Raw genomic sequence first — 144179 nt, 5'->3', positions numbered from 1 at the left:
GTGATCTGAGCATTTGTTCTTTTCATCTGAAGTGTGTCTCTTGCTTACTACCTATAGAGTATACGATGTTGTGGACGGAAAAGATGCTGCGACCGACTCCGAGCAATAAAAACATTCTGTTTATTCTCATGTCGTTGAGCTCATGGTGACGAGTATGAGTAGCACTGTCATCTTTGGCGATGCCGAGGCTGAACCGATAGACTGCCGCAGAGCTATCGCCCTCAGCTCTGCACTGTGAGGAATGGCACGATTTTGTTGAAGTGATTGCGGCTCCAGAGAGGTGTCGTTGCTGTTGACATGTACCGCAAGCAGGATGACATACTAGAGAGCAGGAAAGAGAGCGTTTGGAAGCCGTGCATGGTAGTTGACGCCGAGGTCAGGAAATGAGGCAGCAGACGGGGGAAATCGACCCTGTCGTGCTTTCAGTCCGGCTCGATCAGTTTGGAGTGTACAGCCTTGGACTGAAAGGGGGATGCCGGCCGACTGCGGGGCCGATGCAACATCCCCTAAGATGAGGAACCGAACTGAGAGCGAATGCCTGACATGGCAACGATGAGGAGACCCTGGTCGGCTAGCAAAATGCCTTGTGAACAGTGTGAAGATGTCGATGAATATTCACTTGCCAAGCCGGTGGGGCAAGCAAGGTGGTCGCAGCCCATTGCTGGGAGATGCCGGTGCTAGATGCGACAGAGCAGAGGTGGTTGCGGAGGCGCTGCAGATGTGGAGGCTGAGAAAGTTGAATATGTGCCTACTGCATTTTCGTCCGAAAAGGCAGAGCCATTGCCGTGCCCTTGGCCACGAAGAACATTCCCCTGGATAGCAGGTGCTCGGAGTCAACCATCATGTCCGACGAGTAGCTTGCTTTTATACACTGCAGTCATTAGCATTATAGTTGATCTAAGTATTTTGCAACACTATTAATACGGCAGATTGGGTGAGTTGGTACGGCATAATTACGAACCAGCGCACAGGTAGACCAGTTACTCAAAATTCAAATACACAAAAATATGCACTCGCACAGCGCTGATGTGAGTTTTTTGTGTTTGGATTTTTGGTAACTGTCTACCTGTGCGCTGGTTCGTAATATTGCAACACTGCCGTCTTTAGGCGGTGTGGAGGCTGAACCGATGGACCGCCAGAGGCCCATATCTGTATCTGTTTCATATACTGAATGCCTTTTTGCACGGCTCTGTGTTTACTTTTGTCTTCCAGATTTTTACTGCTCACTTGTTTTTTTAATTTTATTTAGAGGATACTACTGGCCATTGAAGGCCCAAGTAGGAGTGGGGTACAACATATGCATTCACACACCTACAACAACAAACAAATAACACGACATTAAGAGGTTTACAACAACTAACCAGCAAATATACAGGATATATATATTTAAAAGGGGGGGGGGGGGGGGGGGCGGCACAGCATGCATCAAGCAGCATGTAATTCAATCGTTTGTAATAATAGATGTGAAATTTAAAACTTATATTTAAGATTGAACATTATCAAACAAATGTGAATTTAATTAAGCTATAAATTTTATGTAGACTGTTACTTTTTATACAATTTTGTCTAGATTTGTCAGGATACAATCTGCAAGTATGCATAAAGTAACTGGAAAGTTGAAAGAAGCAAATTAGAGATTGCAAAACCTACTTCTCAATAGATATTTTTTCCCCAAAGTATTTACGTGATAGTGCAGCTGAAATAAGGCTCCTTTTTCAATTTTTTTTATTTGAAACACCTTAAAAATACATTGTTTTCTAAGATTTTTTTTTATTATTATGCTTGGAAAATTAAGTTGCCGATTGTGTTCAGTTTATTCTAAACTATTTATATGAAAATCCAGAGTGCTTTTGTGCATAACAGTCGCTAGATAAGGTTTTTATAATTTCTGATAAAACAAACTGACTAGTTTCTCATTAGTGACCGTTTCGCCAAGGTGACAGCAGAACAAGTAACGGATCCCGACGTCAAACTACAGGAATTTGAGATATATGTTTTCTTAGCGAATGCACGCCACTGTTGTGACATATTTGAATATCCTTATCGCTTGCTTGGGCTCAGCGGGTAATGCAGGTCGGCACTAGCGTGAGTATAAAGGCTGAACTGCATAAAGCGATTTAGCGAGCGACGGCGACAGCGACGAGTCAGCGACGTATTACGAAGATTTCTTACTATCGCTCGTCGCGTCACTCGGTTTTTGGATTTCTAGAAAACATTGTTCCGCTTTCATGTGGCTTGCGTCGTCGCGCGAGTGACCGAGCGTCAGCGAAGCGGGTCGCCGTCGCTGTTCTCGTCGCTCGCAAAATCGTTTACATTCGGTTTATACTTCACGCTGTCAATAATATCGACTCGAGCGCGCATAATTTCATTTCCACGAGAGCGCGTGTAAATCAAACCCTAAACCAAGACGGGGGCTGCAGCCAGCAGCTTTGAGAGCGTCATACAACGGATTATAGTTTGACAGAAGCAAGCACACACTTCGCTAGCGCATTCCAGCCTTGAGCGCTCGAACTTCCGAAAACGAAACCAGATTTTGCTACATTTTGGCTAGCTCGAAACATTTTTTTTTAAATATAGGGTGTATTTTAGCTATAATCTAGACTAAGAGAAATGTGTACCTTCCCAAATTATATTTATGTCGCCGTACTATATAAGTAATAATTGTGTAATATCGTTACGTTCATGTAAAATACAGGGGGGGTCACCGGACCTTCGTTTGAAACAAAAAGTCTGCTATATATACCGAGTGGGTCTCTCGGGTAATCGAGTAGGAGTGTCGGGTTGTCAGTGTCTCTGTTCATTGTTTGTGTATGTAGATGCTTGTTTGTTGATCTTGTGGTATGTACTCTGCTGTGATGTATGTGTTGGAATGCTGCCGTCCGGGCCGTCCGTGTTCGAGCGTATCACTTCCTCAAATGCCGAAATGTCCTTCATTTTTGTAGTTTTCCGCGTACTCACTAGGTGGCGCAAGCAGCCGCCCAATTTTATTTTAGCTTTGTTTGTACATAGTCCATTTATGTGTAAGGAACCACACCACATAGCTACAGTCTAGTAGAAAAGTAACCGCGTGTTTAAATGGCGCATAGCGCCGGCGTTCAGTTCGTCTTCGTTCGCTGGCCGTTTGGGTAGCCGATTCGTACCCGGAAAGCCGCAAAATTTGCGTACACACGAGATATGAGTGGATACGTCGAAACGTGGCGTACAACTTTGCTCGCGGTAAAGAGGTGAGCGGGACGTCGGTAACGCCGGTCGGGTGGGTCGGTGTCGGAGCTATTCGTCGTCGCTCGCGGCAAACGGGCTTTTTCAATAAAGTTCATGTCTGTGGTCGCGAAAAGATAACTGCTGTGGAAATTACCCGGCGTCGGTGACAATGCAACCGGCTTGAGGCCTCGGCGATCGGCTGAACCGCCACGCGAACGAGACCTGCTCGATGGGGAAGCACGCTGCTGGATGCAGTCGATGGTCGCTCCCACTGTCGCGTAATCGCCGTAATGGATACGGCGTCGGCGCTTGGGGGTGAATGCTTGCGGTAGTTCAGCACGTATGGACGATTACGAACGAACACGTGCAAACTACGCTTTCGCTGCGGCGAAAAGCCGTGTAAAGCGCTGGGCCTCGCTCGTAGAACCCGTCTTGCGTCAAACGGCCGCCATTGTAAAAAAACACCCCTAGACGTGTGATCGCAGAACGAAGTACACGTTCAAAGATGTTCATTTTACACGAGACCTCGGGTGCAAACGAAATACACCGAGCCTCGCGTGTAAAACGAACACCATTTGGGGAGTCCGCTCTGGGACAACGGTTTACACGTCCAGGGGTGTACTTTTTCGCTGTGTGTGTATGTGTTGGAATGCTGCCGTCCGGGCCGTCCGTGTTCGAGCGTATCACTTCCTCAAATGCCGAAATGTCCTTCATTTTTGTAGTTTTCCGCGTACTCACTAGGTGGCGCAAGCAGCCGCCCAATTTTATTTTAGCTTTGTTTGTACATAGTCCATTTATGTGTAAGGAACCACACCACATAGCTACAGTCTAGTAGAAAAGTAACCGCGTGTTTAAATGGCGCATAGCGCCGGCGTTCAGTTCGTCTTCGTTCGCTGGCCGTTTGGGTAGCCGATTCGTACCCGGAAAGCCGCAAAATTTGCGTACACACGAGATATGAGTGGATACGTCGAAACGTGGCGTACAACTTTGCTCGCGGTAAAGAGGTGAGCGGGACGTCGGTAACGCCGGTCGGGTGGGTCGGTGTCGGAGCTATTCGTCGTCGCTCGCGGCAAACGGGCTTTTTCAATAAAGTTCATGTCTGTGGTCGCGAAAAGATAACTGCTGTGGAAATTACCCGGCGTCGGTGACAATGCAACCGGCTTGAGGCCTCGGCGATCGGCTGAACCGCCACGCGAACGAGACCTGCTCGATGGGGAAGCACGCTGCTGGATGCAGTCGATGGTCGCTCCCACTGTCGCGTAATCGCCGTAATGGATACGGCGTCGGCGCTTGGGGGTGAATGCTTGCGGTAGTTCAGCACGTATGGACGATTACGAACGAACACGTGCAAACTACGCTTTCGCTGCGGCGAAAAGCCGTGTAAAGCGCTGGGCCTCGCTCGTAGAACCCGTCTTGCGTCAAACGGCCGCCATTGTAAAAAAACACCCCTAGACGTGTGATCGCAGAACGAAGTACACGTTCAAAGATGTTCATTTTACACGAGACCTCGGGTGCAAACGAAATACACCGAGCCTCGCGTGTAAAACGAACACCATTTGGGGAGTCCGCTCTGGGACAACGGTTTACACGTCCAGGGGTGTACTTTTTCGCTGTGTGTGTAGAGGACTGCCGGCCTTTTCTGTTCGTATCAGTGTTATAAAACAGGCTAATAGAACAAACTGCAGATTACTTAGATTGATTCAGATCAGGAGCAGGTATCAGGACAGGATGCTAACCTCGTCGTCGTCGTCGTTCCCGTGTGAAGCGGACTCGGTTTTGGGATTTCTAGAAAACCCAAACCGAGCACCGTCTTTGTCGCTTGCTCCGTCGCTTCCATTCGGTTTGCCTCGTCGCGCGACTGCCTGAGCGACACCGAAGCGCCAAATCGCTTACATGCGGTTTATACTCAATTAATTCCCATGCACACAGCACTGAAGCATTGGCGCCTCGATATTAAGTATAAACAGCGTGCCAGCGATTCGGCGAGCAACGAGACACGCGACGGTGACCCGTTTCGCTACCGCTCGGGCAGTCGCACGACGAGGCAAACCACATGGAAGCGACGGGAGCAAGCGACCAAGACGGTGAGCGACGTTTTCTAGAAACCCAAAAAACCGAGCGATGCAACAGGCGACAGTGAGAAATCTTCGTCGCTGACTCTCGTCGTTGTCGCCGTCGCTCGTCTCGTCGCACGCTAAATCGCTTACATGCGAGTCGGCTTTATAGAAACGAGCGTGCGCTTGCAGCGGGAAGCACGACTGCGATAGCCTCTCTGCGTCAGTTGAAATTTGCATATGTCGCAATGGTGTTGACTGCCCTTTAAGGGGTATTCACACGAGGGAGAAATCCCGGGGATTTCTCCCCGGCACGCGCGCATCACGAGATGAAAACGCGAGGCTTTTGCTCATCGCAAAGCCTGACGTTTTCGTCTTTGGATGCGCGTGCCAGGGAGAAATCCCCGGGATTTCTCCCTCGTGTGAATACCCCTTTATTAGCGACGAAAACGTTAGAATGGGATGAACTTACATAGTCTCTAAAGCCATAATCTTGTATCGTCGATCCATTCGCTGTCCGATTCCATTTCATAAATAAGAAAATACAAGAGCTATGTTGACATATAGATACCGAATGATTAAATGAAAGCCCGAAATATAGAAAATACCTAAAGAAAACACACGATTTCAACGCGGGACGTAAAAAAACGCGAAAACGAAGCTCCGGTAGTGGCCGGTGAAGCACACAACGCGGAGGAACGGCGAGAAACTGAAGGGCGGCTATGGCGGCAGGGTCACGTGACGCCAAGATGGCGGCGCCCATGAAATGTTGCCTGAAAGGGTCTATAGTTCTTGCAGTCCGAACCAGATGCCAAACTTTAAGAACTAGCCGTTATATTACTCAGAAGTTATAAGGAATTTCTTGAAAATTTCCGTTCTCGTAACTGACGCCATTCAAATTCGTGTATTCAAGCTCTCAGTCGGCCGCCAGTGTCTCATTCAAAATTTCAAAAAATTACGTGCAACGTTTGAATAATATGACGGTTAGTTTTGAAACTTTGGCATGTGGTTTGTACCGCTAGCGCTACATTTTGGCGGACAAAGAGCATTCGGCAATGCGTACGTAAAAAAAAAAATAATAATAATAATTGTGATTATTTTGTTTTTCCGTAATAAGCCTTGAACTTATTTTCTATATTTATAGTCCCAGAAAACATATAAAATAATCTGTATGAGGTACGAAAATTATGAAAAACATTGTAAAGTTCAATAAAGAACTTCGTTCACCGTTGTTTTCGCAGGAAATTACCGTTACTCACTGCCCCAAAAGTCGCAACTAAATCAATGAAAGTAGTTATGGAAAACACGACATCACGCAACAAAAAAAAAATGCACATCAGCTTGATCATGCTGACAAAGAACGGCAACCCCAAGATTCTGGGACAAGCGTCAGCTAAAGCCCCCTGATAAAGGCGAAAGACAAAGCTTTCGCGGCAGCCGCAAGCTTACGCCATCTGTCGGATGTTTTTTTTTTAGTAACACCGATTAATCAATTATTGCTTTAATCGGGATTACATTTCATAAGCAACCGGTCAATCGGTAAAATTTTGACGGACCAACTAAATATTAAACGCTTTCACCACGCAGACGTAGGCGAGTATACACCTGTGTGAGGAGTAAACTTTAGGCCAAATTTTAAAATAAATAAAACTGTACTTACGAGACTTCTAGACACAGAAAATTGCGGAAGGTTGCACGTGTCCTGATCACTTCAACGCTGGTCGAGTGTCCGTTTAGCGCGGCAGAGATTATTGTGAACAATCAAAGGAGGTCGCTCTTGCCGGAAATTGCTGATGTTATAATCTGTCAGTGTCATATGGAACTGTTCCTAACTACACATCGAAATCGATTCATAATCCAAGTTGTATATTTAACACTTTATTACATATTCAGCAAAGGCAAAACATGATAATAATTTGACTTTTTAAAATTTTTATGCATGGAAATTAATGAGACCAATTAATCGATTAATTAATCAATTAAAGGGTTTCGATTCATCGAATTAAAACTTTTTATCGACGCCCAGCCCTAGAACAATGACACGGATTTTTTTGTACCACTGCGAACTCAGAAATTGATAAAACGACCCGCCTAGTCTCCAGAGCTTCTTGGTAAAAAGAGCAAAATATTTACTTCCTGGAACCAGAATACACCACAAGGTAAAAATAAGCGGGGACGTCTAGGTCCTATGAAGAAAACATAACGCTTTAGAAAACTAAAATAATGGCTATTTTTTCAATGCACTATCTTTAGCTCATTCCCAGAGAAAATTCTCAAATTGTCATTTATTGTCGAGTTAGAGGCGTTTGAAGTTCCTCCTGACGAGTTTCCCATCGCGAACGAAAACTTGTTACCCAAGCAGAGATTTCGGTCTTACAGCCTTTCACAACGCTGCAAATCTTTTATGAGATAAAATACCTACTCTGGAGATGCAGTATCTCGATTTCAAGGTAATACTTCTCGGAGATTTTAATGATCAAAATCCGCGGTTTTTCAGACGCTGGCAAGTAAGGCCGAATACGAATGCTGCCTTTTCTGTAGCTGGATATTTGTCGTACTGTGTAGTTCGAGAAAGAAATTGAATATCTGGCATATTATTTCTTTTTTAATGGTTTCTCGAATCGGAACAACGATCGGTACGAGTAGGTACGAGACGCCGAGACGCTACGACGGGTTGCTATGACATCAGATCCGCTGCGCCAGGGTAACGCCAGGGCACCCAAAACGAAACTGAATCTGATCTCGCACACGGAGTTACTATTCGCGACTCCAACTAACTATAGACCTTTTCACCCTCCGCCGCATGGGCACTGCCATTTTGGAATCACGTGATGCGGCCGCCATTAGGTTGCTTCAACTTGTTGCTCCGCTCTCCCGTCCGCGCCTTGGCGGATGCGTTGAATTCGTGTTTTTCGTCGCGTTTCACCGCGTCTCTTGCAAGTTGCCTTACTCCGTAAAGTGTCTTCCGATGCTTATATTTGCCATGCAATTGCATTACATCATTATGCGCGCAACTTTTGTAGTTGATTTTGTAACACGTTTTGAATATGTTTTACCGTCGTCGTGCGGGATACGTGTGAGAAGGTTTTAGAGGAACAGGAATCAGCGTTAGCACTTGCGCACATTGAATATCGAGGGTTCAAAAACCAATAACTTATGAGAACTGAGGTTTGATTACTAATAAGGGCGGAACATTTGCAATAGGAAACCCAATGTTCTTATATATATGAGTGCGCATTGGTGTCAAGAAAGGAGAGAAAAACACTCAGCGTAATTAGCCACGTGTTTTTCCTGAAAACATGGTGTTTTGCAGTTACAACAGATCGAAAACAGTTTCTTTTGATTATACCAGGGAACTTGTGGACAAGACGCGCGGTAACAAACATTTAGTTTGAATTATTTTTTATGCTAGGAACAATGGTACCTTAACATTAGGCAACTTGTTTGTTCGGAATATCACACCTATATCTGTTTTACGTTCTTAATCGCGTGTGTGATATGAGCATTCGCTTCATCGGTTTATTTAGGAATTCCACGGAATTGTATATCGTGCTTGGTCCCATGTCCATAGTGTTTAAGTTGCTTGAGTCATTTTTTAATAGAACCATGCAGTTTCAATTAATTTATTTCAAAACAAATATTTGAACTTCCCGCGTAAGAAACTGTCACAGACAGCTTGATAGTGCCTATGATTCACAAAATGCGGCGCCGAAAAGAATCCTTCTGCATAAAAATCACCCGAGTGCAGCCGGTTGTCGACGGCGAATAGGGAGTTACTTTCAGTAGCTGGCGACGTCAAAATGTGCAAAGCGCATCGCTTCAAATCAGTGAACAGCTTTCTACACAGGTCCTTGTCTACGTGATTATATGAAACTTTTCTAGTCATTATAAAAGACGTTTCGAGTCTCGAAGTTAGAAAGGGTTGGTGTACGGAAGCCAAGCATCGAACAATAAATTTGTCAGTTCATCTGTTCTTGGTGATTCAGCAGATTGTTAATCATGTTGTCGACCTGCTTTTTCACTAAGCACTCATGCAATATAGTCTGTTGGAATATAAGATGATCAGTTCAATATCTGACTTGAGCGCGAGCTATCTACCTTCCGTACCACTCGGTGCACGCACAGCCAAAGCACGGCGGCAGGCAACGAGCGCACGCTGCAGGCGGAGTTTGTCCTGCTCTTTACTTTTTTTTTCTTCTTAAAATTTGTGTCCGCGGGTACGGCCGTGGACAATGGTGCTCCTCCCTGTGCATCAGCGCAGTTGTTTCACCGCCGAACCTGGCCGGAATTAACGATGGACGGAATCAGACGCATATAGTGTTCGTAAAAAAAAGATCGCAATTTAGGTTCGAAACCACTCTGTGGTTTGCCAAGTGGCTCAATACTATTGTCTCATTCGCTGTGTGCTACTAGAAAGAAATTCATATCGCAAAATTAATCGAAAGTGGCATGAAACAGCATCACAATCGCTTGCACGTTGAAACCGAAACCGACCAAATTGAAGCAACCTAATGGCGGCGAGTGCGCCAGCGCCCTCTACCCGCCGGTCAGGCAACTACTGAAATGAAAAGGTCTATAGGTGGCGCCACTCATTTTCCAAGATGGCGGGTTTAGTGAGGGTCAGAGATGCGTGCCGCTGTTGAGCCTGTCCACTGATCTCAATGACAATTGCTGGATCGCGCTTGCCGCTCCCGCAAGTGAAGCCACCGGACGCAACCCCGCTGGGATACGATTTCCCGTTTTGCTAGCCTTTTGCTGCGGTTTTCCAGCGTGCTGTAGACACGTTTTCTACTCGCTCGTCATCATTCGCCGAGGAAGTTTTTTGAGACTCTGTGTATTGTTGAGACTTGCCGTTATGAACACGTGGAAAATTTTACGAAAGTGCAGTGTCGCAGGAAAAAGCCACAACGCGTCGAAAGGAAGGGCTGGCGGCGTGTTCAAAGCTTCCTTGGCACGCCAAAGTGCCGTGTCTCTGTGCCTTCGCGCGCTTGGATACCGACCAAGAACCGACGCCGTGTGAATGTGTTTAGCGAGTGCAATGTGCGTGAAGCCGTATCAAAAGGTACAACTCGTCGAAAACGTGTCGCCGGTGTCGCGGCGTGATCAAAGCTTCCTTCGCACGCCGAGTGATGCATCTTTGTGCCTTCGCACGCTTGGATACCGGTCAAGAATTGACGCCGCGCCAAAGTTCTGAACGTGTGTCGCGCGTAGATGCCTTTAGATCATTTATGTATATCGGCCACGGAGTTCTGGATCGTCCAGCTGTTCCGGTGAGTTGCTATGAATAAAAGGGGGAGATCTGTACGTGTTCTTATGTACTATATTAACCATGGCTATGTCCCAAATCTACTCTAATAGATTCCGTGGGAGCACGAATAGGGCAACGTTGCGGAGCCAGGGAGGTTTTCGAAAGCAAAAGTACAAGACGGCGAGAATGAAAATCTTTGAAGCGCGGCCGATATGGTCGTGTGCAATCTGTTGACCAATTACAATTAGGCGAGCCGCGCTCAAACGTCAAGTGCAATTAAGTAGGTTGATAATAAGCCAGCACTGATCAGTGATGAGGGGCAGTTGTGCACGGTATTGTGTAAATCGTCTAAGGACGAAAAAAGGACGTACCTTCCCCCCATCTTCCGTCGCTAGTGGACATTGGATTAAGCTCGTTCCTAAACCGCGAGGAGAAAAGACGCTGATCCAGAGGCACGAACAGCTTCACGCACATTGCGCTCGCTGAACACATACACACGGCGTCGGTTCTTGGTCGATATCCAAGCGTGCGAAGGCACAGAGACACGGCACTTCGGCGTGCCAAGGAAGCTTTGAACACGCCGCCAGCCCTTCCTTTCGACGCGTTGTGCCGTTTTCCTGCGACACAGCACTTTCGTAAAATTTTCCACGTGTTCACAACGGCAAGTCTCAACAATACACAGAGTCTTCAAAAAACTTCTTCGGCGAATGACGACGAACGAGTAGAAAACGTGTCCATAGCACGCTGGAAAACCGCAGCAAAGGCTAGCAAAAACGGCAAATCGTATCCCAAGCGAGTGAAGTCCGGTGGCTTCACTTGCGCTGCAGCGAACAAGCGGGGAAGCGCGATCCAGCAATTGTCATAGAGATCAGTGAGCCTGTCTAATGTACAAAAAGTAAGGGCGCAAACGACTGGTGTACATTGCACATGGTTGAAAAAAAAACCGAGACTGCGGGTAAACGACACAACACTAAAAAGTCTATATATGTGTCGTTTACCCGCAGTCTCGGGGTTTGTTGTGTCGTTTACCCGCAGTCTCGGGTTTTTTTTCAACCATGTGCTGTCTAATGTGCTGGCTTCACTGAGCGACATAAATAATTTCTGGTAATACGAGGAAGCTAATGTTTTATGAGCGTAGGTCACCTCTTTAACCTGAAAACAAGAACGGTGTTTAGCGTGTTAATCACGGAAGGATGCGCGTTTTAATTTTGGGGCGAAACCGAAACTTACCTCTATTTTGGATTTAATTTCTCGACAGATGTCTTAATTTCGGATTCTTTCATGGCTCAAGGTGTGTCTCACATCGTAATTATTTACTTCGAAAAGTTGTTCGCGGAAACTTTATTTTGTGACATACTGTTCGATCCAGGCTTATATTCGTCGTTGTTGAAAAAATTAGTGCTGATATCTGTGCGTTCTCGCTGCCTTTTTCTCGCTCAGATAACTGTCATGGGAAATAATGACAATTATCCCAGCACAAGAACAGGAGAATAATTCCAATTTTTACAATATGTCCACGAAACGCATAAACTAATAAACGCTGCTCTCACTGCAACAACCCAAGACGAAATCCGAGTCAGAGGGCTGAAGTGTGTTTGTGTGTGCTTTTATAGCACCGCGTGACGCGTTTCATATCACATCCAGCGTTTAGCTGTTTTTCTATCTTGATAACTATGTAAGAGTTTTTCATATGCTAAAAAGAAAACAGAATTATACCTTTCTGTAAAGACTATTATAGTTAAATAGAGTATTCTCGTGATCTTGGCGTTAATTGTATTATAACAATAATATTAAAATTCGCATATTTGAATAAGTAATTATTCAAGCTCTAATATAATTTGTTGATTATGATCTAATTTTAAACGTGCGAAGAAATATGACAATGAAAACTGTGCTAATTATCATCACTGTTTCCAATTGCTGCATTTTAATTACAAATAAAATAAAAATAGTCTAAAATCAATGAAAACATTCTAGCTAATGTGATAAATCCATGTAAAATTACATTAATTGTGGGTAAAGTATATTGTGCTATCAAAGTCACGACTTTTGACAATCGGTGAAACGTCCAAAGTCGCCGCCAATATAGTTCCAGACCAGATGCCCAAAAGTTAAAAAAAAAAGCCTTTTGTTAATTACTAGTTTTTTAATAACATTTACTTACTTTTGTATTTGCTCGCCGTCGTTTTGCCAATCTCAGCCTTTCCAGTTCGAAGGAACGCCTACCTGGGCCCGTTTTCTCGAACGCGAACCGTGGTTTAAAGTTAACTATTGTCCCTAGAAGGGGTAATTCCAGGTCACGTGACTGGGAGAGCAGGGGCGCCGAGGGAGGAGCAGTACCTAGAAGCAAAATGGCCGCGGCGTCGCTTAAAGGGACCATGAAGGCAGTTTCGAAGTTTTATTTGACGATTGAAATGGATGTCAGTCACGTCTCAGGTACTGTTGACCAAGTTCTAGCCCGAACAGAAGTTTGGGTGCCGCACCAATCGAGCAAACAGGCGCGGTAATAATAGCGCGGGGAACGATGCCTGAGACCCCACCGAGGCGGCGGCAGAAAGGTGAACTAAAGTGCGCCGATGCGTGACGACAACGGGCTCCTCGTTTGGCGATTGGTTCCAATGATGGGCGCGCTCTTGGTTTCGATTTCGGTGGTGAGATGTGATGAAAAAAGTTTATTTGAACGTTGGATAATATTTTGAAGTTGTAGTTGGGAATTAATAGGTTTCATACCGTGTATAAAAGCGTAATCTGAAGCGATCCCTCCGTTTGTCACTGGTTGAACGCATCCCGCACTGCTAACTCGAGCGCGTAACAAGCATCGAGTGACCATGGACAAAAAAAAAAAAAGAAAAAGAGGTTCGAGCGCCGGGGGCGGCGGACTTTTGGCTTTGGTTTCGTGCGTCGTCTCGTGTTCGCTTTGCGAACTGGTGTCTCACCAATCATGCCGCGTTTATGTGCAACAGTAGGTTGCGCGAAAGGTTGGCTAAAGACGTGCGGTCGATCGGGCGACGTTAGTTTGCGTAAACTGCCGACCGACGCAGCAATGCGCAGCATTGCTGCATCGGTCGCCAATCCAGAGTTCTGCGTCCTTAGCAGCATCTCCCGTTCAGTCGGCGTGAGGTCGCTGAACGGGAGATCAAACTCGTTTGCGAGCGCGGCGTTGTCGTCCATTTCTTTCAGCTTTTCTTCACAGACCTCCGTGCACTAGAGCGAACCACGGGAACCACACTGAGTGTGCACTAAATCCTACCGATGCCGACAGTGCTCCCTGACGTCACTTCTCTTTCCAGAGGCGAAAAAGGGAAGAAATCTGAATGTTTGTTTCGGTTTCGCAAATTTATTTGCAGGTACAGAAATAAGAGTCACATCCTTCTAGGAAAAATTGTGTGACATGCCAAGACCCCAATGCTTGCGGAAACACCTTTTTTGAAAAAAAAAAAATTAAATTGCCTTCATGGTCCCTTTAATGAGGGCTAATAGTTCTGCTTGGTTCTGCTGAACATTCTTTTGATCCGGCTGTTATATTAATGACTCACCATCAACCTATTAGCACGTCAAGCAAAGCGATAGTTCAGAGGGACTACTAAACTAACCGACGGCAGCATTCCGCGAACGCATCACTCTTCAGCAGTCCGGAATCCACAACGTTGGGAATCCAAGACATATGACCCATATGACGGTACATAAGCCTTGCAAGTGTTTTTATGGTGAGTAAAAAAAAATGTTTTGCGAACGAGTGTTGGTACATATTTATACTAAGACGTTTAATTTGTTACACTATGCACGCCAACTCGTGAGCAGCGATTACTTTGCGGAGAAAGGGGGTTATCTATTTATTTTTTATTTATTTATTTATTTATTCACTTACCCACAGCGCCAGTGGCATCACCCGGAATGAAGACAATAAAGTCTTCATTCCGGGTGAACAGCTGAGACATTGTACTGTTTTTTTTTTTTTTTTTTTTTTTGTTTACAGTGCGCCGACAGTATGCCGACAGCATTGAGGTTTCTACATATCCCCGGTGGCCAGCAATTCAACGGTGTCGAGAAGCTTAGCTTCTCGTCACCGGTGAATCGGTTGGGCAAACGGAAGAGAGGGCAAACAGTTGAGATCAGCAGAAATCGCAGAAACGTGCGTCGTAAGGAACGAAAACGAGACTACAGCACCGGCGTTGCCAGACTGGAAGAAACAAGGGAAAGTTATGCGTTGTTTATGGCGAAACATATTGAAGGAAATGTTTCTTACATTTTCGAATATTCGTCGACAAACTCTAGCATAGTAGCTAAAATTTCTTCGTACCATCGGAAGCAAATAAATTGGTCTTCAAGTACAACATTACTATATTTTGACTTAAGTTACCATACTAGATCGATGACAACCAGCGGAAAAAGAGGATAAACAAAATGTCTGGCTTGTTTCACCGATAGATGGCGCATCTTATTGCCCAATCAAAAATAATTGTTGTTGTTCTATATTCAGCCGTTTATTACAGTACCTAGGTACTTTTCCCTTCCTAGGCACCGTGGTTTACCAAATTGGGTTTACCATCGCTTCGAGAAAACCGGCCCAGCTTGCACGTCTGCTCACTGCAGCACGTTTCGTTGGCGTTGGAAGCCGGTGAAACAGTAGTGAGTTTTAATACTGCGTATACGAGCGAACTCAAGACCTGTGTGTTTGCGTTAGCTTTGCGCGTTCCACACTGCGCGTGCGCGGAGCCCGAAATTGCGGTCTTGGATGGCGCATGGCGATGAGGCGCACGCACAATGTGGGGCACGCAACTCTAACGCAAACGCACACCGCTTGCGTCTGCTTCTATGCGCAATACTAAAACTCTCCAGTAAGGCACAATCCCATACCGGCTGCAGCACTACGTTGGGACAGTGAAGAATGTTGTTTGCATTCGGAAACGACATTTCGCGAGCCACGATCGCGAGCAGTTCCGCCATGCCCGCTGAGCAGGAGAATCGGGGGACCCTCACTAGAGCGCTTCCCGTTTCCGCCGCGGGAGGGCGAGCGTCGATCTTCTGAATTAGAGTGCCTCAATGTTGCTTGCCGGCGTTGCCGGCTGCCAGCAACATTGAGGCACTCTATTTTGAATAAAAATACAATGAAAATAAACACGTATATATATATATATTTTTTGCTAATAACTGTCTGGCACAAAATTAAAAAAAAAAAAAAAAAACCTTACCTAAAAAAAAAAAAAAAAACGCACCGCCATCGGCATCATAAAATGGACGCAACGTTACGTGGACGTGATGGCCGGATGACCTCGCTCCAAAAGTGTGGGTCCTGGGCACTGCACTGTCACCTGCGATAGGCCGATATTTATATAAAATCAGCTACATCTCTCAAACTGCCTCTTTCTACAGTATTTCATGCTGCGATTGTGTCGCGATGCCTCCCCCTCCATTGCGGCGATCGTAGACGCCGCTGTCTTGAAAACGCAGTCAGGTTGCAGTCGCACTCGGTCTATTGTCACAGTTTACGTGAGAAACGATGAATGAAGCGAAAAAGATAAAAATTACAGAAATTAAGAGGCGTGACAGCCGGAAAGGGCCATTCGCTCGAATGAGCGCCGCCATTCGCTAAAGTCATTCGATCAAACGTAGGGGGCGGGGCTTCATTAGCTTAAACGTCATTCGATCAAGTGAGTGTCTCCCGCCGGGGACAGTGGAGGTAAACAATGAGGCCCTCTTTCCAAAAAAGAGAGGGTGACAAATGCAGCTCTTAGAATTTAAAAAGGTCCGATAGTGATTCGTACCCGATTCGTTCAAAATGATAGAAGTCGGGTTCTACGTGAATATCTTCAATCGCGACTCTAGCATAATGGAATTTGGAAAGACCGAGCGAGGGGCTGATTACCTGATCCTGCGGTCATATGTTCACTTGTAATGTGCGCATATTAATAAATCGCGGTCGCACTGTCGCAACGGCTCTGCGACAGGGTTACAACCAGTTGAAATCCGATCGCACCCTCGGTTTGGTACCTGGGCGCGTAAAGTAACATATCGGTGCGATTGCTGCATGCCCCACCAAAAAGGGCAGTACGGAAACGACGGAAGCGCTTCCTAAAAAGTATTGTATTCATTATTAAAATTAATAACACATGGTTCATTGCGACAGCAATCGCTTTGGTGGACGAAGCATGCGAAACTAATCGTCGCGATGAGCGTCATTGTGCCGAATCCACCGGACAATCACCGGACAAAAGCTCACCACTTCAGGGCTTCACCTGCACAAAGGCTTAATGGAAGGAACGTTGTATTTTATTACGGATTTTGATATGAGGATCGAATTTTGTTTCTGGGAACCGAGATGTCCAATAAAAAAATGTCTAACACTTTCACCTTTGTTTTGTTAAAAGAAAAAAACATGAAAAAAAAAACAGCTACAATCTAATGTAATTACGGACTTGACCAATAATACTAACAGTTTAATCAGGCATTTCTCTCCCATGCGGGGCACATCATCTTTGAGCGACCAGGGATATTAATAAGGAAAATAAAGCACAACACGAAAAGAAGACTGTGGCTGGGGATAAGCACGATTGACGATTCTAAGAACGATCATGAACCCCATAGTTGTTTCCGCGCCAGAGTTACGACGTACTGAAAAGCAAACGCGTGACCGCTGGAGCGCGCTCGAGCGCGCTCCAGCGGTCAGAGTGCACTCGAGCTAAACTAAACATAGAGTTATTATAATCTACGCTAGAGGTTCAACTGGCGCTAGTGTCTATGCGACTTCCGGGAGGCAAATTGAAGCAGGCAGCAACCAGTCTACTTTTGCGCTGCTCCTGTGCATTCTTATGCGAAAACGCACGTGAATTTTGTCTATTCGCCGGAAAATAACACGAATAACTTTTGTTATTTCGGTTGTACCGGATAGTATGTACCTTTATTGATATTGTAAAAGTATAACTGCTTTAATTACAGCATTTTTCTTTACCACTGAACGATGTTAAACCTCGCTATATTTCAGGCCCAAACCTATGTTCCATACGGTTGATAGTGGAGCTTGTTGGTACATACTTATATATATATATTTGACAGCTTGAACCAGGGGAAGATATAGAGAAATTGAGACAGGAGAGAATAGACAGCTGACTACCAACGATTATTTAGTGGGAACTTCTTTTTCCTTGCGTGTTTTCAGACACCAACAAAAATTATTACATATTAAAACCTATTATACTAATATAATAATGCATGTGTATGTTTACAAAATTTTCACCTTACCTAAACCTAAACTAATATTTTAAATTCACCCGCCACAAGCTCATACTGCCATTTTCTGGACCGTGACGCACCGTAGATATTGTCTCTCCTTTTTGTGAATAGTGATGGACGGGGTGCTGACGCACCCACTCGCTTGTTCTTCGATAGCAAGCGCCTCGAGCATCTCGCGCGCATGAGTATTGTTATTACTGGCTAGGATGGTTATGTCCTTGAACGCTGCACTGCAGTGGCAAGTCCTGCAATGAGCTGCAAGATGCCCTGCCGACGTTCCTTTAAGGGATGCTGCGTGCTCGCGGGCTCTGTCGTTAATGCATCGGCCCGTCTGGCCGATGTAGCACTTCCCGCATGAAAGGGGAATGTTGTAAACCACTCCTGTCATGCATGGTACATATTGTGTTCTGTGGGCAATGTCGCACGTTTTTTCTTTGCCTGTTCTGTTGTTAACTCGTCTGCACATGGAGTACGCTTTGTTAGGCGCGGAGCATACTACTTCGATCTCATTCCTCGCGGCGATCTTTTTCAATTTGTGCGTAATCCCGTGAACGTATGGTAGCACAGCGATCTTCCTTCGGGTTTCCTCGTTTACTTTTTTGCCCGACTTTGCACTCTTCAAGTTTCTGCAGATGGTCTCACAAACGGGTACCAAGATACTTGTTGGGTATCCCGAATTCCGTAATCGTGACATCTGTTTTTCAAAGCTCTGCCCTATCTGGTGTTTACATGATTTGTTTAAGGCAGAAAGTAACGCCGTGCTGGCGATACCTCTCTTAATAGTTCTTGAGTGGCCAGAGGTAAACGGCAGAAACCCTTTTGCTGACCGGGGTTCGTACCTCCAGCAAACGTGCCCTTGTTGGACTATTAAGAGAGGTATCGCCAGCACGGCGTTACTTTCTGCCTTAAACAAATCATGTAAACACCAGATAGGGCAGAGCTTTTAAAAACAGATGTCACGATTACGGAATTCGGGATACCCAACAAGTATCTTGGTACCCGTTTGTGAGACCATCTGCAGAAACTTGAAGAGTGCAAAGTCGGGCAAAAAAATAAACGAGGAAACCCGAAGGAAGATCGCTGTGCTACCATACGTTCACGGGATTACGCACAAATTGAAAAAGATCGCCGCGAGGAATGAGATCGAAGTAGTATGCTCCGCGCCTAACAAAGCGTACTCCATGTGCAGACGAGTTAACAACAGAACAGGCAAAGAAAAAACGTGCGACATTGCCCACAGAACACAATATGTACCATGCATGACAGGAGTGGTTTACAACATTCCCCTTTCATGCGGGAAGTGCTACATCGGCCAGATGGGCCGATGCATTAACGACAGAGCCCGCGAGCACGCAGCATCCCTTAAAGGAACGTCGGCAGGGCATCTTGCAACTCATTGCAGGACTTGCCACTGCAGTGCAGCGTTCAAGGACATAACCATCCTAGCCAGTAATAACAATACTCATGCGCGCGAGATGCTCGAGGCGCTTGCTATCGAAGAACAAGCGAGTGGGTGCGTCAGCACCCCGTCCATCACTATTCACAAAAAGGAGAGACAATATCTACGGTGCGTCACGGTCCAGAAAATGGCAGTACCCATGACAACACTTGGACATCCTCAGGATGTCCTCAGGACAACCTTTTGAGGACATTATGATATCCTCAGGATGTCCTCAAATGGTCCTGGAAACATCTTAAAAACGTCCTATTGTCCGGCCTCAGGACATCCTCAGAACGTCCTCAGGTGGGCAGCCAAGGATTTTTCTAGTACATTTTTAGGACAATGCACTGCAGGTGGAGCTGTTCACTGAGCTGTTAGGATGCTTTCATTTTTATTGTTTCTAGGTTTTCTCCAACTGGAGTTTGAACCTGAACATGCCTGGAAAAGCTGCCTGCAGAAAGATTTTCATTGTTGTGTACTATTTTAAAGTGAAATTCCCACACTAATTCTAGATTACTAGTCAGTGAGAGGATAAGAACATAGGGCCAAGGTGAAGGGGGAAGAAAGCTGACGGAATGCTGAAGAGGAGAAGAGAAAACCTCTTCCCTCTAGCATCCCGTCTGCTTTCTCCTCTGCGTCTTTCCTTGCCCTATATATGTTCTTAACCTGCAACTATGAGCTTGATCATGCCATTCACTATTACAGAGGTAACTGTTCAAGAAATGCTTTATTGGAGAGCAACTGTTATACATGACTTTTTTTCAATGTCTGCACCAGACATGCAGTCTGGCTTCGCATCTTGGCCAGCGCTAGTCCGAATAGTCAGCGGGATCTAGAAGAAAAAATTAATTCCATGAGCATTAATAATAAAAGCAGGTAATGTGAGAAACTTACCATCATGTCGAACATCTCCGGCTTTTGACTGTAGCTTTTTCAGTTTCTCTCCAGTGTGGCGCTGTCACACTTTGATGATGGTCTCCCCGTCAGCTTTGTTTGCACATTCAACATTTGCTTTCACTACCCCTGAAACATTGATTTGTGATGATAGTCACAGCAGAAAACTAAGATGGTCTAAAAAAATCGCAATTAATGTCAATAAAAATAGATGTTCCAAAACATTATGTTCCTTAGTGAGAACGCGCAACTATATACATGGCTATCTGACCCACACAGCAAACGTTTTACCTATTTAGACAGAACTATCTTCAGAAAATAGTATCATTCTCCCACTCCCGAGTCAGGTTAGTTTGTCGGTTTTCATGGAAAATCAGTCTTACTTAATTTTACCATCAGGGCAAGAATATTCAATGCAATCTGCATTTGACGATAGCTCCGAACTCGACAAGGCCCTTGTGCAATAATTTACATAACTAGTTTAGTGAATAACTTAGATGACTCGCACACGACAAACAAAGGTGTCGTGTTGTAAATTATGTCTGCCACGTTGAGATCCCGAAACTTTCCTTTGCCTTTCTGGCCTACCCAGCTGAAATTGACAGCCACTTTCTGGCTAAGCAGGACCTCCAAGGTGTCCCTGGTGGCAGACCTCATGGATCTGCCACGAAGGTCAGTGAACTGATGCAGCTAAAAAGAATATATTGGATCACATAGGCGCTCTTATTAAGTCAAAGGTTAGGAAATATAACAAGATTAAGAATCCTTCATACCACAAGCGTTCTTTTCTTTTCATCCGAAGATAGACTGGAGTCAAACTCCAGAAATGCCTCCAAGTCGGCGAACGACTTCTTCAATACTTCTTTAAAAAAAAAATATAACATTCGTCACTGCCTTGCATTGCTGCCATCATCAATTTGGATGGAACAGCGCGGATATACGGACTCGCAGTGCTGACTAACAACTCAGTGATATATTTCTTCTTCCTCAAATCGTCATCTTTTTCTCCTTCGCCGTTAATGAGAACATTTTAAATTTTTAAACACCAGAAACCAAAGAGCCAATAAACATTGATAAGTAAATAATAAATAAACAAATAAATGACAAGTAAAAATAAAAAAAATAAAAATAAAAAAGAAAAAGAAAATTAGAAAGTAATTATTTTTAAATACATTATAATTAAAAAATTAAACCTAAAATTTTTTTTATTTTTTTTTATTTTTGACGTTATTTTTAGTTGTCATTTATTTATGTATTTATTGTTTATTTATTAATATTTATTGGCTATTTAGTTTCCGGTGTTTAAAAATTTAAAATGTTCTCATTAACGGCGAAGGAGAAGAAGATGACGATTTGAGGAAGGAGAAATATATCACTGAGTTGTTAGTCAGCGCTGCGAGTCTGTTTCCTTCTTGTGTGCCTGCGAGTGTGACTGTATCCGCGCTGTTCCATCCAAGCATGAATTACTAACTAGCCCAAGCATCCAAATTATGAAACCATCATCATCCTCGAGGCTGTTTCTGTTTCTGTCCTGTCTTGGCTTAGCTTAGCTTGTTTGGGTCTCTCGGATGGGTGAATAATTGCAATCACGGTACGCCTTGTAGTAGGCGGTAGCTTGCGCCACCTATATTGAGTGTAGCCAATGGAACTGAATTCCGAAATACTGCCCAAATACAAAAGTAATAATAATTGTAGTGCGTCCTGGTTTTATTAAACAATTGTTTGATCAAAACTATATTTAAAATATGTCCTAAACTTACACAACTACATAACAATTTGTAAGAGAAATTTAGTTAAGCAGTAAACATGAACTGTGTATACTACCGCCATTTCATTCATTTATGTTTTTAGAAACGTAATCAAATTGAGGACGTATATATTACCTCTAACTTTGTATCCTTCGTCCTCAATAAGTTCTCAGAAGGACGTTTCTAGGATGATCCAGCGACTGACGTTTTCAGGATGTCCTGAGGATGTCTTGAAAACCGTGAGGACGTTTGTACCTTTTGAGGACGTCCTGAGGATGTCGGGTGTTGTCTGGGATATGAGCTTGTGGCGGGTGAATTTAAAATATTAGTTTAGGTTTAGGTAAGGTGAAAATTTTGTAAACATACACATGCATTATTATATTAGTATAATAGGTTTTAATATGTAATAATTTTTGTTGGTGTCTGAAAACACGCAAGGAAAAAGAAGTTCCCACTAAATAATCGTTGGTAGTCAGCTGTCTATTCTCTCCTGTCTCAATTTCTCTATATCTTCCCCTGGTTCGAGCTGTCAAATATATATACAACTATGTTCCATGGCGGGTATGTAAAAACGAGCGACGATTCTAAGCAAACTTACGATCGAAAAGAATGTAGAGTGTGTTCAAGGTTCGCTCGCATTGCGGTGGCGCTTATATATATTGCTAATATGCCCGTTCTGTCATTCTATGAAAATGACTCCGTCGTGCATCTTTACGATCGTTTAAAAAACATTTGAAGGTAAGAAATAAAGTACGTGGACTACGGAAGGTGCGCCTTTTTATTATTTCCTATGTCGGGCAGTTCTTATCGGGCACCTGTTCTCTGACTTCTCCCTATTTGCAAAGATTTGGAGCGTGCGGTTGATGATTTGAACCCAGAACATGCATCTTAGCACATATTCATGAGCAGAAAGAATAAAGCAGTACTTATTTATTGCAAATCGGACTATATTACGTGGCTTTCAATTTATTTTGATCGCCTGCATGCACAAGGAGTTACTTATCCAGTGTTACTGCGTAGTTTCTGCCGTCTCTCTTGGTTTTCCACATGTCCTTCGTTCGTTTGACACGTATATCCCCCATCGTGGAAAGCGCCGATGCCGTGTTCGCGCTAACAGTGTCCGACAGCGCACATAAAATCACGTACGAAGCGGTTTTAGCACCGTTTTTCATGCCACGAATTAAAAAACAAAACGCCGTAACTGACCACTTATTTCGTCTGCGTGACTGAGAAATGTTCCAATGTGCCAGTACGTACGAAATATTCGCGATATTTGCTCTTATAATCGAACGCAGCGAGAAAATGCACTCGCTTTTCCCCATAGAAATGCATTACCGGAAGTCAATTTCTGACTGCTTGCTGTCTGCTTTAAAATGCAACAACACACTAGCACCACCTAAGCCTCTAGAGTTTATTGCATACTTGGGTAGTAATTCAATTACTGTAATTTAATTACTTTTCGGCGGGTGGCCGTAGCGCCGGCTTTCCTGCACACCCTAGCTGGATGCCTTGCTCCTCACGTGACTAAATTTGGCGAATAGCGGCGCCGCGCGCGCCGCCGCGCATGGAAAGCAGGAGAAGAGGAGAAGGAGGGCGAAAGCAGGGGAATATACGCCGGGGCGCGAGAAACGTCGTCGGAGCAGAGCCGTCGAAGCGAACGTAATGGCGCGTTCACACTGGAAGCGGATCCGCGTTCGCGAAGCGGATCCGCGCGTTCTCAACCGCAAAGCGGCTAGGATCGAGCGGTTGGAGCGCGTTTTTGCCAACCGCTTCGGGACCGATTTCTCCCAACCGCTTTCACGAACCGCAAAGCGGCAACCAATCACAACGCGACGCTGACGTGACGTCAGTGACTTTCGAAACAAGATGGCACCTGTCGCTGGTGAGGCGTCCCAAGGCGCTGTAGTCCTAGCGATGTAGTCTTAGCTTTCGACAAATGAACGGAGAAACTCGATGTTCACGTCCGTCAGTTGAATCCGCCGCGAAAAGAATTGAATCGTAATTTTACCGGGCTTCGCACCGGTGATTTGGTTCGGGTAAAAGTTTTTTTTATTATTGCGGGTGCCACAGCCCAAGCTCGCTGCCTTGTTAATCTCTGCCTGTAGAACATCGGAACCCGCCCCTGATCGACCGAAATGTCAGCCTTTCTACCCACTAAGATAGTCGCGTGAACTATTGAAAGCTTTCGACACCGTGCATGACCACCACGAAGATCGATAGAGACGTCGTGAGCTTGATTGCGTAGCCAACGCACTACCGCGGAGGGGGCAGGGTACCTGCGCTAGCTAGAGCTGTAACGTTTACTACTAATAAAATAAATAAAGGGAACCTACTCAAGGAATAAAGTGTACGTACCAGACAATGCAGAGGTAATCCATACGGCGTTCATTTGAGCTTAATGTCAAACAACCAGTAGACTCGATCGACGAGCGAGCGACGGGAGGAGAGTCCGCCACCAACGAAGCTCCCCCGCACCACGGTCCACCCCACCGCTCACAACTTCGAAAATGATCATTTTCATTTTCGAAGTTGTGAGCGGTGGGGTGGACCGTGGTGCGGGGGAATGTGTTCGGTGCTAGCCGGTCGTGGCTTCGTTGGTGGCGGACTCTCCTCTCGTCGCTCGCTCGTCGATCGAGTCTACTGTTTGTTTGGGAGTAAGCTCAAATAAACGCCGTATGGATTACCTCTGCATTGTCTGGTACGTACACTTTATTCCTTGAGTAGGTTCCCTTTATTTATTTTATTAGTAGTAAACGTTACAGGTCGAGCTAGCGCAGGTACCCTGCCCCCTCCGCGGTAGTGCGTTGGCTACGCAATCAAGCTCACGACGTCTCTATCGATCTTCGTGGTGGTCATGCACGGTGTCGAAAGCTTTCAATACGCCTCGCAAGTGGGCCCATTTTCGTCTTCTGCGCATGAGAAAGGAAGTAGCGGTGACGTCAGAATGCCGAGCCCTGATTGGCTGATCGCGACCCCCTTTCTGAGCGTCGTCTGCTCCTTTGCAACGTCATCTGCTCGCAACGTCGTCTGCGTCTGTCTTACCTCTCCTGCGAATTTTGGAAGTGCAGGTCTTTACGAGCGAGCTCGACTTCGTCTTTTAGAGAGGGCAGACGAAATAACTCGAGCGGTACGTTGTTTTTGTCTAACAACGAGCAGACGCGCATCAAAGAGAGAAATCAAAGGACTCACTGGCGAGGTGACCCGAGGCGCCGAGGTTTGTTTGCTAAGAACCGAGAGTGAGCGTCCGCAAGTTCCCTCTCAAATACTTTTTCCCTTCTTTCGTGTGCGGCGAGACTCCTCACTCTTCAACGGCGTCGGCAGGTTGGCGCAGTTAACGTCGTCTGCTTTACATCTGCTAGTCAAAGTGATGGCTGCTTTACCTTTCCTGCGTCTGTCGGAGATTCACCGCTTTTTCACCGGCGAGAGTCACCGTTGCCTCGGGAAACAAGGAGATAACAAGAGGAAGAAATTGACCTCTTAATCTAAAATCGAGATCAGCGATCAAAGTATAATACGGGAAGGGTTCACAAGGGTCGCGCGGGCATATTCCATTCAGCACGCCAACCGGTCGTGGGCAGACGGTCGCGGAGTGCCTGCTAGGCCTAATGGCGCATTCACATTGGAAGCGGATCCACGTTTGCGGCGAGCGACCCCGTTCAGACACACCGAGAGGCGGTTGGCGGTTTCTCGGCGATCCCGCATGATCTTTTGAGACTTGCGTTTGGCAACCCTGTTTTACAATCCGAAATCCACTTTAATTCGAGATCCAAAGCCAAACTTTTGCTATTTTGGCGCTCGGAATATTTTTCTCCGGGATGTTCGCATGCATCACGAGTTCAGGCAGCGAAAAAAGAAGCACGGTCCCGCCAAACTCGCCTGTGATTCCCTCGACTTCGCCCACAAGCAAAGCCCAGCTAGGCGCGCCTTGCTGACTCAGAACAGGATGCCCCCGACCTTTTCTTCGAAGTGGACCCTTCCCGCATAAATAGCTGACCTTGTTTTTGGGATAGAGGGCCAGTTTTCCCCCCTCTTTCCCTCGTTGTTGTTCGCTCTTATCATTTTCGAAGTTGTGAGCGGTGGGGTGGACCGTGGTGCGGGGGAGTGTGTTCGGTGCTAGCCGGTCGTGGCTTCGTTGGTGGCGGACTCTCCACTCGTCACTCGCTTGTCGATCGAGTCTACTGTTTGTTTGACATTAAGCTCAAATAAACGCCGTATGGATTACCTCTGAATTGTCTGGTACGTACACTTTATTCCTTGAGTAGGTTCCCTTCATTTATTTTATTAGTAGTAAACGTTACAGGTCGAGCTAGCGCAGGTACCCTGCCCCCTCCACGGTAATGCGTTGGCTACGCAATCAAGCTCACGACGTCTCTTTCGGCTTTCGTGGTGGTCATGCACGGTGTCGAAAGCTTTCAATAGTTCACGCGACTATCTTAGTGGGTAGCAAGACTGCCATTTCAGTCGATCAGGGGCGGGTTCCGACGTTCTACGGGCAGAGACTAACAAGGCAGCGAGCTTCGGGCAGTGGCACCCGGAACAATAAACAAACTCTTACCCGAACCAAATCACCGGTGCGAAGCCCGTTAAAATTACGAGTCAATTCTTTTCGCGGCGGATTCAAGTGACGGACGTGAACATCAAGTTTCTCCGTTGATTTGTTGAAAGCTAAGACTACAGCGCTAGGACTACAGCGCCTTGGGCGCCTCACCAGCGACAGGTGCCATCTTGTTTCAAAAGTCACTGACGTCACGTCAGCGTCGCGTTGTGATTGGTTGCCGCTTTGCGGTTCGTGAAAGCGGTTGGGTGAAATCGGTGCCGAAGCGGTTGGCAAAAACGCGCTCCAACCGCTCGATCCTAGCCGCTTTGCGGTTGAGAACGCGCGGATCCGCTTCGCGAACGCGGATCCGCTTCCAGTGTGAACGCGCCATAACTGCCGTATTCGCTTGGTCGCGTTCGGTGGAATCGTGGCCGTTGGAGCTTTTCCCGGGTGTTTGTGGATCCATCGTTCCTGTTCGTCGTGGTCTCTTTCAAGTACTTTTTACTTTTTTCTTCCTGCTTGAAGTCGGGACGCGTGAGAAGCGCATGTAGAAAAATAAACGTCCGTGGGTCGTCGCGACCGCGACGCTGTCGGCCATGCTGATTTGATCGTAAGAAGTGCGTAAGACAGCTTCGGAGCTGTCGTAAGATTTCGTCGTAAGCTGCGCAAAACTTACGAAAATTTCGTTTCGTGAATACGAATTTTTTCTTATGTCTTACGCACATTTTTGGCGTAAGATTGTTTCGTGAATCTCACCGAAAGTCGCAGGAAAGGTAAGACAGACGCAGACGACGTTGCGAGCAGACGGCGTTGCAAAGGAGCAGACGACGCTCAGATAGGGGGACGCGATCAGCCAATCAGGGCTCGGCGTTCTGACGTCACCGCTACCCCCTGCGCAAGGAGCAGACGAACTTGCCCTCCGCATAGTTCACGTGACTATCCTAGTTGGTAGAAAAGCTGACATTTCGGTCGATCAGGGGCGGGTTCCGACATTCTACAGCCAGAGATTAACAAGGCAGCGAGCTTGGGCTGTGGCAAACGGAATAATAAACAAACTCTTAACCGAACCAAATCACCAGTGCGAAGCCCGCTAAAATTACGAGTCAATCTTTTCGCGGCGGATTCCAGTGACGGACGTGAACATCAAGTTTCTCCGTTGATTTGTCAAAAGCTAAGACTACAGCGCTAGGACTACAGCGCCTTGGACGCCTCACCAGCGACAGGTGCCATCTTGTTTCGAAAGTCGCTGACGTCACGTCAGCGTCGCGTTGTGATTGGTTGCCGCTTCGCGGTTCGTGAAAGCGGTTGGGAGAAATCGGTCTCGAAGCGGTTGACAAAAACGCGCTCCAACCGCTCGATCCTATAGCCGCTTTGCGGTTGAGAACGCGCGGATCCGCTTCGCGAACGCGGATCCGCTTTCAGTGTGAACAAGGTGGCTTTCTTCCCCGGCGGTGGATGCTTTGCTCCTCACGTGATGGATCTCGGTGAATAGCGGCGTGGCGGCGCGGGGAAAACAAATGCGCAACTCTGCTCCCCCTTCGGGGGAGCATATCGAGGAACTCTATGACTGGAGGAGGGGAGGGAGGTGGGGGGGGAGGTTTCGGCGGGGAACTTCCGCGGGCTCTCGTAGTTAGGGACAGGCGCATCCGCTACGCAGGCGCTGTGAGCGGGCGTTCTGCGCGCGCGCGCGCCTGGCTTTGTATGTTGCAGTCGGCGGCAGCGCTGAGCTGGCCGAGCGCTCAGGGAGTTTAGTTTATTCTTCGCTCTCGTCGGACTGTCGCTCGGCGCCAGGGTGTCGAACCGGAACCGAACCGAAGCGAAAACCGGAACAGAACCGTTATTTTTAGCCGAACCGGAACTGAACCGAACCGAAATCTTCGCCGCCATCTTGGAACTGAACCGGAACCGAACCGAAAAAAAAATATAACGGTAACCGGTTCAAAACGGTTCAAGGTAATATTTTTTTTCTTCTTTGCTAGTACCACAAAATGAACATATGGGAATAAACAATTGGCGGCTGTATTTCTATCTGTTGATCGAATCGTCATATACATAATGGCAACGTATGATAAATTGTGGGTTTTTATGGCACCTTTGTTGGCACTATGATTAACCATGGGTCAAGTTGTCACGTAACGTCATGGTGTCAATACATGTTGTCAAGTAATGTCACGTGGCCTCGTGACGTCACGTAACTTACTGCGTTAAATCGATTTCATTTGAGAAAGTCACTAGATGTATTAACCTTGTTGACAGCATAACGTAACATGACATCACGATTTCGCACCGAGAGTCACGTGACACCGTGACGTAAGCGATTTTCATAACCCCTAGTCGAGTGCTCGGGTTCATGACAATCAACATGGCCAAACATTCAGGTAACGGCTCATGTCAATTAGATATGATAATCAATAGCCCAACACTAACAATATCTGAAGCTCAGCCCAAGCTTTTGCTTTGCAAACCCTTGCAGCCAAGGGCATGACTGCGATGAACACTGGCGGTATATAATTAGGGTCAGATCCCGTGGCCGCTTGTTCAAATTGCGAGTTGAGGAGATATCGACAGCTGTCTCTGTCCTTTATTTTTTCTGCATCTGTTATTAGGGGAAAACTAATGGATATTTCCGCAACCTATCAACGTCACGGGTTATTTCTTAACACTATTTATTGAAAGTACAAAAAGAAATGTTGCAAGACCAATTTTACATTATTGAGGCATTGAAACATTTTTTCGTTGTTGCTGAAGTATATCCGAAAGATGTCCCTGAGAATAGAAGTTTTGAAATGACTAAATGCGACCTATTAATATGACGTTACATAGAACTACACGTGTGTACGGAAGGAATGCCTAAAAAAATAAGATATTTTAGTGACGTGAGAGGAACAGCCGAACGTTGGCAGTCGCTGTAAGTCTCACACGAACGTCGTTCTCAAGTTATTGCCCAAGTTTCGACCCCTCTGTATTTTGTTTAAATGAGCTATAACATATTTCTATACATTACTAAATACTACTCAGGATCAGTCCCTAACGTTAATAACTGATTGAACTTGGCTTTGCTCTTTTTTCTAGGCAATGGTAGTCGCCGAAAAAATTAGAGAAATATGAGCATCGTTCATCCCCTCAACTTGGAACCAGAAGCGGCCACGTGGCCGGGTGCCTATCTTATGCCGCCCACGTTAATCATACCCCCGCGCTGGACTTTTAAAGGAAGAAAACGCGTGCTGGAGCTCCAGGCATTGTTAGAGTTCGACTATTCTCATCACCACAGTGGTTGGACACGAGCCACTACCCAAGTGTCCGCCGAGGCATTGATTGTTACGAGCCGATGTACGGTGCTCACACAGTTCTCCTGCCTAATCCATGAGTCGCGTTCGACTGTCGACAGGCGGGTGGTTTTGATCCCACAATTACGACATCAATCTTTGAGAAGGCAAGACTAAAAGAAATAGTCTCGTTCAATCCTCGCAATTGCACCGCGACTAAGAAGCTTCTGAATCAGTGGCGCCCTGTGCGAGTACACTTGGACCAGGGGACCAGTACGCCTCTGAAAAGTTATGCACATTCCAACCCGATATCGTTTCATGACCCCTTTAAACTTCACGGGGTGCAAAATAAAAGCAATGAAAGGTTGCGGTTAACAAGTGTCAAAAAAAATTGTCGAATTAACAGACACAAACGAAGGAGGCAATTCCTCAGGAATACTTTCAGCCTTTCCACTCTGGTGAAGAAGGAAGGCCTAAAATGCTGTACTATGGTGGGAATGAAGTAAAGGCCGGCCGCAAGTCGGCAAGCCAGACTGCATGGAAAGGCTGGAGGGGTTGCCGCCATTTATGAGCGACGGTGGCAACCAAACAACTGGCAAGCCAGCTGTCTGGTTGCCGTCGCCATTTATAGATGGCGGTAACGCATGACTAAAGAAGTGCGTTTGTGTGTGGGGCCGGGGGGGTGGGGAGGGGGGAGTTTTAGAAACATACTGTGTTGTAAAGGTTCCTCTTCCCTGCATCTTTGGCGCAGACCAAAAAGCGTGACCCCGGAAACTACTTTGATTGGAAAAGCGCTCTTGCCAAACAGCACGTTTTTGTCGTGCCAGACGCTGGCACCGTTCCTCACGACGATGCACTAAGAATAATGATACTAGCCTTTCAAATACTTTGCTTTCACTGAGCTTGCACCTCCTGTAGCGTGCCTTTTGCGCCGTCGAATTCGACTTTCTCATGCAAGAAGGAATCAGAATGACCACCAGCCTATAGTGTGATAACGTCACGTGCATACCATGCTAAATAGTTCAGCTTTCTGGTGAAATATGATGTTCGCAACACTAGCCATAGATGTCCTAATTGTAAATTTGTGAAGTATTTATAGCAGTCTCGCGATGAGATATGGCAGCCTAGAGAAATGTTAGAACGCATGACTATTCTAGCATAGTGCTGTAAAGTGGGGGTTCAAAACAAGTGCAGGTAAAACCGAATATAACATTTGCCTCCCGAGGCAGTATTTCGGAAGTTTCGAGCTCATGCAAGCTGATGAAATGTAATATACCAAGATTTCAAGAATCTTTGTCTGTCCTTCGCGCTATTTATGTAAAATCATGAATATCATTGCGTGCATCTTTACGCATCTCTTTTTGCAGTAAGGCGTTCTGGAAGGGATTATTTGGAAAACATAACATTAATTATCTCTCTCTTTTTGAACATTTCGTGTATTTGACTTCCAATTCATCATCTGAGCATAGAGACCTTTTTAGCGTACCCTGCAACCCGATGTTTCACACTGCCAATCAGCAAACAGAAAAACACTTTTACGTAGACTCCACAGCTCGCGTAGTTTCGAGTATCGTCCTTCCAAGTCGGTCTCAAGCGGTTATGTGAACTTTATAAAGTAAATTTTTTTTTTATCAATATAAAATATATTTAATTACTAACTGAATATTTGACAACATAAATAGGGGGCCGACCACTCTAAAGCAATGCCCCCCAAATTATTTGAAAGCGGTTCTGCCAATCTTTTCCGGCGTTTTTATCCTCGACAGGCATGTTGTAAGTGTTATGGGACGGCCTTACATACATTTCTGATTTTGAAGCTAATTTAAATAACTATGTGTTCCTCAGACATATAACTTCTCAAACATATAGAAGTCTGTTATTGCCTTTTTATCTGGTGAACATTAGTTTTATGTGTCTGTGGGCTGGACGAAAAGAAAGTAAACTGGGGCGCGCGGTGGAACTATGATGCATGATTACGCACGCAAACCCTCAGAAAGTGTCCAATGGACCTTTTCCGAGAAGCGTTCTGCGCACGCGCGAGCGCCCGATGCCAAGCGGCGGAAGTCGGAACAAAAAAATCGAGGAAATTCGGAAGGAGGCTGTATATCAGTGAGTAGAACACGTAACTGCAGCATATATATATAATTGTGTTACATAAAAAAAGAACGTCGACGGAAAGGAAAACACGACGTTTGGGTGGACGCCACGGATGCCCCTTTTTAAGGTCGCGTTGGGCAGGCGGGGCAGGCGCCACTGCTCAGAGAGCGAAGAAACTGGTAGCGTAGCTCCCATTATCGATTGGTAGCGCAGGTAGGTCACTTCCTCGACCCTTAGTTCGTGCAGCCACCGCCTGGTGCCGTCGGTATGTGGAAAAGGTCCATTAAGTAGCTGCCTTGTCGAGTAGAACGTGAAATACTACTTCGTTTTACTAAACAAAAAAAAAAAATTTGAAGGACGCTTAAGCTTCGCCTTTAAAAGTGGAACGCGATCGCGTCAACGGGCCTCGTTTGCATCGCATTCTCATTTGCCGCGCAAGCGTGCCTCGCGTGGCTTAGTGAAAAGCGTCTGACTCGCAACTAAAGGGTTGTGGGTTCGAATCCTGCCTAAAATTTTTTATTTTTCTTTAAGGCAAAGGAATTACTTTCAAGAGTGAAATCATTTGAAACATACGGTGACCTTTATTTCGCATTTCATATCATGTTTTAATCACCCTCATTCCACGCGTGATGTCACGTTTCACGTAAGCATTGTGGGTTGTTTGAAATTCTTGCGCTAGGGTATGTAGCTCTGACGTCATGAGCCTATCGACCAATCAGGATTTTCCAGTCACGCCACCGACATCGGTTTTTCTGCGACATGAGCTCGTTAACGCTATCGTGTTAAAATCATCAATTAGCTAAGGTGATGCTCATTTGGAAATTAAATTGTCTGGCATCTTGTCAACAAAAAACCTCAACAGTCAGGCTATGCCAGCTTATTCTGTATAAGAAAATGTTCACTTGGGCAAGCGCTATTTTGGGCCAGATTCGATCTGAGTGCGAAGGTGCGTATATATTAGAGTGAACAATTGCAATTACTCCTTGCTCCATGATTAGTCGCATGCGTGCGGCGCTGAGTGTAAACAATGTTTAGTTAGAACTACGGGCATTTGGATTGCCGCTCCGTGTTTCTATAAAAGATAGACTGAAAGGAGTTATCCTAAAACTTTGTTACATTTCGAAAATTTCATTGCTTTTAGCTCACTTGGGTCGTCATCATATATATATATATATATATATATATATATATTGTGAACTGTATTTCGTAAACGTTATTTCATGATATATGGCCACAAGTTGCATGCTCATTTCATATTTTTATGGGATGTAATTAATTCCTTAGTTCAATGACACGATTTCACTTTTAATACGGACACACAAAGTTGTACCAATCACGGGTATTTTAGACGACCTACCACACTTCGCGACAACATTTTATACCGTGTAAATAGATCAGCTTGAACTTTAGAATTTTATTTTAACACGAACAAAGGACAAGAAAATACAGTATAATTCTAAATTAGAATCTGATCTATTTACAGTTATGTACCAACAAGCTTAACTCTTTACTCTTGTACTTAAACATTTTGATTCAGGGAAAATATATTTTACTCGTAAACAAATAGATATTGAGTCGTATGAACACGACGTTATGTTTGTTAATGTAGATTTTCTTCTACTCTTGCGTCAAAATTAAATAACAGAATTTAATATTTTTGGTACCTAAGAGCAAAAGTAAATTGCACGGACGATCGAAGAAACTATATAGTTAATCGTTTCACAACGGAAATAGTGTATATTGCCAAAAGAACGTGGAAAATATATTCTCAATTTAGCGGTTCAAACCGGTTCGAACCGATTCGAACCGGTTTGAACCGTTATTTTTGGCTCCCCGGAACTGAACCGGAACCGAACCGAAAGCCATGAACCCGAACCGGAACCGAACCGATAAATATTTCGGTTCGACACCCTGCTCGGCGCTCGCCCGGCGGCGACGTTCGCGCTGCGGGCGCACGGATACTGACGCGCCCATCGTTTCCCTGGATGGATACCCATTAACCTCGGCTTTGAATCTTTATATAGTGTGAAGCTGCCGACCCATTGCACTTTGGCTCGGCATCTGGATGCGCTTGGCGCTGGTGTGCTTGGTGACAATACTTGGACAACTCGGATACCGCTTGCCCGCCGGAACTTCCTGATACACTCAACACTGGATACTATGCTTGTGCGTGCTGTGTGTGTGTTCCGTGCACCGTGTTTGGTGACGACGCGCGCCTTCCATTGTTTATTGCAGTCGGCGGCAGCACTTCAAGAGTTTAGGTTCTTCTCCGCTCCCCGTCGGACTGCCGACCGGCGCTCGCCCGGCGGCGACGTTTGCGCTGCGGGCGCACGGATACTGACGCGCCTATCGTTGCCCTGGATGGATACCCACTGACCTCGGCTTTGAATCTTTATATATAGTGTAAAGCTGCCGACCCATTACAGTTTGGCTCGGCATCTGGATGCGCTGGTGTGCTTGGTGACAATACTTGGACAACTCCGGATATCGCTTGCCCGCCGGAACTTCCCGATGCACTCAACACATGGATACTGTGCTTGTGCGTGCTGTGTGTGTGTTTCGTGCACCTGGGACCGGACATTTCATCGAACGCCGTTTCGTCGAACGCCGTTTCATCGAAGCCGTTTCATCGAATGCCGTTTCATCGAACGCCGTTTCATCGAACACCGTTTCATCGAAGCCGTTTCATCGAACGCCGTTTTATCGAACGCCGTCTTATCGAACGCCGTCTTATCGAACGCCAGGGTGGCATTCCCGCTTCCTGAAGCTGGTCGGAGGTGCCCATCCCGGGTTCCGGAAGTTTTTGACTTGCATCGACGCAGAACACCAACTGACGGAAGACAAGCTGGAGGCGATGCTGAGTTCCCAAGAGCCTCCTCGCCAGAAGAAGGCCGTAGCGGCAAGAAATGAAAAGGTCCGCCTTTTTTATGAGAACCGACGGACCACGGCTGAGGGGAACTTTTTGAGAGCAATTGCTCATTATTTAAAACGGTGAATAGCTGTCGCACGAACACATGAACCCCCACAGTTTTCAAATAAAATTTGAAGGGGCGTACTTACTTTTTACTTCCTTGAGTCTTAGAACTAAAAAAACAATGTTTCGTTGTAGTCTCATAAATGGCACCTCAGCTTTAGCTACTGCAAGCTTTGGGCAGTAAAAAAGTATCAATAGAAAGACATGAGAGGCCAGGAGGCTCACATGGCTGAAGTTGTTACGGCTGCGCAAGACCCAAGTCGCCTTCTGGCCTCCATGAGTTGGAGTGCGCTCTTACCGGGAGTGCGACTTTTTATTTGTTACAATATACCCTCAAGGCCCATCGGGTGATACAGAGGGGGGAACAGATAAGCACAATATGCGAAACAAACGTAAAAAAATCGGTACAAATATCCTCATGAGTTACTTGCATCAACATAAATTGTAACAGCTACAAGTTTGGGCATTAAAAAACCTGACCATGAAATGGGTGAATGACGCGAAAATGCACTCGATCCGTGCGTAAAAGAGCATTTTTCACACTTTTTATATAAAAGACATTCGATGAAACGGCCGTCAGCGATTCGATAAAACGGCGTTCGATGAAACGGCGTTCGATGAAACGTCCATTTTTTCGGTGAAACGGCGTTCGACGAAACGGCGTTCGATGACATGTCTGGGAACCCCGTGCACCGTCTTCGGTGACGACGCCTGGACGACCGTGTGCGCCGCCAGAATTACCGCTGCGCTCACCACTGGACTCTACAAAAGTATTTCGCGCGATGCCCTTAAAGACCAGACCGGTTTTTAAGCCTCTTGCGATCTCTTAGAACCGGATGCGCTACAGCGGAGCTGGTCCTAAGCGGTCGCAAAAGGCTTAAAAACCGGTCTGGTCTCTCTCGGTCGTACTCGGTTGGAAGAGTGTGAACGGGCCTTTAGCCGTTACAAGCGAGAGGTCGTCGTGATTTCAGACCCAGTCCGCCTGGGTCTGAAATCGAATCGATCTCTCGGTTGTATAACGGCTAAGGGCATAGCACGAAATTCTTTTGTAGTAGAGTCCAATGGTGAGCGCTGCGAGAATTCCGGCGGTGCACCGCCTGGGTCTAAAACTGGGGCTGGAAATGCGGGGTTCCAGGCTGGATTCAAATTGGTGCCCCAATTTTGGGTTTAGGCGAAACCGGAATTTTTCATTTACGGCCTGTATCTGACATTTTCGTACGGGCCGGTACCGAGATCTCCGCACCGAAACGTCCGGTTCCCGATTTCATCGAACGCGTTATTACCGCCATAATTATCAGTTATCCAATTATTCGAAAAAAAAAATATTTTCTAAATTCTATGCAAGGTTCATTCCATATCCGTTGGATATTCAGACTCGTTGAACATTTAGGCTCGTTGAACATTCCTTCTCGGTTGGAATTTTCGTCTCGGACATTTAAATTCAGGCACGTTGGACACTCTGTCCTCGACTGGACCTTTCTACTCGTTGGACATTCAGGCTCAATGGGCATTCCGTCTCGATTGGATCTTTCGTCTCGTTGTACGTTCTGTCTCGCCTAGCTGTCACGTGACCAATTGGACACGTTGGACATTCAGTCTCGTTGAACATTCAGGCCATAAGCGAGCTTCCAGTACCTCGCGGGTCAGTTTGCCTTTGTGCCTGCCTAGGATGCTTGTTTCCCCTAATAACAGACTGCATGTGCAATCTTTATTGGTGTGATGGATTTTTACGATGCCCTTTCTTCTCTTCATCTCAGTAAATACAGTTGTGAGTAGCGCTCTTTCCTGTATCTCTCTACGTGTGCGCTAGTGCGCTAATACCGTTTTGCCGCATTTTCTTTTGTTTTAATCTGAGAAATGGAAGATTACGATTCGAAGGCCACTCCTCGTGCGACTGAAGCACTAGTCAGAGCGAAGCGCTCGTGCCCAGACCGTGCTAGGCGAGGTTTAATTTCTTTGTTATGCTGTGTTAGTAAACACCCGGCTGTGGGGACACCTAAAGCCCCTCGATGTGTTTGCGCTTGTCTTGCAAGTAGCGTCAAATGCGCGAGTGCACGAGGTCCATGTCTCGAGCGACCCTTGGAAGCAAATGGCGGCGCAGCACTGAAATGAGCGGGCCTTGGAAGCGAATGGCGGCGGAGCACCCGCTCATGGCACGTGTCTCGAGCGCTTCCACAACAATGGTTGGCGGTACTTGTGAAAAACGCTTTTATCAAGGGACTTTAGGGACACCTAAAGCCCCTTGATAAAAGCGTTTTTTACAAGTACCGCCAACCATTGTTGTGGAAGCGCGCGAGACACGTGCCATGAGCGGGTGCTCCGCCGCCATTCGCTTCCAAGGCCCGCTCATTTCAGTGCTGCGCCGCCATTTGCTTCCAAGGGCCGCTCGAGACATGGGCCTCGTGCACTTGCGCATTTGACGCTACTTGCAAGACGAACGCAAACACATCGAGGGGCTTTAGGGACACCAAGCTCGATAAAGCGCGACCAGTTGCTCTGGGGCAGGGGGCGCGAGCGCGTCCGGAATACCAGAGCCTCTGCGGAATACTTACCCAAGACGCGACCATGTTATGCTGGCTGCACCATCCAGGCGGCTCTGTAACGTTCGATTTTGCACATGCCACGTTCGAATACGAGCATCTGTCAGCATCTGCAGATGCGCGGTAACAAAACGTCTGAAAAAACTTAAAAAAAACTAAATAAAAATTATGCAGCTCATGGCCGCAGCGTTCCATTAAACATTCCTTTCATCTTTGCATTCTTTCATAACTTCCGCGAGCACGTAAATTCAACTTTACGTGATAGCGAAGCCGAAGCTACTCGCGAACGCACGTACTCCTGAACGATGCTCGCACTGCACGAGCGCGCGTGCTTGGCAGGGACGCTGAAAGCTCGCATTCAGCGCGCGCCAAATTGAGCCGCCATAGCCGACCTTCTCTTGTCTTACCGCTATGCCGAGCCACTGAAGCGGGCGTTGACGAGTCTGTACAAGGGCCTATGCTGGAGACAAGGACACGGTAGACTTTAAAATGGCAATGACCTGTCCTGCTGTGGTAATAATGAAGTAGAGCGAGCGGGATAAGAGGAAACAAAAACTGAAGGTCGGTTATGGCGGCGCCCATGCACAGCTGCCTGACAGCGTCTATACTTCGTCTCACCCTACGATGGATTAAAGGCAAAAGTTACAGACCACCAGATCCAATCACGAGCCACTTCAAAATTGCCTATTTGGCTTCAAGGCACGTGTCGGTGCCCGCGTCTAATGGGGATGGGCGGACAGTGGTTCGAACTGAATAGCACTGAGTGACTCACCAAATTTACATCGCAAAGAAAGCCATAACATACAGGCTCTTTGCAGTGTCGAAGCTACACAAATGATGCAGCACTTTTTGATTAGGAGCATTATTCGTCCATCCCTAATCAATGTTAAGCATGTCATAGTTTAACATGTAACGTGATTGGACCTGGCGGCCTGTGGCTTTGACCTTTAGTCCATCGTGAGACAAAGTATAGCTTCTGTAGTCTCTGCTACGCTGGCACTTAGAATGGAATGGAGTATAAGGAACTGTGGTGGGGAAGCGTATTGACGCATGCTCGAAGCGCGAGTCAAATATTCTATTTTGCTCGCCTGGAGCGCTGCCCGAAATTTGAGAGCTACATCGCTGCTTGAGACGTCTTCTGTAGAACGAGCGCTCGCGCTAGGAAGGTACGAGTAAGACAAACGCTTCCTCTACAATTAGAGGAGGCGTTGGTACGACTCAGTGCCAGGTGCGCGGGCTACCTCGTGCTTGTAGCTTTGGCTGCAGTCTCGACTTATAATAGAATATGGTGAATTCCGCAAACCATTTGAATACGAAACCGAAACTTCATTTTGATTACGTCGTTAAAATTGTGCTAAAAGGGCGTTTTCGAGTAAAATTGAAGATAGTGTTTTTACTTTTCATGCAAGATATTTTAGAACCTTGAAGTGTAATTATAAGTTTCTCAGTGTTTTATAAAAACATGACAGTCGCAAACATAACCCCACTGCGTGTTCATTTATCACGGTTCGCCTGGTTCGCCTTTATCATTCTCAACAAATCCATCGCCATCGATGGTAATTTCAAAGATGGCGGCACTCATTCGGTTGCGAAGTGTTGAGTGAATGTTTCGTAACGGCGCTTTGGCACGTGTTTGCAATGTATACTTCAGCATTGTCACACTATAGATACGCGTGTCATCATTTATGTGCCATCAGACGCCCCTTCTGGACTCTCAGCGTCGAAAATCTCTTGCGAAGTGAGTGTCGTCCTCGTTTTCCCCCGAAAGTCGCACTGCACGGCGCCCTTGGTAAGTCTCCTTTGGAGCTTCGCAATAATGCATGTGTTGTGAGACAGCTCCCTGCGCAAAGTGAAGGAAAATATAGGGTGACGACGATGACCCCTGGAGGAGGGAATCAAGGGGGACAAAGGATAAACACAAATCTCCAAACACAGCTAGGTGACTGGTGCGCGACCGAAAAAAATCCGCCTGGTCCTGGTATCGAACCAGAGACCTCTCCATTTCTGGTGGAGCGCGCTACCAACTGAACTGACCAGTAGTTCGACGTCAGTAGAGCAAACGGGTTTTATCACCTGCCACCAGTCTAACACCAATAAGGGTGAACGGCCTGCATTTTTTAAGATCAGAGTGAGAATGCAAAATCAATGCAAAGGTGCAAGCTATAGCTGGACAAGAATGATGAAGACCCGGCGTGTTTTTTCGGTCGTGCACCAATCACCTAGCTGTGTTTGGAAATTTGTGTTTGTTTTTTGTTTCCCTTGTTCGCCGCCTTCAGGGATTATTATCGTCTTTCTTGTTCACCTCGGTTGCACCTTTGCATTAATTGCATTAGCAAATATAGGGTAACTGAAATAACCAGGCTCAATCTAAAGGGGCCGTAAAATTTGGCGCTCGCATGTTACAGTCTCATTTTTTCTTCAAAGGTGTGTTTCACAGGTCGGTTTTTTTATGTAAAATTGCAAAGCGTAGCTCCCTTCCTGTAAAAAATAGGGCCAGAAAAACTTGCCATGGTCAACGACGGACGGTGGCGCAGACAACAGAGTCAAGTGGCAGGGCGCATAGGCGGAAAGTTCTCATATTCCCGGGAAGAGGGGAGGGGGGGCCGGAACCCCTCCGGCCCCCTGGGAAACGTTTGGGAAAGAGACGTCCCAAACGTGTGTAATCTCCTGGAAAACGTAGAATAAGCATGCTGACGGGATGATGCCTAAATAAATGTCTGCTTTTGTGACCCTATAATTTAGCTGGCATTGCAGTTGCGATCAGTGAATTCCATGGTACAAGCGAATTGACCGCAATGAATTGTTTCAATGTTTATGAAAACAAAATGGGGCTTACAAAACGTATTATGTCGTCAACTTCCGTAGGCTGCAGGCCTGCTAGAGGTGCACTGTCGTCATTCGCAACTACTTTCAATGGCTTTCAAAGGAATTTCCAGCACTAGCCTTTATCATATTTGCTAATATTATGTAAAGCCTTCGAACAGGACTGCGCAAATAGTTAGAAAAATTTATCCACTCACCGTCTCTGGTCACTTAGTGACCAGAGCTGGTGAGTGGATAAATGTTTATTTATCTACTGGGTGCCAGCTATCGATATGTGCGGACACCAGGGCGCACAGATGAGATAAATGAGGTGCAGCCAGAGGTCCTGGAGGCGACAGTACTTGCTTTTTCGAAGAGCTCAAGAGAGGAGAAGGGGGTGGGGGCTCGGGCCCCACCCCCCTCCCCTATGAGCCTATGGCGGGGCACGCTTGGCAGATATTTTGATAGGTAGTACTACCTCCTTATCGAAACTGATTGCGACGACCGTGGTCTACTAAAATGCACATAATCTTTTGTAATGTTAAGAAAAGTTAAGAAAAAAAGAAAAAAGGGGTTGCATAATGACAGTGCTATGCTGCCGACGGATTTCGTCTGTGTGTCGTCTGCTTTCTTACACTGGCCAGCTACACCTTTCTATGCTGCTCCCAATGCCACCTATCAATATGTGCACCAAGCGCGCCCCGCCACCTGACTCGGTCGTCTGCGTCGCTGTCCACCATTGACCCCGACAAGTTTTTTGGCCGACTATTTTTACAGAAAGGGAGCTACACTTCGTAATTTTACGAGATCAAACCGACCTGTAAAATACACCTTTGACGAAAAGTTTAGATTGCTATGCGCAAGCACCGATTTTTACGGTTCATTTTAGATCGAGCCTGGTTTTTTCAGTCACCCACATCATTTTTTTCAGGACAACTTTGGGTTCATTATTTATTTGATGATGCAAGCTCGAAGAAGAACTCCATGTGAAGCGGCAGAGTGTGGCGTCTCGATGCAGGTTATTAATTAACTGTTTCCTCCTGCCTTTAGGAGTGTACCAGAATGCTCGCTACGCAACCAACGCAGAGCCATCCCACAAGACGAAAACGAAGAAATCGAAAGTCGGCAAGCTGAGAAAGAAGCAGTACAGAGAGCTGATGAAAGGTGCGGACCTGTCCTTCCGCAGAGGTTGCATTCATTCTTCACGTGCACTTGCTGCCGCACGTGTGCATGCCACTAACGTTTTGTTTAAAAAAAAGAAAGAAATATGATGTCAAGCTGCATTTCTAAAGAATTGCAAAGCTCACTTAAGTGTACATCATGACAATTAAAAGCCCACTTGGAAGCTAAGAAGTAATCCAAGCAAAAATGCTCCCTCCCCCTCCTCCCCGCCCCATTAGCACCTTAAAGGGGTTTGGAAACGAAATGATGTGACAGCGATCTCTTTACCTCTCGCTTCAAAATCGGCAAGTGAGAAGGGCGATGCGTATCGCTTTCGTGAGACCATTAACTCCTGCACCGCCTAGGGATGACGTACCAGCTGAGCGTTGCCGCTTTGTGGTTCAACGTGCCACAATCTCGCCAAGTATGGTAGTAATGTCCGATGACTATGTTTATAAGCTATACATAGCTTGCCCGTAACTGCATTTGCAGCCATGCTGGTATTTTATGCACTACGAGCGGGGTGATGGATTTTTACAATGTTCTTCTCTTCTTCTCAGTAAATATAGTTGGGAATAGCGCCCTTTCCTGCATCTTCTCTCTCCTCTCTACGTGTGCACTAATACCGTTTAGATGTTTAAATACCATCTAGCCCAATTATCAACCCTTTTACATGGTGGTAGCATTTTTACCATCGGTTTTAGAGTGAAACGCGGTTTCCCGTTCCTGTAATATTTTTGCAGTTTTCATATTTAGTCTCCGTTAATTGATATCAGTCATTCACTTTGGTTCGACTTGTGACCGGAGTTACCCATTAAGGTTGACAGAGGTCGGTTCGCATAGAGCAGGGGCGGCCAAACCATGGCTCTTCACGAGTTCAAGTGCGGCTTGCAGCTCCCTGGGAAGCGTACTCCCTCCTCCCCCCATTTATCCCCTGCTAGAACAGGAGGAAAGATATATGATAAGAAAAATAGCTTACGTTTTGGCGCCTTGCTCCACCTTGCCACATCAGACCAACCTTATAAATGACATTAGGGTCAGTGACATAACAATGAACAACCGCTTTATGAGTAGAATTCACCGTGGCCACCAACTGAAATTAAATAATATAAAAAAACAAAAAAACAAAAACTTTCACTCCCCGTTTTTGAGGCTTTCGCATTAAAATTACGCTTTATGTGACTCTTTGCATGTGTCCGTCTGGCCACCCCCAATGCAGAGTGTGCCAGGCATAAACATGGTGCGTTGCAGGCAGGTCGCTGACCAGTGTCCCCTCTGACTGCACAGTTCTGGAGGCGCACAGGACGCAGCTCTTGGAGGTTGAGCGGCGCAGGGGAGCGGTCGGTCAGCGCAGGGAGGAGCTGATCCTGACCATCCCCGCCTCGTGCAACGTCCTCGCGCTGCCCCCGGCCTGCTCCCCCCACAGCGTCCGGTGCGAGAGCTGCGGACGACCGCACCTGCACAGCGTGAGCACTCGTCTGCCCCCGGCCAGGCGTTCGCTCAACGTTTTATAGCTGTTGTGGGCTCTTCCCACATCTGGAAATGACGTCCGCTTGGGATGTTCTAGTCGTTGTCGTTGTTGTCGACGTTATAGTTGGTGACGTAGGGCGTCTGTCGTCGACTTTGCCAAATCCTCGAAAGAGATTCTTCACTGCACGCGGGGTTCGAACCTGGGTCTGCCGCTTGCAAAGAGGAGGTGTTACCATGGAGCTGCGCCATGCCATTGACAACCCGCTTTATACTCTGGGTTTTTCTAGTAGCTGATGTCCACTGCACGCTCTCTATAGAAAAAGAAATAGCCAACAACAAAACACCGTTGTATCAATGTCAGTGCCAAGAGCCTGCGTCGCGAGACGCGCTTTCACATGCTTCGGAACAGAAGCGTTCGGAACAGAATGGTCAAATGTCTACAATGCAATCCACTTTTAGCGATGTACCGCTTGTAATAATTGGTTTCTAAAGTTTCTAAACTAGAAACACTCAGTTTCTAGTTCAGATACTACAACAGTCAATTATAACAATTAAATTTTCGGGCTTTCTCATTATCGTAATACTGAAAGGTTTAGAGAGAACGCCCGTCTCCGAGAAATGGCCCATCCCATTCTTCTGGCTAAATATTTGTAACCTCAAAATTCTGAACCATCGCCCACCCTCCCAAATCCCGTCGCACGTCATGCGATGTCCGACGGGAAACGCATCCGCCGTGCAATATGCTATACCTGTATGTCTGATAAGCGAGTTCATAGCGGGTTTCCACGTTTTCGTGTGCGACCTGCACGCGCAATATTGGCTTCCGTTGCACGCGTGTTTCCCGCATGTATATTGTATTGTGAAATGGGAATCTTATGAGTCCGCAATCTGTGGTATCCGTTCCTGTGACATGAGGCTTTGTGCGCTCGATGTCAATTCCTGTAACACGCAAGTTGGTCCCACGTGTGTATTGCAGTGATGGAAGTGCTGTGTCATTTGCGCCAAATCGCGCCATTAATGAAATTCTGCTACATCTCGTGCCAAAGCGTCATTTTTGCTCAAAATTGCGCCATAACTGCGCCAGGATGGGCTTAAAGCAAAATTTAAAAATAATTTAATATTGGTCGGCCCTAATGTTTAGAAAGTTAGAAGAAAAAAAAAATGGTATGAATATATTTCACGGCGTCTCTACTCGCCATATAATTTGTTTCATTTTAGGTCTGAGCACAATCGAAAGCTTGAGCGCACATACTAAAAGTGCTAGTCGCGGGGCATTCACTCCAGCCGATTGGTTTAGCCGACAAAAAGACACATACAGGGAGATGAATGCCATGATACACTTTTATGCTGTTTAATTGGTCCCATTGGCTCGTAGAGTTGGCTGTAGCGTCGACATTAGGTGAAACAAAGCATATGGATTGTTCGTCAATCGCTCTGGCCAGTTGATGCGCTGGCCAGTTGATCGTCGACATCGTCTAAATTACCAGACGATGTCTGTGAGACCAGGAGCTAAAAGTGTCGAGATAACTTTGCAAAATAGTAGGATGGTGGTATACATACTGTGATAAGACAGAACAAGGATCTTGTATACTCTTGGTGAAATCGCTCGGTTATCATGTCTGCCGTGCTGTGACTGCAGAGTACCGCGGCACTTGTGCTGCTCCTGTCAACCTTCACTACATCTCGCCACACATGAGCGTGCATGCGTCGGGCTTCACCGCTTTGTACCAAAGTGCTAGGAGCAGTGACTGACCTGTTGGAGGGTTAGCGCAATAGCTATGCGCGGAATTCATTCTCAGGGTTATTGCAAATCGACCTTCTTTGTCTTCATTGCAGATTAATCTCTAATAATAATAATTACAAAAAGGAAAGAGCCGAAAAAACTATAAGAAAACTAAACACGGGCCTCTATTTTTGAATAAATACGGTAGCTCTTGTGCAGCTGTCGAATGAATGAGCAGCAAACTTTTATTTAACTCTAGTTCCAGTGCTGCTGAAGAGCAGTGTCACATTTGAAGCACAAGTGTAGGCTTTTATAATATTTGTCAGTGGTTGTTTTTGTAGTTTATGATATTAGAGTTTTGAGTTTGGCAGGTTCATAAAACTTGGGGGACGCCTTTTTATTGGTGTAGCGTGGTGGTTCTCAAATGGGGGTCCACGAAGGCATTCAAAGGGCCCGCGAAGCCCTGCCTAATGAGTCAAGCCTGGCAAAAAAAGTTGTATTGTTTTTTTATTGAGAAGAAACATTTCAATTTTCGGGTGAGTTCTCTCGCGTGTATGTGATTGAAAAAAGTGTACTTTACACTAGCCCTTAGTGATATTCATTTATTAAATCATTATCATAATTAACCTATACCTTTCCCTTCCCCTCACCACAAACATCGTTTTCCATCTTTACCGCCGATTCACAAGGGGTCCGCGAAACATCAGTGGTTGAGAGCCACTGGTGTAGCGGATATGCTGGTTTTTGCTGGCATTTTGTAGAAATTATATTTACAGGCCAATTAAACTACCGAGTGTAGAACGGGGATGGGAAAGAGGCTTTATCGCAACTAAAGGGTTGGGCTGTGATTTATTTTTTAACCATTTTTAGTACCCATTTTAAATGGATTCCGCTCTGACCGGAGCCTTATTTCAAGAAAAGAAGGCTATCTGTTCCTTTTGCATCCTATTTATTTTTAGCACAAAATGTGGTAGGTAATATGCTCCAGTATCAAAGAGGAACTAGCAATCATTATCACACACAAGCTGACTTAGATATGGCATCACTTTTTTCATTTGCATCTGCTCCAAATGCGTTAGCCGCTGCTCGATACTAGTATTTTGAATGCTACAGAACCTGCTACGAAAGGTTCAAATGCTGCTTCCTTCACTGGTATTGCATAAATATGATTCTGCTGCATCCGCGATCTGCTCTATTCACTCCCATGACATAGGATTTTGTAACAGTCCCCTTTTTGTCCGCGATCTGTGCGTGCGATATCGGTTCCCGTGACAGTTAAGTTTGTAGCGGGTTCCCGCGTGTCTATTGCATCATAAAACTTAAATCTGCTGCGTCCGCGATTTGCGGTATTCATACTCGTGAGATGCGAGTTGTTGGTGGGTTTCAGCGGGTCCTTCGCACAGTAAAACACAAATCTGCTGCGTCCGCAACCTGTGGTATCCTTTCACGTGACACAGGAGTTCGTAGCGAATTTCCGTGTGTTTATCGCATCATGAAATGCAAATTTATGGTGTTCGCGATCTGGAATATCAGTTTCTGCGTCACGTGGTTTGTAGCAGGTGCCCCGTGTTTATCATTAATTTTTGATAATGTTTTGTTGTGTCATCCGCAAAGGTAGCCCACTTCATGTTTTTCACCATTTATCTCTGTATTTTGGGTGGGTGTTCTTTCGGAACTTTACAGTAATTGGGTTGCACTGTATTTCGTTTCGAACGCTTTTGTTCACGCACCCCACTGTGCGTGAACGCAACGCCGATGCCCAACGACTTTGTAGTGACGTGTTGTAGCTGTCGCTGTGACCGTACTGTGGATTAATGCGAGACCACTCAACATTTTTGTCACTCTTAAGCCGACTCGTGCCTTGCCGCCAGCGCAAGCGCATAATGGCAGTGGTTACGATCGGACGGAAAGACCCAATCCGTAATAATATGCACAAAAAATGAAAGCCGTTTACAACTCCCTGTAACGCCGAATTGGAGTGCAGCTCTTGAGGAGGGGGGAAGGGTATTGAGGGGAGGGTATATTCCTTCTCCCTCCTCCTCCCTCGTGATCCTGCCTGCTACTCCTCCTCCTGTCATCCACCTCCTCCACCCCCTCCTTCTTCTTCACCTCCTCATCCTTCAACCTCCTCCACTCGCCCCCTCTTCCTCCTCTCTCCTCCCCCTCCTCCTCCAGCTCCCTCCTACTGCTGTCGTCCTCGTAGCCGGTTGCCTGCATGACCCCCCCAGGTCACGTGACCTGGGGGTGGTGACGTGACCTTACGGTTATGCCGACAGCGACAGTGCTCAAGCCAGAAACGGGTGCCTGAGAGCTGCGCTCTAAAAACAGTTTTGGAGCGATTTCTTAAGTTATTTGGATGGGAATGCGGCGTCTTTAATTTATGGTTGTCTGGAGAGCCCATTTCTCCAATTGCAGTGACCGACGCAGCATGTTTTTTCGTTGGCTATATTACGGCGATGTGCATGCTTCGTTGCACTGTAGTCGTGGTACTTCATGCACGTTATGGTTGTTCACGGGCAGTGGCGTCACTAAGGTGAGCGGCACCCGGGGCGGCAGCCCGCCGCAACACCCCAGTTGCGACCTCTCCCCCTTTGGTCTCGTGGCCTGCCGCGAAGCCCCCCTTAGCCGTGCACCCGGGGTGGTCCGCCCCGGGTGCACAGCTATGAGACCTATAAAAAGGAAAAGCAACTATTAAAACAACATTGTTGGTTATAAAAGCAAACAATAAAAAAAAAAAAATCTCTTACATAAAGGTTGGTGTCACATTACCCAACTTCATTTTGAACAGCTCAGTAAAATTTCTCCCCAATGCACATGCTTACTTGGGGAAAGCTAAGATTTAGCACGAGGGTATGTGCAATAAAAGCCCCTGTTGAGAACATGTACTGTTTGCTTTTTGCAAACCATCACTGGAAAAACATGCACATGTGCCAATCCTTGAATGGTAGATTCGTTATCAGCACCGCATAAATTTTCTGGTTAAGTAAAAGACCTCTTAAGTATGAGGGTGACGAAAGCTGTTCAAGGGTCGTTAACATTTCAAAGCAACCGAGCGTTTTGAGAGCACCTTGTGTGGCACTTTGCAGCACTCAACGCGGAGTACGGCAGAGCCGGCGTGGTCGCAGGTCCCGTTCCCCGCTGACGACCTGCTGTGCCTGGAGGACGGCTCCCTCGCCGTGCCCTTCGAAGACCTGTGCGCACACCAGGTTGAGCCACAACTTCTCGACGCGGCGTTGCTGGAGGAGCAGGGTCAGGAGGAGGAGGAGGAAGTGGCGACGGCTGTGGTGGCCGCTCCTGCCGGGGGGCGGGGCAAGCGGGCGAAGAAGGCGGGGCTTCGCCTGACCTCGGCTCAGGCTGAGAATGCGGCCAAGGTGAAGAAGGCGGAGCTCGACAAATTGGCTCGGGAGATGCAGCTCAAGACGAGCCTGCGAGCGTTCATCGAAGTCTGCGTCCAGGCCAACCTGGTGAGTGCGGTAATGGGTCACTCCCTTTTTCTCAGCAATGCGCCTGGAGGGCACCTTGCCCGACAACTGTAGGGCACACTAAATTGCAGCTGCACCGGCTGCCGCCAAGAGTCTGCTCTAGAATTATGGGAGATTCTGACTGCTATGTCCTCTCTAGGGCTGTATGATGTACCATCGGGTTCAAATGAAATACAAACAGTGATGGAACTTCGAGTCGACTTCCGGCGCAGCTTCCAAAGTTGGGTTTTGCTTGGCGAGGTTCAAACACATTGGTACAGTGTAGGCCGCATATAACGTATGTCGCAGGAGTAATCTTTTTTCTCTGGTGATGAAAACACGTGAAAATTCGCATCCTTTATACGGTACGCGTCAGTAATACCTTCAACTTGAACACAGCCATGAAATGCTCCAAATAAGAAATCCGGGCGATGTTCGAAAACACAAATGCTTAGAAAGCTGTAGTCGAAGCAAACAAACACGACGACACAAGCGTTTCTGTTGTCTTGAGAGTGCCGCCACGACATCGCCGCACTAATAGGTGGATCTTCCGTTCTAGTACGTGCTGGGTTATCATAGTGAAACACAACAAAAATTCACAGTCAAGGATAGCGCTTTTACGCGGAACGATGAGCTTCCACCACGCCGTCTACGTCGACGATCACAACCGACGCCATGTTTGCGGATAGAAGCAGCCGGCCCGCAACCGGCATGCAACGCGCGCGAACACTTATCCTTGACCTGCGATTGGTCTGTCGTTGCGGTTGTTTCCAACCTTTTCAACGCAGCGGAGGGACGCACGCACGTGAACGACATGTGCGTGCGTCCCTCCGTCGCTATGGCAACTGAAGCCTCTCTCTTCGCTTCTCCCCGCTTCTCCGAGCAACCTCCTTGCCCCGCCAGTGCCGCTTGTGTCGCACAGGGAAGCGTGCTCGCTGCGTTGGTCGGTCGGCACGGTCGGCGGGCTGTTCCAGAAACCGCACTATAACCGGTGTTTCCCTTCGCGCGCCTGCATTTTAAGCGCTATGTAATTACATGGAGTTCTATGGGAGGCGAACCGGTGGTTTAAAAAAGCCGCGTTATACCCGGTCCTGCACTATAAGCGGTTACGTTGTAAGTGGTTTATACTGTACTTGCTTTGCTTCCACAAATCCTCATACACGCAGAAATCTGAGGCCGACTACAGCCGCCACTGAACTTGCACAAAGAGAACCACAGTTACAACCAAAGAGCAGGTTATTAGACATTGAACGCACTCTTCTATCCTGAACATTGGTCACTTAAAAATACACAAAAAATTTACCGTTATTCCTTCTCCCCTCCTTCAAACTTCTCCTTCAAACTGAACAACGAATCCAACCTTCACAAAGAAGGACTTGTAGTTTTCAAGACTGACCTCCCAAAAGACCTACCCTCCTCTTCAATTGCTCGTCTTACAGACAGCAACATCGATAAGCAACTGTTGTTAAGTTCGAACACGGGACTTTGTTAGATTGAAACGTACGAGGTTGTAGTAAAATGCTCGTACAATGCAACAGTACATTTGGCTTGCCTGCATGGCCCACCACAAACATGAGTATGGTTAAAAGCTGAGATTTTTAATGGTAAATATATCATGAAATAAATTTCTGCTTCCGCTTGTTTTCTTCTCCAGGTGCCTTTTTATCATGGCATTCAAATTCTTACGTTGGCATTTGATGGGATAGAGAAAAAATATAAAACTTGGTTCGATCCAACTCAATATGGTAATCAGCAAAATACAAATATAACGTATATGTAACGATACGTTCCATTTTTTTAACTGTAACGGGAACGAGTTCCTTTTTTAGGTATGGAACTTGTAATGGGAACGCGTTCCCAAATATCAGAAGGAACGAGGAACGAGCTTTCGTTCGTTTTTTTTGAGAAACGTGTACAACACTGAATAGATGGCACGTCGAATTGTATTCAAGCGAAATGCATGAACAAACCTTTTTCGCAACGCAGACTGATGTTTCAACACTCCCACCGAAGTATCTTTATTCGCTGGGCTAAGCATTCTGAAAAGGGCAGCGGTTCGACTGTCTTCTCATCTCAAGAACTTTTCCGTCGCTGTGCTATCGTCACCCTACCATTTAATAGATGAATTCATTTTCAGGCGAGATGCACAAACAAACCTTTTCCGGAACGCTAAATGCTGCCTTGGCTTTCAAATCAAATCGTTTCTACCTACTGGACTAAGCATTATTCAACTGAAAAAAGGCAGCGGTCTGGGAGCGCCCTTCGTCTTGACAGCACTTCTGTCAGCACAGCCATGGTGATGATTCGCTGAATCGGTGCTTGAGCGAAGTTAGACTTTTGCGCAAAGACTGACCAGCGACGCCGTCATAAAATGGAGCAAACAAAGAAGTGCGCACGGCACCATGTTCGAATTTAAGTTAGTCTTCTGGCGGTATAGAGTGCCTAGATTTTAGAGAAGGGGCAGCTGTTCCATGCGGATCACATGGTTTATGGGCCACATTTGCAAAACAAGTAGCATCCTGCAAGGAGTCAAAAGCGTTCACTGTCTCCAAACTTCTCCGCCTCTCCGCCCGGTTTTCTCGGCGCGCTGGTCACGTGACAACCTAACGCAGATGCACTTGCATCTGCGTTGCATGAAAATACAATGTATGTGTGGAAGACGTATAAATGCTGAAAACTAATAAAAAAAAAAAAAAGCAAACGAATATATAAAATGTGCCCCACCCCCACGGCTTTTACTTCTGAAAGTTATGTACTCTAACTGACGTCTATTCTAGAAATTCTAATACAAATGCCACGTTCCTTCAGGTATAAGACGAGCGTGTGGGGCACCTGTTTTCACATTTTGAGCATTCTCCAAGGTGCTTGGGTAATTTATAAAAAAAAAATATATTGCTGGACTCGTCCACATTTCTTTGCCGGCGTAACTGCCAGCTTCTGATAAAAGGAGAATGGATTTGCTAGAGATTTCACGAAACTAGCGAGCCGTGGGCTTGAGCATACCGAGTTGCCAAAACGGTTTTCTCAAAATCCCAATTGCTTCCGTTTTCTTTAACTTTCTCATAGTTCAGCACGCAGGCCAAGGTCATACTTTGTGCAAATAGAGATTATTATCAACTTCAAATAGCACGAACGCCCAGGTTTTCTCGCTGTTAGATGCAAGAAAGACGGGCGCAAGCGTACCTGATTGCCGGCCGCACGCCTCGCTGTTCATCGGTGACCTCACGTTTGGGTGGCGGAGAAAACTGAAGGAAGCCTAGGGAGAACAATGTTTCGGTTTCTGCAGCGTACGAAATATCCCTTTTTCAATTAACTAGAGTGAATTTGGGGGAATGAGATAGCATTTCGGAATCAGGAAGCCATCCACATTCAGATAATGCCTTTAGATTAGGTAGTTAAAAAATCGACAGAGTTCTCCTTTAAATATACTTTCAGTGTTTGCAATGTTCTCATCCACCTTCTAGGCCGCTGTTATTGTTTCCTTGGCGCTCTCGCTTTTATCAAATGACCACTTATATGGTCTTTTCTTGTTACTAATATGAATGCCACCTTTCTCCCCAAAAAATTTTCCATAGTGTGAACCGTACCACAGATCGCGGACGCAGCAGATTCAAGTTTCATGGAGCAATAAACAAGCAGGAACCCGCTACAAACTTGCCTGTCAGTTGAACGAAAACTGCAGATCGCAGACGTAGCAGAATCGCATTTCACAATGCAATATACATGCGGGAACAACTCACGTGTTGAGGGAGTCAGCATCGCGTGTGCAGATTGTGGACTAAAACGTGGGAATCTGATACAAACTTGCATGCCACGGGAACGAATACTGCAAATCGCAGATGCAGCAGAATCGCATTTCAGGATGCAATACACATACTTGGGGAACGACTTGCATTTTATGGGAATCGACATCTTGCGCACAGATCGTGTACAAAAACGCGGGAATGCGCTGCAAACTAGTATTTCACGGGAACGGATACCTCAGATTGCCGACGCAGCAGATTGGCATTTCACGATGCAGTATACACACGGGAACAACCTGCGTGTTACAGGAGCCTATATCGTGCGTGCAGGTCGCAGACAATAACGTGGGAACCCATTATGAACTTGTCTGTCAGATGTATCGATACCGCAGATCGTGCAGTTCTTGCCATTCCCGTCGGACATCGTGTGACGTCCGACGGGAAGGGGAGGGTGGGCGATGTTGCAGAATATTTATGTTATAGATATTTAGCCAGAAAAATGGGATTGGCAATCTCTCGGGGGAGGGCATCCTTACAAAACTTTACGGTAGTCGTCAACTGCCCAATACCAGCCATTTGAGTGCTATCTCTTGCTTGTGAAGGTCTTGAGGTCTGGTCGCCCGATTGCAGCGGGCATGTCTCTAGCAGTTGTCTCCCGCTGTACAGCTGGACCAGGCGCTGTCGTCCCTGCACTTCCACCGGAACAGGGCCAAGGAGCAGAACAAAGGCATTGCCGTGGTGGACGTCAAGGTCTTCAACAGCCTGCTCAGGGGCTTCTCTGCCAAGGTGACCCCCTGTCATTCCTTTGCCGGGGTGCGCCCCCAAATTCGAAGGGGCATCCCGTTTCCTGGCGTCTGGCGAAATAGAGCTGCTGTTCGCGATGGGTTAGCTCCTTTGAGTGCACTTATAACAGGGCACGGATGCACCGCGGAAAAGCAACACCTGTGGCAGCGAGCTCTGCGGGTTTTGCTTTTCTGCAGTGCACCGGTGCTCAGTAAGAGGCGCACTTAATGGGGTAAAGGCCTGTCCAAACATGAATCGTGAGGCAACACAACTTTGACATAGGCCGTACGGCGGTCTGCTTCCGTCCGTTTTTTTTTTGCCAGGGGAGAAACTTCTCTCCATCAAATTTCGCCCGTGTCCTCCATGGGGGCTTTGAGCATGCTCATCACGTGAGTCCGGACAGCCATTGACAAGCAGGTTGGTTGTCGGTCAATCGCTCCAGGCCTCCACTGCTCTTCAGGTCCCGAAAAAGGGACAGGAAAGGGCAGTGTCTAAAATCTTGCCTGGATCCGAGCTATTCCAGCGGGTCGTGTCCGTGATAATGCAGGTAGAGCGACGCTGGACGCTGATAGGTTTTCGAATGCAAAGGTACAAAACCTTTAACCTGAAGCAAGATCGAGTAAATCTTGGCAAACGTCCAAGTATACGAAAATCCGGCAGCTCAGATGGACAACATTGGCTGGTGGTGTGTGACGTCAAGTCTGACATGCACCGAGGTCACCGAAAAGCGGAGGAAGTGAGGAGGAAAATTATGATTTTTGCTCAATGGTGTTCGAACAGACATCGGACTGCCAGACGCTTCAACTTTTACGATTTTTGCCGGAGTTGTGTTGCCTCACGATTTCTGAAGTCGGACTGCCGGATGCTTCAACTTTTACGATTTTTGCCGGAGTTGTGTCGCCTTACGATTTCTGAAGTTTCCTGTTTGAGCAGGCCTTAATCTGCTTCGATCGACCATTGGAAAAGTATGAACATCACAATTGCATGCTTGGGGGAAAAGCACACTTTCAGAGCAGGATGGTGCATACGCGCGCCTGGACCCGTTTGCTCGAAGCTGGTTAACTTTAAACATGGCAGGAAGTTAGCAGCGTGTCTCTACGAGGGGGAATTTTAAATCACGTGTCCAGCAGGGCAGGGAGAGCGGGGAAACATGGCGGTGCCCCTCCCAGTGAGCGTCGTTCACTTTGGAACTGATGTATGTCACAGTCACTGCACTATTGGGCATGTTTGTCAGCAATGAATGGTGCAGGAAGCTTTCGCTTTCTCTTACCTCACTTAAATCACAAAGTATGAGCAACTATCTCGCACCATTTTTTTTAGAAAGTTTTTCGAATCTCTCGATTCCTAAACCTAAAGGGACGTGGTAATTGTAGACATGGTAACGTCTTTGGAATCCTAGTGGACTGTCTTTACTCGATCGGCCAAGCAGTGAAAGCACAAAGAAGCAGACCGCATACCAATTTTCAGTGGAGTCGAAGTACACAATTTCTATTTTATGAAGAAAGCTTTATGTACAGTTCTTACATGCTCGCCAACCATGCTGCCGGTGTGCCGCCCGCCTTTAACTGCTCACTTCTTCCTCATTGTTTCGCAGCACTGAACTTCGTCATCCTCTTTTGCACTGAGAAGAAAATTTGGTTGAGGGTTGTCTTGACTTCCCATTATTTGTACCATGAGCTACGAAAAGTGTTTCTCAAGCTCACATGTATGCCACAAAGCTTCGTGAAAACCTGGCAGCGCACATACTCGGGTCCTCCTTTTTCAGAAATTTTGACACGAAAGCTACTTACGTTGGCTACAACTAGTAGGTGAGACGGGCTACTACCGCATAATAAAACAGGAAGCTATCACGCATCCAGCCGTTGAGATGATTTGCTAGGTACTTGTACGTACCTAGTAGGGCAGGGTGGTTAACTTTTTGCCGCGCTTAAAGTTCATTACCCTCGAGCAAAGGGGCTGTGATGTATTAAAAAAGGAACTGAAACTTTGTGAATGTTGATATTTACATTGCAGCAATATTTTCAAAATTAAACTGCGGCTGTTATGCAAGTATATGTTAGTCAGAGATGCCCTGACAACCTGCGTTCATCATTCGTAATATGCACTTTACTTTTTTTTTTTTAATTCGAGATTTAAGAAAGAGTATTCGCATATAGCAAGGTTTGTAAATCCACTCAATTTTGATTTGGTATGGCTGGTCATCTCTATAGGTTTCATTTTATGTCAAATTCGTCATTTACCTGTCATCCCAAAACATTGGACTTCTGAGGTCACAGTCCATAAATATAGTTAGACTAAAATGAACTTATAAATGAACAAGTGGAAGCTTGGGAGCAACTGTCACGAGTTCAGCTGCATTTTCGTTTAAGCATGGTGCAACAGTAGTGATAAACTTGGAGAAACTATTTTATATTTGATTCCGAAATATCCGCCCAAAACCAGTAGTATTTGCTTCAAACTCAAAATTCACTACTCGTGCCTGACAAATTTACCATTCTAACAGCTGTCCTATTTAGTTGGACGCAGCCACGTTTATGCCTCCAGAGCTAGCTGTGCTGCGAGATTGTGTGCAGAGGCATCCAAACATCTGTAAGTCCCTTTCACGGGGACCAGTAGTGTAGGCAGAGGGGGAGTTCAGGGGTCGGAACCCACCCCAAAATACCAAAGCTACCCCCCATCCCCCTTCGCCTTGGGCCCGCTCGCTACCCTGCACAAGGCACGGAGCAAAGGGGGAGCGCGGACTATCTCCAACTTCTTTGCTTTCGAGAGGAATGTTTGTAAAGTGGAAAATGCTCAAATAAATAAAATAGTCAATATTCTCCATTCACGCTTATTTGATGGAATGCGGAACTTGATATTAGATGTATAGAGAACGGATATTTTGAAACATTTCTGGGGTGAAGGATGGCGATTTTAAGGCAAAGTATAACAAACTATCCTCACTGAAATACATAGTTAAATCAAACTGAAGTGGACATAATAAAACACACACATGGTGATAATATAAAACAATGTCATTGGTGTAAGGAATATTAAATTAATTGTAAAAACAATTGCACTGTCAGCAACGGGTGGCACTGCACCCTCGCACACCTTGTGTACTGATCAGAATTACATGCTATCGACTAGAAATTACCGCGAATAATGAAGTAACTGTGATAGTTAATTCAAAAAGCAATTTACAGGCTGTCTGAATCATTTAGTTTATGCCAAGCACCTACATTTTAAGATGCGACCGCCTGCATTCACGGCAAGTAATATCCAGGATGTCCACCGCTTGAACTTCATTGTCGTGGTGAACATTCAAAAGCACTAAACCGAGCAGTCGCTCATATGAAGTGGATGCTCTCAGGTATCTTTTTATCTGTCGTAGTGAAGAGAATGAGCGCTCAGCTTCTGCCGTTGTTACGCGCAGAGTCGCTAGGATCTTGAGGAGACTATAGACGTTTGGGAATAGAGCATCCGGGCAGAGGGTGACCGCCTGTAGCGCAGACATGACAGGCGTTTCATATTTCTCCCTCTTTCATTGGACGCCTAAAATTTTCCTATTTTTGACGGAGTTTCCCTCACTTCGTGAAATTTCCCTCCATCGAGACGCCCATCTCGATGGTCGCTCACGGATGCGATGAAGTCCGTCTTGCTTTCTGCTTTGCTTGTCGAGGTGCCATTTGATGCAATTCATTATTAGAATAATATTTTAGTTGCATGGAACATCATAAACTCCGAAGGGCCTTTACATTCTCACAATGCATAGGCGCAAGGGTATTCAAGTTCATTTCCACGTTCTTTGTGTGGCTTGCGTGTTTGTTTGTGCTGTGTGATGTCATTTCTCCGAGTGACGGAACGACGAGTTCGGACTGACAACTTCTCATTGCCTCGAGAATATGCCGCTGCTGCCTATGGACCACACTGCAAGTTAAAGCGGCCTAGCAAAAATAAAACTTCCTTTCCTTCGGCCCCTTGTTCTGTAGCATGAATTTGTTAAACCTTTAATAGATAATAGATTTTGGTTTTGTGATTGTTCAGAATTACCTTCGCCCTATATATAGGCCCTTAGTGCTTGTGCAAGGATGGTTGCTCTAATTTTTCAACCGCGTCGAGATTTTTTTTTTTTGCTGCTTAATTTTTTGTGACAGTGTACAGTTAAACCCGTTTATAATGAACAACAAAAAACACTACGATCAGTTCGATATAGCAAGTACAGTAAAACCTCGTTATAACAAAACGGGATATAACAAACTAATGGATATAACAAAGCAATCATAATTCCCCTTGCTTGCTAATAGTGGGAAGAAATGGACATTGGCTATAACAAACTAATGGTTATAACGAAATAATTACGACCGCTCCTTCAACTTTGTTATAACGAGGTTTTACTGTACTTCGATAGAGCAAAAACCATTTACAACGAACTTCCCTGATGCATTCGTTGTAAGGCGAGGGCTTCTCTTTCCTTCTCTTCTCTTCACTTCCGCCTTGTAACAACGTGCCCGAAAGGTGTTTCTTTTTTTTTTTTTGCATGCCTGCAGAGTTTATATTTTTAGCTATCTCCACTTCTGAATCACTTCTGTTCACTCAATTTTGTTAGCAACTTGAGCTTCTAAAATTTTCTTTCTTTCCCACTTCATTTTTTTTAGGGGTCCCCCTATTTAGGGGTCCCCCTTTTTTAGGGGACCCCTAAGAAGTACCACAATACCATGTGAAAATAAATGTGCTTTCTTCGATTCCGTTCACCCTGCCTTTGGAGCTCTTTTTTGGCCACCATCTTGGTTTTCACCGATTTGAGCGGACAGGCGCCCGCGTCTAGATTAACCCGGTTCTCGGTGAAAGTGGGGTGGGTGCTTCCCCGGTATCTTACGGCATGAGCATGTGGTCTTTCTGGCATCGTTACTTGTTGCACAAATTTCTCGCATCAATCCTTTTTGCACAAATTGCTCGCGTCATTCTTTTGTGCATGAATCTCTCGCGTCGGTCGTGAAGCGTCAACACCATCTTTTGGGGTTCCGAAAGTGCGACCGTGCCTCCGAGCTGCCGCTGAAGACTTCGTCATGCCGTCGGCACGCAGGGCAAGCTGGGGCGGGTGCAGGAGCTGCTGCGGACGATGGAGCACGACGGCGTGCGGCCGGACGCCCAGTCGTACGCCGCCCTCCTGGAGGCGCACGCCCGCCAGCCGAGCCTCGCCAGGGACGACGTGGACGGGGTGCTGCACCAGATGGCCGGCCAGGCAAGTGGCGGGGACAGATCGCCGCAGTCGACCCTTTTCGCTCCCAGATTGTGTCGCTAGGGACTCGCTTTGGCCCCCGTTTGTGCAGTTGGAAAGGAGGGAAAACGGAATAAGGGAGGCTTCTAAAAGCGGCCTTTTGGGCTCCGCGAGAATCGCCCCCGGAGCCCGATTACGCACTAAAGTGGATTGCGTTCGATCGGCCGTTTTCCACGGAATAGTTGTCACGCTCGACCGTTGTACTTGACCGTCACACGCCAAATTTAGTGGGGAAAATGCGACTTCGGGTCGCGTGACGTCGTGTTGCACTGAGACGTCACGTCATGTAAACCACACGCAAGGCGTGCGATTTGTGCTCGACGTATTTCATGCTCTCAAGTAGCTGTCGGTGTGGTCGAGCTTCTGTTAAATTTTTTGTTCTCTCATTGACCAAGTGCCAGCTTGTCGGCCGCACTGGTCATACCTGTCGTAGTTTCTTTCAGTGCTGGCAAGTAGAGAGAGGCATTGGGCATGTTTCTACCTCGCATTGTATATTCTTGCTGGACATGTAGAAAGCTAGGGCTAATTTATCTCCTTTATGCACGAGATGTTGAGGTAATTTGATAGTGTATCTTGAGTGGCCCATACGAAAAAGTTGCCCTTTTGCCGTACTGGTGTGGCAACGCAGAATGTGATGTACTGTATTAGTGTGGAGAAACTGTATGTACACATACGGGGGTGCAAAGTGGCCCTGTGTCACGCTAAGTAACCGCTCGAACTCTTCGTGGACATTTATTTTGTGGTTGCCATCTTCTCGGGTTGTGTGTTACCTGTTTCGTGAAACTCTCTTGAGTGCCATGTGCACATGACTTTCTAAGTCTTGTGCACATGGAAGTAGACAGACAAGAGTGCATTAGTTCGCTCTTGTCTGTCTACTTTCTTGTCCTTGTATTTTTTGCGGTGATCATGGACCAACTGGCCCAAATTGCTACCTTAATGCAGTTTATTTTTAAGTGATGCCTTGAGGAGCATAGAGTCAGTACCTTTTTTAACTTTTTTGGAATGGGCAGGGCTGAACGGGAAAATGCCCTTTTTTGAGTGCCCTATTTTCGCCCCTTCCTTATTGTCTTTCTGTAGTTTTGGTGCTTTTGAACCTGATATACCACACCCTGGGTTAAAAAGAAAAAATCCAGCATTGTTTTAGTGAAGGTGTTTGAACAAGGTACTATTTTATATGGACACAGCTTAAGATATGCAAGGGATGCATCCATTACAGGACCATCAATATATCGACAACTTTCTTCCCAGGGCATCACGCCGGAGGATCTATTCAAAAGTTGCAAGTTTCTGGGGGACCAGAGGGAGAGAGTGCTGAAGGTATTTGTGGACATATCTCTTCTGCCTCTTTCTAGTTGTTTTGGAAAAGTCATCGGTCCTTCTCCCAGTTAGACTCGGCAGTTGGGACTGTTTTGTATGGTGCGACTGACTTGTAGGTCGGGCGAAAACATTCTGTTTATTTCCTAGCTTGTGCCGATGAGTGACGTCGTACCCACCTGCCATGCCCAGCCGCGGCGTTGGCTAGCTTGCGTGGCCCCCGCGTGCCGCTTTTCTTACTCTCCGCCATGTTGTCGCACTCGCAGCACGCCAACAACAACCGCGTTGCTCTACGAAGCCTTGTCCGCCACCGTCACTGAATGGCTCTGCAGCCTGCGGGCGACGTCTCTATACTCCATCTCATGAGTTGCGTGCAGCAGAGGAAAGAGCACAGGCTCGAGTGCATGACTTTCAGATTTGCTTTTCTTTCACGAGCGCTCGTGAAAAGAACACAGGTCTTAAAACCATGTGCCTTTGCCTTTGTTGCACACAACTCCCGAGATAGAGCATAGAAGTTGGAAGGGGGGGAGGAGTTCTTCGTCGTGGTCGATCGGTCCGGTGTCGCCACAGACAAAGACAACGATGTTACTCCCTGGCACGAGCCCGACGGCATGAGAAAATGAATGACACATTTTCACCGAAGCTTTGGAGTCGGTCGCACCGTCTCTTCCGTCCTAAACACTGAATGCGCTATGGGCCTGCATTTGTACATGAAAGGTGTTCTTTTCTGCCATTTCTTTTGGTTTGTGCCTCAATTTTAAACTGCCTATACAGTCAAACACCTCTATAACGAAATCTCCGAGAGCGTGAAAATCCTTTGTTATACAGGTCACAACGTTATAAACATTGCAACCCCCCCTCCCCCCTCCGCAACCAATCTAAAAAAGCAGGATAAACGTACTGATCGAAACCAACCTTCATATCAAAGCGCCAAGATATCTACTCTCGGAGGCAACTGCGTTGCTCTCGTAGGATCGGGCGCGGCAGCACTATCATAGCTGCAACGTACCGTAACAGCACGGCAGAATCGGCCATGCACTCGGCACGCGACCATGGTGTACATGCAACTGCTGCAGTGCGTGGCGCAGCGGGGAGGGAGGACGGGGTGAGGCGCACAATTGAGCCGACTGGGCCCTTTCTCACACATGTCCGGCACAAGGAGGGGGGGCGCGTTTTTCCGTGCAGCTTTACTGATTTCCCTTAGATTTTGGCGTCGGGGGTTGAGTCGCAGATCATGCTTCCTCGACCGGATATTATTGCTCCAAGGCAAAACATTTTGGGGCTCGGATCAATTAGGATTGGGAATCTTGGATCTTGATGAAGATCGACGCATCGGTCAAACAAATGCCAAGACGGCATTAAAAAGTTGCAACTGCCCTTGAAAATGCTTGTTTTTAAGATACTCTCGTTCTTGCGGATCCTTTTAAATGCGCTGACACCAGGGGCAAATTTAGAGGGGGGGTTTGGATGTCCTGACCCCCCTCTTGATTTCTGCATGTGTAAAATTTGGGGCGTAAAACAAAGGAGAGGGGGAGGGGTTCCTAAGCATATGGTACGCTGACCTACACCTGACCCCTCCCTCAGGAAAATCCTGCATCCGCCCCTGCACACGTGCAAAATAAGAAAATGAGTGCGCGTATTGCCCCACGGGTGCGTCGAAAAAAAAGAAGAAAACTTGTGTTGGAGTGGAGTGGCGGTGCACTCAATCAACGGCGCAAGCAAAACGATAGTATGCACGTGTGCACGCAGCCCGCAGCTCGCAGCAGAGGGGACGCCGCATCCACCCACTCACCGTGCTGCTTCCTTTGCTACTTCGTGTTCACTTTTGGCCCGGATCAAATAATTTGTTAATGTGCAACTTCGTGTCTAGATGGTGCCATGTGACTATGTTGCGTACAGGCTTTTTTAGTAGCAACATAGTCGCGTAGCGCCATCTAGATGCAAGGTCGTACACTAACATATTATTTGAACCCAAAACCGGGAATGTGCGGTGCAGCGACAGTGAGGGGTGCGGCGCGGCGATGACAGAGGGGCGCGGTGGCAGTATTTATTGTCGCTGCTGCCGCAGTATTTTTGTTCTCTACGCACGTCATTTGAGAGTGACAATTTACGTTAAATCAGTTACTATTGTCCTAGAAAATTTACAAAATCGTGCAATTGCTTCAATAAACAGAAATATTTGTTAAACAGGAATTCGTTGTAGTATAGTCAGAAAAACACATTGAACACATGACATGGGAGATTGGCCGGGGCTCTGTTTTTGCCTTGGTAAACGGGCGTTCTCATAGTGCAGGTGTTCATTATAAAGGCGTTTGATTATATTTAGATGAAGTTACAACTTGCAGCACTGTGCCGCTCGTTGAAACGGTCTGCAGTCGGTTTGTTCGATTTACTTGCACCTCCTGCTCCAGCTGCACTCGATGCACACCGCCATATTCGACTTACAAGGGCAGCCTGTCTCAGAACACAGCCGGAAGTACACTGCCTTGCACTTTTCTGCACTGGAGCAGGCCGGTTCAGGTAAATCGAATGAGCCTAGTGACTTCCCTTATATTTTATTCACATGCTGCTTCAGAGTTCTGTGAAGTCATATAGAGACCCTATAAACTAATAGAAACATGATCTTGCTTCCTCTGTTCCCTTGCTAACCAACTGAAAGTCTTGGACAGCACTCGACGGAAGGAGTTTGAAGGCAGTGCCTGTTCTTTGTTGGTACATTGAATTTAATTTTTGGAAGGATCTCAATACTGTGAAGATCTCTTAAAGCGTGATATTCCTTTCTTTCGGTTCCTCAAACTTCTAACTGTTGATGTCCCAAGCACTTTTTTTGTGGCCACTGCTTCTTCGTCCGGCAGGCCATTCATGCGGTGTTGCCGGACTTTGAGCCAGCTCCCCCGAACTACCCGACGGAGTACGTCTGCCCACTCCTGGAACGTCTCAGCCAGCAGGAAAAAGCGGTGGGTGCCCTGCAGAACCAGCTTTGGCCCGCTTGGTTTGGAGGGAAAGACCCCAAACAGACTAGGCATAGGGGAAGAATGCAGCTGTTTCTACACTAGCCGGCTTTTGTTGCAGCTTAGAAAACCCTTTGTGACATGTTTTCTGTGCGAGTTTTGTTTGCAATTAGAGACATACATTATCACTTGACAGAGGTAAATAAGTTTCTAGGGATTTAGCCTGAATACTATACGTGAACAGTCGACATGCTTATGGGTAATGTCATAAGGACGTCCTAACTACCTTGAAGTACAGCGAGGGACTCCTTGCCACTCTCTCTCAAATCATTTGCAAGGAGATAGCTTGAACATTTATGAAACCTTGATTTCACTGCTTCAAAGCACAGCGCTACGGCCGAACCCGGATATATTGAATTCCAAGGGGATTGCGAATAGTTTGATATATTGACAATTCAGTATACCAAAGAATGCTAATGTAAGCTTCAAATGAACTTTATGCGCATCTACAATACCGTATTTACTCGAATCTAGGCCGGTAGTTTTTCCAAAAAAATTAAATCCGAAACTCGGGGGTCAGCCTAGATACGAGGATCCGGCTCCGCCATGACCGCGGGACGCCATCTTGTCTACATCGCTTCGGGAAGATACGCTGTGTACCACGGAACGCACGGAACGTTTGTCTCTACTCGACGCTATGGCATCGACCAGTCGATGCCACTACTCTGCGGCTTTTAAGAGGAAAATTGTCTTGGCTGCTGAACACTCGTCCAACCTGCAAGCCCAGCGTGACTTCGGCCTGGGCGAAACAAATGTGCATCGCTGGAGAAAGCAGCGTGGTCAGCTCTTTGCATGTGCGGCAACAAGAATGGCGTTCTCAGGACCGCGGAAGCGAAGGCACCACGAGCTGGATCGCGGCCGCATGGGACGACATCCCGGCGGAACTGGTAGTAAAGCCGTTCCGAAAGTGTTGCATCTCGAATGCCCTGGACGGTACGGATGACCTTGCGTTGTGGGAAGTGGACAGTGACAAAGGTACCAGTGAGGACGACGAATGATCAGGAAAAACGCGGACATTAACCGTGAGCATACCGTCGGATTCGTGACCGAAATAGTGCTGTACATTGCAGATAAATTCAGTTCTGTGTTTAATTTATGGTGTTTTTCCTATACTTTTTGGTCAGCCTAGAATCGAGAATTTTTTTTTTGATTTTTCGGCCCTGCCGTTTTTGCGGGGTCTGCCTAGAATTGATGCTGGCTTAGAATCGAGTAAATACGGTAGTTATTGAAGAAAGTGACAAACAGAAGCTGACTCAGTGGGGCAGCCAAGAACTGCTAAATGTTGTAAAACCTCGTTAAAGCATAGTCGACAAGAACCGCCAGCACCGCCGCCCGCGTGCGTGGCTGGCACCTCAACAACACAAGCAATCAAACGCAAAAAAAACAAAAAAACAACGGAAGTTTAAGGAAACACCGGTATGTATAAACAAAAAACAACACTCTCTTGATCCGTAAAAAGAAAAAAGAAAAAAAAACAGGCTTAATTTTAAAATAAATGGTGGCAAAAAAATATGAAAAAGGAAACAGCGAAAAAAAAAATATAACCAAAAATAAACAAGGCTTTTGATGTATGATTGCACAACTCTTGTTGCTTCACTTAACCAGCTAAAGACTGTGGCTAAATAGTCGAAGTGGAGTGTCGATTTTCCCCTCCGCTTCCTCGCACTCTCCACAAACTCCAACAACAAACGATCATGCCACCTGTGCCCCTTCACGTGGTTTGGTGTCTGCTGTCGCGCGCTGTAATCTTGCCTCATGCAGCCTCAGCCTGTGCAAACCATTGCAGGAGCAGCAATGGCAGTGTTCGGGGAAGCCTCCCTTCCAGTTGGAGCACGACGCCCAGTTAGATTTATCGAGCGTCCCAGGTGCGGCTAGGTGGGGAAGTGGGAAGTGAAAATATCAATAAATAAACTTACCTTGTTAAAAAAATGAAAAAAGGAAAAATCCTGTTTTGGGTAATCTCTGTCAACGTTTGCGGAAAATGTCCTAACCATGATCTCCTATACGTAGTTGGTGACAAGAGTGAAGTGGAAGCTCCTCCCACCTCTCTCCACTTTAGCAGAGCAAACGCTGGAGAGGAGGTCGCCTCTTCTTCAGTGTTCGCTCTGCTAAGGTGAAAAGAGGTGGGAAGAGCTTCCTTATTACTCTTAACCAGTCACTGACTATTGCTGTAAAAGCAGCCGACAGATGTCAGAAACGTCGGAGGGGCACTGGCGCTGAGCTTAGCAGACAATCTTCCTAAATGGTTCACTATGCCAGCACACCTCTCTAATGTACAATCCTAAAAGTGCCATAATTTAATTTGAAAAAAACAAAAATGAACAGGAAAACATTGTTTTAAATCTTTCCCAGCTCCCCATTTTTGTTACGGAGGTGATCGGCCAAGGTGCCGCATACTCTGGCATCATGCTGCGCCATCTGTCGGTAGCACATGCAACTAAGCGAGCATGGTCTGGACGTCGTACGAGGCAAGTTCGTCCGTTGATATTTTCACTCAGCACTTCCGCCACCTAGCCGCACCTCTGCGGTAAATCACATCGTGATACGTTGAGAAGCTGATTTCTGCGACTCTAAAGCGGGCTCAAAGCGTCGGTGTATGTGCCGTAGTTCAGTTTCCCAATTATAAATCTAGCCCAAAATTCATAAAAGATAAGTTTGTCTTCACTGGCGAAACAGCAGCTTAATGTCGTCGAAACGAATTTGAAAAATTGCTTCTTGGGATCTGCTTCCTACGCATTTTTCAACTTTGTAGCTAAAGTTCACTGCCAGTATTTCGGGAAGCTGTGTGTCGGGCTCTTTTGCGAACCACTTGATGCCACGAGAGCAAAGCGGGCGTCTTCCACGTGTCCAGCATGAGACCTTCCCTGGAGAAGTGGTCTCCCTGGCGAGCCTGCGGAACAGCGCGGGGGAGCAGCTCTCCTGGGAGGTGCAGGGCCAGGTGGAGGTACACTCAGTGGCAGCCAGGCTTGCCCAGCCCTCGGAAAGGGTCCTTTTCTTGGTGAGTCGGCCCATGGTCGCCTGTCACAGTCCCAAGACTTTTCTTAAAGAGTCAGACCCCCTTGATGCTTGTTTCGGCAGACCGCAGTAAAGAAAATGTGACGGCCAGTAACGATAAGACTGCAATGGCGGAGGAGAGCTGGTTTTGAGCTTTTGGTTTATATGAAGTGTTACTAAATAAACTTTCAGCCTAGTTTGAGACGACGCCTTCCGTCTTCATGTTCCTGTTTCTTCCACTTTTGGTTTTCTAAATTCTCCACCCAGTCTCAGGTGGTTAAAGAAAATGGTAGACCAGTAACGCTGTTTTCGGAAACATGGGGTGCATCACCATAGATGCTCGGTTAGCAACCCCTACGCGACTCCTACGCGACAGTTTATTTCGCACCGACTTTTGGAATGGAGAATTTATAGCATAATCTTTTAGGCATAGCCTAAAACCCCGAGCAAGCGCCCACTTACAATTTGGGGATTATCATGTATAAGTAGGGGATGGAAATATCTAAAGATATGTCCCTTGTGTATTTTCCAAATGTTACAAAAATTGAAAGGTGGGCACTTATTGTGGGATAAGCGGATGCTTAATATTTTTTGTAAGTTCGATATATATATGTTTTTTTTTTTGTACTTTAATTTTGGGGGTTGCTTTGCAATAGCAACCGAAGAGTCAACCTATGGGCATGAATCAAATTTCTGAGCCCGTCGAACCGACCAGGCTGCTCTCCCGCGTCGGCTGCTGTTCCTTCCACGCCAACCCAAAGCGGCAAAGCTCGAGGAATGTCAAATTTTTCAGCATGGTTAATTCAATTAGAAAAATGTAGAATTTCTCAACGTGGTTAATTCGAAAGTTCGAAATTTCGCTCATATTTTGAGGTCAAAAGTTTGGAGTTTCGAAACTCGATTAATTTTTCAGCGTAATAAATTCAAAAGTTTGAAAAGGCTCGGACCTTTCAGTGCGATTTTCAAACCTCAGATTTTAAAAAAGTTTGTGGCATCTCTAATTAGGATTATATGTTCTGCCCTATCTTTTGTATGAAGAAATATATGTTCAATCCAATCACAGATTTAAAATCACCATTTAGAGGTGCATCTCTGTACTGTATTTGAGTGACATATGGTAATAAATAAAAAAATATATTTAAGAACCCTCATCCCCCCTTAATCCGGGTCAACGCATTGGAATCTGTGTCGAATTTATCGAGTCTAAAAAGCAAGAGTTGGCGAGGAATCTTATTCACAGCTTTGCAAAAGTCAATCAAGATGCATTCAACCTGCGACCCACGGTCAAGGGTGGAAACTAAATTCTTCGCGACAGTCAGAAGTCTGGTTTTGAGGACAGAGGCCCGCAACAATAATTTTGCAAACATAAAAAAAAAAAAATATATAAAAAAAAAAAGAAAGTAGCTGTACGAGAATAAATTATGTGCTCTAAATTTTGCGAAGCAGGTTGATTAACACTTTGAGTGCCGCGCCCATGCAGGTTTCAGTTTCGTATTGCTCCCTATCTCTCCAAACCGGGCTGTCGATTTTATTTTTTTTGTTTAGGGCAGTGTTTTGTTTCGTAATAACACCTGCTTAGGCGTATGGAGAGTTTTGCTTGGGGGACTTCTGTCTCGGTTACTCCTTCCTCGTTCCAGAAAGGCGAACTTGTGTTGTTCAATTTCTTGCTTTATGGCGAACACTGAGAGGTATAAATTAGTAATTAACTATTGTAGTAATAAACTAAATGAGAAAGTCCCAGTTTCAAATAAAAGAAATGTTGGTTAAGGCTACTCGACAAGCGTGACCTCAGGGTGCAGTGCCTCAAAGTTTATTTCGAGAAAAATGTCCTTAATTGGAGGCACGCAGACACCACTTAACTTTAAACCCATAGATTGCTGCACCTTTGATAACTAAATATGCTATGTAATTCCCACTATCGTTTTTCTGCGTGGGACCAAAATTTGCTTTCGACGTGCGAGAAGAAGACTTGGCACTCAAAGAGTTAAGGAAATGTGGTCAGTAATTGAGAGAATTACGTTTCTCACATGATTTACGAACTGGATTCACCTTTACTTTTCTCAAAATTATCCAGTAAAACAAATTTTAAATTTTCGGTCTGTTTAACAATCTTGTCAGGATCAAAAGCGAGCCAATCCTTTAGAAAGGAGTCATAATCTAGAAAATGTCTTCGTTAAAAGATTATTTCAAACCATTTATTTTTATTTTTAAGCATCACTTTAGTCTGAGGCTCTCAGGTTTTGCCAGCATCTGGAGCATTGCTGAACAAAACCCTACTGTCAAGACCGGTTATAACGAAGTCAACGGTAATCGGAAATCACTTCGCTATATCCGCTATTTCGTTATAACGGATTTCGGTTCTAACGAAGTACAAAAGGGAATGGGAAACTGTGATCGCTTCGCTGTAGCCGCTATTTCGTTATAACCGACTTCGTTATAACCGGTCTCAACAGTATTTTGAGCCTTTTCACTTTTTCATTGGGAACTGTTTTAAAGGTCTGAATGGGCATCTCCTTTAACCGTTGTACTGAATGACCTTGCTTTTTCAGCGCAAGCAGATCGAAGCCAACGAAGCAGCCTGGCGGGTCCGCCTCAAAGGCGCCTTTGTTCAGAACCTCAAGGCCCTGTACAGCCACTCTTACAGTGAGGAACCCTCGCCATTTATTCCAGCCCTCGCAAGCTCTATTCGCGACTCCAGTGACCTATAGGGGGCGCCACCACCAAACAAACATGGCGGCTGAGTCCAGGTCGCGTCGGCTCGGCCGGGCCGCCTTAACAGGTGGCGCGTTCAATTTAACAGAGTTTCTTTTGTTTAATGCCCAATTTTATAGGTATTTGAGCTGAGACGGTTAAGTGTAGCCGGTGCACATAAACTTGCAGAGCATAGTTTTGTTTTCCAACTGTTTTTTTTTTTTTCTTTTCATGTCAAACTTTCGTTTCGGAGATTTCGTTCGAAACCGAAACTATGGGCTCTGGAGAGACGGTAATATACTAATCAGTTTTGATCATCTGAGGAAAGCGGCAATGACTACAGGATTATTCCTCCGAAAGTAATTTTCAGCTAACTCGCATGCCTCGACCATGCGACTTATCTGTCCGCGAAATCGGGCTTTTGTGCGTATACGCGTTTAAGAAACAGGTTCAGTCGTCTGCTCGGTCAACAACGCAGGCTGCAGGAAAATTACGAAAATTAAGCAAGCGCTTCTTGGGCCAAGGAGCATGTTAACCCCCCGGCGCCGCACTAAGCAGCTGATACTCGTATTTCAATTCAGGTTTTTGTAGCAATCGAGAAGTCATTTTGACGAGCGGGTTATGTATTATATTACATACTATTGGCGGGGGTGTCCCACTAAAGCGATATTAGTATATTCTTCGGTTTGAAATATGAGCTTAGTTAATTAGCTATTAGGTGAACTGCTGAATAAAAGTATATTTGACAGACAGAGAGATATTAACTTAAACTTAGCGAAATGGTTCTAGCCGGTAACACGGAGACGAATGCGGATAAACTGAAGAGAGTCTTCATTGGAGATTCACGCAGAACCTCTCTGCATTGAACTTGACTTCGAATCCTGAACGGAAAAAATGAGTATTTTTGTGGCCGGCCAACCTGAGAAATGTAGACGTATATTGCTGCTGGCTTAATTCGACGGGGGTATAATATAAATATTGGAGGCGCGATAGATCATAATGCCGTGACAGCTTCTAACGTTGCGAGACGCGTCCCCCACCTTTTGAAAAACAGATAATTTCCCTCATTCATCATTTGCAGCGAGCAGGCTTTCCTGAATCAAATAATTGCGAAATCAGCCCAACTCCTTCAGAGTGGTCTAGAGGATTTTTCGGCGAAAAGCAGCTAAGATGACTAGCCAACGCACCGACCGGCGTGGGTGGCTCAAACTTGAAGCTAATCGAACACAACCAAACTCAAGAAAAGCAGCTATCGAACCTTCCCATTCACTTGAAGGAGGTGGCATTGGTGTTCCCTTCAGTGAAATGCCTCGTCTGTCGTCCTCCCACTGTTCTACATCCTTATAAAGAAACCCCTTATTAGTTACCAAGCAGTCGTCACTTTGAATGTGATTTGAGACAGACAAGAAATCAAAACGTTTTTCCGGGATTTTTCCCCATCCAAGAAATTGAAAACACGTGGTGGAAGGAAACAATCTACTGAGGCTTCACCGCACTAATGAACACTCAGGCAGACTTAGGAAATTTTCGGACCTTCGTGAAATTACTGTTCGCCATCGTGCCGACAACACGTGTCCGCGAAAGCCACCAGAGACGCGGAGGGGCGCGGAGCGACCTGGACCGGCTGGTTCCCGGTTTTCCCGCTTGGTGGCGTCCGTTTTGCTGGAGTCGCGAATGGTCAAACACACTGCTGACCATTGTAGCACATGAGAAGGAAATATATCTGCCTGGTCTTCATTTTTTATATTTATTAAACCACAAAGATGTTAATTCCCATGTATTGCAGCAAAATATTGTGTCTGCGTTTTAAAAACCGCATGTGAAATTTGTGTTTTTTGGCCCCTCTGAGATGACCGTGCAACACCCCTTGGCAGCATGAGCAATGAAATGTTACAGTAGCTATGTAAAAAAGTTGAATAAATATTCAAATTTATTTAATCTTCACACAATAATTTGACGGCGATAAAAATAATTTGTTATTTATTGGTGTTCTTTTATTAGTTGTACGATACTATGTCACGTGATTGCACTACAGTTTCGGTTTCAAACACATCCGTCGAAAAAGTCTCGAGCTATCACCGAATGATTCTGCTAAGGAACACTATATAGAAAGGATTCTGCCAAGGTACAGTACTGTTAAAATTTGAGAGTTGGTCCACTTAAAGTATTCATCCGAAGTTAGTGGTCGTTTTTGTTCTCCTTCCATGAGCACATTCAAATATCAACTTCTGGGTCGTCTGTCGTTTGGTAATCATGCTAGCCACAATGCTCTTTGTTCTGCGGCTTGCATTCCTCGTGAAAAGGGGTTGCAGAACGTGATTGTGTGTCAGAATTACAATTAAACAAAGTGTAGCAATAAAAAGCATCTCGAGCGGATTCAGACCCAGAACTTCACGAGGTCAACACAGCGAGAAGGGACGCGACAGACCCCTTGGTCACCAGCATGTCCGGTGTGAGAGGTTTACGGGCATGCACATTTTCGCAGATGTGGTCGACCTTCTTCAGCAATAACTCGACATGCCGCTCCTCAAGTATACAAAGGCGATCCGTTTTAATTTTTATTTATTTATTTACAGAAACAACCTGCAGCGCCGAAGCATTATAGCAGGGAAACACAAAATAAAACATATACTCACGAACATAAATACAATGGCAAAAATGCAATAATTACTGTTACTGATAAAAGAAATCCTACGTACGTATCCTTCGCGTATATTTCCAGTCTTCTCATCCTTTTTCTGCAAGCGGAACAACATTTTTTCGGTCTAAGCGAAAACGCATTCCCCGTGTTTGCGACCCTTCGTTTGATGATCATATTGGGATGCGGCTCAACCTATCGAGGTTGCAAACAATTTCTTTAAACTCTCCTCTGTAGCTCAACAAAGAGTAGTGTAAGCAACATTCGGTGTCGGCGTACGACTTGAAGCATAAAACTGACCTCGGCGCAATAGGTGACGCTGGAGCTCAAAGAGGTCGGCCATCTTGCAATTATCTGAGCAAAATATTGGACGTCTCATGTCACCTGTTGACTTGCTTTGAATTCTGCCCGTTTGCAGTGAACCGGGGGATGTCCTTGTACCCATACCTGTCTGTGCTGGCCCCAGAGGTGTACGTTAACATCATCATACAGGTGAACTTGAGCTTCTTTTTGCACTGACACTGTCGCTCAAACAGTCATAGGGCTTTATTGTTGGATGCAAATGGGTATTGAGGCTGCAATTTTTAACCTACAGTAACCATGTCTCGTCTAGAGCACCTTATCAGATTCTTGTTTTCATACAGAATTGCAGCTGACTTCATTGCACTTTCCTCAAAATGGCTCATGAGACCTTCCGTGTAGGCAAAAGCGTGCGCTTCCAAGACAGCAGTTTTGTCTGAAAGCATCTACTGCTGCAATAGATGTAAAGCATCTACTGCTGGTCTACTTTAGCTCACGGTTGCTCTAAAATCTATGCCATGAACTCTCGTGGGGGGTGAAGCATCACTAGTGTTGCTTGGCTGTCCGCACTGAGTTGACAGTCAGCTCAGTTTTCCAGCATTAAATATATACTCGGGATGCGGTGTCTGACATAATGAATAGCCGGGACAGGAGTGCAAGTTATGCAAGTGGTGCGCAAGTTTTTTTTTATCAACTTTAGATCGGGGGCATGTGCAATTTGCAGCTGTGGCTAATATGTGAGAAGAGGTATTAAAAGATTTGTCAATTTTGTGGGTCTCCAGAGTTAAATTTTGAGGTCATCTTTTAATGGCAATAACTCGGTTGACGTGCCCTAAGCATTCTAATAAACACAAAATTATGAGCATGCTTGGCTTTTTTTCTATTAAAAACATACCATCACAACATGCTCCTGTCTTAGACTGAAAAAAGGAGTGTGGTGCATTGTGTTATAAGAGGGAAAAATGTCATATCATAATTTAGAGTTTTTAAGACGATTAGGGTACATGAATTGAGTGATTGCCATAAAAAGACAAATTCACAATTCACTTCAGTGCCCCTTCAATGAATCAGTCGATTGTGCCACATACTTTGATGGAGCCCAACTGTGAAAAGGGAGTGGCTCATAGTGTAGGGTGTGTGGGGTCCTCCACATGTTCTCACAATGGTGCTGGTTTATACTTCGCACATTTGGGAAGTGCCATGAATGGTAGCTTTCTTCTTGATTCGCAAAGCGCTAGGGTTAAATTGGATGACATTCAATTTAAATTGGATGGCACTTGGATTAAATTGACCTTTGTTTGGATTAAAATTAGTGGGGAAACCTGTGGAACTACACACATGTGTAAACACGTGGCTGTAGAACGATGGCAAGCTAGACTGATCGTTTCACACTGATCAGATGGTGTAAAAGTCAAAAAGCAGGCATAAAATATAAATGATATATGGGACAATGCAATGCCTCGTGTACACCTGTCTTTCCTCCGGTATTTTTTTTTTACATTGGACCCTTCTAATCAAACTATTTATTTACAGCTTAATTACATTCCAGCATAAGTAACCATAACCAGTATATTCTTCGAGGGTAACTCTTGCAGATTTGCAACCAGGAGTGCCGCTCAACTGACGTCGCAGATTGCGCCGACATTGCAGGAGATGCGTGGCTTGGCCATGTCGTCAGAGACGTTCAGCCCGGCTCTGAGCATTCTGCACCAGGGGCTGGGAGCCAAGGTCATGACACGCTACGTCACTGCCGTCAAGGAGCACACGGGCATCGCTGCCAAGGTGAGCGTTCCTTCTGCGTTCCTCTTCACCCAAAGGTTTCTCGTTTCTTCTGCGACCATCGTTCTGGCAGAAGCATTCTTGTTTGGCCGTGCAGATACCAAACCGCGATAAATACGAGTACGATGTTACCCACTAGTGAAAAATATACCGTTTGAGAACCACGGTGTAAAAACTGTCGAGTTTCCAGAAGGATTACGGGAAGGAAAAAAAGGCAACGAAACAGTGCCCAACAAAACACGCAGATGAGCGAAGGAGAATGCATGAACCGAGGCGTTGGACGGACATGTTGGTTGCTTCTCCCACAGAAGCTGGGCGTGCCGGATGTAAGCAAACGCGAGGCGCATAACAACGTCACTTCTGAGGCGCTGCTGATTGGTTCAACCGTTGGGCCACTCGACGACCGGTTGCTAGATTTGGTCTGGAGGTGACTGCTCCAAACTGGCCGCTTTTGCAACTTGTGACTGTCACCTTTGCGACAAAAGTTGTCACGCGACAGCTGCCCCTTGCAAGTGCGAACGTGCCTTTAAATGGGAGCTCCATCATCAGTTTGTACATTTTTGAGCTAAGCTTATTTTCTGAAAGAGTACAAGAAAGGCGTGTTCCAGCCCAGAGCAGCAAAGACTTTCCTCAAAGCTTTTTAAATAATTTTTATTTGTACAAATACGATAGAACCGAAACTTAAACTATAGTGCAACTTTACTGGTCCGCTATCTTTTTGTGACGTCAGATGTTGTATAAACATCAGCGTATGGGCAGCTTGAGCCTGTTTCGCCCAGCATCAGAGCAGCCGGAAGGCCGTCATGATCGTCCGTAAGAAATATTAGACTGCGATTCACCGAGGTTGTCCGAGTCAAGCAGTGGCCAGCAAATATGTCTTAAGATTTTCAGCGGCAACTTTTGGACAATTCGCCGTTAACGTTTGATCTGCCGGCATCGCCTCCCGAGGGGAACACCCGTGGTGGCTGCATTCGCGTTCCGCCGACATGTGGACCCAAATGCCGCTTCAGAAGCAAAACGGTTTGGAAGGCTTTGTTTGCTAGGAAAGTGCAAACTGTTTTCTAGCACGACGACCACGCAAAGAGCCGGCGTTTGCGTCGGACAGCTGGGACCCAATTGCATCACAGAGGCTTCTCGGTTGGAAACCGATGTCACTGCTGCATTTCTTTGTGGTGTTATTGCACCCCATGGAACATCACCAATTGCCCCACACCCTATCGCACGCAGCAAATAGCCTAAACCAGACACAATCTGCTAAGTTACAGACACTCACTATCACTACAATCACAATGCCATGTAGTATAAGGAGCGTCTTCTGCTCTCAGATACAACATTTGGTGTCATGAGCGCCCCTGCTCGTTGTTGCTGGTAGAGGTGCAGCCAGTCATTCGGAGGTGTATGCGTAAAATTCAAAATTCGTTTTCTCGAAAGAGAATTAATATTTTGCTGAGATATTTTGTAGACATACTCGGGGGTGGATATTTAGTCCCCAGTGAAAATTTTATAAAAATCGACGGCCATCAATTTTTTGTTGGAGCTCCCCCTTAATCTGTCTTTCGGACGTCTCCCTGTTTGGCCTTCATAACGCGTCGAACTCGTTGATCTCTTTTCTCTGATGGCCGAGGGACCTCTCGGTCTCGGCGTCTATGCCGTAAAGCAGCGCGGAAGCTTACGGACCGTGTAAACAATAATGTGCATGCGAGGGAGCGTTTGGCTCGTAGACGTGTATCAATGAGTGACTCAGATGCTCTAAAATAATGGTTAAATTGGAGGAACATTTTACGTAGGTCCAGGAAGCCCCCGAGGGTACTCTGGGGAACACAGCTTGGGAACACTTGTTTACAGAATTTCTCTCTCAGCTCGTCTCACTTTTTAAAGACATCAATTTCGTTTGTTATAATAGCCAAAGTTCATTACTATCACGCGTGTACGTCAGTCGCCTTCTTTCCCGTTCTGTGTGGCATCCACTGAGCAGCGCGCACCGTTACTCTGCAATGGTTGCAAGTCTCGGTGTTGTTTTCTTTTCATGGCTGTTCGGCCATTCTTACAGCCACACACGTGGCATTTCCGCGCTATAGTTCGAGTTTATCCGGGCGGTCTTGAGCGATTGTCACACGCATATCCAGAAATCGGATTGCAGTCTCGAGTGCAGCGACTTCTCCGGGATCCAAACTTGCCACCCTTGGATCTGTGAGCCAGCGCTTCGCCTCGGAGTGCCAACCCACAAATCCGAGGGTGGCAAGTTTGAATCCCGAAGAAGGGCAAGAATTTCAGTCGCGCAGCAGACATTCCCGAGTGGTCAAAATTACTCCTTGGTCCTCCGCACGGGTGTGCTGGACGCCTTTTGTTTGTTTGGCACACGAAACTTCCAGATTTGACTCGATTTGACATCCGGTTTTACACGGAGCTCCGCTCGACTTACGGGCTACCAAAGCTCACATCTCGTGAATGGGAGGGGAGGACGACCAGAAGCGGAGGTGACATTGACGCGATCCACTGCCCGCAGGTGACGCTGCTGTACGAGAAGTACCTGGAGTACTACCTGTCGCCGGAGCTCAGGGAGCGCCATTCCGCCCGAGAGTACTGGCAGAAGTTGAAGGCAGAGCACTCCGCTGGACCCTCCCTGGTGCGTGCCACCCCTGCTGCTTTCTCGGCCCGCTCTGGCCGAAGCTCGGAAAAGTCGACTGACGCTCCAACGATGTTCGTAGTTCCGTTTTGAGGCTGCCACGCATAACCGGGGTATTTCGAGCAGACGACTAACCTGGTTTTGACTCGAATTGAGGGTTCATGGCTGCACTGATCAATTAAATAAAATGAAGTTCATCCAATGGAAATGCATCAGCATTTCCATCAGAAGAAAACCATCGCGTGGCCTCGGTTTCCTTCCGTTGTTGCTCTTTGATACGGTCAGCCATATCACTTGTGGAAAGAACCGCATCAATCGCCAGAGCGGCAACTGAGCTGGGCCGCATTCCAAAGTGGCGTGGCTCCTGCTCGTCTCTGGCTCCGCACCAGCTGTGTAACGCATGGATTGGTCTGAAGCGCCGTCCCTCTCCCGCTCTCCCCACCGCCGACACGATAAGTCCTCACCACCCCACTCTCCTCGCGACGTCATGCATAGCGCCGACAGACAAACTCACTGACTGACACCGGCGGGTTTTCATCAGAACGAGCATTTTAATGCTCACGCATTAAAAGAAACGGAGGGGGGTACCAGGAACATGCTCGCGAGTTTGAAAACTTCCACAGTTGTCACCACCCAGAATCCTACCGGAAGGTCGCATTTCATCCCTCTTCCTCTCAGATTCTCTACTGAATAGAAAGAGGATCTTGCTTGGATTCTCTTTTGTTTCGCGCCTCATTATTATATCGAACTCTGTCGCCTGCATGTTTTCTCTTTGCTGCGGTAGGTTATGTTCGGACGAAACTCGGCATGAAACGGAAAATGTAGTTCTGCAAAATCCCGTACAAGCGCCCACCCTCAAGAAATCACTTGTCTCGTCGTTTTTGGGCCGAAGATCCGTAACATTAAAATTCCAAAACGTCGCCCACCCGATTCCCCCCAGATGTCGATCATGCAATGTTCTACGGGAATCGCACAATCTGTTGGATCGGCAGTACTTGTACATGTGACGGTTGTTGCGTTTGCTGCAGGTTCTCTTGAGTTCATCGCACCGTGGCGTGCAAATCTTGCGTCCGCGATCCGCGGGATCTACTTTCATGACATGCGATTTCGTTGCTGGTTCCTGCACTTTTGCCCGCGATCTGCACGCGCGATATCGGTTCCCGTGACGCTAGAGTTCGTGGCGGGTTCTCGCGGGCTTATCACGTCATGAAGCGCTAATCTGTTGTGTCTACATTTCTGCGGTATCTGTTCCCATGACAAGGGAGTTTGTGGCGAATTTGTCGTGTCTGCGACTCGAGGTATCAGTTCCCAATTTCGTGCAGGTTAAGCGTGCTCCTTTGTGCTTATTACTTATTTTTAATGAAATGTTCTGTCGCATCCCCAAATATCGCTTTTCCCGTATTTTTACCATTTATCTCTCAATTGAGATTTTACGTTATGTTTATCAGAGGTTCTGATCTTGATCTTGCGGTTTGCTTATGAGGCCTAGAAATAGGCGGCCATCAGAATTTAGCTTCCTAATTCGTAAGGTTGTTTTCATTAAGAAGTGTTGCTTCCCTTAGGTCAGCTCCACATAACCGTCGTAGCCTGGGTAGCACGGAGCACTACAGCGTATTGTTCGGCCATGCGTCGGGTACGGTGCAATTTGGCCTCGCTACGATCGCTCTCTGGAGTTGTCTCTCTCGTCGAAGCTGTCTGTGCGGCCGACACGTAATTGAAGCGGCGCTCACGCCCAAGCTTCATTTCGGACGTTCTGGTTTGCTTCCTTTCAGGACAGCGACATTGCCCTGTGGCCTTACCACACTCTGCTTGGGGTGAGTGGCGATTGACCCTGGAGGTGCTCCGCAGCCGGAATTGGTTCGAGTCGCTTGCACATTGGTTTCATTTTGTGACTGCAGGTTGGACGCTTCCTTTACGACATCATGATTCACGAAGCCAAGATCGACATCAACGTGCTCCGCCACTCTTCCTCCACCAAGTAAGTGCACCAAAACTATTTCCCCAGCTGCGGCTTTTCTTCCACGCACGTTCTTGCAGGAGGATGATTCCAGCGTTCTACAACATTTACCGAACCGTTGGTGCCCGGACGAAGGAGGAGATAAAGGTGCGTGCTTGTGAGGGGAGGAACAAAGGCCAATCTGAAATACTGCAATGCACTCACTGTGTTGTGAGTGGCACCTGGTGGAGGAGCCCCAATGGGTGCTCATGGGGGGATTAGAATCTCACCTACTCGGGTTAATATCCGTTGAATTTGAACTGAAGTAGGGATTTTCTAAGACTCCAGGTGGTCACTGGGGTGCTGCCTTTTTGTCCAGTTGGCCTTCGCTATTCACGACAAAATCCCTTTTTCAGCAAAAAAAAAAAAAAAAAGAAATATGTCAGTCTTTTGAGCAAGTTACCGTATTTGCACGAATATAACGCAAGGGCTGGTTTTCAAGCCCCTAAAGAGAAAGATTATTTATTACTATCATAAGTTTATAACATGAATGCAATGTTCCGTAAAATAAACTGGAACAAACAAAGTAAGTAAGTAAAGCGGAAGAAATTTTGGGGAAAAGGAATGGGAGGAGTAAACTAGTGAAGCTGGGAAGAGTGTGTGAGGAGGCGCGGCATTGCCGACCTGCATCGCAGGGTTGCTCCCCTCCGGGAGCACTCCTGCCTTGCAAAGTGGAACGCTTGTTGGGGGACGGGTCCTGAGTGTGGGGTGCCTGTGCCTGTCCTAGCCGCACCCGCTGCTGTCCAAGCTGTACCGTGGCGGGTCCCAGGAGCAGCTGTCCTTCGACGTGGGGCTGGTGCCCATGGTGTGCCCTCCCCTGCCCTGGTCCTGCGTCAACAGTGGGGTCTTCCTCCTAACGCAGAGTGAGCAAGTCCTCTTTCTCCGTTGCTGGTCTTGGCACTTATAGGGTATTGATACAAGCTCCGGAATCAAAAACTTTGAGATGGCACTAATTGTGCGCATATGTGTGCTACCTCTATATACAGTAACCCCTCGTTATAGTGAAGTCAACGGAACGGCAAAAAACTTTGATATACTGTATTTACTCGCATAATTTGTGCCCACGCGTAATTTGCGCACCCCTAACTTAAGGCCCAGATTTCCAGAAAACAAAAAACTTGCTCGCATATTTTGCGCGCCCTGCGCCGTTTTGTGCCAGCTTGCCAACCGTTTCCAGACTCCCCACGGGCACGTGAGCTAAGCTGCGGAAATTCCGCGCGGCTGTGAGAGGAGTGAGAGAGGCGAGAGTGGGAGAAAGATGCGACTCTGCGCTTCTCTGCAAGAACTACGAGACGCGCGCGCGCGCGTGCTGCTGGCTTAATGTTGCGAGGTGGTTGGCCTGCAAGCAAGGAGGCATGACGTCACGCTGGGATTTCTGGATGTGTCGTGTGGTGTGTGGTTGCAGCGGTTGCGGTCGTGTGGAGTGGCGCGAAGTCTGCAACGCGAAAGTGCATGCTTTTCATTGTTCGGATTGTGTGGTTCAAGTTTGACGCCGTCAACGGTTTTCTCGACGATTGCTCTTGCGATGGGTTACAATAACTATACAGCGAAGTTGAAGCTCTGCGGGATCAAGTTTTCTGAGGAAAATGGAAACTGCGCAGCTGCCAGGCAGTTAAGGGTGAGCGAGAGCCCTTTACATTATTGGCGAAGACAGAAGTCGCAACTGGTAAGTGCAAGACCGGGAAGAAAAGCAATTCAGGGGCCCAAACGAGGGAATTTTCCTGCTGTTGAAGATGAACTGCTACACTATTTTTGTGATCACAGGTCGGCTGGTCACGCCGTGTCATGCGAGATGTTTGCGAGTTTCAGGCAAGAAAGATACCACAAGAAATTGCCTGCAACGTTCATGGCTGCAACGTTCAAGGCTAGCAGAGGATGGGTGACACGCTTCATGAGACGCCACCACTTGTCTCCGAGACGACAGACGACTCTCTGCCAGTATTTGTCCGAAGACTACCCGGTCTGCGAGTGGGTTCTAACAGCGTGGGACATGGTCTCTCCCAGCATTGTCGAGTCGAGCTTCAAGAAGACGGGACTATCAAACGCGCTCGATGGAACTGAAGACAATGTTATTTGGAACACGAGTGACGACGACAACCACGACAATTGCAGACATGGTACTGAGTGCGAGAGCTCCATCAGCGACTCGGAGTAAACAAAATGGGTACGTATTGTAAAAAAAAAAAAAGTAAAACAACTTGCCGTTTGAATAGGTATTTGTATTTTTGTATACATTACAGGGCCTTTGCAGATGTGTTATTTGCGATGTGCTCGCGAAATATCTCCGTAATTTGCGAGCCCCCTTTCTGATAACAGATATTTTAAAAAAAAAAGTGTGCAAATTATACGAGTAAATACAGTAAGCGGTAATTCGATAAAAGCGATAGAGCCAAAAAAACAGTGCCAGCAGCTTTTAAGGTGGGTGGGAACACTGACCGTATATGAACTTTGGTTATGAACTCCTCGTGCCAGCTTTACCCAGTAAAAAAATAATTAAGTGGAGTTTGCCGATAATTTCATCCGAGCATCAGTTCTCCTTGAACTGCTCCAAGCATCATAAGAACACTGTCCCTGTCACTGCACTCCACTTTGTTTCGAAGCAGCCGTAGGATGTCTTGCGTCTCCGCAGTCGTCGACGTCTCCTCGGTCATCGGCGTTTTCGGAGGTGCCTCTCCGACTTTGTTTCATGATTACCCTGGCCGCACGCAAGGTCTACGATCGCAGCATCTGTGGCAGGAGCAACTATGGGAACGTCTGCATCGACAAGCACGAACGAAACAAAGTTATCCTCGGTGGTTTTACCTACATGTTTTCACACACTCCTGTAGAGATTGTGTTCAAGTGTAGAGATCCTCGGCAAGCATGCTCGCTAGAGAAAATCCGACGTATGCGAAGCAATTGGCGATTATTCATCTTGGGTCACGGGCGTGCTTTCTCCTGCATGAGAAACATCTCAAACCCGTCCAATATGCCTTGCTTGTTCTGCAAAATGGTAGACGGTGTCGAACAGCCGATGCCGGAATGTGGAATTCCTTGGCGATTTCAAACTTGGGCCGGTCTCTTTTCTTAACCGCGCAGATCTAAGCGACTTTCGGTAAACACTCCCAATCTCTCATGGCGCACGTATGCGTAAAGTATGCCGCAGATGCGCCCACGCAGGTGCGCACGTCGGGGGCTCCCAAAGCGATGATCTTCTCTGGGCTCCATTGCTCCTTTAAGCATGATGCACGGTAGTGAAAGACTTTGAGAAACTATTCGATTCGAAAGTATTTGGCCAAAACCACTATTCGCTTTGAATCTGCTTCAAAGTCAAAATCTACTATTCGCACATACCTACATTCTACCTTCACCGCTTGTGTGTACCTTGCAGCAAAAACTAAAAATTAGGGTTGTGCGAATATTCGAAATTTCGAATAGTAGTTCCGAATGATACACTATTCGATATTCGCTTCAAGAAGAACTGCACTATTCTTGTTTTACAGCGGAGCTGTTAAGGGCTAGGTTCCCCAGGATCGTGTCCGCTGTGTCGACACAAACCTACCTGGGCAGCTAACGCAATCTATAGACCTTTTCCGCTTACTCTCGCCCCCGACTGCCAGGTAGGCATACCCGGTATGGGCGACAAAAAAATATCACAACGTTTTAACCTGAAAATAGTAAAAAAATAAGGGGGGGGGGCAAACAAGAATGTGTGACGGTTACGTTTTTGTCCTAATTGCCTTCTATTGGCGTGGCGACGGCAAAACAATGTTTTCGCCCATACTGGAAGTGACGACCATTCAAGGTGGCGGCGCCCTTCCGAAAAAGGTCTATAAGCGACGGCGGCAAGCACACAACCAGTCTGGTTTCTGCCGTCGCTCGCAAATGGCGGCAACCTTTCCAGCTATCAAAGAAGAATTGATAGCTGGGCGCATTGGTGGGAATTCATTGTAGGAAACAGCGCAAAAAACAGATGACGACGAAGAAGAAGCACACGTAACGAGCGCAGCGCTCGTCACGTTTGTTTTTTCGTCCTCGTCTGTTTTGCGTGCTGTTTCCTTTGCTCCTACGCTCCTATCAGCTATGGTTTGGACTCACGATGGGTCGGCGGCGCGTCCTGTCGGGGAAAGGAGACAGGCTGCGGGAGGAGCGGCGATGTACGCAGCAGCGCGAGTGGGTTCGCAACCTCCGCAAAGCCGCTGTCGCCTCGACTTCCACTGCGTCCAGCGCTTCAGATTCTCTTGCCAAAGAGCACATCGCTCGCCTGGAGAGCCGCCGCCGAGAACAGAACCAGCGATGTAAAAGGCGCCGGCGGGCCAACGCCACGGACGACGATCGTGCCACGGAGGGGAAGCGCAAGCGCAAGGCACGGCGACGACTGCAGTCCACGCCGGCTGAGCAGTTCCCGGGTGTGACGGCGAGGTTCCGGAGGGAGTTTGTGGAGAACCTGCTTAGCGTCACATGCGCCGTGTGCACCCGGCTCTGGTTCGCCGGAGACGTATCCACGATCGGCGGCGTGTCGGACGAGAAGAAGCGGGAATCGGGCGCATGCGCGTTGCGGCAGTGTATCGAGTACAGCTCCGCTGGTCTTCCTTCTTCATGAAAGTGGAAAGGCTGAACGTTTTTTTTGAAGCGTTGGTTGCGTCAGGTTAGCCTTGTTGAGTGCGCTTCTTACCAAGTACCGGTGCGCTGTGGAGAAGCAATACCTGCAGAAGCAAGCTCCGCGGGTGTTGCTTCTCTGCATTACATCGGTGCCGTTTAAGAAGTGCACTCAGCGGGGTAACCCACCGCAATAAACACTTGGAAAAGTAGAAATATCATAATTGCATGCAACACTTGGAAAAATAGAAATATCATAATTGCGTGCTTGGAAGAAAAGCATACATTCAAAGCGGGATGGTGCACCCGTGCCGGCTGTATTTGAAAATAAATAATAATAATAATAGCCATCTTTATAGGATTAATTTTATGTCAAATTCGTTGTTTACTTGCCATCCCAAGACACCAAACCTTCTGAGGTAACGGTTCATAAATATAGATAGATTAAACCTAGCTTATAAATGAACAAGTGGAACAACCTTCACAAATTTAGTTAGGTTTTCATCTAAGCATTATGCGATGGTAGTGAAAGCACCTAAAAAGGCACCGAAAAAAACACAAGGACAAGGAAGTAGACAGATAAGAGCGCTCTGTCTACTTCCTCGTCCTTGTGTTTTTTTGCCGCTTTTTTAGGTTATCATGGAACAACTGGCCCAAATTGCTACCTTAGTGGTAGTGAAAGGCATGGAAAAAATATTAGATATTCGAATCGAAAATATTCGGCCAAAACCACTATTCGCTTTGAATTCGCTTCGAACTAAAAATCCTCTATTTGCATGAGACTACTAAAAATGCTTTGACGCGCGGTTAACTTACCACACCGCAACAATCTTTGGAATGTTTCCTCGGTCAGTCCTGGCACTTAATTAATTAAGGTAAGCTCTTTCTTGAGATTGCATCGCGGTTCCTCTAAGCACCTCTTGAGATCATTCCATGGCTCGCTTCCGCTCGAGATTTGGGGTCTCGGTATCCGGTCCAAGCTGTAGCGCCGTCGCCTCTTAGTGCTGCGCAGCGGACGTTGATCCACGTCTTTCGGTGACTCCCAGCGCCCTTTGTGCGGCTCCCTGAGGCAGCCCAGCAGCAGAAGCTGGTGCTAGAGTCGACCCCTGTGGAGCAGCTGTACCCATCCTTCGACGCCCTCAACATCCTGGCACTGTGCCCCTGGAGGATCAACAAGCCGGTGAGTGGGGAGAGGCACCTCTTCGCTTGCGCCCGGCCCCGAGAGGACAAGGGGAAGGAACAGGACCGTAGGGTCTCGAGCATAGGTATGCTGTGCTCGCATTTCGCCCTTTCGTTCAACCAGATTCTGGTGTTAGCGCATCATCTCTTTGAATTTTGGAGCCTTTGGAAAAGGCGGGGGGCGTCAGCAAAGAAAAGTCGAAATCTTGTTTGGTGGCTCCAAAGTCTTTGCATCCTTTTGAACTTGGGACATATTATATGGCTGGCTCCTAGCAGTTTTCCCATAGTGAATTTAGCGTAACGGAAGACCCTCGCGCAATTGAACCTCGGGCCAGGAAAAAAAGAGATTGCACCCATGCCATACTAGCGGGGCAAAGGCACTGGCAACACAGAGTGCGATGTGTTAATCTAGAGAAAGTGGGCACACATGTGGAGGCGGGATGGGCGCACAATCAACTCCTGTAACAAAATCTGTTACACGAGCCTCCGAAAAATGCTACGGATCCTCATGTTTCTCGCGATTCCTTGTATAAGTAACAGCACACTGGACAAACTTTCGTCAGCACCACCGCCGTCGCTGCATTCCGAATCGGTGTTGCTGGAGTCTCGACGTCACCAGGTAGAAATTGAGGGAACTAAATGGGGATGCCATAAGCATGCCAGCCTGAGATGCATTTCAGGCAGCAGAGTTTGTATCCAGAGAAAAACTAAAACAGTTAGAAAAAAAAATGCTTTCCAAATCCACATAGTATGTACGGCAAAAGGAAAGTAGCGAAACGGCTAAAGAGGTCTCGATCCGTTCTATGGGCTCGAATATTCCGTAAATACGTACTGAGAGTACTATTAGTGAAAACCGTTCTGCCTAGATTTTGGGGTAGGTTTCTTGCCCTCATGCGGCAGTCCTTATGAAACGGGATCCGTCGAAAGCCGACGGCGAACGCTGTTCACAAGGGTTGCTCTTTAGGATTGACAGACAACCGGCAGCGTTTTAAGCTTGTGCTCTGGCACGGTCGTGGGACTGTCGGCAGGTGTTGGACCTGGTGGTCGAAGTGTTCCTCAACAAGGGCAGCCAGGAGCTCGACATTCCCATGCCACCTTCCGAGTGTCCCGCTGCGCCCAAGTTTCAGACGTGAGGGGCCCCTCTTCTCTCTTTCTCTCTGTTCTTTGTTTGAGCTTGAAAGCTTTTGTCTGCTAGTATTTGTAAAGTAACAGTTGCAGCTAACAACTTTGAAAAATGTGTGATGCTTTTATGATTTTTGACAACTCTGACTGTAGACTACATGCTTTTTACAGCGGAGCTGTTAAGGGCTAGGTTCCCCAGGATCGTGTCCGTGTATGTCGACACAAACCTATCTGGAGAGCTACCGCCATTTATAAGCAACGGCAGCAAGCACACAACCAGTATGGTTTCCGCCGTCGCTCGTAGACGGGGGCAACCTTTCCAGCTATAATAGAGGAATGGATAGTTGGGCGCGTTGGTGGGAATTCATCATGGGAAACAGTGCGAAAAACAGACGACGACGAAGAAGAAGCACACAGTGTATCGAGTACAGCTCCACTGATCTTCCTTCTTCACAAAAGTGGAAAGGCTGAACGTTTTTTTTTTGCAGTTTACAGAGGCAAACTTACCAAGAGGCAAAAATCCTGCCCAAGGCGGCAGAATTTTTGGGGTGGCCAATTTCTAACTGCTTCCAAATGAATTGGCTTTTTTCTTTCTTTAATCTTGCTCTGAATATATAGTTACTTCGGAGATTCTAGCATGAAATCTATAGCTACTTTCGAAAATTTTACCTCCAAACTTAACTATTCCCCCCCCCCTTCCCCTTCCCCCTTTCCTCTCTGGGAGCCGGCACTGTTCAAGGCTGCCTAGGGAGGCAAAATGCTAAGTCCGCCTCTGGCAGTTTAGGTTAGTGGGGTAACAGGGAATTAGAAAATACTGCCGAAACCAGCTTCTGAGCTTACCTGGAGTTTGATGTCTCAAAATATTTCTTGCTTCAAGAATGATGGCACCATGCATTTGCTTAGCTCCAACCTTGAAGGCTTTTTCATTCATTTTAGAATCTGCCACGGAATCTACACGCAAAAAACTTCCAGGGGCCATTTTAAGCTTCAAGAGCCAGCCACTAAGAGTGTCTAAGAAAATAAGGTAAAAGAGTCGCGCAAGTACGGAAACCAGGCAGTGCACCCTTTGACTTTTAGTTCAGCTGCAGTTGGTCACAGGCCAAAGACTGTGTGTTAATTTTTCTTTTTTCAGGGAGGATTGTTGCATGATGCCAGACATGTAATCACCCGTGTCACGTTTCATCCGTGTCACGTTTCACCCGTGTCACGTTTCCCGCATTTCAGGCAGCACATCCTATTTTAACTCCTCCTCCTTCCCTTGTACTATTGTAGACTGGAACGACCTCCCCTCACTTATTGTAACCCAGACGGATCCCACCGCATTTCGCAACGCTCTTTGCACTTATTTCTGTTAATCCCACTGTGCTATTCTATTTGTTTGTCTTGTGCTTTACTGGTTGCCATGTATCAATGTTTTCATCCCCTTACGCTCCCCATGTACCCAGACTAATTTGCGTCTTGCCGTTGCTATGCCACGTTGTTTTGCAGCACCCCATGTATTCGCATATGTCGTTGTTACTGTTTTATGCTCTCGTGTTATGTACTCCCCCCTTATGTAATGCCCTCAACGAGGGCCTTTAAGGGAACTTGAATAAATAAATAAATAATGCTCTTCAGTTTGCATTCATTTATGAGACTGGATGCTGCAACAAAGTTTTGGGGATGTGGAAGTGCATCGTGCTCGTAAGTAATCTAAATTCCTACGCAACAGTTTCTCTGACATAACGAAGTCTCCGAAACCTTTCTTTGACTCCTTTATGTAGAGCTTTGACGGTAAAACTTGTACGATTCAGTTTGTGCTCTCGTTGCAAGAAGAATCTTTTTGACTGCTAGTGACGAGGGCTTGGTTTCTACCTTGCAGGGGTATGACCAAACTGGAGAAGGCCAAGGTTTCCCGTGAACGAATGGTGCTGAAGCGAAAGCGTGCAGAGATGTACAGTCTGTGGTGCGACGCCCTTTACAAGCTCTCCATCGCCAATCACGTGAGTGCGCCCTCGGCCTCTGCTTGAATCTTTTCGGGAACTCAGTTCTCTTTGCATGCACTGATGCTCTGTCTTGCGTCTGACAGTGACTCAGTAAAGGTTGTGCCCCTCCCTGAGGGTCACCAGGTTGTTTTGTCCCGGTCCTTCCTAGAAGTCGTAGGTCAGGGCCGGGCGATCGTGGACTGCCGTGCTGGATGGTCGCTTCTTGCTCGTTGGTGGTGGCGGAGCCTCGAAGAAAGACGCTCAAAGTCGAGAGCAACGGTTGATAAAAACAAATGTATTAAAACGTCAACAGCAAACTTGGTTACAGTAGAGATACCAAAAAAACCGCGCCTCGGCGCAAAGTGCCCACCGCGCACGGTGAGGCTCAAAGAAACTGCTCGTCGCTCGTGACAAAGCTACGCGGACCGGCGGACCGCGGGAGATAACTTGCTCCGCGCACGGGCTTGTTCAAACTCAATTTCTCCAAAAAGGCGCACCGACATTCCGAAAGGAGGCCGGACCTCCCTCCCTCCCCCGAAGTCGCCGACATGGCCCCGACAAGGTCGCCTCCCCAATTACCTCGGCGGCAAGGGCGACCACCCGCGAACAGAGGTTTGTTTACTTCCCACGCGGGGAAATCTGCTTCCACTTTCGGGAGCTGGCCTCCGCTTGCCGCCAAAGGGAAAGACAAGACATCGGGCGCCTCCCAAGGACGCTTCGGGTGACCGCGCCGCCAATTCCCCGAGCTCTTTCGGCTAAGCCCCTTCGGCCATCCCTACACGTCCCCCCGAAAACTGCGCTAGGACTTCTGGACTAGCCAGCAGTTACAAAAACAGGATGGCCGAAAACCCAACAAGAACACAAAAACAACCCGCTTAAACTGAAGCGAAAAATAAAACTACAAAACGCATGGCTAGAAATTACCAAGCCAGGCCCCCTTAGCACCGAATGCTACATAAAAAATGAGGAAAACAAAATGACAACACTTCTCACTATACTCAAGTTCTCAGCAGGCCTCTCGAGGACCTGGATCGATCGCAACCATGACACCATTGGTGCCGCAAGAGCTTCCGCAAACAAAAGACCAAAACATCAATAAATCACGGCGAACCAACAGTCAAGGGTAAACTGAAAACGCCTGGTGAACACTGAACAACGCTGAAACGTTCGATTACACAAAATAAAACACAGCCACGCTCCTCTACTACGACCTGCTAAATGAAAATTAAAAACAGGAACAACACTTCTTTCTGCTCGTGGAGACAGAAACCTTGATCACCCACTTAACTATAGACTCTGCGGACCTGTCTTGGTCGCACCAACGACATCAAAAGCGCCGCAAGAGTTGCCGTAAACAAAAACGCAACAAAACTCAAAAAGTGTGGCAAACGCTACTCAACAAGTTAGAGTTCAATGGCACCTCACAAGGGCCGCGGCAGTGATCGCTTCCCCACATGCACGCCCGCTGACACCACGTGCATGAGTGCGACAAAGCGCTCCCTTGCCACCCTACAATCAACCCTTACTCGGGCACCCGTGTCGAGTGTCGCGAGAACAGTGTAGCTCGCCAGAGCTTCATTAGGCCCACGAAGGCGTGCTCGGCTCGGCCTCTCCACGGAAGCGCTTTCGGCAATCGCTTCGCAGACATCAGAGAAAGGATCAACTTTGCGCCCATGGCGCGCCATCGCCGTCCCCCTTCCAAGATTGTTGCCCCACGGCGATTCGTGCTCCTGCACCTGTACCTCCTCGCGCCGCCCGCTTGGTGGCACCCGCTGTGTCACACCCTCAACACAAGGCCCGTCGTGGTGACCCCGAAGTCCAATCTGAACAGCGGCAGTGGCCCCCCTCGCGACATCGGCATCCACCAGCCTCCCCAGTGCCGGGACCGACCCCTGGCTCTCCGGGAGCTCCTCCCTTCCAGCTGCCCGGACGCAGGAAGACCCTGGTTGGCAAGTGGCCCGATGGCCCTCAGACCCCCCGGCAGTCTCCAGTCCCAATACGGCACGATCGGCCTCGAACCCTACGACAGTGTCCGGTTCCTGGAGAGCGCGATCGGCGTCGGACCCCACGGCAGTCTGCGGTCCCAGTACGGCACGATCGGCCTCGAACCCTATGACCGTGTCTGGTTCCTGGAGAGCGCGATCGGCGTCGAGCCCCCCGGCAGTCTCCAGTCCTAGCACGGGACGGTCGGCCTCGGACCCCACGGCAGTCAGCGGTCCCGGTACGGCTCGATCGGCCTCAAACCCTACTTCTTGGAGATCGCGATCGGCGTTGAACCCCACCGCAGTGTCCGGTTCCTGAACGACACGATCGGCCCCGGACCCCACCGCAGTCTCCGGTTCCTGGACAGCGCGATAAGCCTCGGAACCCCCGTCAGGGTTCGGTTCCTGGACAGCGCGGTCAGCCTCGGACCCTCCGGCAGTGTCCTGTTCCTCGACACCGCGGTCGGCCTCAGACCCCACCGCAGTCTCCGGTCCCTGTACGGTTCGATTGGCCTCGGAGCCTACCGCAGTCTCCGGCTCCTGGACAGCGCGATCACCCTCGGACTCCATGGCAGTCTCCGGCTTTTGTGCGGCACAATCGGCCTCGGACCCCATGGCAGCCTCCGGGTCGCCCAGTGCGTCCGGTTCCGTTTCGCTCACGCGGTGAGCCTCGGGCTCCGCGCCCGCCGCTGCATTAATCAGCGACCCTTCTCGGCGCTCCTCCAGGAGCCGAGCTCTTGCTCTCCGCTCCTCCGCCCGGAGCTCCGCCAGTCGTATCTCCAGCTCTAGCTCCTTCGTTCTTTTCCTCACGAGTGCTATCTGAACGCTCAGCGGAATCGCTTCCCCATCCGACCATTCGTCCTCTCCGTCACTGAGGCTCTCCCCAATGGGCCAGTTATACCTCGCCATGCAACTAAGTGCGCGGGTGTCAGCCGGCGACGGAAGGGAAAACGACCACTTACCTGGCGGTACTGTAGAGTCCGCGCAGTCGCATCGGATGTCGCCGAACCCGCAGGCCACTGGCGTTGATCGCAGCCGCTGACGTCCGCCGGCTTGAATCTTTTGTCGCCGTTGAAGGCCCCAGGCCCCCGGTAGTCGTCGATGCCGTCAAACCCGCAGGTCACCGGCGCCGATCGCCCCGCGCGACGTCGGCTTCTTGGCTTTCGCCGCTTCCGGCCACCGGCGTACTCGTAGCCGTGCCTTGCCGTACCAGGCTGCTTGTGGACCGCTCCTCGTTGTCTCAGCTGGTCCTGGGCTCCTTCCGATGGACACCACCGCTTTCCGCACCAACCCAGGCGTCTGGAACTTTTCCAGGCGGTTGACAATGTCCACGATCCTGTCGACTGCGCCAGTAAAGGTTGTGCCCCTCCCTGAGGGTCACCAGGTTGTTTTGTCCCGGTCCTTCCTAGAAGTCGTAGGTCAGGGCCGGGCGATCGTGGACTGCCGTGCTGGATGGTCGCTTCTTGCTCGTTGGTGGTGGCGGAGCCTCGAAGAAAGACGCTCAAAGTCGAGAGCAACGGTTGATAAAAACAAATGTATTAAAACGTCAACAGCAAACTTGGTTACAGTAGAGATACCAAAAAAACCGCGCCTCGGCGCAAAGTGCCCACCGCGCACGGTGAGGCTCAAAGAAACTGCTCGTCGCTCGTGACAAAGCTACGCGGACCGGCGGACCGCGGGAGATAACTTGCTCCGCGCACGGGCTTGTTCAAACTCAATTTCTCCAAAAAGGCGCACCGACATTCCGAAAGGAGGCCGGACCTCCCTCTCTCCCCCGAAGTCGCCGACATGGCCCCGACAAGGTCGCCTCCCCAATTACCTCGGCGGCAAGGGCGACCACCCGCGAACAGAGGTTTGTTTACTTCCCACGCGGGGAAATCTGCTTCCACTTTCGGGAGCTGGCCTCCGCTTGCCGCCAAAGGGAAAGACAAGACATCGGGCGCCTCCCAAGGACGCTTCGGGTGACCGCGCCGCCAATTCCCCGAGCTCTTTCGGCTAAGCCCCTTCGGCCATCCCTACAGACTCCACTAATGGATGTCACAAACACTTTGTGTTGCATACACTGGGGAGTTAGGCAGGAGTGCCTGGCTCACAATCTGGCATCAATTCGTTGCTAAGCTACTTAACCTGCGTTCGGGGCATATTCGCCTCGAGATCGAACCGTGCCGCCACCGTGCGGCCGAAATTGGAAACGCGCGAAAGCGGGGATACCGCCGTGCGTCGTCTGCTACGGGCGCACGCTCAGAAGCATGGATCTCGACGACGCAAGCCCGTTTCCGGCTGAGCTTGACATTCCTTATTAAGTGCTTTGTGTTTTTGTTGCCGTTTATTCTTACTAAAGGTTGTGTTGTATCGTTTCCCATGCGTAGAAATTCAGCAAAGCGTTTATTATTTAATTAAGTCGGAAGCTTCCATAATCTTAGTGTGTTGGTTCGTACACAATCGCTGGTCCCACGTATTTTTGTTATCTCGCACAAACCGTCACTTTCATGAAGCATTGAATGTTGAGTTGGTCTGTGGTTTGATTGGAAAATTAACCCGACTGATCGCTATCCTTTAATAGTCTAATCAATCAATAAATCCGTATGTTAATTTTTCGCCAGTCATATTGCATAAAAGGCGTTAGAACTATACATTTTTTTACTGGTTTTACTATGTCATAAATGGCATATTGCATTCCCATTCTAAACTTCACGTTCACACGGGAAGCCTTTTACAATTAAGAATTTTTTACTTTATTATTTAAACAGTATGACCACCCTCGGTGAAATGACAAGCACGCTGAAGTGGTTTATTGTGCGAGCCTGTGTCACAAAAGAAATAAAGACGTCAAAAATATTAAAGCAGGCATTTTTTACTCCTTGTTGACTTTCTACAGCACAAGACTCCAATTAACCGGCAAAACAAATTGCAATTAAAGCATTACTTGAATAATCTGAAAGTTAATCGATGAACTGCGCAGTCCCGATATACGTTAGGTGAGGGCGGAGGGTGATCGGAAAGTCTCGTGAAGGTCGCTAGCCCTCACCAGTAAAAGAGTATCACCACGCCCGATGCTGTCCGTGTCGTGGTGCGGGTTGTTTGCTGGAGTTGCAGAGTCTACTGTGTTGAATACAAGATTATTTAGCCAGAAATTTATAGTATTAGCCTCTTAATATCCGCAACCCTCACAAAAAAAAAAAAAAATTGAAGCGGGTGAACCCACACTACCGAGAAAAGCATTTAATAACAGGAACATTGCTGCGTTGTTCGGTTACAACAGTTTATTAGTGTCACGGCAGACATATTAGAACAGTTTGTTTCACTTGTTTCAGTTGTCCTGCCAACCGTGTAGTAGTGTGCAGATCTTAACCTAGAAGAGACACTCTCTCCTCATCGCAACACAGTAGATTCAGACTCCGAAAAACTTGCCCACACTATGGCACAGTAAAAGGGCAGAGGAACTCAATAGCATGATAATTTCCAATGCAGCGCTAACTTATCTTCATTCTAAATAATTATATTACTGCAAAGGTAGAAGTTAAAAAAAAAAAAGCATAGAAGCTGCGATTTCACAGCCCACAGTACCAGTATTTATGTTATCTGGGTTGGAATTTATTATTTTTTTTTTAAATTGCCACGTTGAGGAACTTAATGAACCGATACATTCATTTTAAAAGAAACAAATATTTAACATAAATATTCCAGTTCAGCCGGAGACAGGCATCAGTCGTGGTGATCCATGCTTTCCAACGTCTGCCTAGAGCAGACGCAGACGCACCCACAGAAGCGATTATATAAATTTAGGCCGCACGCTGGCAACACGATTCGATCTTCACTGAAGCACCGAACAGTACCGCATCCTTTTCCGCTAGAATTGTTTTCCCACCGATAGTATGCGACAAAATAAACGCAATAATCTACGCCGTCTTGCGCGCGAACGGGGAGAGCCTATGGGGCGGCCGTTCTCCTATCCCCGCTTTGATGATGATGATAGCGCAACCGTAGCGCCACCTCTAGGTCGATCTCGAGGCCAATACAGTTAAAACTCGATCTAACAGAGTAGAGAGGAGCTGCCACTTACTTTGCCAAATTGAGAACTTCGTTAAATCTAAAATGGCATTTTTCGGGCATTAAATTCAATAAAGCTATATTGTATTTACTCGCATAATGAACACACTTTTTTCCCCGAAAAATTTACACATATTTGTTCACACATACACGTGCCCAGTACACGGGGAAAAATTTTTGCAGTTACACACTTCGTGCAAATGTCATATCAGGTGGCAATATGACACGGCAAGGTACTGTGGTACATCTCCACTGATGGAGGCGCACTCACGGCTGGTCGAGGGCACCACAGCACCCACGCTTTATAAATAGCAAACCTTTTTAGGTCGCTTTTGGAGTGCCTTTTGCTGAAGGAAAAGCACCCTACAAAGCTCACTCAGCACGGAAAGCAACGCGACCGTTCTTAGGCGATATATATTGTTAGTATTCGGTGGCGCGCTCAGGTATATTTATTTTTTATTTATTTATACTACCGCGACTACGCTTATAAGAACTCGTACGAAGTCAAACCGCTAACCGCGAAGGCCCGCTCGCATGGATCAAGTTTTGTTCACAGAGACGGCTATTACCAGGGGCTACCAGACACACTCAACCTACAATGCAGCGTGCACCCTGCTGCGCCGTTTTGTTACAGATTAAATAAACACATTTATGGGGTATGTGAAATTAGGCTTAACCACTTTCACAATTTCGCTGTCCGAAAGCCACAGACGACGGCGTGTTTGTTGATATCAGTGCGTCCGATGGGCAAAGAATGCCTAGGGCTGGGCAATTCCTCGACCCAAGCTTCATCAAGGGTGCACGCCGCTCAATTTGATATGGTTGATCACTTCTACAACTACGCACTTGCAACCATTACGTGTGGCTTGGCTTGGCTTGGCTTGGCTTGGCTTGACTTGGCCTGACCGCTTGGTGGCTAGCTAAATTGAACGCAATTCAAGACTCGTGGAACCGAAAATTGAAAGTACATTCATTACGCGAGGAAAAAAAAAGTCCAGATATTGCTATTAGTTGTGGGAGGTGCCTTCATTATGCGAGTGCTTTCGTTATGCGAGTAAATACGGTAGTTTTCATGTAACACCATCCAGAGAGCTACCGCGATGTCGCATTCCCGCAGTGCTGATGCGCCAGAAATGCGATTTACACGCACATTAGTTTTGTCCGTGAAGACGACCTGAACTGCTAGTGCGTAAAGGAAACCTTGGAACCTTCGAGGAAACCAATTAAGGTTTTTTTCCTGACACCAAAATTCGTGCCCTTGTTAGAGCCTGCTGGGGCTCTCATAGAAGTTTACATACCCCACCAGAGACATGAAAGAGTGTTCTTTTTGATCCAAGCACCAATGATTTTCACATTTTTGTTCGAGGGCAAACACTTTTTTCTTCTTCGGGTCTTCATTTCTCGGCGGCACAGGAGTCACCAACAGGGCAGGCGCACAGCGGCGTCATCTCTTTCTGATTCCTAGCATCCGGCGTGCACTCCTTGTATTCCGTCATGCGTTGAACAACGTTATTAAAAACAGCGCAAAAGGGCAGGACAAGCTACTTTTGTTCCGTCCTTTTGCGCTGTTTCTAACAATGTTGTTCAACAACCAACTAGCCCAGCACTACGCGCTTTTATGCAAGGCTAGGGATGTGCAAATACGGTACTCGAATATATGAATTCAAATCGAATGCCAAGTTCCTGAATAATTCGATTCGTGAATTGAATTCCTAGTATTCGGTCACTCGAATACTAGGAATTCGGCTGAAGACGCGCGGTCGGCGCAAAGCTGACAAAAGAGCCGTTTTTTTTTTTTATCTTGATGTTAGCGCTGTAATGTTAGACAGACCATGCAAAACACACCTCTTGATCCTACCATTCCACAAAAATCCAACGCACAGGTTATAAAAAATAAAAGTAACGAACGCCACGAACTTCATAGCATGCAGATTTACTCATGAACATGACAGAATCTAATCTTGAATCACAACTGAAACATCCCGTTTGCGCCGCTTCCAGAGAGGAATTGTTGGGAGGCCGGAATTTTCACGAGTTAAGCCCCTCGTTTCAAATTGAAGCGCCGATGTAGCCACTTGCCACATTCACAGAAATCGGTGACTGCAACATCACAAAAGGAAAACCACATTAACCACGCCGACGAAGCCAGCAGAGTTGTCGTCATTCTTTTGGAAACTCAAGCCGCAAATTCTGATTTGGAACGAAACGGAATGGAAAAATAGGGTGCCTAGATTTGAGAGACTTTCATACCGTTCGATAGCCGCGTTTGAATTACGAATTGCAAGAAGGTGACGAAAAGAAGAAAGGGTCGATTGGACCGGCATCGTCGCTCTTCCGTTTGCTCGCCTTTCCACGCGACAGTACAGCACACGCGCACTTTACGACCAATCTGCACAGGAGCCGTCTCCGTAATTTCAGTTTTGCTTGCTCCCTCTTTTAAACCTAGGCTCTAAAACAGGATAGATGGGTGGAAAAATGGATGCATAGCGGCAGCTGGACGGTGACTTGCGCCACCTTACCATATGTCTTTTAATGCGAAAGCATTAACTGTCTCATGGAGCGAGTCGACGTCATCAGCTTTGAAACCACGCCAGGAGCAGGAGCTTTAATGCGAAAGCATTAACTGTCTCATGGAGCATCAGTTTTGAAACCATGCCAAACAGCTCCTAAATCCTTCTCCAAGTCAAGCCAGCTCCCATTCGCCGGTGTGCTACGGCACCTTTTACACCGCTTCGATTCCATTGGCTAGCGCGCATCGACCAGGATCCCGTTCACCGGACATGCAGTGCCATGAGGTAGCCGGTCGTTGAAACTTGCTGCGCATCAGTCTCAACGACTGGCCACTTTATGGTGCTGCATGTCCGTCAGCACCAGGTGAGTGCCAGTCAGCGTGCCAAGACGCGTGTTCCCCTTCTCCAGGGATTATTTTTGTCATCCTTGTCCAGCTCGCTTGCACCTTTGCATTTAACTGCATTATAATAATGATAATAATGTTCATGCTTTTGCATTCACAACTCATAAGAAGTGCTTAGGTGTACCTCAATCTTTTTTTCTTACTTCAGATTATATATTGTTTAAGACTGTTTACTCGGATTTAAGAGCTATCTGTTTATTTATATAAAATAAAATCCGAATTGCCCTTTTTCTCCCTTAAAATTGAGACCAAATATCGCAAAATGCCCCTTTTCTGAGATATACAAATATAAAAAAATGGACATGTCGCGGTGTTAGGTCGTGCTTTTCACGAGGACAAAAGGCACGCGTGGCCGGAACTTTTCTTTTTTTTTTTTTTGTGACGCTTAGGGTAGATATGTTATGTTTGCGCCATAAAATTGGATCTGTAGTGCCCAACACCCATTAACAGCTGGTTTTCTTTTATTTTTTATTTTTATTTTTTTTTTCACCAGAACTTTTATACTTTCAAGCTTTTGCTCCGTACAAGGTGCATATTCTGCACCAGGTGCATACTCTGCACATATAATGATCTCATTCGCAGTACACTTCGAAAAATTCCTACAAATAAAATCACTATTCAATATTCAACTCAATATTCGGCTTTTTTTTCTTAATTCAATTCGGTATTTGATTGAGTAACTACTATTTGGTATTCGCACACCCCTAGCGACAACTAAAAGACTCTTGTTCTTGTTCTTGTCTTGGCGATGCACACTGTAGCAATGCCCTGCTGTTCATATCTGGCACGCCGGTGTGCCCGTCATTAGGCCTAACGGGAAGGCAGACTGCTACCAAGCTCGACTAAATGCAACCAAACCGAGACCAAACGACTGGCAAACTTATAAATATATAAAAAGTATAATTCAGTAAAAGCCCTGAGCGCCAAGTTTATTTTTCCATAAAAAACAAAACTAGGGTTGTGCGATCTTTACGCTGGCATGCCAGCGATTAACTTTGAGGCATTCTAAGCAAAATGCACCTTAAATTACCCCTTTTTGCATTAATTTTTGTTTTCAGGAGTGCTTCGTTAGATTGGGTCTATGGCCAAATTAATTTTGTTATTACGAGTTCATAAATACATGGAGGTTTACGAATTCTGTGTGGAAGTTAGAATTATTTTTCATTAAATTTGGACTTTCGTAAACTCAGATTACATAAAATCGAGTTTCCACTGTAAAGTAATTGCATTTAAAATGAAACTGGGGTCACTTGAGTAGGTTTGAGGCCACACGGAACCTTGGGTCCTGAATTTGTGGAGTCCCAGTTTGGGAATCCGTGATCTATGACTAGAACGTAAACATCTTAGACAGAAATCTTTCTGGTTAATGTATAACTGTAACTATAGTAGTATAATAAAAAGAAATTACACTGACTAAAGCCCCAATGAAAGGAACTCAGTGTTTCAAAATTCCCCCGTGATTCAGAAAATATGCTCGATCAGAAAGTACAGGCACACTCTGCTGGATTGCTTTGAAACGACTCTAAAGCAGAAAGCGTAAACCGAGATATTTTGAAAGAGGGAACCCATTCCAGCCCTTCCCTTGAGAGAAGGCGGAGAAACACAGTGTGACGTCGCCTGCATTGTGCATCTTTTTCAGTTCAAAGACCGGGTGTTCTGGTTCCCCCACAACATGGATTTCAGGGGCCGGGTGTACCCGTGCCCTCCCCACTTCAACCACCTGGGTGAGTTCCCCTTCCAGAATGTCCTCGGACAGGAACTCTCCCGTGCGACCCGCTTCAAATGGGGAAATTTTCTTCGGGGAAATTTGATTTGCAATTTCCGGATTGCTGATGCATTGTTTCCTAAGCCCAAGTGCCACGGAACAAATAATTGCTAGGATATCAGTCCGGATCGAAACGGACGAGCAACTTAGAGATTTATTAAGTGCCAGCAGACAATCCAGGCAATATTTATGCGACCCTTGTGGTGGCAGTGACTTTACGGTGTTTGTTTGAATCTAGGCATATGCCATATTTACTCGCATTATGAACACACATTTTTTTTCCAAAAGATTGACCACACTTTGGGCAAATGTCATTTTAGGTGCCAATATGACATGACAAGGTATTGTGGCACGTCTTCATAGACGGAGGTGTGCCCATGGCTAGTCGTGGGTGTGCCACAGTAACCATGCTCTATAAATTTCAAACCTTTTTAGGGCGCTTTTGCTGTGCCTTTTGCCTAAGAAAAAGCACCCTATGAAGTTCACTCAGCATGGAGAGCGACGCGACCATTCTTAGGCCTAACCACCTTCACGATATTGCTGTGCGAAATCGGATCACAGATGACGGCGTGTCTGTTGACATCAATGCGTCCGATAAACGAAGAATGTCCGGGGCTGGGCAATTCCTCAACCCAAGCTTCGTCAAGTGTGCGTGCCGATCGGTTTCACGCGGTTGATCACTTTTGCAATTATGAACTTGTGGCTGCTCGCAGCCATTACAAGAGCGACTTGGCTTGGCTTGACTTGGCTTGACCACATGGCAGCAAGAGAAAATTGACCTGGTGGCTAGCTAAATTGAACGCAATTCGAGACTTGCGGAGCCGAAAATTGGAAGTGCGTTCATTACGCAAGGGAAAGAGAATTCCAAATATTGGTACCCATTTTGGGGGGTGGATTCATTATACGAGTGCGTTCAATATGCAAGTAAATACGTTACTCTTTAGAAAACATGGAAAGCGAAACTCGAAGGCCAACTTGAAAGCTAGGATACGGTTCTGGTTCCGCCACGACCATTGATCTTCCACGCGACCCTGCCGGCTGGGCCATCAACGAAGCCTTCCTCCCAAAACTGCGCCCTGCAGTCGACGCCACCTCCTCTGCTCTCCAGAGGAATCGGTAGTTGGACGGTACAAATGATGCATTGGTGCCGACCAGTCGATCTCACTCACAGTGACCTTCAGGCAAAAAATATTTTGGGTGTGGAGCAGCCATCAAACCTCTGGGCCCAGCGAAACTTTGTGTGGGCGAAAAGAATATCCGTCATTGGCGCACTTTGTCGAGGCGGATGACCACCTGGATCGCTGCTGTGTGGGACGACGTGTTGGCTGACCTTTCCGCGAGACCATTCCGAAAGTGTTGTCTCTCCAGTGCATTGGATGGTACAGACGACCATGTGCTGTGTGAGGAGGGTTGCGACAAGGAGTGGGGGGGGTGACAGCGACGACAAGTCATTTGCGAACATGGTGACATTTCTGACGTTCGCGTGAAGAAAACGTAGAAGGAGATGCTTCAGCGCCGTCCAAGTAATGTCCGGCACCCGGCATCGAACCCAAGACGCCGGCGTGAGAGCCAAGTGCATTTCCTCTCGACTATGCACGCAGCAATATCGTTCAATTTTTTATTTATGGTGTTTTTTTTTCTCTTTTTTCGATCAGCATACAATTGAGGAAATATTCTTTACTTTTTTACCTTTGGATTTCCCGTGGTCAGCCTAGAACGGATGTTCATCTAGATTCAAATAAACAGAGTAACTGAAGTCGGTATTTGACTTTCTTCTGGCTTTCTATGGATAAGCTTTTGCAGTTATATGGTTTCTGGGTGATCAGTTAGTATTTACAATGCCACTTAAAGTATGAAAAACAAATTATTATAATGCGCAAGTTTTGTAAATAGTGCAAGAAAATTAGAATTTCGATAATGATGACGACAAAATGTAGCGGATCGAGCTTCACCTCTCGCTACTTGTGAAAATAGAAGGCCCACGATACAGCAGTTTAAATCAGGTCTTGGTAGTTCCTTAATATAAATGTATCGCTATAGTATCTTAGAGATCTTTTAGAGTAGCGGTATCTTTGTACTGAGATACATTTAAGAGATGTATATTTATATCTCAGCATGGAAATACATTTACAACGGTTCGATTGTATCGAAATACTTCGCCAGACTTGGGTATCTCGTCACATTTTTAGTAAAAAATTAACTGTTGCTCTTTCAGAATAAAATGAAAACCACTTTTACGGTGCAGGGGGTCCCAGAATTTATAATATGACCCCATTCTACAGTAGAGAAGCCCGGTTGCGTAGTGTATCAAAAACAGTCACCAAAATTGAAAGAAAAAAAACAACAAAAAAAAACAAAACAGAAAAGGTGATTTGAGGAAAGGTTTTTTTGTACGAATAGCAGGATAAGCTTTTTCCGAAAAGCCCTCAGCTCTTTGAGCAGAGTGAACACTGAAGTGGAGGAAATCACAGAGGACTTGTGGGCTTCTCTTCCTCTTGTGTTACAACAGGCTCCATGCAGGCTGCCTTAGCACAGCCAGATCAAACCCCCCCCCACCCTGGGTGCAGCCTTGTGGCAAAATGGGGTTCACTTTGGGCCTTTTGTCAAGTGAGGCAAGCAGGTGTTCACCTCGAGTGACTTTGTGCTTCATTGGGGGCGATACAGTCAAAGCTCATTACAACAGACCTGGTTACAACAGATATTTGGATATAGCATACCAATTTGTGAAGTTCAGTTGGTTTTTCTCTACATATCACTGGCTCAACTTCATATCTGCATACAACATACTCCTTTTACAACAGACTGAAATCTTGGTCAAAATCAGACTGTTATAACCAGCTTAGACTGTAATTACTTTTTAAGCGGCATTTGGGAGGATAGCGATGGATAGATAAAGTGTTTTGAGGCAAGGGGAGCTGCATAAACTGACACGAAAAGAGGAGCACAAGTGCTACCATTTGCATTCACCAAAAACTGCTCCCCTCTGCACCTACCACCGTGTGGGAAAAAATATATTCATGCAAAGCGTGCTTTGTCTCGTCAGGTGGGTTCTAAAAATTTGTGAAGCCATTGGTTAACTCGATGCTGATTGGCTGAGCCAAGTTGATGTCACATCCCCTAGCTCGACGCTGATTGGCTGGTTCAGGTTCTGGAAGAGCGCCAGGGGTTTAAAACCCAGGTTAGGGCCGGTAGTATCTCCACTCCAGGAATCTGTCGACTGTACATACCACACGTTAAAGCAGCCTTTAAACTAACCAATGAAGAGCACCAAGAGCGTAGACACCAATCCCAGAGGAATCGGACTGAAACCACACGTTCCAGTTGCAACAAGGTTGCTTAGCAATTTGCGAGCAACCTTGTTGCCGAGCAAATTGTGTGCACCTTTATACACACAATACATTGTGTGTATCTTCTGTGTGTATCTTTATTCTGGGATACTTTTTGCCGCTTTTGCACAAGTATCTCGGGGATATCACGTTATGACAAATGGTGTATCTCAGTATCTGTATTTTATCCCTGAGACACTTGTATTGTTTCTTGAATTTGTATTTGTATTCCCAAATACTTTTTTTGGAGTATCTCTGCCTCGGTTTAAATACCCTAGCCTTCCTAAAGAGGTTGAATTTGCTGGATGGATATGTATTAGGCAGCAAGAATGTTGTCTGCCTCAAGATAAGGCACCTTATCTGTGTTCCCATCATAGATGGCGAGTCTGATCACTGTCATGACTGTTAATCTCGGGTCTCTGAGTGGAAACTGGCAGAGGAAGAATTGAGGCTGCAACTTCAGAGTCTACTCGGAGAGGCTTTTCTGAGTTAGCACGGAAGCACGCACAAGTTCTTGTGACCTGTTGAGTTGCCTCAGAAGCTTACACAGGCTTTTCTGACTATGTAAGTTCTCTCAAAAGCTCACACAGGCTTTTGTAGCAGTGACTTGACTCAGAAATTCGCAGATAATTTTGTGACTGTTTGAGTTGCCTCAGAACCTGACACAAGCTTTTCTGACTGTTTCGAGTTGCCTCAGAAACACATGCGAGCTTTTGAGACTGCTTGAGTTGTCTCAGAAACTCGGAGGCTTTTATGGCTGAGTTGCCTTAAATATGCACACAGGCTCTTGCATGTTTTTGAGTTGCCTCAAAAACTCGCATGTGCTTTTGTGAGTGTTTGAGCTGCCTTAGAAACCCACAGGCATTTGTGACTGTCTGAGTTGCATCAGAGACTCGCGCAGGCATTTGCAACTGCTCGATTTGCTTCAGAAGCTCACTCAGGTTTTTTTCTGACTGTTTGAGTTGCCCGAGAAGCACATAGAGCTTTTGAGATAAGGTTGACTCAGAGACCCACACAGGCATCTGGAACCGTGCTGGTTGATCTTCTAAACTCGCGCAGGTTTTTGTGACCGGTCCACACTTTGTGTGAGCTTCCGCCCTAACCAAGGAAGCAGCTGACGGAACTTATTGTTCTCCTTGTAGGGAGCGACGTGGTGCGTGGAATTCTGCTGTTTGCTCGAGGCGAGCCGCTCGGCGAGAAAGGGCTTGACTGGCTCAAGGTGCACCTCATCAACCTGACTGGCCTCAAGAAGAGGTGAGCGGCCCAAAGCTGGAGCCACCCCTCATTGAGGCTGTCTTTTTTCTTGCTTGCACTGGACTCACTCACCTTTGGGAAGACAAGAGAACCTTGGAGAAAAGGACAGTAATTGCAGTTAATTAAAGTACAACAACGCATAAAGTTGGGCGATTTGGTTTGACATCGTGAAAGGGGAACCGCGTGAAAACAAACGAGGGATGAGTAGAAGAGGTAACGACCTGTTACCTCTTCTACTGGTCTGTTACTCGACTTTTCTGCGTAATGTGGGAAAAGTTAGTTGTTGCAATTTATGGAATTAAATCGGTGACTGTGGAGGCACAGATACACTAGTAAGTGTCTGATTGATTCATTTTTATGGTTGATATTTTTGCGACTCCTGGCCTTGTTTGCGCGATCATGGAACTAATGTATTTGTTTATTGCTTGTTGGAGTGAAATTTTTAGGCCTTTCCAGTTTCTACGTTCAAAACAACGCTTTATTTTTTAACTTGCGATTTTCATGCAATCATTAAACACGCCTCACCCCAAGTGCTAGGTGGCTGATGTAAACCGCATGACTTAATGGATACAATTTTTTTATTTTAATTTTTAAGCTCCAATTAGCCTGCTTCACAAGGTGGAGGCTCAATGGGAAGCAACCTTTCAGCTTCCCAGTGGTAATGCTGTTGGCGGAACATGTTGGTTTGACTGTCTCTCTTCCATCTTTCTCCTTCTTTCATGACTTCACAAACTTCATGGTAGGCACCTGTATCTGTTCAGTCCTGCTGATTTAGGGCAGATAGAGACAGGGAGTAGGGCAGGTATAGACAGGGACTTAGGGAGTGCTCCAAAGCGAGCTTCATTTAGATGTGAAAAAGCAGTGGCAAACATTGGTGTGCCCATCACTTAGCTTCCCAGACAGAAGTGCAAAATCAGGGCTTCCCATGAAGAGACTAGTATCATAAAAAAAACAAAAAAAAAAACAACTTCATCCAAGCACCAGAAAGGGATCTTGGACTTTTTTGCCCGAGTGTGAAGACTCAGAGCCTGAATCTGTGCTCATGAAATTAACTGTCGTCTGAAAGCTGCTTTGTGTAATGTAGTGTGTAGTATCGTGTACATTAAGGCGTCCTAGGTGCCTTTACATGTAATGATTAACCTGATGCCAAAAACACATGAGCACTTCCATATTTTTGACCAGTGTTATGTGAAAACATCTTTGCCATTTGGGCTTGCTTTTTTCTCCTGACTGTATACTACTATCCGCATTGATTACCACAAAGAGTGGCCCCACCCTAGGGATATAAAGGTATCCCTTCCTACCGAGAACGTTATCGGCTGTTATCTCTTTTCAGATCATACTTCTGTTTTGCAATCTGCTGAAAACAATTAGCCAATAAAGTTGTTCCGCAATGTCTAAACTCGAGTCATGTGCAAATAGTGGATTTTTGGTTTGAAGCGAATTCGAAGTGAATAGTGGTTTTGGCTGAATATTTTCAAATGGAATATTGAATATAGTTTCTTTGAGCCTTTCACTACATTTGCACTATGCTTAAATCAAAACACATTTAAACTTTTGAAGGTTGTTCTCAACCTACCACGTGTCCACTTATAAGCTAATTGTGATCTCTCCGCGGGTGTTGCTTGACCGCTGTGCACTCGTGCTCGGTAAGAAGCGCACTCCACAGGGCTAACCCACCGCGATCAACACTTAGAAAAATATGAAGCTTGCATTTCCTTTCGAAGCAAATATTGAATAGGGTATTATTTGAAACCACTATTTGAAATTTCGAGTATTTGCACAGCACTACTAAACTCAAAACAGCAACTTACACGGTATTTTCAGATGCTGAGCTAGTACACAGCACGGGGGTACCGAGATACCCAGGACAGGTGGCATTTTTTTGTTTGAATACATTCTTTGCTTTGTCATTTGCCAGTTTCGTTTACAAAGGTATTTTTAGTGTATGGTATTTTATTGATAACCCAGTTCACAGGAGGTGTCGTGGTTCTATGTTTCCAGGGAACCAGCTTCTGAGCGACTCAAGTTTGCCAACAAAATGCTGCCGGAGATATTGGACTCTGCAGACAATCCAATGACGGTAATTCAGCTCTCAGATGTGCTCCTATGTGTATTACACGGTCAGGTGTTCATTATGACTTTGAGTCGGCTAGACAGCGAAAGTGCTCAGATATTTGCAACTGTGGCTCGTGTGATCTGACAAGGGAAGGAGCGGAACATATGCATTACATGTTGGAGCTTTCATGTCCTAGCAATTGCAGCATTGTGAGACTTCTAAGGTTTGTGTTAAAACTGTATGAAAATTTAGAATTCAAAATGGCAGCAGTTCCCAGCTTAATACATTTCTGTTCAATGAAATTCTAAACAAAATGTGCGTTAAGAACTACCATAGAATACCGCACAGCGGCCCATTCCACACTAAGCGCCCATTCCCAAATTTATAAGATCTGGGAAAATATGCATAATACGTTTGTATGTAAAATTGATGACCGGACAAGCGTCCATCCCCCATTTTTTTCTAAATTTTAAGCGGGCACTTCCCCAGTATTTTACGTAGAAACAAAAAAATGGGGCTGTGTGGCTGAGGTGCTTCACTGCAGACTACGTAAAAATGTGACGACATATTGACGCTTCTTTTCTGAAAGTCATGTCCTGCCAAATGAATGGAGATGAACCTCGGTTACAAAGAGCCCCCCTTGCTTCTCTGTCCATAGACAAGTATCAGGGGAAAATGACACTACAGATGCATGTCATATTCCTCTGATGAAGACGCGTCTTTTCTTCGGCTCTCCAGTCAACAGTGGTTTGGGGACTATGACCCGCGCCGCTCGTTTGTCCGTGGTGTGTGTTGGAAACCCTTGTTCCAATAAAGCCGATGGATCTGGATCATTGTCCGGTACGGCGTTACATCACTTCTACTCGGTACAGTAGTAACGCTGTTCTGGCAGTCTGGCTGCGGGATGGGAGTGTTCTCGAAACATTCAACATTTATTGGCTTGGCCCCGCGTGTAGCCTAATGCCCACACAACATAGAGGATTGGGCTATTTGGTGTATGCAACAAAATTCCTACAGTGCTAAGAACTACTCAAAAAGGGGGCACATGCTACAATTGTAAGCAGTGAGAGAGTGTCTGCTTACAATTGTAAGCAGACACTGCTTACAATTGTAAGCAGTGAGAGTCTTGTTCTCATTGTGTTGGTAACGCTTTCGACGTTCAAACCAAACGTCTACTGTCAGCGGGTTATAGTTTGGATTTTATCGTTTCTAGTGCACGCAGACTGCTTGTACTCACGTCGGTGACCGCTGAGAGGGTTCAAGGTAGAACCCTTGCTGTAATTCCTTATTTTCATGGTTTTTCTCATAGCCTTGGGTGCGAAGTTTAACGTTAATGTAGTTTTTAGGACGGACTACCGCTTAGACAGGCTTACTCCGTTTTCCTTCAGACGTGAGGGATGTTGCGGGAAAAAACACAGAGATCCCTCAGTCTCCTGTGTCAGAGAGGTAGTCTACAAGATCCCCTTTGACTGTGGATTGTGTTATGTTGGTCAGACGGGACGTTGTTTGAATGACCGACTTGTGGAGCATAAAAGGTGTGTAAAGAATTTGGCGCAGAATTCTGAATTGGTTAATCATGTTAGTTCTTGTAATTTTTGTTCCCCTCTTTGGGAAAAAACTTCTGTGTTGTGTAACGAAAAAGAATTGTTTAGAAGGCTAATTAAGGAGACTTTATGCATTCGCGAGCGGGGGAATTGTGTCAGCCAGCCGTCCTTGGTGATCACTGATCGAATGAAAGAGTTTTTGCTTGTATGAGGGGAGCTTTGTAAACCTTGAAAAAGGCGGGGGGGGGGGGGGGGGGGGGGGGGGGACCGGGAAGCGTTTGCTTCGAGTAAGAAATTTGGGGATTAGGCTTTAGCGGTTTGGAGGTCACCATGTGTGGTGACCGTGGGGTTGTTGTTGTTCGAGTGGTCGGCTCCCTTTCCGAGGTTTGTTGGAGCCGGGAAGTGGCTTAGGCCGTCTGGGGTGAATGCGTTGGCCGTCTTGTTTTTGCTTTTGAGTTTTTTGCCCTTTCTCTTTTCCTTTTGTGTAAACGTCTATTTATTGGTATGCTCCTATCAATAAAACTTCAGCTGCGTTTGAGATTTTGTTGTGTTCGTCCGTTTTTTTATCGTTCCCCATCTCAGGGTTTACAAGATGTCGACATGCTACATCTGTCTAATAGACTTGAAATGTTGTGTGGGGTTAATTTTTTTTTATTTTTCCCTGTCTCAGGTTTATTTTGGGGTTAACTCACCAGCTTGGTCATGTTTTTACCCTCGCGTATGACATGTATAGCAGGTACTGTACTGGTACCAATTAAATTCTTGGACAAAACAAACCAGGCACTGGTATCAGTAGTATGAGTATAAAAGTAGTGGTACCTCTAGTAGGCAGTGGTACTAATAGTGTAGTACTACTACTGGTACAAGTACTTTTATGGCACCAATACTGGTAACTATCACTAGTACAGGTATTAGTATGGTACCACTATTAACACTGATATAAGCACTAGTATGGTACCAGTACTACCACTGGTGCAGATGTTAATGTGGCACCAGGACTGGTACCAGTACTAACTTTGGTACAGGTTCTAGTATGACACCAGTACTGGTACTACCACTAATATAATTACTAGTATGGTACCAGTACTGATACCAGTGCTACCACGGGCACAGGTGCTAGTATGATGCCAGTGCTGGTACCAGTACTACCGCTGATACAATTACTAATATGGCACCAGTACTGGTACCAGTACTACCACTGGCACACATACTAGTATGGCACCTATACTACTACCAGTACACAACTAATACAGGCACTAGTATGACCCCAGTACTGCTACCGTACTGGTGCCAATACGGTACCAGTACTGTACCTGCACTACCACTAGTACAGGTACAGTCTTTGACAATATGAAAAAGCCCAGGCAAGCATGTTACTCCAAAGACCATATGGGGCCCTAATCTTCAAAGTTGGACCAAGCGGGACCAAAGGACCGGGACATTGCCACCTGCTGCGATTGGCCAGCTCTGCACCGCTGGCTACTCGCAGCAGGCGGCAATGTCTCTGCCCCTTTGTCCTGCTTGGTCTGACGTGTAGATGACGACCCCAGTGCTGTCAAATTGATGAAAACTGAGTTGTCATTGAGGCTATTTTGTGAATGAGCGGAATTTCGGCTGCTGTTAGACTTTTGTCATTACTCCCCACTTGACCGGCAAATGATTGTGGAGTCGGCACCGAAAGTAGTAGTGCTCAGTAAAATAAAATAGAAACTGCTAATCGTCATCTGTCCCGCAAACTTATTATTAGATACCCGAAAACTTATCGCTTAACCTGCCGACTCGGTGGATTCAGCCACGCTTGATTTTGGCCTTTGTAGCGGAACAACTCTATAATTAATGAGATCAGCATTAACTCGGTAACAGCTGGTCAGGCGGGGCATGACGACAAAAACTGAACAGCCATCATAACCTCGTTAATGTTTGAGCTTTTTTCGGATGGATAGCACAACAGGCCCTGTAGGCCATGCACGCTCTTGGGCTTTCTTATATCGTCTGCGACAGTATTTGTATGACACCAGTAATGATACCAGTACTACTGCCTGTGGTACAGGTACCTGTATGGCACCAGTACTGATGCCAGTACTACTACAGTGTAAACCGCATATAACGTATGTCGTGGGAGTCGCGAAAATTTGCACTATAAGCGGTACCGCGCTATAGCCAAAACATCAATTTTTCAGGCCAAAATAATGCCATGAGACAACTTACCTTTGTAAAACAATTTGTTTTATATTAGATGAAAAATAAAGCTTAGTTTGAGGAAAGCCTTTATTTCACCAGACTAGTACACTTCTCTCTCAAGTGTGTCACACATTTTGAAAGAAATCAGTGACTTTTGCCTGGCGCAGCCTTTTAGCGGCGTCGCGGATTGCGGACGGACGTTGCGAGCATTCAGGATTGCTAACCCTAATCACTTTTCTCCAGTGATGAAAACGCGTGAAAATTTGCATCCTTTACAGAGTATGCGCATGAAATGCTCCAAAAAAGGCATGAAATGTGCGCATGAAATGCTCCAAATAAGAAGTCCGGGCGATGTTCGAAAACACAAATGCTTAGAAAGCACCACTGTAGTCGAAGTAAACAAACACGGCGACACGGGCGTTTCTGCCGTCTTGATAGTGCCGCCACGAGATTGCCGTACGAGTAGGTGGATCTTCCCTTCTAGTACGTGCTGGGTTATCATAGCGACACACAACGAAAATTCACAGTCAAGGATGGTGCTTTTACGCGGAACGATGAGCTTCCACTACGCCGTCGACGATTACCACCAACGCCATGTTTGTGGATAGAAGAAGCCGGCCCGCGACCAGCATGCAATGCGCGCGAATGGCTGGTTGGGCTCGCTCCAACGTCCCGCGCCGTGAACGACACGTGCATGCGTCCTTCCGTCGCTATGGCAACTGAAGCCTCTCTCTTCACTTCTGCCCGCTTCTTCGAGCAACCTCCTTGCCATCCTTGCCCCCGCGAGTGCCGCTTACGGCTAGCGCCGTTATCTAGTCATCTAGTGTCGCACAGGGAAGCGTGCTCGCTGCGCGGGTCGGTCGGCGCGCTGCTCCAGAAATCTCACTATAACCGGTATTTCCCTTCGCGCGCCTGCATTTTAAGCGGTATGTAATTACATGGAGTTCTATGGGAGGCGAACCGGTGGTTTAAAAAAGCCGCGTTGTACCCGGTCCTGCACTATAAGCGGTTACGTTGTAAGTGGTCTATACTGTACCAGTACAGTTATTAGTGTGGTACCTGTACCTGTACAACAAATGGTGACTGTGGCGGTGAAGGAGCCATCCAACGAGGGCCTTCGCTTTGTGCAGGGCCGGCGCTGGTGGGCATCGTCGGAGGAGCCCTGGCAGACGCTGGCCTGCTGCCGGGAGGTGGCTGCGGCGGTGCGCTCCCCGGATCCCCGGCGCTACGTGTGCCACTTGCCCGTACACCAAGACGGGTCGTGCAACGGCCTGCAACACTATGCGGCCCTGGGAAGGGACGCCCACGGGGCCCGCCAGGTGAACCTGTTGCCCGAGGACAGACCCCAGGACGTGTACAGCGGGGTGGCCGCCATGGTGAGGTCCTAAGGCTCCCAGCGGGGAGAAGCCCCGGTTCGGCTTCCTTTTCGCCTTCCTCTTGACTTCCTCCTCAACTTCCTCTTCGGATTTCTTCTCGGCTTCTTCCTCAGCTTCCTCCTTCGCGCGGACGAGGTGTCGGCGTGGGCGGTTGAACCTAGCAGTCTGCGTCCTCAATACCGCCGCAAACGAATTTGGCGGTTCCCACACTTGGCCCTTAAGCTTTTGGTGGTGAAATATTGTAACGATCGAATCGATGCGCTCTCGGCGAGGATTTTAGATATTAACCTGTATGCAGCGTGGTCAGACTGTGGCACTTGGTTGAATCATCCGAGACTTGTAATAAGGCATATATGATTAAACATTCACCTTAACATTGCTCTGTGAAATCAGATGGCTGTAAGGCCTTCTGTGCCCTTGACAGAAACTTGACACATTCTTTATTAAAGATGACCATAAAGTAAAAAGCCATTCCACAAGTGTATTTCTTAATAAATTTCAATCGAGAGAAACTGTGTCTTTTTTAGGATCCTTATCAAGCGATACATTGGGTTATCTATTAAGCTGGAAGACCTGGAATTATCGGGGAATTCCAAAGCATCTGGAAAAGTCTGGGAATTATCAGGGAATCTGAAAAAAGTTGGCCAAGTCAGGGGAAATGACCAAGGAGACAGCCCGGCGATGCGCAACGAAGTGCGAGGGCATTGTTTGTAGGGGCATGGGTTGGAGAGGCACCAGAGAGTGGTAAGAAACGGCAGTACTATAGTAGCTATTTGATAATACAAATGCAGCTGAAGCCAGTGTTCACCCTCTGCTTCTTTTAATTTGAATAAATTGTTTTAAATAATGAAGCACCCTTGTATATATCGTAATATACCGTGAAAATGCCCATTTCTTTCAAGTGCCCACTGTTAACAATTCCCAAACTTGGGAATTCTGCAAATTATTCGTTAAGCGCCCGATTTGACCGGACAAGCGCCCGTGTCTGGATTACCCAGTTCTCATCGAAAGTGGGTGGGTGCTCCCCAGGATTTCACGGTAATATTATTCTTCAGCAGCAGTTTCTGGATTTTTAGGCTTTCATAATGGTTTGGGATTTTCATTGAACTAATTCCTCTGTTTTTTTCCGTTTGTGTGCAATTTTAACCATATTTAGTCAGGGAAAACCTGCAAAAGTCGGGGAATTTTAAAGGTGTAATTGGGTGGACAACCAGTAAATGTGATTAAACAAAATGTATACCAATATACCATAGAGTGGTTAAAAATGTATCAAAACCGTGCAAATCCTTAGAAGCCAAGTGGGAAATCCCGAGGGAAACAGCGACATCCCCGGTGCCTTCCTTCCAGGTGGAGCGGGAGCGGACGAAGGATGCGGCCAACGGCGTGGCCATTGCCCAGGTCCTCGAGGGGTTCATCAAGCGCAAGGTGAGCCATCCTGCAACACCTACCCCTCAACCAAGAGACGGTCGAGGCGGCCACACCATCGTTCGACGGTACGCACTCTGCCACCAGGGTTGACCAATGGTGCACACTTCGGCTGAGCTGCGATCGTAGCAATGCTTCGAGAAGATGCGATCGTATGTCTGGTGCATCGTTGCATTTAACACGTCGACGACGTCGACGTTTTGGTGACTCGCTGTTACGAGTCTCGCTCTACACATTGCAGTAAATATATATGGTACAACCGCTCGAAATGGTAATAAAAAGACAGTAATTTAGACAGAGGATTTATTATTTTTTTTTCTTTATGTAGCGAAGGGACATGGAGTCATTGGAAACGCCAAAATGAAACGCACTTATATCTCGCAAGCAAACTGCAAATGAGATGCACTCCGAGCGACGGGCGACACAAATGCGTGTTTGAAAAGAGGGAGCTTGCAATGTCAACACTCCGTTCCAATAGCGGTCACATAAAGGAACTTGGTAGTGCGCAGACTCGGCCCTTTCTTGTCTTGCCGTGTGCTCCGGGTACCTGGGTGGCCATGGGGCGATGAGGTGCCGGCGAGGAAGGCAGATCCCAGGTGAAGCGGCGTTTGAGGTGGCGTGTTTGGGAAGAGGGCACTGCCATGAGGTGCCCTGGGAACACGTACACCAGCTTCCAGCGGAGGATCGGGTCCGGGTGGGGTTGAAGGCCAAGCCAAAACGAGGTCGAGAGAGCTCGGATCCGTCGCTTGACGGCTTCTACTTCCTCGCCCCGCTGCCTCTGGCGTGGTACCGCATTCCGAACTATTCAAATGTCGTTTGTTCGCTCTCGTCGTCCTCGCACATTCCATACCACATGATACCGCTTATGTCGTGGAGTGGGAAATGCGACTTCTATAGCCAAATGCCGGTATGTCTCTACACGTCTTTAAGAGGACCCGAAACAACACCGTTGTGCTGTCGCATGGGGGAAGTTAAGTTGCTCATTATTAACCCTTTGAGGGTTGCCACTGTACATGTATGGCGGCAATTACATGTTTGTGTAATTGCATTCTGGGGGTTTCTGCTATATGCGTGCATGCATTGAGGGATTTTCTGCTGCAGTGCAACCCACTTATAACGATACCATGGATAACAATGTACCGCTTATGATGATCAGTTTCTAGATTTTCGAGACTAGAAATCCTCAGTTTCTAGTCCAGATACAATGATAATCAATTATAACGATTGAAATTTTTGGGTTTTCTCATTATTCTTATAAGTGGATTGCACTCTATATATGTTATGTCTGTGGAGAAGCTCTGTAAAGTACAGTCGTCGCGGGAGTTAATAGCGCCACGCGAGCGCGTGTTTTTTTCCGAGGGGCGCTTGACTGGTGGCTTTTGATAAAACTAGAGATGACGTCAGGGCGAGTCCATGCGGAGTGGACGGGGGAAGCCGTCTCAATTCAAGGGAACCGTTGTTATCATTCGCACGCCCGCACGGCCTGAGTGTAGTTCGAATGAAAAGGGGAGATGATTCTGCAGAAGTCAAGATCGCCGAGCACGAATGAGATGGCTGTTTAGAAAGAAAGAAGGAAACACGTCGTATTTTCTAACTTCTGCAGAATCATCTCCCATTTTCATTCGAACTACGCTCACCCTTAGGCAGATGATAGCAACGGTTCCCTTGAATTGAGCGCCTTCCCTCATCCACTCCGCATGAACTCGCCCTGATGTCATCTCTAGTTTTATCGCAAGTCACCAGTCGAGCGCCCCTCAGAAATAAATGCGTGCTCGCGTGGAGCTATTAACTCCCGCGACGACTGTACATAAACCTTTTGCATTCGGTCGCCTGAAAAATTTTCTTGCTGTGACTACCTTGTATTTGCTTTGTTGCAACTCAAACCATATTGCATTTAAAATATGTAAATTGAAATAAGAAATCACACTTTTTTTATTATAACTGCTATTTTCCTAAAAGTGGGTTTGTTACGAGCATGTGCGCAGAATTTTTGGTAGGAAGTCAAACAGGCCGCTTTGTATTCAGAACTTCCCCCAGTTGTCAATTTATTCTTGCCAGGCATGTGCAGCTAGTGGATATTGAGTATGAAGCGAATTTGAAGCAAATAGTGGTTTGGCCGAAGCGAAGAAATTCCAGCCCAGAGGAGACACGAGTGAGGTTGTCTGAATAGCGATTTCAAGGGACGAATTACCAGGGCACCGCGGGACTCATGGTTTTTGCTTCTAGTCGCGTGGAGGAAGCTCTCCCTCCAGGTGTGAATGTTAAGTTGAGGGATGAAAACTGAACATTACAATTATGCCTAAAATTTTAATGCGAAAGCATTAACTGTCTCACGGAGTGAGTTGATGTCATCAGTTTGAAGTGCGAAAACGACAGATAGTTTCCTTCGATTCCATTGGCTGGCGCGCGTCAACGGGGCTCCCACTGGCCGCTGTGCTCGTCAGTTTCCACGACCGCTCACCCCATGGCGCTGCGTGTCCATCAGCGCGGAGCGTCCAAGGTCACCAGGGGAGCACGCGCGCTGACTGGCGACGAAAAGTACGCAGCAGACGAGAAAGGGAGCGGACGAGCGGCTTGTATGCTTTCGCATTCATAACTCATAAGGAATGCTTAAGTGTACCTCAATCTTTTTTTTGCTCCTCTGTATAAATATTTTTATTAGATAAAAAGAAAACCTCCCTCACTTTTGAAGAGTTTGGCCATGTGCATCCATTCCGAATTTGAAGACTGGGTACAATGGGCATGCCTACAGCAGCCTTCCGGCGCCGGTTCCGGCTAGCATAGCTGAAGCGCTCGGCGCGTTCCCAGGTGGTGAAGCAGACGGTGATGACGGTGGTGTACGGGGTGACCCGCTTTGGAGCCCACCTGCAGATCATGAAGCAGCTCAAGGACCTGGAGGACTTCCCCCAGGAGCACTGCTGGGCGGCCTCCCACTACCTGGTTCAGCGGACCTTCCTCTCACTACAGGAGATGTTCACCGCCACCCGGGAGATACAGGTGCGGTGCCGCATGCCAAGGCAATCGCTATGCGATTGGACGCCTTAAATGCAAGGAACGAACCCGTATAGCCGTTAATTTAGCATTTACTAAAAAATGTGCAAAGTTAAAAGGTTATCCCTGACTAGTCTCTTTCTCTGTGAATCTTTAGAGTGTCGCGCATAGCCCCAATTGCTACACCCCAGTCATTTAATGATGCTGACTAAACTGTGTAGGGCTCGCCATTTGCCATAATTTCTGCGAAGTTGATGCATCTTGTGCTGTCATGTTCCCCATGTTCTAACATTGCAAAAGAATCTGCGGAAGTGCCTGGCCATTCAACCTTGGATCATGTGACTGTGCTCTTGGTACTTTTACACCTTTTTTCGTTTAATTAATTTAATTAATTGTTTCCTTAAATCATCCACAGGGTGCTCCACATCAGGGGGCACAAAACATCCAAAATTACTATGAGAGCATTTTGAAAATTGGTAGGATCCTGTAAGGGTACAATGTCATCTAGGAGTGAACTCCACTTAGAAACTAATACAGTAAAACCTCGTTATAACAAAATTGGATATGACAAAGCAATCATAATTCCCCCTGCTTGCTAATAGTGGGAAGAAATGGACATTGGCTATAACAAACTAATGGTTATAACGAAATAATTACGACCGCTCCTTCAACTTTGTTATAACGAGGTTTTACTGTAACTGCAGTGCAGGTAATTTATTATAGCCGTTATAGTTTTAAAAATACTGTCGAGACCGGTTATAATGAAGTCGGTTATAACGAAATAGCGGCTACAGCGAAGCGATCACGATTTCCCATTCCCTTTTGCCCTTCGTTATGACCTAAATTGGTCATAACGAAATAGCAGATATAGCGAAGTGATTTCCGGTTCCCGTTGACTTCGTTATAACTGGTCTTGACTATAGTAAGACGGAGTTTGCATGAGTTGTCTGTGCACGAAGAAATATAGATGGCAGCTTGACAATGTATATATTTTTTTAATGGTGAGTGATAGAAGAGGTGATGTAGGACGGACAAGGGAGACACTATATGGCGATCTGCATGGCTGTTTTGGGCGACCCAGGCTCGTTCAAAGCTTAGTTTGTGATGCTGCTCAGAGATGGCAGCACATGTTTTTTATTGCACACATTTTTAAGGATAGCGACTGATTGCGGAGATAAGCAGAGCTAGACCTGCACATGCAATAAAAAAGAAAACAGTTTAGAATCAAAAATTGCAAAAAAAGAATGGTTGAGGGGTTAAAACATTTAGTATCAAATTATTTTAGCTGCACGCCAACCTAAATTATTGTTAAACTGTTTTCCAGGCCTTTATTTGAGTAAGCTCCTAAAAGAAACACGTTATTGATGGGAAACTGCTATCGAAGCTGTCTGTGTTGTCATGTTGACAACACAAAATTCGCTCATCCACTGACCTGGGCAACCACGTCGTCCAACACAAGTTGCTGCTGTTTTTGTTGCCGAAAGCTCTCGCACCAAGGCAACACTGTAGCTGTTGCCTGTGTTGTGCTGATGTTCTTGCGATGTAACAGGTTTGTCGGGCAACAGGGCAGCTGAGAACAAAGTTGATCAGTTGTTGATGAGCTTGTTCTGCTGCTGTCCCCACCGTGTTTTCTCGATGTGACAGGGCCTTTAGGGCTTCTCCGGGGCCAGTGTGCTCCTGTATTGTCGTCTGTCTATCAATTTTATTTTTTTTTTTCTCCTTTTAGGGGATTTTGTAATTTATTGTGAAAGAAAGTGCCTCAGGGTCATATCCATTGCGAGAAAGGGCTGTACAGCTTAGATGAATGTGCCTACCGGTAGCCGGGTCTTCATGCTAAGAGGTCATCTGGCTGTGCCCACAAAGTGTATCAGTGAAGAGGGCGGTGACATCGGCATTGAGTGTATACAAGGAGCGAGGAAAATAAATGATTTTAGCTGTGTTTAAGACATTCTCCTGCTGTTGTCTTTTTTTTTTTGCCTTGAAAGTCTCTTCATTTTTTGCACCATATTCTCATTGTGACTAATTATCATCAGCTCATTCACTGTTATCTCTTTTTACTTTGTTTTGGGTTAATAGTAGGGGTGTGTGAATAGTGATTTTGGAAACCCGATCGAATATGAATCGAATAATTGTGGCACCGAATCGAATACGAGTCGAATAATTTTCGAATAATAAGTAGACTGCTAGTGAAGAAGAGTACAGATTATAAAATTAGTTTATTGTTCTAAAATGTTCCTTAAAATCATTGTAACAATGCAACTAGACGATAATGACTAGAGTTAAACTATATATCATTAAATAGAGACAAAAGCTACTAAATTGTTAGAATGCTAAGCATGACATCAAGGTTCACGTAAATGCTGAACATAAGATCACAGTTCGCGTCGAACTATAAAAAAAAAGAAAGGGGGAATCTTGCACCTTATCAGATTTCTTATCACTAGCCATATGTGAGTGAGGTGAAACAGTACACTAGACATCTCATTTTCGCAGATCGGAAAATGAGAAGGCTTGTTACGTCAGCTTGAGGTATACTTATAGTTCTTATGCAAAGAAACAAGCTTTTCCATGTGTTCTGCAGGGAGAGACTCTCGACGGCTTGTCACAGTGTTCGAGCACGTTGAGAACAGTTTCTCGCTTGCAACCTGGGTTGCGTGAATTGCTAGCTATTGTCGCGTCGCACATGCGAGGGTCTTATACCTTTCTTTGCCTACAATTTTCCACAAGTGGAATGGGCTGTAGGTATGTGGCATAAGTGGACTGAAGGTAGTCGTAGACCTCTTGCATTAGACAACTTGGTGCATCATTCTTCTTCGACAATGTCAAGCGGTTCAATATCTTCCACACTAAAGGCTGCTCACTGGTTTGATATTGCTCTTCGGCGCAACTTTCTTTGGACATGAGCTGTGTTGAGTCTGGTACATCTTGAAGCATTGTACTTAGTAGGAACTCTACATTCTCTTTTTCTTCCTTGCTGTAGCAGATGTCTTTAAATCGAGGATCAAGGAACGTAGCGAGGGCATGAGGTGCCTGTGTGCTTACGTCCAGGAACCTTGTTTTCACTGATCTGAGAAGACTCTGGGAAAACGCCTTGTCTTCAGTTTCTCTTGCACCCTCAGAAAGCAACGTCTTCACGCAGTGAACAAGTGGAATAGCCATGGAAAGTGTTGGGAAAGACTCGGCACGAGCAGCTGTTGTGGCTTTTTCAGTTGGTTGCAGCGCTGATACCAAGGCCGTTACAAGATGCAATTCGTCCATGATCAAGTTCTCAACGGTATCGGTTTCTGCCAGGTCCAACGCAACAGCGGCCTTGAGCTTCAGCAGGCGTGCAAGAATGGCCTACTCACTGTTACATCTTGTGGGTACATCTTGTACCAGCTCAAGAGGAACTTCTTTGCCCATCCTCTTTTGTATGCCCCACTATGGCTTGTGCTTTGGTGCACACATTTGTGAACCCTCTGATTTCTTTCTGAGCATCTTGACCGCAAAGCTGCAACTTATGTGCAAAACATGCAATATGCACCCACGGCGTTCGGGCAATCGCAGAAACCAAGTTCCGAGCATTATCAGTTACCACAAAGCAAGACAACATCATAGATATGGCCCACTCCTCAAAGACGTCCCCGATCAAAGAACGCAGATTCTCCACAGTGTGGCGTTTATGCATACAGCGGCACGCAAGCACAAAACTGTAAGGCACGAAGTCATCACTCAGCACATGGCAAGTCACTGACACATAACTGACGCCAGCTCGTGACGTCCAGCCGTCAGTGGTGATGGCGATACACCTGTGCAGCCAAGTGTGGAGAGCATACCTAGCAGCATCGTACATTTCCGGCACAACAGTCCTCGAGAACGTCGTTTGAGAAGAAATGTTGTACTCAGGCACTGCACATTTCATAAGCTCCAGAAAAGCTGGTTCTTCTACAACTGTGTTGTTGTGCAAGCCAGTTGCAATGAAGCAGCCAATTTTCTTTGTTAGTGCCCTGACTCGAACGCTCTGATTACTCAGTCGGGGGTCGAAAGCGGGCATCATAGTTGCGTTTTTGGACTTTGGAGCATTACGCTGCTCCGCCGCAGCAGCTGCGCTTTCATACTCCTTGTGGGCCCCTGGATGACGCCTCAGGTGATTCAACAAAGACATCGTCGTGTTTGTTGGCATTTTCAGGATGGCGCCACACACAAGGCACTTTGACGAAGCTGCGCAGGACCGATCAAATAACTTCCACACTCCGGTGCGCTTTCTCTTCAAATAACTTCCCACTTCCAACCACTTCTACTTCGCTCATACTGAGCAGCAGCACCGTTGCAACCAGTTCCGAAACGTCTCCATGACACACTTTTTGAAAGCGTCCACAATCAGCCTTGTGCGAAAGTAGAAGCAACAGCAGCGTACGAAGAGAGAGAAACTGATGCTGCCGTTGATGATGATTATTGCCTAGGAAAAGAGGGTACCTATTGCTATCTTGCGGCACGCATGGCAGGCGCGCCGGCACGTTGCGGGACACCTGAAATAGTATAATCTTGCTCCGCAACACCATAACGACTATTCGGAAATTATTAAAAAAAAATATTCGAAACTTTCGAAAATTATTATTCGATTCGATTACCAAATCGAATAGGGTAATATTCTATTTGTTATTCGAAAATTGTGAATATTCGCACACCCCTAGTTAATAGTCGACCAGAACTTAAGGGGGTTGGTGCTCATAATACTAACTAAGGTCTATACTGAAAGACTTCAGTTGCATTTTTTACTTCAGGATTGCATGTTATCTGACATTGATTGCAAGGCGGGAAAGATGGCTGTGCAGTGCTAGGTGGACAGCTGATTGCTACATCCAGCATCTAGCTTTCTTCTTTGCGGCTAGCCTAAGGGTGAAGTGGCAAGGAAGGATGCCAGCATCTGCCTAAACAGTCCCGTCTTCGCCAGAATTCCTTCTTGGGAGGGTGTGCACGCAGTATCAAAGACATTGAGTACTGTCAAATTTGGAAGTGTCGTCTCGAAAATCCTGTAATCCCTTTGGATTCTGAGGGACCCTCAATACGGTCCACGTTCCAGGGTTATAAGTCTGTCTTTGGAAATCGCTGTTTACCTCGTCAAATTTGGATATGAAAAACCTTAATCAAGTAAAATGTAGTGATATTATTGTGTTTTTCTGGGTTAATTGCATAAAACCTTTGCAAAATGTTTGCTCAGATAGATGGTATAGTTCTGTTGTGCGCACTATTTCCGTGACACAAGAGCTCTCTGGCGAAAATGCCATTCAGTGTACTTTTCCCGCAAAGTGGCCATAGTGCGGGGACCGTCGCCCATGGAGTGGCCAGATTGTTTGTGGAAAAGCTTTCCAATGCAATCCCTCGAATTTAGTTCTTCGCTAGCAATACTCACTTTGGTTTAGTGCGGTGAGCAAGTTCGTTAGCCACTTGCACAGAGGGTACAGCTTTGCAGTGCCAAGCTCCACTCGGAGGACATAGAGGGCACTAAAAAACAAATGTGTCTGCTAGTCGTACCAATGGCTGCCTCGCCTTTTCTACGGTCATCGGAAGTGCACCCCTTCGTAACGAACGAGGACTCGGCCTTCGAGAAAGGGCACAGCAAATACTTCGAAGGATACATTATTTTTTGTCAACTAACACTTACCAGACATGCAGTAATAAACAAAGAACTCGCGACCGAGAAGTTGTTGCTATCCTGTGAAGAAAATTTTGTCTGCAAGGGCAGGGCTTGATCGCACGTGCGATCACCCCCTCTCTCCTTTTTGCACCTCCTTCTCTCGCGCGTGGAAAGAGGCATTTTCGTCGACCTGCTCACTGTACGCATGCCGAATTGGTATTTACTTAGATCGCTTTTTGTACAATCGTGGAGACGCGGACTCAGAAAGAGTGAGAACCTTCCGCCTCCGGTTGCACCTCCTCGCGAGGATCGAGGGGGGGGTCAAGTCTTTTTCTCTGTGGGTGTCTTGTGAGGCACGAGTAGGGCTCGACGGTTGCCTCTCCTCTGCCCGCAGGAGTGGCTGACGAGCAGTGCCAAGCTGATATCGCAGGTATGTGGGCAGCCCGTGGAGTGGGTCACCCCTCTGGGACTGCCTGTCGTCCAGCCGTACCACAAGAATGCCTCCGTCCGGAGCCCAGTGTCCTTCGTGAGTCCTCCTTCCCTCTCTTCCTCCGAGACCGAGCCAGCGCGAACTTTTCGGCTATTCGGATAGACGTAGCGAGACGCAAATAGCGCAACAGACGAGGACTAGTAGTACGAGTTTCACCCACTCTACGCATAAAAACCATTGTTGTACGTACGCATCACACTTCCTTATAAAATTCTTCTCTCCTCACCTGAAATAGTTAGATACATACCGGCCAAGTCTCCTGGCACGGTTTTCAGGATCGTCGGAAAAGCGCAGATGTCTAGCTCCCTTGAAGAAAGAAAAACCGCTTTAGAAAACTAAAATAAGGGCTGTTATTTTAATGCACTATCTTTAGCTTATTCCCTGAGAAAATTCTCACATTGTCGTTTATTGTCGAGTTAAATGCATTTGAAGTTCCTCCTAACAACAGTTTCCCATCGCGAATGAAAACTTGTTACCCAAACAGAGATTTCGGTCTCGGAACCTTTCACAACGCTGCAAACCTTTTATGAGATAAAATACGTACTCCAGAGGTGCAGTATCGTGATTTCAAGGTAATACTTCTCTTGAATTGTAATTATCAAAATCCACGATTCTTTCACACGCTGACAAGTTAGTCAGGTGCACCTCGCACAGGAAGCCACAATTATCAGTTGAGAAAATACAAACGCTGCCTTTTCTGTAGATAGATATTTGTCGTATTGTAGTTCAAGAAAGAAATTTCATATCTTGCATATTATTTCTTTTTTAATAGTTTCTCATGTCGGAACACGTAACTTCATACTCTGGAGACTAAAACTCGCGAACCTTTTGGGCAGGTGCACCTTTCACAGGAAGACTTCCGGATTTTGACTATTTCGGTTGTACAATTGACAGGAAAATCTCCCGAAAAGCTCAAGTTAACTCCCTGCTCCCCCTCCCCCGCACTTCAACAAAGAGTGTAACTGTTGCAACTGATGGCAGCAATGATAGTGAGGCCGAGCTGTATCTCACTAGCGTGTGCAGTGCAATAAAAATGTTATGAAGTTGCCTTCATGTAAATTCAGTCATTATTTCCTAAAAAAAAATGTTGCACCTTCCTTTCCTCCCTAGCTCAGCTTAGAAAATCTCCCGGATTCGAGCTTAGAAAATCTCCCGGATTCGGTATCCCCGAACTTGGTAGGTTGTAGATGCAGCACTGACACACATACACATGTCCTTGTTGTGCATAGTAATAAAAAAAAGCTTAATATATCTTTCTCTTGACTTTTGTTGTGGTGGCATCCAAATATTTTCATGTCATTAAATAAAGAGGAGCACCTGTCGCAGTGGATTGCATAACGGCCCGAAGGTGTTCTAATGAAGGGAAAACTCCATAACTTTGATGTTGCAGCTAGCAAGCACCTGGCATCACCAGTCATTGGCAGACTGGTGATGCCAGGTGTTTACCCGGGAGTGGTAACCCAATCCTGGGTGACTGGTGGTGCTGTCTGTTTCGACTGGTTTGGCTAGGCACAAACATGCCTACGCAGTATTCGTGTGTGGACACGTAGCACACATTTAACAATCACTAGGCGATGAAAAAAAACAAAAACAAATTAAATGTTATATTATTGCGCAACGCTACATCACGGAAATTTCTAGTTAAATCACGACGCAATACACATACCATCAAAATTTCGCATCAGCTGACGCTGTTCATTTGCATCACGTCGCGTGATTGTCCGTGCAATTTTTCTCCCTCTTTTGACCTTGCGTGGTGGCTTGGGCATGTCCCCATCAGCTGGGATCAAGATCTAGACTTTTGGGGTAGTGATCATTACCCCCTCCATCTAGGTCAGCACTCGGGTCGGTTCTGCCACCTCCGCCACCCGTGTCGTGTAACGAACTGGGACATGTTCCATTTACTTTTACCTTCGATCATACTCCGTGCAGCAAATCAACGTAATTATAGAAAGAAAGAAAAAATATAGACAGTTAGTGCACTAGCTGAGTGCGAGACATCTTTTTTATCTTTGGGATGTGCATCTGCAGAAATGAGCCATCTGCATGATGGCGTTGCATTTTGCCTTTGGAAAGCCACCTGCAGTAGCCGTTTCCAGTACTAGGCTAACAACTCCAACCTCACGTTTCCACCCACATTTTACAAGACCCAGTATTGTAACATACGTTCCTGGAAATGTTATATATTTCACTTTCTAATTTTGGAACAGCTGGCAGGAGGTCCTGTCATCAGACGCTTTCCCATTTTGCAACAGCAGAGATGTGAGGAGCTTGTTCTGTGCAGGGCGACAGAATCCCCCAGGATTACTGGTCCAGCTTTGAAATGTACCAGTGAGTATGTGCTTTCATCTTGGGCCTTAGAGGAGCGCCTCTTTCCTTGCTCCTGGGATCAGATGGTTCATTCGTTGCTTGCCAGTTATAAAAGGAGCTTAAACTTTTTTATGTAATTAATTAATTCCTGCATGAAAGTTTTTCACACAATTACAGGGAAGCTCCAAATTTTACTGTAAGTTTCGAGGTAAAAGGGTGGTACGGTATTTAGGTTGGCCGCAATCGCGGTGGATGTGGTTGTAGTTTTTTTATTACGCTTCTTACTGAATGCCAGTTTACGGCAGTGTTTTTTTGTTTTTCACGAAGCAAACTGAATTCCTTTCATTTGGGTAGATTCAGCCTGGAATAGCCAGGGTCATGCAGCCAAATGTTCTTCAAAGTTGAGACACACTTGCGGAATTCTTTGCTGACGTGTCGTGCTTAAACTCTTAACGAAACATCAACTTGTACAAAGAAGTGCGGCTGCTGCCTCGAAGACAGGAGCGCGATCCGAGCTTTCTAACCTCGTTCATCTGGGCCCCAGGCGGCCCAACGTGATGAAGCAGAAGAATGCCTTCCCACCGAACTTCATCCACTCCCTGGACTCTAGCCACATGATGCTGACTGCCCTCTTCTGCCACAAGTAAGTGACGAAGCGTCAAGACCCGTTGTCGACCGCGCACTCGAGGCCCACCGTACTTCATGTGGCCTTGCGACGGACCGCAACAAACGCTTTGAGCAACCGGAACCAACGCGCGGTACGAAGCGTGCCGCATGGCCTTTTGGTTGGGCAGAGGACGCGTGGAGCGTGTGCTCGCATCGCGGCAAGCCATGAGCGCTGGATTGGCCAAAGTGGCTTGTAGCATCTGCTGCGGTACATCGTAAGGCAAAACAGAGTATGCGGTAACACGTCGTTATAACGAAATCATTGAAACTTACAATTTACTTCGCTATGTAAAATTTTCGCGCTTCCCACGTAAAAAGCATTTCCGTCGCAGTATGGTTTCCATTGCGACATGTTTCTTGTGGGTGTGAACTAGTGGCGTCAAACTATCGATACTATCGATGGTGAAAGCCAAATTTACCTATCGATCCGGCTATTGTAAAACTATCGATAGTGCACTATCGATAGTTGACTATCATAAAAGTTATAGCATACTATCAATAGTCAACTAGTAGTATTGTGCAAGTTTTTATAGTCGAATATCGATGAAAGCAGAATAATATGACCAAAGCACTCCCATCCTACTGAAACATATGCCCGTTTGACCAATGCTGGCTCGCAACTGCAACGTTTTTGTCCCGTAAATCCAGGGTTGCTACCGTTTAAAAAGAACTTGCATCCCCCTACCCTTCCCCTCCCCCTTGAAAAAAGTTCTGCAGATACCCATGCATATGACACGTCTCAAATGCAGCAAACTAAAATTTATTAAGGTGAAAGCCTTATATGTCTCATCGTTCAGTCAACCTTCTGAAAACACGTCGGCGACACGAATGGTACCAATGAAATGGCGCCAAAAGTGTGTCGTCAGGGAGCGCGCTGTCTTCGGAGGTTCACTATCACGTTTACTCAGGCGAATTAGAGGCAATGATATTAAGGACGACAAAGTGAAAGGGGAAACACTGCTTCTTGAGCTTTTTTTTATTTATGGGCCAATCCAAATGAAATTTATAGAGCATAACCATCTTCCCATTATGATGACAAATATGTACTTTGTTTTAAAATAGCTTGGTTAGTTTTGATAAAATTAACTATTTTATTTGAACATTTTATGGCCGAGATTCCAAAAAATTATGAAGACAAAACTCAAAAAGGAATATATCTCTGTAAAGTAGAAGGCTACAGAATCCAATAAGGTATAAATGAAGGCTCCACGATTATTTATAACATTTTTATGGCATTTCGAAATTTTCAGTTTAAAAAATTACTTTTTACAATCTACAGGGTGTCACAAAAGAAAATTTACACGGTCTTTTTTACCGCAAAAATAAACTAGGCATCGCCGAACGCTCATTCTCCGCCCAAAGGTAGAGCTTGAGGTCACAACCAGATGCCAAAGTTTCAGCTCGATCCGATAACTTAATCAAAAGTTATTAGTGATTTTGTGAAAATTTCAATGGGAAAATGGAGCCCATTTTTGCCAGTTTTCGGTTTCTGGTGTGTCATAGAGCCCCATGTGTTTGAAAACTCGGCCGGCCGCCATTTTCCCATTGAAATTTTCAGAAAATCACTTATAACTTTTGATTAAATTATCGGATCGGGCTGAAACTTTGGCATCTGGTTGTGACCTCTAGCGGCTACCTTTGGGCAGAAAATGAGCGTTCGGCGATGCCTAGTTTATTTTTGCGGTAAAAAAGACAGTGTAAATTTTTTTTTGTGACACCCTGTATATTGGAGGTGCTAACAAAAAATACTGATGCCTAGGTTGATACAATTAGACCCCTTATTGGATACCCCACTTATACACCTACCAAACAAAGAAATAATTAGGAAGATCGGTTGTGTAGAGGTTGAGATACGGCTTCCGCAAAATAGCAAACTGCGCAAAAAGTTCATTTCAAGAAAACAGCAAAAAACGTTCACGGACAGATTTTTATTGCTACCCGCGGCGAACTCCACTCGGATGCGACAACCTCGCAGATCTTGCAACATAGCTTGAGAGTACCGAAACTCTCTCTCGGGAGCTTCTTGATCGGCGCCCGAGACGCCGGCCATCAGGGCAGCTTTCCGCGTCGTAGCGGACGTCGATGAAAGTTTTTTTAGTTTTTCCTCGGCTTTTTTTTTCTTTCTCGTCGATCTCGGAAGCGCTGAGCATCACCGTGTCGAGCCGCACTCGCTCGCTTGAAGTCAGGATGTCGACAACACCGTCGATGCGACATCTTCGTGTTCGGGCTCCCGCACCTTGTCGTCGACGTTCAGGCTCGCGGAGGGAGGTACTCACTTGATCGAATGGTGTTTTAGCGAACGCCCACGTTTCGCCGAACGACACTTTAGCGAATAGTCGGACGTTTCGGGTGGGCCAAGTGGGTTAATATTTTTGTAATGAGCTGCCGCAGACTGTCGCCGCGAAGCGGCGTAAAGCGCAGCACGACGGATGGGTTAACGCGCGCCCCTGTTATTCGCTAAAACGTTCATTCGCTCAAATGTGGCTGTTCACTAAAATGTCATTCGCTCTTGTGATATGGACCCGTGTGAAACTTTCTCCGTGGAGTTGTTGTGATCGGCATGGTCAGAGACGCGCACGAGAATCAAACAAGATGGCGGATCGGAAACAACGAGCAGACGCTTCGTAACCCTAACGGCCAGTGAGAAAGCGCCATTTGCGCACGTGATCTGAAATAGCCAACCGCGTGGCAAGATTTAGTTTTTTATTTGTGCTTCGTTCTCGGCAGCCAATCGCCGTCTAGCATCGTGAATGGCAGGAGAAGAAAGAGCGGGAGCGGAGCTTTCAAATGAGACCAAGATGCCCCCCTTCTATCGCGTTGTTCTCGAGCTACCGGCGGTCAAATTGTACTTCTTTTTTTTTCCTTTTTTCGGAGGAAGCATCTCCGTTTAGATACTTCAAATCAATACCCCAAAATAAATAGGGCGTATTTTGCGATAATACTTTGAGAAAAGATGCGAAAATACCTGTAGATATTAAAAAACGTAATTTCAAAAATGTGATTTTTTTGTCATTTTTTGTTTCAGGGAGCCGTGTCCCCCCTTAAGAGGAATCAAAGTGAATTAAGTAAATCATGTGTCTGTCTTTAATGCATGGGTGCTTAAGCTTTCGCCTTCAAGTGGTCTTGGGGATAACGTAAGAGACCCTGTGAATTTTTCGACAATTTGTGCAATCCGGACAAAAAGATGAGTGCTGTTTATTTGCAATACGCCAAAATTCGCTTTCTAAAATCTTTGAAGCGAAGGAGCGCACCCTTTCTCTATAACGATCCGTGCATCGTAGTATGGTGTCTGGAGCGCATTCCCGACCGGTGTGTCTACCGCACCGAAAAAAAGTGGTCCCTCGATTTTCGCCCGGTGATGTCTTAGAATTGACACGCCGTCGCTGGCCACTATCCTGACATCGTCCCAGCAGCGGTGGTGGATATGGCAGACGCCTCTCCGCTGCAGGTCAATCTCTAGCCCGACGGTCCACGGAAGTTTCAGCACCCAGGAATTGCGACGCTGTGACAACCGCGACACTCACATTCACTCGTTCTATTCGCTGGCCTTTCTACGACCAACTGCTCGGATCACGACGTCCGACGGCGTGGCACTCCGGCTTCTGTGACGTCATTTGTGCCTCTTCGGGAACACTTTCGACACATGGGCGGAATAGGACGCTAAACACACAGATTGAAAATGCATTCCAGGCACCATGAAGGCAGCAAAGGAAGAGATGACCGACAATGACGTTCTTGGGAACTCCTTAAAGCAGGTTGCGTGATAAGTTGGCTTTGCCAGCCTAAGGCTGCATCAGCTTTGGCAGCGTGGGCAGCTCTAGCACCGCCGGGGTGCCACCCGTGCGGCCCATAAAACCCGCAGCTTTCCTAAAAATAAACCTTCTCATAGCTCGTGGAACTTCGCTGCGATTGCGTCTCCATCCGGTACTTCATCGACGCAAACAGGATAAACAGTGTGACGCTGACTCCCGAGACTCTTGTGAGGTTTCGAGCACCTGCCAAGCGTTCTGCACAATCGGCGTGTTGGGCAGTATGGGTAGATTTGCACGAGGTACTGCGAAAAGATTGATCGTGTTGTGATGACAAGTCCGCGGATCATCCATCTCCGAAGAGCATTCGCACGGAGCAGATGAGTGCATGTCTTTGAAAGGCTTTTGGCGCACTCTTGTCCAAGAATAGTCGTCACGACGGAGGGTGAGCAAAAGTGACGTTTGACTGCGATGACCTCGGTGCCAGCGCATCACAATGAGGAGGAACCATTGACTGCTACAAAATGCTCCGAAGCTGTACGGATTGCAGCGTCTTAAACAAGCTTTGGCAGAAGCCTCTCGACATAGGCACGAACCTGCTGCGTATCAGCTGGGAACTGTTGCTGCCGCTTCTATCTTGAGTAGGACTAAGAATTGCGTGACGAAAGAGTAATTTACCATCTTTTATTTTGCTACGTGCTTTATTGTTGCGAGAAACTCTCGTCCAGTGACGAGATGTGGATTTTAGGGATTGTTGACGTACGTGATACACGATCCGCAGTTGAAAATTGTGACTTCATCCGTCCCATGATTCTGCTATAAGCGGGATCTAAGAACAATCAGATGTCTGCAAGCTTTGCAAGTCCTGGAATACAGTGTGCCCCAGAAGACACTCTCTAACAAGACTCAAACGAGAGTCAGTCTATTTTCCCCACGAGCCAGTCTTATTTTAGGTCATTACACGCGCCAAACATACATTACTCTGGAATTAGAAACTCGCTGCTTTGGAAACATCCTTGCATGTAGTGAAATTTAAATGTAATGAACTAACTCGCATATTTTACTGACTTTGTTGTACTACTATTTAATTGAAAAAAGGGGTTGCTAATCTTCCAGGGGTGGGCACTCGTTCAAAGTTTTGCAGTAAACACGTAGCTTTAGTTTGATGTTTTCGTGCACAGTTGAAAACTCTGCAATAGCACGTGCCAGAATTTGGTTTTTGCCGCCAAGTCGACAGAGTCAGAACATCCCTAATTCTGGAACTGCCACTGAGCACAGCCATTGGGTCCCTATGCCATAGACATCGGCATTCTTTAGTTTCACCGTGTCGAATAACCTTGTTACTCACGTTCCTTCGCAAGGGCACATAGTTACTCGAGCATTGAGGTAAACGCTGGAACCTTAAGTACATGCGCTGCACAGGCTCACTTTGTCCTTATAAAGCATTTGAAGCAAATAAAAAAGAGCCATTTGGAAATGCGCTCACAATTAGGTTTCTGCTTTGGAACAGTTACTGATGCTGATGCCAGCACGTGCGGCGCATGTAACTGGTACGCTCGCAGCATGCTTCTTGTTGCTCGGGTAACTTGGCAAAAGGCCTATCGACGACCCCAGCCAAATACTCGATGTGGTCACACGCAGCACCGATTTGTTTCCGATCGCAGGGCTGGCATCCAGTTTGTGTCGGTGCACGACTGCTTCTGGACTCACCCGAACACCGTTGACATCATGAACAAGGTGAGCGCCCCTTTCATTCTCTCAGGCATTGTGCCACAGGTTTCCTGGGCTATATGGAAGAGATGTTTTGTGAAAAGGTAACAGTGATGTCTAAAGGACAGCCTCATTTGCTTACGTACACTGTCCCAAACTGTGGAGGTTCCTTGGCACCATGTGAGTCAGGATGACTAGGCAATATTTTGGTATACCTCGAGTGCCATTAATAGGGCAATATAGTTATAGAAACAGTGATAAAGGTCCTTAAGTAGATAGATAATTTTATTAAGTTCCTGCCAACAGCGAAGTGGCTTGGGCAGCAGTGCACTGTCCAGTGAGTGAATACTTAAGATAAATGCATGTTTTTCAAGTAATAAAATCAAACAAAAATGTCATTGTCTAAAAACAAGGCATTATAGGTTTGTTGCAATCATGTCATCGGTCAGATTGATCGCACGTCAGGATAAAAAGTGTCTCGGCAGCTGGATGACTGCACAGAGGGCACACAGAATCTCAAGGCCATCAGCAACGTTGAACAGTCAATAACACCGTGCCTGATGTAAAAAGTGCATATCTCTAGCAATTCTTCTATTATGCAGAGTTAAACGATTGAGGTCCACCACAATAGAGTTGTAGCCGTAATATCGGTGGCGGCCAATGTGCTGATCATGTAAAATTTGTATAAATCTACGCTGAACATTTTCAATTAAATTGCTGTGTGACATCGCAATATAGTTCCATATTACAGACGCAAATTCAAGATGCGATCTAACAAGTGCACAGTACAAGGTTAACAGACACTCAGGACACTTGTCAACCGCGAAATGATGCCAAAGCAGCGGAGACCATGACTAACAGTACGAGAAACATGTAAACGAAGATCAAATCTCGAGTCTACAATCACACCAAGGTCACGCGCGTGAAACACTCGTTGCACTTGTGCTTCAAAAAAGGGTGTAGTCATACATTATTATCTCTCTCTTCCTAGTAAGGACATCACTACTGACTTTAACATGGTCAATGATTTCTCAGAAGGTGTGTAGGCAAGGTGTATAGTTTAGGCGAGTCGGTGCACAATAAAAATAAAGCGCACAAAGGGCACAGTGACAAGTGGAAGGCATGTGTATGCCTTCCCCTTGTCCCTGGGTCCTGTTCGCACTGTTTTCTTTATTCTTAGGACTTTTGCGAGACCTGCTTTTTTACTGTTTCAAAACGTTGTCATGGTTATTATGATTGTTGCTGATGGCTTTATTTTATCAAATAGGGCGACATATTTCTGCAGAGTACCAGATTTGCATTTAAACAATAGAACTGCTACTACAATGCAAGGTACAGTTTTAGGTGCACGAAAAAATATATAAAATTTTTTTTGGTTCTAGAGTAAACCTTACTCGCTTCACAAATTGCCTCACCAAGGACTTAAGAGAGACATTGCACTCCCACAAAGACATCCTTTCAAAATTGCCCGGACAGGCCATGTACATCGCAAGATGCACCTTCCCCGAAGAAAGGAACGATTAACGCAATATTTACGCCGCAGAATCTTTTTGAGTTTTATGCAGTTTTATCCACCCTTATATCGAGGTCAACTTTGTGGTAATGTTCGAACAGGAGCCACTTTGTGAGGCCTCCTGTTGGCAGGTAGGAATGAAGAAGAGAGGTACGTCTGTTTGTGCATGCCGCCGTGCGCTCTTCTCTGCGCTCTGTAAAAAATCTGGGAGAGAAAAGTGGAAAGGAAGAGCAACCTGTACAGACCTTTCTAATTGCACCTCGCCGCATTATGTCACGAAACTGTGTGTGTCCAGTAGGGAGTGCAGCGTCCCTTTAACAGGTGCAAAAGAAGAAAGCAATTTCCCAGAAAATGGGAAGGGTAAAAATTTCATGTCACACATCACCACTCAAAACAAATGAAACCCAAGAATTTTCGTAATTTGTCATTTGTTCTAACTTGCATTAACCACAAAACTTCTTACTGCATAAAAAAAAAAAAAAAAAATATTTTTTTTTTTTGTTCATTAGGTTTTCGGCATCTGTGCCCAGATCTGTGAAAGACGTTAAGCTCGAACGCATCCGAGTGCATGTGCAATGTGGATAAATGTTCTGAGCGCCTTCGCTCCCCTTGTGTGTGCAGATGTGCCGGGAGCAGTTTGTGGCCCTGCACAGTGAACCCATCCTGGAGAACCTGTCCCAGTACTTGGTGGGCAAGTTTGGCTACAGGGACAGGTGAGACTCGCAGCCCCGTGCTTTCCCATGGTACCTTGGCCTAGCTGCCTCTCCTCTGGTAAAGGCACCCACGTGACATACGCTCTACTCACAAAGAGCCAAACTGACTTTCAGGATCCAAATCATGACTGCATTATTGCGGGCAGAAGAATTGGTTTTAGGGGGATGTGCTGGCTATGTTTTACGCTCCCTGTCGGAAATTTGTAAGACATAGACCTGAGGTTGTCAAGTGGGGTCCGCAGCCTTTTGGGGTGCCTGGAGGTTTTCCTAGGGTCCTTCAAGCCCTCAACCATCAGTCAAGCTAAGCAATAAAACTTATTGTTTGATGCTGACTGTCCCACAAAGATAAAATAAGTCATATGTGCCTAGTGAGTAGGGTTGATTGTTCTCCATTTCATAGCTTCAAGGTTGGTTTGCACAGGTTTACCCTTTTGTCATGGTGATTGTCCTTACGGGTGGAGTCCTGTAATCAGGGTGTCGAACCGAAATTTTTATCGGTTCGGTTCCGGTTCCAGTTCACGGCTTTCGGTTCGGTTCCGGTTCAGTTCCGGGGAGCAAAAAATAATGGTTCAAACCGGTTCGAACCGGTTTGAATTGCTAAATTGACAATATATTCTCCGCGTTGTTCTGGCAATATACACTATTTACGCCGTGAAACGATTAACTATATAGTTTCTTCGATCGTCCGTGCAATTTACTTTTGTTTTTAGGTACCAAAAATATTAAATTCATTTATTTAATTTTGACGCAAGAGTAGAAGAAAATCTACATTAACATACATAACGTCGTGTTCATACGACTCAACATCCCTTTGTTTACCAGTAAAATATATTTTACCTGAATCAAACAGTTTAAGTACAAGAGTAAAGAGTTGAGCTTGTTGGTACATACCTGTAAATAGATCAGCTTCTAATTTAGAACTATACTGTATTTTCTTGTCCTTTCTTCCTATTTAAGTAAAATTCTAAAGTTCAAGCTGATCTATTTACACGGTATAAAATGTTGTCGCGAAGTGTGGTAGGTCGTCTAAAATACCCATGATTGGTTCGACTTTGTGTCGCAGTATTAAAAGTGAAATCGTGTCCTTGAACTAAGGAATTAATTACATCACATAAAATTATGAAATGAGCACCTCGTAGCCACATATATCATAAAATAAGGTTTCCGAAATACACTTCATAATATATATGTATAGGATGACGACCCAACTGAGCTAAAAACAATTCAATTTTCAAAATATAACAAAAGATTTAGGATAATTTTTTTCAGTCTATTTTTTTTTTATAGAAACACCGAGCGGCAGTCCAAATGCCTGTTCTAACCTAACATTGTTTACACTCAGCACCGCATGCATGCGACTAATCATGCAGCAAGAAGTCATCGCAATTGTTCACTAATATATACGCATCTTCGCACTCAGATCGAATCTGGCCGAAATAGCGCTTGCCCAAGTGAACATTTTCTTATACAGAATAAGCTGGCATAGCCTGGCTGTTGAGGTTTGTTCTTGACAAGATGCCGGACAATTTAATTTGCAAATGAGCATCACCCTTGCTAATTGATGATTTTAACACGATAGCGTTAAGGAGCTTATGTCGCAAAAAAGCCGATGTTGGTGGGGTGACTAAAAAATTCTGATTGGTCAATAGGTTCATGACGTCAAAGCTACATACCCTCGCGCAAGAATTTCAAACCACCCACAATGCTTATGTGAAAGGTGACATCATGCGTGGAATGAGAGTGATTAAAACACGACATGTAATGCAAATTGAAGGTTGCCGTTTGTTTAAAATGATTTCACCTTTGAAAGTAATTTCTTTGCCTTAAAGAAAAAAATTAAGAACTTTAGGTGGGATTCGAACCCACGACCCTTTACTTGCGAGTCAGCCGCTTTTCACTAGGCCACGCGAGGCACGCTTGCGCAGCAAATGAGAGTGCGATGCAAACGAGGCCCGTTGACGCTATCGCGTTACACTTTTAAAGGCGAAGCTTAAGCGTCCTTCAAGATTCTTGTATGTTAAGTAAAACGAAGTAGTATATCACGTTCTACTCGACATTGAAGCTACTTAATTGGACACTTTCTGACGATTTGCGTGCTTAAAGGGACTATGAAGGCAATTTCGGATATTTTTTTGGCGATTGAACTGGGTTCCCGGCACGCCTCATGCCACGATGCCCAAATTTCAGCTGAAACCGGCGCTTGTGTGCCGCGCAAATCAATTAAACAGTCGCGGTAATAATCGTACCGGGATCGATCGAGGCGACGCCCCGAGTGTTGCGGGAGAAACCAGCAGAAGCGGAGGTAACGTGACCCCGCGGGGCCTGGAAGCGTGACGTCACAAGAGACGTTTCAGCGATTAGTCGAAACGAGAAACGTGCCCTTGGTCACGCTTTGGTTCGTGGTTTTTATGAACACTGTTCTAATTCCACTTGAATAACCATGAAAACTATCAATTGAATCGAAATCTTTAACTAAACCGTAAACAAAACACCATAATTATTTTTCTCTTTGCTACACTGCACGCGAAGCGGGCAACGAGCAACTATGAGCAAACAAAATCTACAAAATAAAGAACACAGCGCGGAGCACGCGGGAGTTTTTTTGGTTCTGGTTTCAGATGTCGGTGCCGTGTTTACTTTAGGAACACGGCACTCGAGGGAATTTGCAAAACGGTAGTCATGCCAAATTTGTGCGCAGTTGAAGGATGTTCAAACGGTCGACTGAAGACCTGTGATCGTTCGGGCGACGCTAGTTTTCACCTACTCCCAAGCGATGAAGCATTGCGAAGTCTCTGGTTGAACAGCGTTGTCTTGCGCAGAGGTCTCGGCGATGGCGTCAGAATTTGTTCGCTACGTTTTCGGTCAGGAGACTTTGAACAGAACCTTCAGGTTAGCCGGAGTCTGGGCGTAGGTGTGAGGCGAATCAGTCTGGGTCGGCGGCAATTCTGGGGCGTCCTCGTAAAGAGCCATTCCAGAGTTTTGTGTCCTTAGGCACATCTCCCGTTCTGTTGGTGTCAGGTCACTGAACTGGAGCCCGAATTCGGTCGCGAGAGAGGCATTGCGGTCCATTTTGGTTCGACGAAACGACCGCGCCACCGCGATGCTATAACCTACCGCGGTAACCAGAGTCTCGACGCCCTAAATGCTGCCGGTACCGACAATTCACATGTGACGTCACTCCCTACGTCACCTCCGTTTTCGGAGGCCCAAAAACGAGAAACGCAGATAGTTCAGTTTCGGTTTCTTCAGTTCTTTCGTAGGTACAGAAATACGCGTCACAAATGTCTATAAAAAATTGGGCAGTATGCCAGGTTTCCAAGAAGCCTGAAAACGCCATTTAAAAAAAATAATTAAAATCGCCTTCATTGTCCCTTTAATGGTCATAGTTCCGCCGCGCGCCCCTGTTCACTTTGTTTTCATGCAGCCCACAGACACACAAAAGTAATGTTCACCATATAAAAGAGGCAATAAGAGACTCCTATATATCTGAGAAGTTATATGTGTGAGAAACACGTAGTTATATAAATTTGCTTCAAAATCAGAGATGTATGTAAGGCCGTCCCATATAACTTACAACGTGCCTGTCGAGGATAAAAACGCCGGAAAAGATTGGCAGAACACCTTTGAAATAATTTGGGGGGCATTGCTTTAGGGTGGTCGGCCTTCTATTTATGTTGTCAAATATTCAGTTAGTAATTAAATATATTTTATATTGATCAATAAATTTTACATTATAAAGTTCACATAACCGTTTATTGCGGAAGGACGGTACTCGAAACTACGCGAGCTGTGGAGTCTGCGTAAAAGTGTTTTTCTGTTTGTTGATTGGCAGTGTGAAACATCAAGTTGCAGGGTACGCTAAAAAGGACTCTGTGCTCACACGATGGATTGGAAGTCAAACACACTAAATGTTCAAAAAGGGAGAGATAATTAATGTTATTTTTCCAAAGTGTAGACCGCATATAACGTATGTCGCGGGAGTCGCGAAAATCCGCACTATAAGCGGTACCGCGCTATAACCAAAACATCAATTTTTCAGGCCAAAATACATGCCATAAGACAACTTACCTTTGTAAAAGAATTTATTTTATGTTAGATGCAAAAAACAGCTTAGTTTGATGAAAGTCTTTATTTCACCAGACTAGTACAGTTCTGTTTCAAGCGTGTCACACATTTTGAAAGAAATGAGCGGCTTTTGCCTGGCGCAGCCTTTTAACGGCGCCACGGGTTGCGGACGGACGTTGCGAGCGTTCAGTATTGCTAACCCTAATCACTTTTCTCCGGAGATGAAAACGCGTGAAAATTCGCATCCTTCATACGGTACACGCCAGTAATACCTTGAACTTGAGCACACGCATAAAGTGCGCCAAATAAGAAATCCGGGCAATGTTCGAGGACATAAATGCTTAGAAATCACCACTGTAGTCGAAGTAAACAAACACGACGACACGGGCGTTTCTGCAGTCTTGAGAGCGCCGCGGCGCCGCCACGACATCGCCGCACGAGTAGGTGGATCTTCCCTTCTAGTACGTGCTGGGTTATCATAGCGACACACAACGAAAATTCACAGTCAAGGATAGCGCTTTTACGCAGAACGATGAGATGAACGCCGTCTACGACGACGATCACAACCGACGCCATGTTTGCGGACAGAAGCAGCCGGCCCGCGACCGGCATGCAACGCGCGCGAACACTTCTCCTCGACCTGCGATTGGTCTGTCGTTGCTGTTGTTTGTTTCTTTGTTTGCAACGCAACAGAGGGACGCATGCACGTGAACGACATGTGCGTGCGTCCCTCCGTCGCTATGGCAAATGAAGCCTCTCTCTTCGCTTCTTCCCGCTTCTTCGAGCAACCTCGTTGCCCTACCAGTGCCGCTTGCGGCCAACCTGCGGCTCGCGCCGTCAGCGCCGTTATCTAGTGTCGCACAGGGAAGCGTGCTCGCTGCTTTGGCGCGGTCGGCGGGCTGTGCCAGAAACCGCACTATAACCGGTATTTCCCTTCGCGCGCCTGCATTTTAAGCGGTATGTAATTACATGGAGTTCTATGGGAGGCGAACCGGTGGTTTAAAAAAAATGCGTTATACCCGGTTCTGCACTATAAGCGGTTACGTTGTAAGTGGTCTATACTGTAATCCCTTGCAAAACACCTTAACCCGAAAAGAGATGTGTTAAGATGCACGCAATGAAATTCATGATTTTACATAAATAGCGCGAAGGACAGACAAAGATTCTTAAAATCTTAGTATAAATTACATTTCATCAGCTGGCATGAGCTCGAAAATTCGCAAAATACTGCCTCGGGAAACTGATGTTATATTCGGTTTTACCTGCACTTGTTTTGGGCCCTCACTTTACAACACTATGCTTGAATAGTCATGCGCTCTAACATTTCTCTACGCTGCCATATCTCATCACGAGACTGCTATAAATACTGCACAACTTTACAATTAGGACATCTATTGCTAGTGTTGCAAACATCACATTTCACCAGAAAGCTGAACTATTTAGCATGGTATGCACGTGACGTCATCACACTATAGGCTGGTGGTCATTCTGATTTCTTCTTGCTGAGAAAATCGAATTCGATGGTGCAAAAGGCACGCTGCAGGAGGTTCAAGCTCAGTGAAAGCCAAGTATTTGAAAGGCACGTATTATTATTCTTAGTGCATCATCGTGAGGAACGGCGCGAGCGTCAGGCACGACAAAAACATGCTTTTTGGCAAGAGCGTGTTTGCAAACAAAGTAGTTTCCGGGATCACGCTTTTTGGTATGTGCCAAAGCAGGGGAGAGGAACCATTACAACACAGTATATGTTTAAAACTCCCCCTCCCCCCCCCTCACACACACACACACACACACACACAGACGCACTTCTTTATACAGCGCTGCTGTTAACGGCTAGCTCCCCAGTGTCGTGTCCGTCAGCAAACAAATGATGACACTAAACTCTGGAGAGCTACCGCCATCTCTAAATGACGACGGCAACCAGACAACCGGCTTGCCGGTTGTCTGGTTGCCGCCGTCGCTCATAGATGGCGGAAACCCCTCCAACCTTTCCACTCTGGCTTGCTGACTTGCGGCCGGCCATTACTTCATTCCCACCATAGAACAGCTTTTCTGGTCTTCATTCTTCACCAGAGTGGAAAGGCTGAAGTATTCCTGAGGAATTGCCTCCTTCGTTTGTGTCTGTTAATTCGACAATTTCATTTGACACTTGTTAACCGCAACCTTTTATTGTTTTTTTTTTTTGTTTTTTTGTTTTTTTTGCACCCTGTGAAGTTTAAGGGCGTCATGAAACGATTTCGGGTTGGAATGTTCATTAATTTTCCGAGGCTTACTGGTCCTCTGGCCCAAGTGTACTTGCACAGGCTGCCACTGATTCAGAAGCTTCTTTGTCACGATGAAATTGCGAGGATTAAACGAGACTATTTGTTTTAGTCTTGCCTTCCCAAAGATTGATGTCGTAATTGTGGGATCAAAACCACGCGCCTGTCGACAATCGAGCGCGGCTCATGGATTGGACAGGAGAACTGCGTGAGCACCGTACATCGGCTCGTAACAATCAATGCCTCGGCGGACACTTGGGTAGCGGCTCGTGTCCAACCATTGCGGTAATGAGAATGGCCGACCTCTAACAATGCCTGGAGCTCTAGCACGCGTTTTCTTCCTTTAAAACTCCAGCGTGGCGGTATGATTAACGTTGGCGTCATAACATAGGCACCAGGCCATGTGGCCGCTTCTGGCTCCGAGTTGAGGGGATGAACGATGTTCATATTTCTTTAATTTTTTAGCGACTGCCATTGCCTAGAAAAAAGAGCAAAGCCAAGTTCAATCAGTTATTAACGTTAGGGAGTGATCCTTAGTAGTATTTAGTAATGTATAAAAATATTTTTATATCTCATTTAAGCAAAATACAGAGGGGTTCGAAACTTGGGCCATAACTTGAGAACGACGCTCGTGTGAGACTTACAGCGACTGCCAACGTTCGGCTGTTCCTCTGAGGTCACTAAAATATCTTCTTTTTTTTAGTTATTCCTTCCCTACACACGTGTAGTTCTATGCAACGTCATATCAATAAGTCGCATTTACTAGTCATTTCAAAACTTCTATTCTCAGGGACATCTTTCGGATGCAGTTCAGCAACAACGAAAAAATGTTTCGGTGCCTCAATAATGTAAAATTGGTCTTGCAACATTTTTTTGTGCTTTGAATAAATAGTGTTAAGAAATAACCCCTGACGTTGATAGCTTGCGGAAACATCCATCAGTTTTCCCCTAATAACAGATGCAGAAAAAATAAAGGACAGAGACAGCTGCCGATATCTCCTCAACTAGCAATTTGCACAAGCGGCAACGTGTTTCGACGCTAATTATATACCGCCAGTGTTCATCACAGTCATGCCCTAGGCGGCTAGGGTTTGGAAAGCAAAGGCTTGGGCTGAGCTTCAGATATTGTTAGAGTTGGGGTATTAATTATCATAATTAATTGACATATATGAGCCGTTACCCGAATGTTCGGCGATGCTGATTGTCATGAACCCGAGCACTCGACTAGTGGTTACGAAAATCGCTTACGTCACGGTGTCACGTGACTCTCGGTGCGAAATTGTGATGTCATGTTACGTCATGGCATCAACAAGGTTAATGCATCTAATGAGTTCCTCAAATTAAATCGAGTTGACGCAGTGGGTCACGTGACGTCACGAGGCCACGTGACATTACTTGACAACAGGTATTGACACCATGACGTCACGTGACAATGTGACACTTGGTTAATCATGGTGCCAAAACAAAGGTGCCACGACGAGAACCCACAATTTATCGTACATTGTCATTCTGTATATGACGATTTGATCAATAGGTAGAAATACAGCCGCCAATTTTTTATTCCCATATGTTCATTTTGTGATACTAACAAAAAAAAAATATTACCTTTAACCGTTTACCATTATTTTTTTTTTTTGGTTCGGTTCCGGTTCAGTTCCAAGATGGTGGCGAAGATTTCGGTTCGGTTCAGTTCCAGTTCGGCTAAAAATAACGGTTCTGTTCCGGTTTTCGGTTCGATTCGGTTCGACACCCTGCCTGTAATTACTCTTACAGTAGCTCCCTGTAAGAGTTCTGTAAGGAGTCCTGAGGGGGACCACTTGGTTCTCCATCGACGTAGAGGATCTTTTCTATTCCGTCCCTCACAAACATCTGTATGACGGTGTCAGACTCTGTATTGAAAAAAATTGAAAAGTCCCATTCCGCAATGTCTGCGGTCGAGTAAAGTATTTGGCGAAGGAAGGTGTGATTGGAAACAGGCAAAGGTTGACAAAAAAAAAAAAAAAGAGTCTAGTGTTGTGCGAATATTCAAACAGTAGTTTCAAATAATACGCTATTTGATATTCGCTTCAAAATGAGCTGCGGTAATCATATTTTTCTAAGTGTTGATTGTGGCTGGTGAGCCCCATTGAGTGCGCTTCTTACTGTACACCGTGTCACTAGCTGTGTGCAGTGCAGGCAAAGGCAATGCCAGGTGAAGAGAGAAAGGGTGAGCACTAGGAAGGCAGGATGGGAGAAGAGGACAATGGAGGGTGAGGGAAGAAAGAGAGAGCGCTAGGAACGTTAGAGAAAAGAGGAGGTTTCTCCCCTCCTCCCCAACCATCTTAGTGTTTGCCCTTTCTCCCCTCGCCTTTCTCCCTTCGTTTGTACTGCACACAGCTAGTGACACGGAGTATAGTGATGAACTGAATCTGTCAAACTTCAGATTTGGCAAAGTTCTGCACATGCCAAACTTTTGAAGGAAAGTTTTGCAAAGATTCAGCAAAAATTCTGCAAATATTTGCACACTCGAAAAAATGCGAGGGGGCTATAGATTGCAAACGGACGCTGTGCGGTCACCATCGTACAGAGGTTACGGCAAGGTGTGAAGTAGGCAACACAGTAACTTTGCATTGCGAGCCTTTGCAAGTGTGGTTCTCTTCAATATTTTCTGCTTCCAGAACAGAAGATCGACCAGTAATTTACGCAGTCCACTGCGCAAGTGACAAATTACGCGGTACATTCCGGATAACTTGATCTTCATTTGACCTTTCCAGTGATGCAACGAGGTAGTTGAAACATTGACTGACCATTACTTTAAAGCACTCCTCGCAATTATAACAATCCTCTTTTCGGCTCACAAGTAGTTTGTGCCTAAGCAAAACAATATTGCTTTTTAATTAGCGTTATTTTGCGGTTTTAATGTATCTGCATTGAACTAAACACAGGACTATCATGCTTGAAGTTGCACATCCGACGTTCCTAACTCTTAAGATCTTCCTGAATGTGCGTGTATGTCCTAACTCCAGAAACCGGCATTTTAAAGGTTAAAAACGAGACGTTGCAAACATGGGATGCACACTTTCATGCAAAGCTGATGTCAAGCGACTCAAATCGAAAAACATGGATATTTACAATAATATTGTTATCTCTTCTGGTGAAGGCTCAGCAACTCTTGCATTCATTTTCGTGCACGAATTGGTAACTCCCAGAGAAAGTAAGAACACACTTTTGTTGCCTTTATTTTAACAATGTACATACACTTGCACGCTTGTGCGCTGATGAGGCCTCAAAACTGAAACTCTTGTAGCATGATTAGTGACTGTGCCCGCTACTACCCAACCTCATTGTGACGCCATTTCTGCAAGAAGTCACTAAAATTGCCAGTAAACACACAAAAACGACACCGATACAATGATATTGTAGAATATAACCTTATTTAGTAATAACTGTGTCAATATGCATTTGGTGTTCCATTTAAGTTACGAAAAAACCACATAAAACTTTTTTTCCAACAGGAAAAACTTAATATCAACATTAAGTCTGGTACCAATGTATTTTTGCCAAATCTTTGCCGAATCTTTAGAAAAGTTTGGCAAAAGTTCAGCTTTGCCGAGTCCCAAGATTCGGCTCCAAATTTTCGATTCAGCAAACGTTCGGCTCATCACTACTTCTTACCAATCACCAGAGCAATGCGTGGAAGCAACACCCGCGGAGCTTGCCTTCACAGGTGGGGCTTACCCGCAGTACACTGGTGCTTGGTAAGAAGTGCACTCAATGGGGCTAATCCATTGCGATCGACACTTTAAAAACTATAAATATCGCTGCCTCGTACTTAGGAGAAATGCTAATTTCTAAAGCGTGATGGTGCACGCACGTGCCTGATGTATTTAGAAAGAAATGGAAACTTCATGAATGTTGATATTGACATTAGATGCCCCGACAACCTGTGTTAATATTATGTGATAAAAGAAAAGACATTTGCATATAACAAGAATATTTATAACCCCCTTTGATTAAATATAGCTGGGCATCTCTATAGGTTTAACTTTGTCAAATGCATTGTTTACTTGCCATTGTACTTTTGGAGGCCACAGTCAATAAATACAGTATAAAAGTAACTTATCTTCGAAATGAACATGTGGATGGAGGCTTGGCAACAGCTTTCACAAGTTCAGTTGGGTTTTCGTTGAAGCATTTTCAGTAGTGAAATGTTTAGAGAAACTATTCAATATTTGATTAGAAAATAGTATTTGGCCAAAACCCCCATTTGCTTTGAATTCTTTTCATACTTAAAATCTACTATTTGCACATGCCTGCAAATGACGAAAAGCAACACTGCTGGTGAATTAGATTGAACGAAGAACGGCTTCCCGGGGGAAGAAGAAAAGGGGAGGATGTCGGACATGTCCACCGGCACAGTTGCAGGGGTTGCTTATTCTGTTTAGTTTGTTTTTCTCAGTGATGCAATGCACCAGGATCGCCGTACAATGCAAGACGCTTGTAATCGCACACCGCAAAACCCAAACTTCTAGTGCATAATTTTAATGGGGAGTTCACCGAGCCCGCGCCGAAACGTCGTACAGCGTGGGACGTTGCAAAGACTGGGGATGCACAATCAAGATTCCCCTGTGCCATACCTCCCGGTAAAACTAGACATGGTGAACAGGTTATGAAAGCTTAGTACAAAACTAGTGTTGCAAACAGGGATTAGAGCCCTAGTGAAGTATTGAGAGACTGTTTACTTGTGCATAGAATGTGTACAGGTTTCTTGGAATCATAGCCACTTGATTAGAGTTTGTTTTTATGTGGCCTTCTATCTGGTTTTCTTCTTTTATTTTTCCAGTAAAGCCACGGTGCAAGCTTTTGATGTGCCCAACACATGATCTTAACAAATCTTAAAGTGGGTCTGCCGTCTTTGAGCCTCTTCTGAACGCGCGTTCATTTCATGTGCAGCGAGCTGCTGCGTGACGGTTCCTTGGGGGAGTTGGCCAAGCAGAAGCTCAACAGGATCCTCACACAGATTCCTCAGAAAGGTGAGCCCAAGCAGCTTCGTCCTCCGACCCCATTCAGACCGCAAGCTGGGGCAGTCCCTTCTGTGGGTTGAAAGCCCGCGCTTGTAAAGCCATAACAATTAGTAGTAATCTGTAATTTAACATTTTGTGAAAGCTGATGTGAACGACGTCAGTTTCGGGAATTGCGGGACTTCAAAATCTCTCGACGATTGATCTCGCAAGCGCACCATTACGTGGCTACAGATATGCCTCATGTAACTCTAAGCCGCGAAAACTTGTGCCCGCTAAATATTCCGGACACCCACACTTTGCAAAATTTGCAAAATATTGAGTGCGGGAACATTAAGTTGTTTACGGTAGTTGAGAAAAAGCTCCCTGGGGAGCCGAAGAACCACGGCCGACGCTTTGTTGAGAGCCTGAGTGGCCTTAGTTGATGCTGTCATTGCTGCCTAGGTAAATATTTTGTGATATTTTTTATTTTGCCCCGACCAAGGTGATGTCTTAATGCCCCACTTTATTTTTTCAGGCTCTTTCGAACTCAAGAATGTCCTGGATTCGGTGTACTTCTTCAGCTGAGTGCACTACAGTGGGGAAGATGCTTAGATGTGGCCCAGAGACTCTAGTGTGTGTATATAACATCTGTAATTATGTGTCATAGGAGAACGATAGGTCCATTGTTAATAAATATATATGTCGAAGCAATATGCTTCGAAACTTCCGCAATGCTGTATTTTTCAGAAAGGTTCTCGTTTCTGCTTGTTTCTTGAGCAACACTTCTCTAGTTTCAAAACTTCCAACTGGACTGGCCTGCATCGGGGCCAGTTCGGATCGGCCTTAATACAGTCAAACCCACGTATGACGTACACGGCCATACCCGAAATATTGGATATGATGAACTAATGTTCATAGCAGCTCGCTCCCGTTTGTGTACTTTGAATGTGTTTTGAGCACTTTTTTGACAAAGAAATTTGAAGCGCGAATGCAGAAAAAAATAAAACAGTTGTTTCCTAATACAGTAATACCTTGTTAACTCGAACACGGCTATCTCAAAATAGTGGTTAACTTGTAAAATTTCCTTGACATGGGAATGAGGTTCCATGGACACAATGCATTTTGTTCTTGGAAATAAATAATGTAAATACCTATCTTTGTATAAACATTGTTGCTGACCTTATTCAACTGACGACCAGTACGCCATTCTTACATGGTGCCAAAACCTGGGAGGAGCCTTAACGAAATGGTGAAACCCGACTGGACAATTCAACGAAAGATCTCAACAGCCAACGCACCAAAGATCAACTTGCAAGATGAAGGAGACATCAACCAACGTAACAGAAGGGCCGAGTCATTCACACCTTTAAGGGAGACAAGTCTTTGGTGCCAAATATTTCCTAAAAATTAGTTTTTTGAAATGGCAATTTTAATATTACAGCTATTTTAGCAAGTTTCTCATTTTGTGGATCAATATTAGTGCTATAATATTAATTTATAATATCTATGCAGGCTGAATTTGCATTTATGCCAAAACAGCAGTTTCTTCAAGAACAAATTTTGGGCTCCTTGCAGATTTGCTGGACGGATATCTCGGCAACTAGGGCAAATAGAAATATAACTTTTTTTTTTTTTTTTTTGCCGTATGTTGCTAAATTTGTGAGGCATACAATGTTGATAGAATTTTTGATGTAAGCGTGGGAAATTTTTCAGCTGATCTATTCTCGACTTAGTTGCCACACATTGAACACTGACCTTCAATGTGTTGCAGAATCACTAATAATGGTTCCATCTTAAAAGTACTTCCAACATTGTATTCTTTATACTTCAAACTATCTAGCCATGCAATAAACATAACTTTTTGTTCAGTAAATGTTTCCCTATTCCTGGAAACAAAGGTGAGTTAATTACTGTAAAACCCTTAATGTTCGCGAGCCCTCAATTTTCGCGAATTTCCCAAATTGAAGAATTCGCGAAATTTAAGGGCGCGCGAAAATTTCGGTCCTTAAGATTTTCAATGCAGGCGTCTGGAATTCGCGAAATTTAGTGGTCGCGATTATGTCATCTGTGACCGATTCGCCAAAAATAGGGGCCACGAAAATAAAGGGTTTTACAGTATCTTGAGGACTATGCGAAGCACAAGTTTGTCTGCTTTTGCGGGGGTTGGGGTCACGTCAGAATGCTGAGCTCTGATTGAGGGATAGATCTCAAGTCAGCTTGCTTTGAGGTCTATGCACTATCCTTCATTCAGAGACTTCCTTTATAATATAGACGCTTTCAGCGCGCGCCAAATTGAGCCGCCATAGCCGACCTTCTCTTGTCTTACCGAGATGCCGAGACACTGAAGCGGGCGTTGATGAGTCTCCACCAGGGCCTATGCTGGGGAGAAGGACACAGTAACACTTAAAATGGCAATTACCTGTCTTGCTGTGGTAATGATGAAGTGGAGCAAACGGAATAAGAGGGAACAAAAACTGAAGGTCGGTTATGGCGGCGCCCATGCACAGCTGCCTGAAAGCGTCTATAGTATAAAAGACAAAAAGAAGGAAGTTTTTCAAGATCCGAAAGTCGAAGAAGAGGAAAACTCCAGGGATCGTGAGGAGAAAAAGGAAGTTTCTGTCTAAGCTCCGACTGAAGAAGCTACCCTTCTAGGATGGGGAAAGTCGAAGAGGAGAACTCCACGCTTCGTGAGGAGAAAAAGGAAGTTTCTGTCTAAGCTCTGACTGAAGAAGCTACCCTTTTAAGGAATGGGTTGAGGAAAAGGAAGTTTATTAAAACGGTTGATAGTCCAGCAGTGTTTCTTTCTCTCTTCATCGCTTTTCCTAACGTTCAGCTGGTGATCAGTAAGGATGGATAACCAACCGGCTCAGCTACAGGCCATCACTACTTTCATTTGTTTACACAGCATAGTTATTTTTTTACAAATTTTCGATCCACTGATGCTAAAACAAAAAGGAAGAGGTTCGAGCACTTGGAACATGTTTTTCTCTGTTCCACTTTTTGGAATAAATTTCACTTTAGGAAAGCTATCGTTTGGTAATCGGACAAAAGGAAAGGCTCACTCATTGTTTTTCTTAAGCGGAATTTAATAGGCAATGCAGCTGTGACACTTGTTTTTACTTTGTGGATGTCTTTTAAAGTATGCTACGATTTTGTCAACAGGATAAAAGGCAAGAAATTGATTTTTCAGCATGATGTTAGCATGAAATAAATTACTTTCTGGAAACTGTTTTCACAGCTGCACTCTCCAGGTATTCTGCTGCGTATCTAGTGAAGAAAAATGTTGATTACATTAATTTTCTAACGATAGTTTTCCTAAACAATATCTGTGTGTTCCTGATAAAAGCACTTTCACAATTCATGTATACACAGATGAAACTTTGCACTGCATTCTGCTTTGGAACTTCCAGT

The 144179-nt window shown here is 46.1% G+C and overlaps 1 protein-coding gene across 2 annotated transcripts; it reads left to right on the top strand.

Moving 5' to 3' along the window:
• Positions 1 to 38767: 38767 nt before the first annotated feature.
• On the top strand, positions 38768 to 141495 carry LOC8030692 (DNA-directed RNA polymerase, mitochondrial). Of its 2 annotated transcripts, none has more exons than XM_029995037.4 (33): positions 38768 to 38968; positions 41083 to 41196; positions 42481 to 42659; positions 47473 to 47850; positions 52257 to 52376; positions 57439 to 57597; positions 58882 to 58950; positions 61803 to 61904; positions 64810 to 64956; positions 67502 to 67595; positions 70700 to 70773; positions 72232 to 72363; positions 74867 to 74986; positions 76759 to 76800; positions 76885 to 76964; positions 77024 to 77090; positions 77710 to 77845; positions 82607 to 82740; positions 83768 to 83868; positions 85723 to 85843; positions 96411 to 96495; positions 101005 to 101116; positions 103121 to 103199; positions 108031 to 108276; positions 109624 to 109701; positions 112510 to 112698; positions 118704 to 118835; positions 121084 to 121130; positions 121654 to 121752; positions 127189 to 127261; positions 129369 to 129460; positions 140719 to 140798; positions 141304 to 141495. In XM_029995037.4, the coding sequence occupies exons 1-33, from the start codon at positions 38869 to 38871 to the stop codon at positions 141351 to 141353; spliced, it is 3831 nt and encodes a 1276-aa protein (XP_029850897.2). In that variant the 5' UTR covers positions 38768 to 38868; the 3' UTR covers positions 141354 to 141495. The 2 variants fall into 2 exon arrangements, with proteins under 2 accessions (XP_029850897.2, XP_029850886.2); XM_029995026.4 differs by having other exon boundaries at positions 38780 to 39019.
• Positions 141496 to 144179: the final 2684 nt, after the last annotated feature.

The sequence above is a fragment of the Ixodes scapularis genome, unplaced genomic scaffold (assembly GCF_016920785.2).
Source record: "Ixodes scapularis isolate PalLabHiFi unplaced genomic scaffold, ASM1692078v2 PGA_scaffold1__304_contigs__length_218370807, whole genome shotgun sequence".
Classification (NCBI taxonomy): Eukaryota; Metazoa; Arthropoda; class Arachnida; order Ixodida; family Ixodidae; genus Ixodes; species Ixodes scapularis.
The sequence above is the reverse complement of the archived record's forward strand: the minus strand, read 5'-3'. Positions and strand labels throughout refer to the sequence as shown.

Excerpts from the sequence above, each read along its gene's own strand:
- LOC8030692 (XM_029995026.4), top strand. The coding sequence starts at position 38,869 with ATGTATACTTCAGCATTGTCACACTATAGATACGCGTGTCATCATTTA. Across the intron at positions 52,377-57,438 it reads TCAGGGGCTTCTCTGCCAAG|GGCAAGCTGGGGCGGGTGCA; the intron begins GTGACCCCCTGT and ends GTCGGCACGCAG. Across the intron at positions 109,702-112,509 it reads AGGGGTTCATCAAGCGCAAG|GTGGTGAAGCAGACGGTGAT; the intron begins GTGAGCCATCCT and ends GCGCGTTCCCAG.